At 46.8% G+C, this 103,854-nt stretch overlaps 2 non-coding genes and 31 pseudogenes across 2 annotated transcripts; all 33 read left to right on the plus strand.

The window, feature by feature from the left end:
* Positions 1–2,792: 2,792 nt before the first annotated feature.
* Positions 2,793–3,007, plus strand: LOC143771199 (U2 spliceosomal RNA; annotated as a pseudogene).
* Positions 3,008–4,250: 1,243 nt separating this feature from the next.
* Positions 4,251–4,459, plus strand: LOC143771245 (U2 spliceosomal RNA; annotated as a pseudogene).
* A 7,481-nt stretch (positions 4,460–11,940) lies between these two features.
* LOC143771200 (U2 spliceosomal RNA) lies at positions 11,941–12,155 on the plus strand (annotated as a pseudogene).
* A 1,243-nt stretch (positions 12,156–13,398) lies between these two features.
* Positions 13,399–13,613, plus strand: LOC143771223 (U2 spliceosomal RNA; annotated as a pseudogene).
* A 1,239-nt stretch (positions 13,614–14,852) lies between these two features.
* Positions 14,853–15,061, plus strand: LOC143771217 (U2 spliceosomal RNA; annotated as a pseudogene).
* Positions 15,062–16,305: 1,244 nt separating this feature from the next.
* On the plus strand, positions 16,306–16,495 carry LOC143771274 (U2 spliceosomal RNA). Its single transcript, XR_013215057.1, has one exon. It is a non-coding gene; the product is annotated as a U2 spliceosomal RNA (small nuclear RNA).
* Positions 16,496–17,730: 1,235 nt separating this feature from the next.
* LOC143771249 (U2 spliceosomal RNA) lies at positions 17,731–17,945 on the plus strand (annotated as a pseudogene).
* Positions 17,946–19,172: 1,227 nt separating this feature from the next.
* Positions 19,173–19,387, plus strand: LOC143771197 (U2 spliceosomal RNA; annotated as a pseudogene).
* A 1,227-nt stretch (positions 19,388–20,614) lies between these two features.
* LOC143771246 (U2 spliceosomal RNA) lies at positions 20,615–20,829 on the plus strand (annotated as a pseudogene).
* Positions 20,830–27,024: 6,195 nt separating this feature from the next.
* Positions 27,025–27,236, plus strand: LOC143771186 (U2 spliceosomal RNA; annotated as a pseudogene).
* A 1,235-nt stretch (positions 27,237–28,471) lies between these two features.
* On the plus strand, positions 28,472–28,686 carry LOC143771202 (U2 spliceosomal RNA; annotated as a pseudogene).
* A 1,223-nt stretch (positions 28,687–29,909) lies between these two features.
* On the plus strand, positions 29,910–30,121 carry LOC143771193 (U2 spliceosomal RNA; annotated as a pseudogene).
* A 1,231-nt stretch (positions 30,122–31,352) lies between these two features.
* LOC143771201 (U2 spliceosomal RNA) lies at positions 31,353–31,570 on the plus strand (annotated as a pseudogene).
* Positions 31,571–32,793: 1,223 nt separating this feature from the next.
* Positions 32,794–33,008, plus strand: LOC143771257 (U2 spliceosomal RNA; annotated as a pseudogene).
* Positions 33,009–34,174: 1,166 nt separating this feature from the next.
* Positions 34,175–34,389, plus strand: LOC143771251 (U2 spliceosomal RNA; annotated as a pseudogene).
* Positions 34,390–35,626: 1,237 nt separating this feature from the next.
* LOC143771192 (U2 spliceosomal RNA) lies at positions 35,627–35,835 on the plus strand (annotated as a pseudogene).
* Positions 35,836–36,997: 1,162 nt separating this feature from the next.
* On the plus strand, positions 36,998–37,212 carry LOC143771231 (U2 spliceosomal RNA; annotated as a pseudogene).
* Positions 37,213–38,439: 1,227 nt separating this feature from the next.
* On the plus strand, positions 38,440–38,654 carry LOC143771225 (U2 spliceosomal RNA; annotated as a pseudogene).
* A 1,235-nt stretch (positions 38,655–39,889) lies between these two features.
* Positions 39,890–40,104, plus strand: LOC143771212 (U2 spliceosomal RNA; annotated as a pseudogene).
* Positions 40,105–41,337: 1,233 nt separating this feature from the next.
* Positions 41,338–41,549, plus strand: LOC143771181 (U2 spliceosomal RNA; annotated as a pseudogene).
* A 1,227-nt stretch (positions 41,550–42,776) lies between these two features.
* Positions 42,777–42,991, plus strand: LOC143771215 (U2 spliceosomal RNA; annotated as a pseudogene).
* A 1,234-nt stretch (positions 42,992–44,225) lies between these two features.
* Positions 44,226–44,437, plus strand: LOC143771182 (U2 spliceosomal RNA; annotated as a pseudogene).
* Positions 44,438–45,664: 1,227 nt separating this feature from the next.
* On the plus strand, positions 45,665–45,879 carry LOC143771208 (U2 spliceosomal RNA; annotated as a pseudogene).
* A 1,235-nt stretch (positions 45,880–47,114) lies between these two features.
* LOC143771216 (U2 spliceosomal RNA) lies at positions 47,115–47,329 on the plus strand (annotated as a pseudogene).
* A 1,233-nt stretch (positions 47,330–48,562) lies between these two features.
* On the plus strand, positions 48,563–48,774 carry LOC143771183 (U2 spliceosomal RNA; annotated as a pseudogene).
* Positions 48,775–50,001: 1,227 nt separating this feature from the next.
* Positions 50,002–50,216, plus strand: LOC143771209 (U2 spliceosomal RNA; annotated as a pseudogene).
* A 1,239-nt stretch (positions 50,217–51,455) lies between these two features.
* LOC143771333 (U2 spliceosomal RNA) lies at positions 51,456–51,670 on the plus strand (annotated as a pseudogene).
* A 1,233-nt stretch (positions 51,671–52,903) lies between these two features.
* Positions 52,904–53,115, plus strand: LOC143771184 (U2 spliceosomal RNA; annotated as a pseudogene).
* Positions 53,116–54,342: 1,227 nt separating this feature from the next.
* LOC143771206 (U2 spliceosomal RNA) lies at positions 54,343–54,551 on the plus strand (annotated as a pseudogene).
* A 1,229-nt stretch (positions 54,552–55,780) lies between these two features.
* Positions 55,781–55,989, plus strand: LOC143771203 (U2 spliceosomal RNA; annotated as a pseudogene).
* A 1,231-nt stretch (positions 55,990–57,220) lies between these two features.
* LOC143771219 (U2 spliceosomal RNA) lies at positions 57,221–57,435 on the plus strand (annotated as a pseudogene).
* Positions 57,436–59,229: 1,794 nt separating this feature from the next.
* LOC143771218 (U2 spliceosomal RNA) lies at positions 59,230–59,419 on the plus strand. The gene has a single exon (XR_013215035.1). It is a non-coding gene; the product is annotated as a U2 spliceosomal RNA (small nuclear RNA).
* Positions 59,420–60,598: 1,179 nt separating this feature from the next.
* On the plus strand, positions 60,599–60,807 carry LOC143771167 (U2 spliceosomal RNA; annotated as a pseudogene).
* Positions 60,808–103,854: the final 43,047 nt, after the last annotated feature.

Genomic DNA, 103,854 nt, shown 5'->3' on the forward strand with positions numbered 1-103,854 from the left:
CAGCCCACAGAGAACTATATACAGCCCACAGCAGTATACAGCACAGAGCACAGCCCACAGAGAACTATATACAGCCCACAGCAGTATACAGCACAGAGCACAGCCCACAGAGAACTATATATAGCACAGAGCACACAGTAGTATACAGCACAGAGCACAGCCCACAGAGAGCTATATACAGCCCACAGCAGTATACAGCACAGAGCACAGCCCACAGAGAACTATATACAGCCCACAGCAGTATACAGCACAGAGCACAGCCCACAGAGAACTATATATAGCACAGAGCACACAGTAGTATACAGCACAGAGCACAGCCCACAGAGAGGTATATACAGCCCACAGTAGTATACAGCACAGAGCACAGCCCACAGAGAACTATATACAGCCCACAGCAGTATACAGCACAGAGCACAGCCCACAGAGAACTATATACAGCCCACAGCAGTATACAGCACAGAGCACAGCCCACAGAGAACTATATATAGCACAGAGCACACAGTAGTATACAGCACAGAGCACAGCCCACAGAGAGCTATATACAGCCCACAGCAGTATACAGCACAGAGCACAGCCCACAGAGAACTATATACAGCCCACAGCAGTATACAGCACAGAGCACAGCCCACAGAGAACTATATATAGCACAGAGCACACAGTAGTATACAGCACAGAGCACAGCCCACAGAGAGCTATATACAGCCCACAGCAGTATACAGCACAGAGCACAGCCCACAGAGAACTATATATAGCACAGAGCACACTGTAGTATACAGCACAGAGCACAGCCCACAGAGAGCTATATACAGCCCACAGTAGTATACAGCACAGAGCACAGCCCAGAGAGAACTATATACAGCCCACAGTAGTATACAGCACAGAGCACAGCCCACAGAGAACTATATACAGCCCACAGCAGTATACAGCACAGAGCACAGCCCACAGAGAACTATATATAGCACAGAGCACACAGTAGTATACAGCACAGAGCACAGCCCACAGAGAACTATATACAGCCCACAGCAGTATACAGCACAGAGCACAGCCCACAGAGAACTATATATAGCACAGAGCACACAGTAGTATACAGCACAGAGCACAGCCCACAGAGAGCTATATACAGCCCACAGCAGTATACAGCACACAGCACAGCCCACAGAGAACTATATACAGCCCACAGTAGTATACAGCACAGAGCACAGCCCACAGAGAACTATATACAGCCCACAGCAGTATACAGCACAGAGCACAGCCCACAGAGAACTATATATAGCACAGAGCACACAGTAGTATACAGCACAGAGCACAGCCCACAGAGAACTATATACAGCCCACAGCAGTATACAGCACAGAGCACAGCCCACAGAGAACTATATATAGCACAGAGCACACAGTAGTATACAGCACAGAGCACAGCCCACAGAGAGCTATATACAGCCCACAGCAGTATACAGCACACAGCACAGCCCACAGAGAACTATATACAGCCCACAGTAGTATACAGCACAGAGCACAGCCCACAGAGAACTATATACAGCCCACAGCAGTATACAGCACAGAGCACAGCCCACAGAGAACTATATACAGCCCACAGCAGTATACAGCACAGAGCACAGCCCACAGAGAACTATATATAGCACAGAGCACACAGTAGTATACAGCACAGAGCACAGCCCACAGAGAGCTATATACAGCCCACAGCAGTATACAGCACACAGCACAGCCCACAGAGAACTATATACAGCCCACAGTAGTATACAGCACAGAGCACAGCCCACAGAGAACTATATACAGCCCACAGCAGTATACAGCACAGAGCACAGCCCACAGAGAACTATATACAGCCCACATCTCTTCTCTTCCTCCCCTCACCTCCTCCGAGAATGGCCCCACAGTCCAGAAAAAAAAAAAACTCTCCTCACCTCTCCTCGTGCCCAGCGTTGCTTCCTGGTTCCTGCTCCTGTCTCAGCAGCTGCAGTCTGCCCGGGACACAGCAGGTGCGCGATGATATGACATCATCGCGCACCCGCAGTGTCAGAGGCAGAGCGGGGAATGATGGGAGAGGAGCGTCTGTAGACGCTCTCTCCTCCATCATTGCATTCAACTGTACCGGCGTCTATACGCCGGTATAGTTGAATGCGACGGCGGGGGCGGCGGATTGAGCGGCCCACCACTGGCACCGGCCCTTCTGGCATTTGCCAGAAGTGCCCTATGGCCAGTCCGGCCCTGGCTGGAACCCTCACGTGTCACAATTGGCCCTTGGCCATGGTCGTTCCACGTGTCACAATGGGCTGGAACCCTCACGTGTCACAATGGGTCCTTGGCCTATAAAAAGCAGCGCGGTGGCAGTCATCTTCAGTCTGCTGCCGGAGCAGCGGCAAGCAGCATGGTGGTAGATAGGCAGCAGGGTCTATACCCAGCATCTGGAGAGCCAAGGGAAGACAGCTGTTCGCTTGTTTGTTTTTGGAATTTCCCTCTCGCACACCTCCTCCTGAGGGCACATAGGAACAAAGAGGGGTAGGAGGGTTACAATAGGTGGGGTTATGCAGATTAAAAACGAAGGGCTCACAGCCTGAACAAACAGTGGAACGGCCATTGTCAAGGCGTCCGGTTTGCTAAAATGTCCTCCTCAGGGCAATCTTTTGCTCCATCTCCCTAAAGGGTATCAGTGTTAGGCCATGGTGCGGCACAAGTGCAAAACGAGTTCTGGTTATGGCTTCTTGGCCTTCTGGCTATGATGAAGTATCAGTGTTAGCCCTCAAGGCAGCACAAGTACAAAACCATTTTTGGTTATCGCTTCTTGGCGTTTTGGCTATGATCGTCGTCGTCGCTGTCGCCCAAGATCATTTGTAGTATCTGTTGTTATCAGTTTAATATCTGATACGTCTCCTAATTGGGGACCATATATTAAATGGATTTTTAGAACAGGGAGATGGGAAAAGAGCTTGCTCTGTCCACTCACGCATTGACCCGTTATGGCAGTATCGCCGGGAACAGTGCACTCCTTCTCTGATCCGGTTTCCAAAAACAGTTTAAATTGAAATCAGCGCAAGTTGTGTTTTAACCCACGATGTGAATTCTTTTCAGGGTCAAAGAAGCACATTTCAGATGCCAAGTGTAGCATTTTTCTCGCTTTCGCTTGACCATTTGCAACATTTTGTGTGTGTGCCTTGCCTTGCTTTCACCTATGTATGTCAAGCATTATATTGCATTCAATATGCAATCAATCAATCAATCAATCAATCAATCAATCAATTTGTCTTTACTGGTTGCATCAGGTGTGTTAAGATGTAGGCCTGTATTAGGCCTTTGTTACTGTGTTGCATATATACTATGCCATCCATCTACAAAGTTAGGCCCCCCTGCTGTCAGTACTTGGCGTTTAAATTGAAGTATCCAATGAGTAGTTCTGCCACACATACCACATTTGTGACCGCATGAATTCTTTTGTAAAACCTTGTTTCCCTCTTGTGGACCACTGACTTTTAAATTTGGTGTATATGTATTTAAAAAAAGGAAAAATCGTGTCCGTGCTGATCTCGAATACGCTGCCTATCTCCACTTGTGTGAGTATTCTAATGCTTTCTAGCAACCAGGTGCGCTGCCTGCATTAGATAGAATCTGTTCACGGAACCCTCACGTGTCACAATTGGCCCTTGGCCATGGTCGTTCCACGTGTCACAATGGGCTGGAACCCTCACGTGTCACAATTGGCCCTTGGCCATGGTCGTTCCACGTGTCACAATGGGCTGGAACCCTCACGTGTCACAATGGGTCCTTGGCCTATAAAAAGCAGCGCGGTGGCAGTCATCTTCAGTCTGCTGCCGGAGCAGCGGCAAGCAGCATGGTGGTAGATAGGCAGCAGGGTCTATACCCAGCATCTGGAGAGCCAAGGGAAGACAGCTGTTCGCTTGTTTGTTTTTGGAATTTCCCTCTCGCACACCTCCTCCTGAGGGCACATAGGAACAAAGAGGGGTAGGAGGGTTACAATAGGTGGGGTTATGCAGATTAAAAACGAGGGGCTCACAGCCTGAACAAACAGCAGAATGGCCATTGTCAAGGCGTCCGGTTTGCTAAAATGTCCTCCTCAGGGCAATCTTTTGCTCCATCTCCCTAAAGGGTATCAGTGTTAGGCCTTGGTGCGGCACAAGTGCAAAACGAGTTCTGGTTATTGCTTCTTGGCCTTCTGGCTATGATGAAGGATCAGTGTTAGGCCTCAAGGCGGCACAAGTACAAAACCATTTTTGGTTATTGCTTTTTGACGTTTTGGCTATGATCGTCGCCGCTGCCCAAGATCAATTGTAGTATCTGTTGTTATCAGTTTAATATCTGATACGTCTCCTAATTGGGGACCATATATTAAATGGATTTTTAGAACAGGGAGATGGGAAAAGAGCTTGCTCTGTCCACTCACGCATTGACCCGTTATGGCAGTATCTCCGGGAACAGTGCACTCCTCTGATCCGGTTTCCAAAAACAGATTGAATTGAAATCAGCGCAAGTTGTGTTTTAACCCACGATGTGAATTCTTTTCAGAGTCAAAGAAGCACATTTCAGATGCCAAGTGTAGCATTTTTCTCGCTTTCGCTTGACCATTTGCAACATTTTGTGTGTGTGCCTTGCCTTGCTTTCACCTATGTATGTCAAGCATTATATTGCATTCAATATGCAATCAATCAATCAATCAATCAATCAATCAATTTGTCTTTACTGGTTGCATCAGGTGTGTTAAGATGTAGGCCTGTATTAGGCCTTTGTTACTGTGTTGCATATATACTGTGCCATCCAACTACAAAGTTAGGCCCCCCTGCTGTCAGTACTTGGCGTTTAAATTGAAGTATCCAATGAGTAGTTCTGCCATACATACCACATTTGTGACCGCATGAATTCTTTTGTAAAACCTTGTTTCCCTCTTGTGGACCACTGACTTTTAAATTTGGTGTATATGTATGTAAAAAAAGGAAAAATCGTGTCAGTGCTGATCTCGAATACGCTGCCTATCTCCACCTGTGTGACTATTCTAATGCTTTCTAGCAACCAGGTGCGCTGCCTGCATTAGATAGAATCTGTTCACGGAACCCTCACGTGTCACAATTGACTCTTGGCCATGGTCGTTCCACGTGTCACACTGGGCTGGAACCAGGGCCGGACTGGGACTAAAATTCAGCCCTGGCATTTGAAGTTACACAGGCCCACTTGTCACATGGTGACTGTATAATATCTTTGTACACTTGTAGGCAGGGCCGGTTTTAGGCAAAGTGGGGCCCTAGGCAAAGTTTAAAATGGGTCCGCAAATGCTAACATATTGCACATCACACAGAAGCCTTTCTGTTGTATTTACGTGCGCTGAGTTCAGGCCGCTAAACGAGTTTGATCGACAATACTGAAGTTGTTCAACGCTTGTTTCCCGGCCTCTTTCCACCAGCTGAGGAATAATGATGAGACAGAACGATCACTAATAGATCACCATACAGTATCATGTTTTCAGCAGCACATCTACAGTTTACACTGGCAATGTGCTGCTGACAACAAGGCTTTTTGTTCCAGCAAAAACAATCCGAATATGCAGCATTTTACTTGTTTAGTAAAATACACCCCATAGTCCTCCATATATTATAATGTGCTCCATAGTCCTCCATATAGTATAATACACTCCCTATAGTCCTCCATATATTAAAATACACTGCTCAGTCCTCCACATAGTATAATACACTCCTCATAGTCCTCCATATAGCATAATACAATCCTCATAGTCCTCCATATAGCATAATACAATCCTCATAGTGCTCCATATAGTATAATGCACCGCCACAGTCATCCATGTAGTACAATTCACTTCCCATAGTATAATGCACCCCATAGTTCTTCATATAGTATAACGTATTCCCCATAGTCCTCGATACAGTATAATGCAGCCCACATATAGTATAATGCAGCCACCCCAGAGTATAATGCAGCCACCCCAGAGTATAATGCAGCCACCCCAGAGTATAATGCAGCCACCCCACAGAGTATAATGCAGCCACCCCAGAGTATGTAACCCCCATAGAATATAATACAGCCCACCTCCCCATAATATATAATGTAGCCCCCCATAGAATATAATGCAGACCCCCATAGTATATAACGCAGCCTCCCCCATAGAATATAATATACCCCCACAATAGTATATAACACAGCCACATAGTACATAACATGGCCTCCCCCATAGAATATAATATACTCCCCATAGTATATAGCAAAGCCCGCATATTATATAGCACAAACCGCATAGTATACAGCACAGCCTGCATACTATAGCACAGCTCGCATAGTAGATAACACAGCCCACACAGCAGTATTCAGCACAGACCACACAGTAGTATACAGCACAGACCACACAGTAGTATACAGCACAGCCCACGTAGAAGTATACAGCACAGTCCACACAGTAGTATACAGCACAGCCCACAGAGTAATATATACAGCACAGCCCACAAAGTAATATATACAGCACAGCCCACAAAGTAATATATACAGCACAGCCCACAGAGAACTATATACAGCACAGCCCACAGAGAACTATATACAGGACAGCCCACAGAGAACTATATACAGCACAGCCCACAGAGAACTATATAAAGCACAGCCCAGAGTACTATATACAGCACAGCCCAGAGTACTATATAAAGCACAGCCCAGAGAGTACTATATACAGCACAGCCCAGAGAGTACTATATACAGCACAGCCCAGAGAGTACTATATACAGCACAGCCCACAGAGTACTATATACAGCACAGCCCACAGAGTACTATACACAGCACAGCCCACAGAGTACTATATACAGCACAGCCCACAGAGTACTATATACAGCACAGCCCACAGAGTACTATATACAGCACAGCCCACAGAGAACTATATACAGCACACAGTATTATACAGCACAGAGCACAGCCCAGAGAACTATATACAGCCCACAGTAGTATACAGCACAGAGCACAGCCCACAGAGAACTATATACAGCACAGAGCACAGCCCACAGAGAACTATATACAGCCCACAGTAGCATACAGCACAGAGCACAGCCCACAGATAACTATATACAGCCCACAGTAGTATACAGCACAGAGCACAGCCCACAGAGAACTATATACAGCACAGAGCACAGCCCACAGAGAACTATATACAGCCCACAGTAGCATACAGCACAGAGCACAGCCCACAGATAACTATATACAGCCCACAGTAGTATACAGCACAGAGCACAGCCCACAGAGAACTATATACAGCACAGAGCACAGCCCACAGAGAACTATATACAGCCCACAGTAGCATACAGCACAGAGCACAGCCCACAGATAACTATATACAGCCCACAGTAGTATACAGCACAGAGCACAGCCCACAGAGAGCTATATACAGCCCACAGTAGTATACAGCACAGAGCACAGCCCACAGAGAACTATATACAGCCCACAGCAGTATACAGCACAGAGCACAGCCCACAGAGAACTATATACAGCCCACAGCAGTATACAGCACAGAGCACAGCCCACAGAGAACTATATATAGCACAGAGCACACAGTAGTATACAGCACAGAGCACAGCCCACAGAGAGCTATATACAGCCCACAGCAGTATACAGCACAGAGCACAGCCCACAGAGAACTATATACAGCCCACAGCAGTATACAGCACAGAGCACAGCCCACAGAGAACTATATATAGCACAGAGCACACAGTAGTATACAGCACAGAGCACAGCCCACAGAGAGGTATATACAGCCCACAGTAGTATACAGCACAGAGCACAGCCCACAGAGAACTATATACAGCCCACAGCAGTATACAGCACAGAGCACAGCCCACAGAGAACTATATACAGCCCACAGCAGTATACAGCACAGAGCACAGCCCACAGAGAACTATATATAGCACAGAGCACACAGTAGTATACAGCACAGAGCACAGCCCACAGAGAGCTATATACAGCCCACAGCAGTATACAGCACAGAGCACAGCCCACAGAGAACTATATACAGCCCACAGCAGTATACAGCACAGAGCACAGCCCACAGAGAACTATATATAGCACAGAGCACACAGTAGTATACAGCACAGAGCACAGCCCACAGAGAGCTATATACAGCCCACAGCAGTATACAGCACAGAGCACAGCCCACAGAGAACTATATATAGCACAGAGCACACTGTAGTATACAGCACAGAGCACAGCCCACAGAGAGCTATATACAGCCCACAGTAGTATACAGCACAGAGCACAGCCCAGAGAGAACTATATACAGCCCACAGTAGTATACAGCACAGAGCACAGCCCACAGAGAACTATATACAGCCCACAGCAGTATACAGCACAGAGCACAGCCCACAGAGAACTATATATAGCACAGAGCACACAGTAGTATACAGCACAGAGCACAGCCCACAGAGAACTATATACAGCCCACAGCAGTATACAGCACAGAGCACAGCCCACAGAGAACTATATATAGCACAGAGCACACAGTAGTATACAGCACAGAGCACAGCCCACAGAGAGCTATATACAGCCCACAGCAGTATACAGCACACAGCACAGCCCACAGAGAACTATATACAGCCCACAGTAGTATACAGCACAGAGCACAGCCCACAGAGAACTATATACAGCCCACAGCAGTATACAGCACAGAGCACAGCCCACAGAGAACTATATATAGCACAGAGCACACAGTAGTATACAGCACAGAGCACAGCCCACAGAGAACTATATACAGCCCACAGCAGTATACAGCACAGAGCACAGCCCACAGAGAACTATATATAGCACAGAGCACACAGTAGTATACAGCACAGAGCACAGCCCACAGAGAGCTATATACAGCCCACAGCAGTATACAGCACACAGCACAGCCCACAGAGAACTATATACAGCCCACAGTAGTATACAGCACAGAGCACAGCCCACAGAGAACTATATACAGCCCACAGCAGTATACAGCACAGAGCACAGCCCACAGAGAACTATATACAGCCCACAGCAGTATACAGCACAGAGCACAGCCCACAGAGAACTATATATAGCACAGAGCACACAGTAGTATACAGCACAGAGCACAGCCCACAGAGAGCTATATACAGCCCACAGCAGTATACAGCACACAGCACAGCCCACAGAGAACTATATACAGCCCACAGTAGTATACAGCACAGAGCACAGCCCACAGAGAACTATATACAGCCCACAGCAGTATACAGCACAGAGCACAGCCCACAGAGAACTATATATAGCACAGAGCACACTGTAGTATACAGCACAGAGCACAGCCCACAGAGAGCTATATACAGCCCACAGTAGTATACAGCACAGAGCACAGCCCAGAGAGAACTATATACAGCCCACAGTAGTATACAGCACAGAGCACAGCCCACAGAGAACTATATACAGCCCACAGCAGTATACAGCACAGAGCACAGCCCACAGAGAACTATATATAGCACAGAGCACACAGTAGTATACAGCACAGAGCACAGCCCACAGAGAACTATATACAGCCCACAGCAGTATACAGCACAGAGCACAGCCCACAGAGAACTATATATAGCACAGAGCACACAGTAGTATACAGCACAGAGCACAGCCCACAGAGAGCTATATACAGCCCACAGCAGTATACAGCACACAGCACAGCCCACAGAGAACTATATACAGCCCACAGTAGTATACAGCACAGAGCACAGCCCACAGAGAACTATATACAGCCCACAGCAGTATACAGCACAGAGCACAGCCCACAGAGAACTATATATAGCACAGAGCACACAGTAGTATACAGCACAGAGCACAGCCCACAGAGAACTATATACAGCCCACAGCAGTATACAGCACAGAGCACAGCCCACAGAGAACTATATATAGCACAGAGCACACTGTAGTATACAGCACAGAGCACAGCCCACAGAGAGCTATATACAGCCCACAGTAGTATACAGCACAGAGCACAGCCCAGAGAGAACTATATACAGCCCACAGTAGTATACAGCACAGAGCACAGCCCACAGAGAACTATATACAGCCCACAGCAGTATACAGCACAGAGCACAGCCCACAGAGAACTATATATAGCACAGAGCACACAGTAGTATACAGCACAGAGCACAGCCCACAGAGAACTATATACAGCCCACAGCAGTATACAGCACAGAGCACAGCCCACAGAGAACTATATATAGCACAGAGCACACAGTAGTATACAGCACAGAGCACAGCCCACAGAGAGCTATATACAGCCCACAGCAGTATACAGCACACAGCACAGCCCACAGAGAACTATATACAGCCCACAGTAGTATACAGCACAGAGCACAGCCCACAGAGAACTATATACAGCCCACAGCAGTATACAGCACAGAGCACAGCCCACAGAGAACTATATATAGCACAGAGCACACAGTAGTATACAGCACAGAGCACAGCCCACAGAGAACTATATACAGCCCACAGCAGTATACAGCACAGAGCACAGCCCACAGAGAACTATATATAGCACAGAGCACACAGTAGTATACAGCACAGAGCACAGCCCACAGAGAGCTATATACAGCCCACAGCAGTATACAGCACACAGCACAGCCCACAGAGAACTATATACAGCCCACAGTAGTATACAGCACAGAGCACAGCCCACAGAGAACTATATACAGCCCACAGCAGTATACAGCACAGAGCACAGCCCACAGAGAACTATATACAGCCCACAGCAGTATACAGCACAGAGCACAGCCCACAGAGAACTATATATAGCACAGAGCACACAGTAGTATACAGCACAGAGCACAGCCCACAGAGAGCTATATACAGCCCACAGCAGTATACAGCACACAGCACAGCCCACAGAGAACTATATACAGCCCACAGTAGTATACAGCACAGAGCACAGCCCACAGAGAACTATATACAGCCCACAGCAGTATACAGCACAGAGCACAGCCCACAGAGAACTATATACAGCCCACATCTCTTCTCTTCCTCCCCTCACCTCCTCCGAGAATGGCCCCACAGTCCAGAAAAAAAAAAAACTCTCCTCACCTCTCCTCGTGCCCAGCGTTGCTTCCTGGTTCCTGCTCCTGTCTCAGCAGCTGCAGTCTGCCCGGGACACAGCAGGTGCGCGATGATATGACATCATCGCGCACCCGCAGTGTCAGAGGCAGAGCGGGGAATGATGGGAGAGGAGCGTCTGTAGACGCTCTCTCCTCCATCATTGCATTCAACTGTACCGGCGTCTATACGCCGGTATAGTTGAATGCGACGGCGGGGGCGGCGGATTGAGCGGCCCACCACTGGCACCGGCCCTTCTGGCATTTGCCAGAAGTGCCCTATGGCCAGTCCGGCCCTGGCTGGAACCCTCACGTGTCACAATTGGCCCTTGGCCATGGTCGTTCCACGTGTCACAATGGGCTGGAACCCTCACGTGTCACAATGGGTCCTTGGCCTATAAAAAGCAGCGCGGTGGCAGTCATCTTCAGTCTGCTGCCGGAGCAGCGGCAAGCAGCATGGTGGTAGATAGGCAGCAGGGTCTATACCCAGCATCTGGAGAGCCAAGGGAAGACAGCTGTTCGCTTGTTTGTTTTTGGAATTTCCCTCTCGCACACCTCCTCCTGAGGGCACATAGGAACAAAGAGGGGTAGGAGGGTTACAATAGGTGGGGTTATGCAGATTAAAAACGAAGGGCTCACAGCCTGAACAAACAGTGGAACGGCCATTGTCAAGGCGTCCGGTTTGCTAAAATGTCCTCCTCAGGGCAATCTTTTGCTCCATCTCCCTAAAGGGTATCAGTGTTAGGCCATGGTGCGGCACAAGTGCAAAACGAGTTCTGGTTATGGCTTCTTGGCCTTCTGGCTATGATGAAGTATCAGTGTTAGCCCTCAAGGCAGCACAAGTACAAAACCATTTTTGGTTATCGCTTCTTGGCGTTTTGGCTATGATCGTCGTCGTCGCTGTCGCCCAAGATCATTTGTAGTATCTGTTGTTATCAGTTTAATATCTGATACGTCTCCTAATTGGGGACCATATATTAAATGGATTTTTAGAACAGGGAGATGGGAAAAGAGCTTGCTCTGTCCACTCACGCATTGACCCGTTATGGCAGTATCGCCGGGAACAGTGCACTCCTTCTCTGATCCGGTTTCCAAAAACAGTTTAAATTGAAATCAGCGCAAGTTGTGTTTTAACCCACGATGTGAATTCTTTTCAGGGTCAAAGAAGCACATTTCAGATGCCAAGTGTAGCATTTTTCTCGCTTTCGCTTGACCATTTGCAACATTTTGTGTGTGTGCCTTGCCTTGCTTTCACCTATGTATGTCAAGCATTATATTGCATTCAATATGCAATCAATCAATCAATCAATCAATCAATCAATCAATTTGTCTTTACTGGTTGCATCAGGTGTGTTAAGATGTAGGCCTGTATTAGGCCTTTGTTACTGTGTTGCATATATACTATGCCATCCATCTACAAAGTTAGGCCCCCCTGCTGTCAGTACTTGGCGTTTAAATTGAAGTATCCAATGAGTAGTTCTGCCACACATACCACATTTGTGACCGCATGAATTCTTTTGTAAAACCTTGTTTCCCTCTTGTGGACCACTGACTTTTAAATTTGGTGTATATGTATTTAAAAAAAGGAAAAATCGTGTCCGTGCTGATCTCGAATACGCTGCCTATCTCCACTTGTGTGAGTATTCTAATGCTTTCTAGCAACCAGGTGCGCTGCCTGCATTAGATAGAATCTGTTCACGGAACCCTCACGTGTCACAATTGGCCCTTGGCCATGGTCGTTCCACGTGTCACAATGGGCTGGAACCCTCACGTGTCACAATTGGCCCTTGGCCATAGTCGTTCCACGTGTCACAATGGGCTGGAACCCTCACGTGTCACAATGGGTCCTTGGCCTATAAAAAGCAGCGTGGTGGCAGTCATCTTCAGTCTGCTGCCGGATCAGCGGCAAGCAGCATGGTGGTAGATAGGCAGCAGGGTCTATACCCAGCATCTGGAGAGCCAAGGGAAGACAGCTGTTCGCTTGTTTGTTTTTGGAATTTCCCTCTCGCACACCTCCTCCTGAGGACACATAGGAACAAAGAGGGGTAGAAGGGTTTTAATAGGTGGGGTTATGCAGATTAAACACGAGGGGCTCACAGCCTGAACAAACAGCAGAACGGCCATTGTGAAGGCGTCCGGTTTGCTAAAATGTCCTCCTCAGGGCAATCTTTTGCTCCATCTCCCTAAAGGGTATCAGTGTTAGGCCTTGGTGCGGCACAAGTGCAAAACTAGTTCTGGTTATTGCTTCTTGGCCTTCTGGCTATGATGAAGGATCAGTATTAGGCCTCAAGGCGGCACAAGTACAAAACCATTTTTGGTTATCGCTTCTTGGCGTTTTGGCTATGATTGTCGTCGTCGCCTTCGCCCAAGATCATTTGTAGTATCTGTTGTTATCAGTTTAATATCTGATACATTTCCTAATTGGGGACCATATATTAAATGGATTTTTAGAACAGGGAGATGGGAAAAGAGCTTGCTCTGTCCACTCACGCATTGACCCGTTATGGCAGTATCTCCGGGAACAGTGCACTCCTTCTCTGATCCGGTTTCCAAAAACAGTTTGAATTGAAATCAGCGCAAGTTGTGTTTTAACCCACGATGTGAATTCTTTTCAGGGTCAAAGAAGCACATTTCAGATGCCAAGTGTAGCATTTTTCTCGCTTTCGCTTGACCATTTGCAACATTTTGTGTGTGTGCCTTGCCTTGCTTTCACCTATGTATGTCAAGCATTATATTGCATTCAATATGCAATCAATCAATCAATCAATCAATCAATCAATTTGTCTTTACTGGTTGCATCAGGTGTGTTAAGATGTAGGGCTGTATTAGGCCTTTGTTACTGTGTTGCATATATACTGTGCCATCCATCTACAAAGTTAGGCCCCCCTGCTGTCAGTACTTGGCGTTTAAATTGAAGTATCCAATGAGTAGTTCTGCCACACATACCACATTTGTGACCGCATGAATTCTTTTGTAAAACCCTGTTTCCCTCTGGTGGACCACTGACTTTTAAATTTGGTGTATATGTATTTAAAAAAAGGAAAAATCGTGTCCGTGCTGATCTCGAATACGCTGCCTATCTCCACTTGTGTGAGTATTCTAATGCTTTCTAGCAACCAGGTGCGCTGCCTGCATTAGATAGAATCTGTTCACGGAACCCTCACGTGTCACAATTGGCCCTTGGCCATGGTCGTTCCACGTGTCACAATGGGCTGGAACCCTCCCATGTCACAATTGGCCCTTGGCCATGGTCGTTCCACGTGTCACAATGGGCTGGAACCCTCACGTGTCACAATGGGTCCTTGGCCTATAAAAAGCAGCGCGGTGGCAGTCATCTTCAGTCTGCTGCCGGAGCAGTGGCAAGCAGCATGGTGGTAGATAGGCAGCAGGGTCTATACCCAGCATCTGGAGAGCCAAGGGAAGACAGCTGTTCGCTTGTTTGTTTTTGGAATTTCCCTCTCGCACACCTCCTCCTGAGGGCACATAGGAACAAAGAGGGGTAGGAGGGTTACAATAGGTGGGGTTATGCAGATTAAAAACGAGCGTCTTACAGTCTGAACAAACAGCAGAACGGCCATTGTGAAGGCGTCCGGTTTGCTAAAATGTCCTCCTCAGGGCAATCGTTTGCTCCATCTCCCTAAAGGGTATCAGTGTTAGGCCTTGGTGCGGCACAAGTGCAAAACGAGTTCTGGTTATTGCTTCTTGGCCTTCTGGCTATGATGAAGGATTAGTGTTAGGCCTCAAGGCGGCACAAGTACAAAACCATTTTTGGTTATTGCTTTTTGGCGTTTTGGCTATGATCGTCGCCGCTGCCCAAGATCAATTGTAGTATCTGTTGTTATCAGTTTAATATCTGATACGTCTCCTAATTGGGGACCATATATTAAATGGATTTTTAGAACAGGGAGATGGGAAAAGAGCTTGCTCTGTCCACTCACGCATTGACCCGTTATGGCAGTATCTCCGGGAACAGTGCACTCCTTCTCTGATACGGTTTCCAAAAACAGATTGAATTGAAATCAGCGCAAGTTGTCTTTTAACCCACGATGTGAATTCTTTTCAGGGTCAAAGAAGCACATTTCAGATGCCAAGTGTAGCATTTTTCTCTCTTTCGCTTGACCATTTGCAACATTTTGTGTGTGTGCCTTGCCTTGCTTTCACCTATGTATGTCAAGCATTATATTGCATTCAATATGCAATCAATCAATCAATCAATTTGTCTTTACTGGTTGCATCAGGTGTGTTAAGATGTAGGCCTGTATTAGGCCTTTGTTACTGTGTTGCATATATACTATGCCATCCATGTACAAAGTTAAGCCCCCCTGCTGTCAGTACTTGGCGTTTAAATTGAAGTATCCAATGAGTAGTTCTGCCACACATACCACATTTGTGACCGCATGAATTCTTTTGTAAAACCTTGTTTCCCTCTTGTGGACCACTGACTTTTAAATTTGGTGTATATGTATTTAAAAAAAGGAAAAATCGTGTCCGTGCTGATCTCGAATACGCTGCCTATCTCCACCTGTGTGAGTATTCTAATGCTTTCTAGCAACCAGGTGCGCTGCCTGCATTAGATAGAATCTGTTCACGGAACCCTCACGTGTCACAATTGGCCCTTGGCCATGGTCGTTCCACGTGTCACAATGGGCTGGAACCCTCACGTGTCACAATTGGCCCTTGGCCATGGTCGTTCCACGTGTCACAATGGGCTGGAACCCTCACGTGTCACAATGGGTCCTTGGCCTATAAAAAGCAGCGCGGTGGCAGTCATCTTCAGTCTGCTGCCGGAGCAGCGGCAAGCAGCATGGTGGTAGATAGGCAGCAGGGTCTATACCCAGCATCTGGAGAGCCAAGGGAAGACAGTTGTTCGCTTGTTTGTTTTCAGAATTTCCCTCTCGCACACCTCCTCCTGAGGGCACATAGGAACAAAGAGGGGTAGGAGGGTTACAATAGGTGGGGTTATGCAGATTAAAAACGAGGGGCTCACAGCCTGAACAAACAGCAGAACGGCCATTGTGAAGGCGTCCGGTTTGCTAAAATGTCCTCCTCAGGGCAATCTTTTGCTCCATCTCCCTAAAGGGTATCAGTGTTAGGCCTTGGTGCGGCACAAGTGCAAAACGAGTTCTTGTTATTGCTTCTTGGCCTTCTGGCTATGATGAAGGATCAGTATTAGGCCTCAAGGCGGCACAAGTACAAAACCATTTTTGGTTATCGCATTTTGGCTATGATCGTCGTCTTCGCCGCCGCCCAAGATCAATTGTAGTATCTGTTGTTATCAGTTTAATATCTCATACGTCTCCTAATTGGGGACCATATATTAAATGGATTTTTAGAACAGGGAGATGGGAAAAGAGCTTGCTCTGTCCACTCACGCATTGACCCGTTATTGCAGTATCTCCGGGAACAGTGCACTCCTTCTCTGATCCGGTTTCCAAAAACAGATTGAATTGAAATCAGTGCAAGTTGTGTTTTAACCTACGATGTGAATTCTTTTCAGGGTCAAAGAAGCACATTTCAGATGCCAAGTGTAGCATTTTTCTGGCTTTCGCTTGACCATTTGCAACATTTTGTGTGTGTGCCTTGCCTTGCTTTCACCTATGTATGTCAAGCATTATATTGCATTCAATATGCAATCAATCAATCAATCAATCAATCAATTTGTCTTTACTGGTTGCATCAGGTGTGTTAAGATGTAGGCCTGTATTAGGCCTTTGTTACTGTGTTGCATATATACTGTGCCATCCATCTACAAAGTTAGGCCCCCCTGCTGTCAGTACTTGGCGTTTAAATTGAAGTATCCAATGAGTAGTTCTGCCATACATACCACATTTGTGACCGCATGAATTCTTTTGTAAAACCTTGTTTCCCTCTTGTGGACCACTGACTTTTAAATTTGGTGTATATGTATTTAAAAAAAGGAAAAATCGTGTCCGTGCTGATCTCGAATACGCTGCCTATCTCCACTTGTGTGAGTATTCTAATGCTTTCTAGCAACCAGGTGCGCTGCCTGCATTAGATAGAATCTGTTCACGGAACCCTCACGTGTCACAATTGGCCCTTGGCCATGGTCGTTCCACGTGTCACAATGGGCTGGAACCCTCACGTGTCACAATTGGCCCTTGGCCATGGTCGTTCCACGTGTCACAATGGGCTGGAACCCTCACGTGTCACAATGGGTCCTTGGCCTATAAAAAGCAGCGCGGTGGCAGTCATGTTCAGTCTGCTGTCGGAGCAGCGGCAAGCAGCATGGTGGTAGATAGGCAGCAGGGTCTATACCCAGCATCTGGAGAGCCAAGGGAAGACAGCTGTTCGCTTGTTTGTTTTTGGAATTTCCCTCTCGCACACCTCCTCCTGAGGGCACATAGGAACAAAGAGGGGTAGGAGGGTTACAATAGGTGGGGTTATGCAGATTAAAAACGAGGGGCTCACAGCCTGAACAAACAGCAGAACGGCCATTGTGAAGGCGTCCGGTTTGCTAAAATGTCCTCCTCAGGGCAATCTTTTGCTCCATCTCCCTAAAGGGTATCAGTGTTAGGCCTTGGGGCGGCACAAGTGCAAAACGAGTTCTGGTTATTGCTTCTTGGCCTTCTGGCTATGATGAAGGATCAGTATTAGGCCTCAAGGCGGCACAAGTATAAAACCATTTTTGGTTATCGCTTCTTGGCGTTTTGGCTATGATCGTCGTCGTCGCCGCCGCCCAAGATCAATTGTAGTATCTGTTGTTATCAGTTTAATATCTGATACGTCTCCTTATTAGGGACCATATATTAAATGGATTTTTAGAACAGGGAGATGGGAAAAGAGCTTCCTTTGTCCACTCACGCATTGACCCGTTATTGCAGTATCTCCGGGAACAGTGCACTCCTTCTCTGATCCGGTTTCCAAAAACAGATTGAATTGAAATCAGCGCAAGTTGTGTTTTAACCCACGATGAGAATTCTTTTAAGGGTCAAAGAAGCACATTTCAGATGCCAAGTGTAGCATATTTCTCGCTTTCGCTTGACCATTTGCAACATTTTGTGTGTGTGCCTTGCCTTGCTTTCACCTATGTATGTCAAGCATTATATTGCATTCAATATGCAATCAATCAATCAATCAATTTGTCTTTACTGGTTGCATCAGGTGTGTTAAGATGTAGGACTGTATTAGGCCTTTGTTACTGTGTTGCATATATACTGTGCCATCCATCTACAAAGTTAGGCCCCCCTGCTGTCAGTACTTGGCGTTTAAATTGAAGTATCCAATGAGTAGTTCTGCCATACATACCACATTTGTGACCGCATGAATTCTTTTGTAAAACCTTGTTTCCCTCTTTTGGACCACTGACTTTTAAATTTGGTGTATATGTATTTAAAAAAAGGAAAAATCGTGTCCGTGCTGATCTCAAATACGCTGCCTATCTCCACTTGTGTGAGTATTCTAATGCTTTCTAGCAACCAGGTGCGCTGCCTGCATTAGATAGAATCTGTTCACGGAACCCTCACGTGTCACAATTGGCCCTTGGCCATGGTCGTTCCACGTGTCACAATGGGCTGGAACCCTCTCGTGTCACAATTGGCCCTTGGCCATGGTCGTTCCATGTGTCACAATGGGCTGGAACCCTCACGTGTCACAATGGGTCCTTGGCCTATAAAAAGCAGCGCGGTGGCAGTCATCTTCAGTCTGCTGCCGGAGCAGCGGCAAGCAGCATGGTGGTAGATAGGCAGCAGGGTCTATACCCAGCATCTGGAGAGCCAAGGGAAGACAGCTGTTCGCTTGTTTGTTTTTGGAATTTCCCTCTCGCACACCTCCTCCTGAGGGCACATAGGAACAAAGAGGGGTAGGAGGGTTACAATAGGTGGGGTTATGCAGATTAAAAACGAGGGGCTCACAGCCTGAACAAACAGCAGAACGGCCATTGTGAAGGCGTCCGGTTTGCTAAAATGTCCTCCTCAGGGCAATCTTTTGCTCCATCTCCCTAAAGGGTATCAGTGTTAGGCCTTCGTGCGGCACAAGTGCAAAACGAGTTCTGGTTATTGCTTCTTGGCCTTCTTGCTATAATGAAGGATCAGTATTAGGCCTCAAGGCGGCACAAGTACAAAACCATTTTTGGTTATCGCTTCTTGGCGTTTTGGCTATGATCGTCGTCGTCGCCGCCGCCCAAGATCAATTGTAGTATCTGTTGTTATCAGTTTAATATCTGATACGTCTCCTAATTGGGGACCATATAATAAATGGATTTTTAGAACAGGGAGATGGGAAAAGAGCTTGCTCTGTCCACTCACGCATTGACCCGTTATGGCAGTATCTCCGGGAACAGTGCACTCCTTCTCTGATCCGGTTTCCAAAAACAGATTGAATTGAAATCAGCGCAAGTTGTGTTTTAACCTACGATGTGAATTCTTTTCGGGGTCAAAGAAGCACATTTCAGATGCCAAGTGTAGCATTTTTCTCGCTTTCGCTTGACCATTTGCAACATTTTGTGTGTGTGCCTTGCCTTGCTTTCACCTATGTATGTCAAGCATTATATTGCATTCAATATGCAATCAATCAATCAATTAATTTGTCTTTACTGATTGCATCAGGTGTGTTAAGATGTAGGCCTGTATTAGGCCTTTGTTACTGTGTTGCATATATACTGTGCCATCCATCTACAAAGTTAGGCCCCCCTGCTGTCAGTACTTGGCGTTTAAATTGAAGTATCCAATGAGTAGTTCTGCCATACATACCACATTTGTGACCGCATAAATTCTTTTGTAAAACCTTGTTTCCCTCTTGTGGACCACTGACTTTTAAATTTGGTGTATATGTATTTAAAAAAAGGAAAAATCGTGTCCGTGCTGATCTCGAATACGCTGCCTATCTCCACTTGTGTGAGTATTCTAATGCTTTCTAGCAACCAGGTGCACTGCCTGCATTAGATAGAATCTGTTCACGGAACCCTCACGTGTCACAATTGGCCCTTGGCCATGGTCGTTCCACGTGTCACAATGGGCTGGAACCCTCACGTGTCACAATTGGCCCTTGGCCATGGTCGTTCCACGTGTCACAATGGGCTGGAACCCTCACGTGTCACAATGGGTCCTTGGCCTATAAAAAGCAACGTGGTGGCAGTCATCTTCAGTCTGCTGCCGGAGCAGCGGCAAACAGCATGGTGGTAGATAGGCAGCAGGGTCTATACCCAGCATCTGGAGAGCCAAGGGAAGACAACTGTTCGCTTGTTTGTTTTTGGAATTTCTCTCTTGCACACCTCCTCCTGAGGGCACATAGGAACAAAGAGGGGCAGGAGGGTTACAATAGGTGGGGTTATGCAGATTAAAAACGAGGGGCTCACATCCTGAACAAACAGCAGAACGGCCATTGTGAAGGCGTCCGGTTTGCTAAAATGTCCTCCTCAGGGCAATCTTTTGCTCCATCTCCCTAAAGGGTATCAGTGTTAGGCCTTGGTGCGGCACAAGTGCAAAACGAGTTCTGGTTATTGCTTCTTGGCCTTCTGGCTATGATGAAGGATCAGTATTAGGCCTCAAGGCGGCACAAGTACAAAACCATTTTTGGTTATCGCTTCTTGGTGTTTTGGCTATGATCGTCGTCGTCGCCGCTGCCCAAGATCAATTGTAGTATCTGTTGTTATCAATTTAATATCTGATACGTCTCCTAATTGGGGACCATATAATAAATGGATTTTTAGAACAGGGAGATGGGAAAAGAGCTTGCTCTGTCCACTCACGCATTGACCCGTTATGGCAGTATCTCCGGGAACAGTGCACTCCTTCTCTGATCCGGTTTCCAAAAACAGATTGAATTGAAATCAGCGCAAGTTGTGTTTTAACCCACAATGTGAATTCTTTTCAGGGTCAAAGAAGCACATTTCAGATGCCAAGTGTAGCATTTTTCTCGCTTTCGCTTGACCATTTGCAACATTTTGTGTGTGTGCCTTGCCTTGCTTTCACCTATGTATGTCAAGCATTATATTGCATTCAATATGCAATCAATCAATCAATAAATCAATCAATCAATTTGTCTTTACTGGTTGCATCAGGTGTGTTAAGATGTAGGCCTGTATTAGGCCTTTGTTACTGTGTTGCATATATACTGTGCCATCCATCTACAAAGTTAGGCCCCCCTGCTGTCAGTACTTGGCGTTTAAATTGAAGTATCCAATGAGTAGTTCTGCCATACATACCACATTTGTGACCGCATGAATTCTTTTGTAAAACCTTGTTTACCTCTTGTGGACCACTGACTTTTAAATTTGGTGTATATGTATTTAAAAAAAGGAAAAATCGTGTCCGTGCTGATCTCGAATACGCTGCCTATCTCCACCTGTGTGAGTATTCTAATGCTTTCTAGCAACCAGGTGCGCTGCCTGCATTAGATAGAATCTGTTCACGGAACCCTCACGCAGGGCCGCCATCAGAGCATGACAGCCATGACTGGCGTATGGGGCCCGGTGAGCAGAGGGGGCCCGCATCGGGCCCCGTCTAATCTGCTCACCGGGCCCCCCCCTGCCGGCGCTGCGGGCCCCCCCCTTGCCGGCGCTGCGGGCCCCCCCCTGCCGGCGCTGCGGGCTCCCCCTGCCTGCGCTGCGGGCCTGCGGGACACTATTGACGTGCGGGCCCGTGCCTGCACGTCAATAGTTAACAGCCGCCGCCAGCCAGTCAGAGGCTGGCAGCTGACTTGAGCGGCCGCAGTGCGCAGTCGCCGGCGTCTGACGTCATTGTCAGCCGCCGGCGAGTGCGTCCTTCACCTGCGTGGAGGAAGTGAGGTAAGAACTTTTTTTTTTTTTGAGAGCGGCGATCCCAGGGGGGTTGGGGCCCGGGGAAGAACGCTGGACACGCTGGGGCAGAAAGCTGGACACGGGCAGAGATGCTGGACACAGGGACAGGGGGCAGAGATGCTGGACACAGGGACAGGGGGCAGAGTCAGAGATGCTGGACACAGGGGGCAGAGATGCTGGACACAGGGGGCAGAGATGCTGGACACAGGGGGCAGAGATGTTGGACACAGGGGGCAGAGATGCTGGACACAGGGGGCAGAGATGCTGGACACAGGGTGCAGAGATGCTGGACACAGGGGGCAGAGATGCTGGACACAGGGGCAGAGATGCTGGACACAGGGGCAGAGATGCTGGACACAGGGGGCAGAGATTCTGGACACAGGGGGCAGAGATGCTGGACACAGGGGGCAGAGATGCTGGACACAGGGGGCAGAGATGCTGGAAACGGGGCAGAATGCTGGAAACGGGGCAGAATGCTGGACACGGGGAGTATGCTGGACACAGGGGGCAGAATGCTGGACACGGGGGGCAGAATGCTGGACACAGGGGGCAGAATGCTGGACACGGGGCAGAATGCTGGACAAAGGGGCAGAATGCTGGACACGGCAGTATGCTGGACAAAGGGGCAGTATGCTGGACACAGGGGGCAGAATGCTGGACACAGGAGGCAGAATGCTGGACACGGGGCAGAATGCTGGACAAAGGGGCAGTATGCTGGACACAGGGGGCAGAATGCTGGACACAGGGGGCAGAATGCTGGACACAGGGGACAGAATGCTGGACACAGGGGGCAGTATGCTGGACAAAGGGGCAGTATGCTGGACAAAGGGGCAGTATGCTGGACAAAGGGGCAGAGATGCTGGAAAAAGTGGCAGAGATGCTGGACACAGGGGGCAGAATGCTGGACACAGGGGCAGTATGTTGGACAAAGGGGCAGTATGCTGGACAAAGGGGCAGTATGCTGGACAAAGGGGCAGTATGCTGGACACAGGGGCAGAGATGCTGGACACAGGGGGCAGTATGCTGGACAAAGGGGCAGTATGCTGGACAAAGGGGCAGTGATGCTGGACACAGGGGGCAGTATGCAGGACAAAGGGGGCAGAGATGCTGGACACAGGGGGCAGAGATGCTGGACACGGGGCAGAGATGCTGGACACAGGGGGCAGAGATGCTGGACACAGGGGGCAGAGATGCTGGACACGGGGCAGAGATGCTGGACACAGGGGGCAGAGATGCTGGACACAGGGGGCAGAGATGCTGGACACAGGGGGCAGAGATGCTGGACACAGGGGGCTGAGATGCTGGACATGGGGCAGAATGCTGGACACGGGGCAGAATGCTGGACACAGAGGGCAGAATGCTGGACACGGGCAGAATGCTGGACACGGGCAGTATGCTGGACATAGGGGGCAGAATGCTGGACACAGGGGGCAGAATGCTGGACACAGGGGGCAGAATGCTGGACACAGGGGGCAGAATGCTGGACACAGGGGGCAGAATGCTGGACACGGGGCAGAATGCTGGACAAAGGGGCAGAATGCTGGACACAGCAGTATGCTGGACAAAGGGGCAGTATGCTGGACACAGGGGGCAGAATGCTGGACACAGGGGGCAGAATGCTGGACACGGGGCAGAATGCTGGACAAAGGGGCAGTATGCTGGACACAGGGGGCAGAATGCTGGACACAGGGGGCAGAATGCTGGACACAGGGGGCAAAATGCTGGACACAGGGGGCAGTATGCTGGACAAAGGGGCAGTATGCTGGACAAAGGGGCAGTATGCTGGACAAAGGGGCAGTATGCTGGACAAAGGGGCAGTATGCTGGACAAAGGGGCAGTATGCTGGACAAAGGGGCAGAGATGCTGGACAAAGGGGCAGAGATGCTGGACACAGGGGGCAGTATGTTGGACAAAGGGGCAGTATGCTGGACAAAGGGGCAGTATGCTGGACAAAGGGGCAGTATGCTGGACACAGGGGCAGTATGCTGGACACAGGGGCAGAGATGCTGGACACAGGGGGCAGTATGCTGGACAAAGGGGCAGTATGCTGGACAAAGGGGGCAGTATGCTGGACACAGGGGGCAGTATGCTGGACAAAGGGGCAGTATGCTGGACACGGGGCAGAATGCTGGACACAGGGGGCAGAATGCTGGACACAGGGGCAGAATGCTGGACACATGGGGCAGAATGCTGGACACAGAGGGCAGAATGCTGGACACAGGGGGCAGAATGCTGGACACAGGGGCAGTATGCTGGACAAAGGGGCAGAGATGCTGGACACAGGGGCAGTATGCTGGACAAAGGGGCAGAGATGCTGGACACGGGGCAGAATGCTGGACACGGGCAGTATGCTGGACAAAGGGGCAGTATGCTGGACACGGGGCAGAATGCTGGACACAGGGGCAGTATGCTGGACAAAGGGGCAGAGATGCTGGACACAGGGGGCAGTATGCTGGACACGGGGCAGAATGCTGGACACAGGGGGCAGAATGCTGGACACAGGGGCAGTATGCTGGACAAAGGGGCAATATGCTGGACAAAGGGGCAGAGATGCTGGACAAAGGGGCAGAGATGCTGGACACGGGGCAGAGATGCTGGACACAGGGGCAGAGATGCTGGACACAGGGGCAGAGATGCTGGACACAGGGGCAGAGATGCTGGACACAGGGGCAGAGATGCTGGACACAGGGGCAGAGATGCTGGACACAGGGGCTATGAATGATGCTGGACACAGGGGCAGAATGGAGATATGGGGTATGATGAAAGACATGGGGGCATGACTGGAGACAGATGGGGCATGATTAGAGACAGATGGGGCATGATTGGAGACACTGGGGGCAGAATTGGAGACAGATTGTGCAGGATCATGGGGCAGGATGGGGAGATCATATGGTGCAGAAAGGATACTCATGAGGGCAGGATGGGAGAACATATGGCTGACGCCAGAAATGAGACGCACGGGGGCCAGGATGGGGAATATTATTACCATAGGGACTAATTAAGGGATATTATTACTGCAGTGATGTATTTATTTTTTGAGGACACTGTTTTAAATGAGGGGGCGGTCCTGTTACTGTGTAGAGTGACACTATGTCGCCTCTTTTTCTTTATGCGGTGTAATGTAGAAGTTGGGAAAAATTAAGTAATGTGTTCTACAAGCGGAGCTCGAGAAAACTCTGTTATTTCCTGCAGAGACGAGTCCTGGCTGGAAGACATGATGGCGGTCTGTGCTGGATGAAAGATGAAGGACTTCACCTAGAGACGTCACTGGTAAGTCAGTGTTACCTATACACTGACACTATACACTGTATACTATATACAGAGCTCCTGTGTATAATTTCACTAGTGATCACTGTATTATCTGTACACAGACACTGCATACTAAGTTCAGATCTCCTGTGTATAATGGCACTTATGGTGATAGTGTGGTGCTTTTTTTTATTACTGATCAGAATTGTAGTATTCAGTCACTATGTGGTGGTAATATGTGGTCTGGACATGGTGTTGCGGTATTTGTCCCTTGTATGTGATATTATTCGATCACTGTGGTGGTAATATGCGGTCTGGTCATGGTGTAGCGGTATTTGTTCTTTGTATGTGATATTATTCGATCACTGTGGTGGTAATATGTCATCTGGTCATGGTGTAGCGGTATTTGTTCTTTGTATGTGATATTATTCGATCACTGTGGTGGTAATATGTCATCTGGTCATGGTGTAGCGGTATTTGTTCTTTGTATGTGATATTATTCGATCACTGTGGTGGTAATATGTCATCTGGTCATGGTGTAGCGGTATTTGTTCTTTTTATGTGATATTATTGGTCATTTTAAAAATTGAAAAATAAATAAAAATATACCTAAATTGTTTTGCATATTTTAACAAATATTTAATAGGTTACAGCAGAGTAGGGCCTCACCAAAAGAGTCTACCGTGTTATGGTGGCGGCTTACAAAATCTTTTGGCCAAAACAAAAGCTGCCGGCTATATGTGTGATCTGGTGATGGGAACTGTTAGGGTATGTGTCCACGTTAAGTAAACGCTGCGTGTTTGACGCTGCGTGGGGCCACAGCGTCAAACACGCAGCGTCCAGATGTTCCAGCATAGTGAAGGGGATTTTATGAAATCCCGTCTCCACTATGCGTGGTAACACACACCCAGCGGCCCTGCGACTCCGGACATGCGGCACGTCTTTTAAGATCGCAGCATGTCCGTGTTCCTCCCGGCAGCTGCGCCGCCGCAAGCTATAACACAGGGCCCTATGTGTGGAGTGCGATGATCCCGAATGTGTGCAATGAACACATCCGGCATCATCGCGTCTCAGTAGGGGGCGGGGCTTAGCCCCAAGCAGGTTTGCCGCTCCGACGCAACCGCCGGCCATCCTGAAGGTGGACATGTACCCTCAATGTGGGATTGGTGAGAAGTGGAGTTTTTCCAAGAGAGAGCGGTGGGACTGTGGACAGTTAGAGGGGTGGAGCGTGGAGGCGGGGCTGGGGTGGAGCCTGGGCGGAGTCTCAAGGGGGCCCCGAAAATTTTGCCAGTATGGGGCCCCGAAATTTCTAGTGGCAGCCCTGCCCTCACGTGTCACAATTGGCCCTTGGCCATGGTCGTTCCACGTGTCACAATGGGCTGGAACCCTCACGTGTCACAATTGGCCCTTGGCCATGGTCGTTCCACGTGTCACAATGGGCTGGAACCCTCACGTGTCACAATGGGTCCTTGGCCTATAAAAAGCAGCGCTGTGGCAGTCATCTTCAGTCTGCTGCCGGAGCAGCGGCAAGCAGCATGGTGGTAGATAGGCAGCAGGGTCTATACCCAGCATCTGGAGAGCCAAGGGAAGACAGCTGTTCGCTTGTTTGTTTTTGGAATTTCCCTCTCGCACACCTCCTCCTGAGGGCACATAGGAACAAAGAGGGGTAGGAGGGTTACAATAGGTGGGGTTATGCAGATTAAAAACGAGGGGCTCACAGCCTGAACAAACAGCAGAACGGCCATTGTGAAGGCGTCCGGTTTGCTAAAATGTCCTCCTCAGGGCAATCTTTTGCTCCATCTCCCTAAAGGGTATCAGTGTTAGGCCTTGGTGCAGCACAAGTGCAAAACGAGTTCTGGTTATTGCTTCTTGGCCTTCTGGCTATGATGAAGGATCAGTATTAGGCCTCAAGGTGGCACAAGTACAAAACCATTTTTGGTTATCGCTTCTTGGCGTTTTGGCTATGATCGTCGTCGCCGCCGCCCAAGATCAATTGTAGTATCTGTTGTTATCAGTTTAATATCTGATACGTCTCCTTATTGGGGACCATGTATTAAATGGATTTTTAGAACAGGGAGATGGGAAAAGAGCTTGCTCTGTCCACTCACGCATTGACCCGTTATTGCAGTATCTCCGGGAACAGTGCACTCCTTCTCTGATCCGGTTTCCAAAAACAGATTGAATTGAAATCAGCGCAAGTTGTGTTTTAACCTACGATGTGAATTCTTTTCAGGGTCAAAGAAGCACATTTCAGATGCCAAGTGTAGCATATTTCTCGCTTTCGCTTGACCATTTGCAACATTTTGTGTGTGTGCCTTGCCTTGCTTTCACCTATGTATGTCAAGCATTATATTGCATTCAATATGCAATCAATCAATCAATCAATCAATCAATTTGTCTTTACTGGTTGCATCAGGTGTGTTAAGATGTAGGCCTGTATTAGGCCTTTGTTACTGTGTTGCATATATACTGTACCATCCATCTACAAAGTTAGGCCCCCCTGCTGTCAGTACTTGGCGTTTAAATTGAAGTATCCAATGAGTAGTTCTGCCATACATACCACATTTGTGACCGCATGAATTCTTTTGTAAAACCTTGTTTCCCTCTTGTGGACCACTGACTTTTAAATTTGGTGTATATGTATTTAAAAAAAGGAAAAATCGTGTCCGTGCTGCTCTCGAATACGCTGCCTATCTCCACTTGTGTGAGTATTCTAATGCTTTCTAGCAACCAGGTGCGCTGCCTGCATTAGATAGAATCTGTTCACGGAACCCTCACGTGTCACAATTGGCCCTTGGCCATGGTCGTTCCACGTGTCACAATGGGCTGGAACCCTCACGTGTCACAATTGGCCCTTGGCCATGGTCGTTCCACGTGTCACAATGGGCTGGAACCCTCACGTGTCACAATGGGTCCTTGGCCTATAAAAAGCAGCGCGGTGGCAGTCATCTTCAGTCTGATGCCGGAGCAGCGGCAAGCAGCATGGTGGTAGATAGGCAGCAGGGTCTATACCCAGCATCTGGAGAGCCAAGGGAAGACAGCTGTTCGCTTGTTTGTTTTCGGAATTTCCCTCTCGCACACCTCCTCCTGAGGGCACATAGGAACAAAGAGGGGTAGGAGGGTTACAATAGGTGGGGTTATGCAGATTAAAAACGAGGGGCTCACAGCCTGAACAAACAGCAGAACGGCCATTGTGAAGGCGTCCGGTTTGCTAAAATGTCCTCCTCAGGGCAATCTTTTGCTCCATCTCCCTAAAGGGTATCAGTGTTAGGCCTTGGTGCGGCACAAGTGCAAAACGAGTTCTGGTTATTGCTTCTTGGCCTTCTGGCTATGATGAAGGATCAGTATTACGCCTCAAGGCGGCACAAGTACAAAACCATTTTTGGTTATCGCTTCTTGGCATTTTGGCTATGATCGTCGTCTTCGCCGCCGCCCAAGATCAATTGTAGTATCTGTTGTTATCAGTTTAATATCTGATACGTCTCCTTATTGGGGACCATATATTAAATGGATTTTTAGAACAGGAAGATGGGAAAAGAGCTTGCTCTGTCCACTCACGCATTGACCCGTTATGGCAGTATCTCCGGGAACAGTGCACTCCTTCTCTGATCCGGTTTCCAAAAACAGATTGAATTGAAATCAGCGCAAGTTGTGTTTTAACCCACAATGTGAATTCTTTTCAGGGTCAAAGAAGCACATTTCAGATGCCAAGTGTAGCATTTTTCTCTCTTTCGCTTGACCATTTGCAACATTTTGTGTGTGTGCCTTGCCTTGCTTTCACCTATGTATGTCAAGCATTATATTGCATTCAATATGCAATCAATCAATCAATTTGTCTTTACTGGTTGCATCAGGTGTGTTAAGATGTAGGCCTGTATTAGGCCTTTGTTACTGTGTTGCATATATACTGTGCCATCCATCTACAAAGTTAGGCCCCCCTGCTGTCAGTACTTGGCGTTTAAATTGAAGTATCCAATGAGTAGTTCTGCCATACATACCACATTTGTGACCGCATGAATTCTTTTGTAAAACCTTGTTTCCCTCTTGTGGACCACTGACTTTTAAATTTGGTGTATATGTATTTAAAAAAAGGAAAAATCGTGTCCGTGCTGATCTCGAATACGCTGCCTATCTCCACTTGTGTGAGTATTCTAATGCTTTCTAGCAACCAGGTGCGCTGCCTGCATTAGATAGAATCTGTTCACGGAACCCTCACGTGTCACAATTGGCCCTTGGCCATGGTCGTTCCACGTGTCACAATGGGCTGGAACCCTCACGTGTCACAATTGGCCCTTGGCCATGGTCGTTCCACGTGTCTCAATGGGCTGGAACCCTCACGTGTCACAATGGGTCCTTGGCCTATAAAAAGCAGCGCGGTGGCAGTCATATTCAGTCTGCTGCCGGAGCAGCGGCAAGCAGCATGGTGGTAGATAGGCAGCAGGGTCTATACCCAGCATCTGGAGAGCCAAGGGAAGACAGCTGTTCGCTTGTTTGTTTTTGGAATTTCCCTCTCGCACACCTCCTCCTGAGGGCACATAGGAACAAAGAGGGGTAGGAGGGTTACAATAGGTGGGGTTATGCAGATTAAAAATGAGGGGCTCACAGCCTGAACAAACAGCAGAACGGCCATTGTCAAGGCGTCCGGTTTGCTAAAATGTCCTCCTCAGGGCAATCTTTTGCTCCATCTCCCTAAAGGGTATCAGTGTTAGGCCTTGGTGCGGCACAAGTGCAAAACGAGTTCTGGTTATTGCTTCTTGGCCTTCTGGCTATGATGAAGGATCAGTGTTAGGCCTCAAGGCGGCACAAGTGCAAAACCATTTTTGGTTATCGCTTCTTGGCGTTTTGGCTATGATCGTCGTCGCCGCTGCCCAAGATCAATTGTAGTATCTGTTGTTATCAGTTTAATATCTGATACGTCTCCTTATTGGGGACCATATATTAAATGGATTTTTAGAACAGGAAGATGGGAAAAGAGCTTGCTCTGTCCACTCACGCATTGACCCGTTATGGCAGTATCTCCGGGAACAGTGCACTCCTTCTCTGATCCGGTTTCCAAAAACAGATTGAATTGAAATCAGTGCAAGTTGTGTTTTAACCCACAATGTGAATTCTTTTCAGGGTCAAAGAAGCACATTTCAGAATGCAAGTGTAGCATTTTTCTCTCTTTCGCTTGACCATTTGCAACATTTTGTGTGTGTGCCTTGCCTTGCTTTCACCTATGTATGTCAAGCATTATATTGCATTCAATATGCAATCAATCAATCAATCAATCAATTTGTCTTTACTGGTTGCATCAGGTGTGTTAAGATGTAGGCCTGTATTAGGCCTTTGTTACTGTGTTGCATATATACTGTGCCATCCATCTACAAAGTTAGGCCCCCCTGCTGTCAGTACTTGGCGTTTAAATTGAAGTATCCAATGAGTAGTTCTGCCATACATACCACATTTGTGACCGCATGAATTCTTTTGTAAAACCTTGTTTCCCTCTTGTGGACCACTGACTTTTAAATTTGGTGTATATGTATTTAAAAAAAGGAAAAATCGTGTCCGTGCTGATCTCGAATACGCTGCCTATCTCCACTTGTGTGAGTATTCTAATGCTTTCTAGCAACCAGGTGCGCTGCCTGCATTAGATAGAATCTGTTCACGGAACCCTCACGTGTCACAATTGGCCCTTGGCCATGGTCGTTCCACGTGTCACAATGGGCTGGAACCCTCACGTGTCACAATTGGCCCTTGGCCATGGTCGTTCCACGTGTCACAATGGGCTGGAACCCTCACGTGTCACAATGGGTCCTTGGCCTATAAAAAGCAGCGCGGTGGCAGTCATCTTCAGTCTGCTGCCGGAGCAGCGGCAAGCAGCATGGTGGTAGATAGGTAGCAGGGTCTATACCCAGCATCTGGAGAGCCAAGGGAAGACAGCTGTTCGCTTGTTTGTTTTTGGAATTTCCCTCTCGCACACCTCCTCCTGAGGGCACATAGGAACAAAGAGGGGTAGGAGGGTTACAATAGGTGGGGTTATGCAGATTAAAAACGAGGGGCTCACAGCCTGAACAAACAGCAGAACGGCCATTGTCAAGGCGTCCGGTTTGCTAAAATGTCCTCCTCAGGGCAATCTTTTGCTCCATCTCCCTAAAGGGTATCAGAGTTAGGCCTTGGTGCGGCACAAGTGCAAAACGAGTTCTGGTTATTGCTTCTTGGCCTTCTGGCTATGATGAAGGATCAGTGTTAGGCCTCAAGGCGGCACAAGTACAAAACCATTTTTGGTTATCGTTTCTTGGCGTTTTGGCTATGATCGTCGTCGTCGCCGCCGCCGCCCAAGATCAATTGTAGTATCTGTTGTTATCAGTTTAATATCTGATACGTCTCCTTATTGGGGACCATATATTAAATGGATTTTTAGAACAGGAAGATGGGAAAAGAGCTTGCTCTGTCCACTCACGCATTGACCCGTTATGGCAGTATCTCCGGGAACAGTGCACTCCTTCTCTGATCCGGTTTCCAAAAACAGATTGAATTGAAATCAGCGCAAGTTGTGTTTTAACCCACAATGTGAATTCTTTTCAGGGTCAAAGAAGCACATTTCAGATGCCAAGTGTAGCATTTTTCTCTCTTTCGCTTGACCATTTGCAACATTTTGTGTGTGTGCCTTGCCTTGCTTTCACCTATGTATGTCAAGCATTATATTGCATTCAATATGCAATCAATCAATCAATTTGTCTTTACTGGTTGCATCAGGTGTGTTAAGATGTAGGCCTGTATTAGGCCTTTGTTACTGTGTTGCATATATACTGTGCCATCCATCTACAAAGTTAGGCCCCCCTGCTGTCAGTACTTGGCGTTTAAATTGAAGTATCCAATGAGTAGTTCTGCCATACATACCACATTTGTGACCGCATGAATTCTTTTGTAAAACCTTGTTTCCCTCTTGTGGACCACTGACTTTTAAATTTGGTGTATATGTATTTAAAAAAAGGAAAAATCGTGTCCGTGCTGATCTCGAATACGCTGCCTATCTCCACTTGTGTGAGTATTCTAATGCTTTCTAGCAACCAGGTGCGCTGCCTGCATTAGATAGAATCTGTTCACGGAACCCTCACGTGTCACAATTGGCCCTTGGCCATGGTCGTTCCACGTGTCACAATGGGCTGGAACCCTCACGTGTCACAATTGGCCCTTGGCCATGGTCGTTCCACGTGTCACAATGGGCTGGAACCCTCATGTGTCACAATGGGTCCTTGGCCTATAAAAAGCAGCGCGGTGGCAGTCATCTTCAGTCTGCTGCCGGAGCAGCGGCAAGCAGCATGGTGGTAGATAGGCAGCAGGGTCTATACCCAGCATCTGGAGAGCCAAGGGAAGACAGCTGTTCGCTTGTTTGTTTTTGGAATTTCCCTCTCGCACACCTCCTCCTGAGGGCACATAGGAACAAAGAGGGATAGGAGGGTTACAATAGGTGGGGTTATGCAGATTAAAAATGAGGGGCTCACAGCCTGAACAAACAGCAGAACGGCCATTGTCAAGGCGTCCGGTTTGCTAAAATGTCCTCCTCAGGGCAATCTTTTGCTCCATCTCCCTAAAGGGTATCAGTGTTAGGCCTTGGTGTGGCACAAGTGCAAAACGAGTTCTGGTTATTGCTTCTTGGCCTTCTGGCTATGATGAAGGATCAGTGTTAGGCCTCAAGGCGGCACAAGTACAAAACCATTTTTGGTTATCGCTTCTTGGCGTTTTGGCTATGATCGTCGTCGTCGCCGCCGCCCAAGATCAATTGTAGTATCTGTTGTTATCAATTTAATATCTGATACGTCTCCTAATTGGGGACCATATAATAAATGGATTTTTAGAACAGGGAGATGGGAAAAGAGCTTGCTCTGTCCACTCACACATTGACCCGTTATGGCAGTATCTCCGGGAACAGTGCACTCCTTCTCTGATCCGGTTTCCAAAAACAGATTGAATTGAAATCAGCGCAAGTTGTGTTTTAACCCACAATGTGAATTCTTTTCAGGGTCAAAGAAGCACATTTCAGATGCCAAGTGTAGCATTTTTCTCGCTTTCGCTTGACCATTTGCAACATTTTGTGTGTGTGCCTTGCCTTGCTTTCACCTATGTATGTCAAGCATTATATTGCATTCAATATGCAATCAATCAATCAATCAATTTGTCTTTACTGGTTGCATCAGGTGTGTTAAGATGTAGGCCTGTATTAGGCCTTTGCTACTGTGTTGCATATATACTGTGCCATCCAACTACAAAGTTAGGCCCCCCTGCTGTCAGTACTTGGCGTTTAAATTGAAGTATCCAATGAGTAGTTCTGCCATACATACCACATTTGTGACCGCATGAATTCTTTTGTAAAACCTTGTTTCCCTCTTGTGGACCACTGACTTTTAAATTTGGTGTATATGTATTTAAAAAAAGGAAAAATCGTGTCCGTGCTGATCTCGAATACGCTGCCTATCTCCACCTGTGTGAGTATTCTAATGCTTTCTAGCAACCAGGTGCGCTGCCTGCATTAGATAGAATCTGTTCACGGAACCCTCACGTGTCACAATTGGCCCTTGGCCATGGTCGTTCCACGTGTCAGAATGGGCTGGAACCCTCACGTGTCACAATGGGTCCTTGGCCTATAAAAAGCAGCGTGGTGGCAGTCATCTTCAGTCTGCTGCCGGAGCAGCGGCAAGCAGCATGGTGGTAGATAGGCAGCAGGGTCTATACCCAGCATCTGGAGAGCCAAGGGAAGACAGCTGTTCGCTTGTTTGTTTTTGGAATTTCCCTCTCGCACACCTCCTCCTGAGGGCACATAGGAACAAAGAGGGGTAGGAGGGTTACAATAGGTGGGGTTATGCAGATTAAAAACGAGGGGCTCACAGCCTGAACAAACAGCAGAACGGCCATTGTGAAGGCGTCCGGTTTGCTAAAATGTCCTCCTCAGGGCAATCTTTTGCTCCATCTCCCTAAAGGGTATCAGTGTTAGGCCTTGGTGCGGCACAAGTGCAAAACGAGTTCTGGTTATTGCTTCTTGGCCTTCTGGCTATGATGAAGGATCAGTGTTAGGCCTCAAGGCGGCACAAGTACAAAACCATTTTTGGTTATCGTTTCTTGGCGTTTTGGCTATGATCGTCGTCGTCGCCGCGGCCCAAGATCAATTGTAGTATCTGTTGTTATCAGTTTAATATCTGATACGTCTCATAATTGGGGACCATATATTAAATGGATTTTTAGAACAGGGAGATGGGAAAAGAGCTTGCTCTGTCCACTCACGCATTGACCCGTTATGGCAGTATCTCTGGGAACAGTGCACTCCTTCTCTGATCCGGTTTCCAAAAACAGATTGAATTGAAATCAGCGCAAGTTGTGTTTTAACCCACGATGTGAATTCTTTTCAGGGTCAAAGAAGCACATTTCAGATGCCAAGTGTAGCATTTTTCTCTCTTTCGCTTGACCATTTGCAACATTTTGTGTGTGTGCCTTGCCTTGCTTTCACCTATGTATGTCAAGCATTATATTGCATTCAATATGCAATCAATCAATCAATCAATCAATCAATCAATTTGTCTTTACTGGTTGCATCAGGTGTGGTAAGATAGGCCTGTATTAGGCCTTTGTTACTGTGTTGCATATATACTGTGCCATCCATCTACAAATTTAGGCCCCCCTGCTGTCAGTACTTGGCGTTTAAATTGAAGTATCCAATGAGTAGTTCTGCCATACATACCACATTTGTGACCGCATGAATTCTTTTGTAAAACCTTGTTTCCCTCTTGTGGACCACTTACTTTTAAATTTGGTGTATATGTATTTAAAAAAAGGAAAAATCGTGTCCGTGCTGATCTCGAATACGCTGCCTATCTCCACTTTTGTGATTATTCTAATGCTTTCTAGCAACCAGGTACGCTGCCTTCATTAGATAGAATCTGTTCACGGAACCCTCACGTGTCACAATTGGCCCTTGGCCATGGTCGTTCCACGTGTCACAATGGGCTGGAACCCTCACGTGTCACAATTGGCCCTTGGCCATGGTCGTTCCACGTGTCACAATGGGCTGGAACCCTCACGTGTCACAATGGGTCCTTGGCCTATAAAAAGCAGCGCGGTGGCAGTCATCTTCAGTCTGCTGCCGGAGCAGCGGCAAGCAGCATGGTGGTAGATAGGCAGCAGGGTCTATACCCAGCATCTGGAGAGCCAAGGGAAGACAGCTGTTCGCTTGTTTGTTTTTGGAATTTCCCTCTCGCACACCTCCTCCTGAGGGCACATAGGAACAAAGAGGGGTAGGAGGGTTACAATAGGTGGGGTTATGCAGATTAAAAATGAGGGGCTCACAGCCTGAACAAACAGCAGAACGGCCATTGTCAAGGCGTCCGGTTTGCTAAAATGTCCTCCTCAGGGCAATCTTTTGCTCCATCTCCCTAAAGGGTATCAGTGTTAGGCCTTGGTGCGGCACAAGTGCAAAACGAGTTCTGGTTATTGCTTCTTGGCCTTCTGGCTATGATGAAGGATCAGTGTTAGGCCTCAAGGCGGCACAAGTACAAAACCATTTTTGGTTATCGCTTCTTGGCGTTTTGGCTATGATCGTCGCCGCTTCCCAAGATCAATTGTAGTATCTGTTGTTATCAGTTTAATATCTGATACGTCTCCTTTTTGGGGACCATATATTAAATGGATTTTTAGAACAGGAAGATGGGAAAAGAGCTTGCTCTGTCCACTCACGCATTGACCCGTTATGGCAGTATCTCCGGGAACAGTGCACTCCTTCTCTGATCCGGTTTCCAAAAACAGATTGAATTGAAATCAGCGCAAGTTGTGTTTTAACCCACAATGTGAATTCTTTTCAGGGTCAAAGAAGCACATTTCAGATGCCAAGTGTAGCATTTTTCTCTCTTTCGCTTGACCATTTGCAACATTTTGTGTGTGTGCCTTGCCTTGCTTTCACCTATGTATGTCAAGCATTATATTGCATTCAATATGCAATCAATCAATCAATTTGTCTTTACTGGTTGCATCAGGTGTGTTAAGATGTAGGCCTGTATTAGGCCTTTGTTACTGTGTTGCATATATACTGTGCCATCCAACTACAAAGTTAGGCCCCCCTGCTGTCAGTACTTGGCGTTTAAATTGAAGTATCCAATGAGTAGTTCTGCCATACATACCACATTTGTGACCGCATGAATTCTTTTGTAAAACCTTGTTTCCCTCTTGTGGACCACTGACTTTTAAATTTGGTGTATATGTATTTAAAAAAAGGAAAAATCGTGTCCGTGCTGATCTCGAATACGCTGCCTATCTCCACCTGTGTGAGTATTCTAATGCTTTCTAGCAACCAGGTGCGCTGCCTGCATTAGATAGAATCTGTTCACGGAACCCTCACGTGTCACAATTGGCCCTTGGCCATGGTCGTTCCACGTGTCAGAATGGGCTGGAACCCTCACGTGTCACAATGGGTCCTTGGCCTATAAAAAGCAGCGTGGTGGCAGTCATCTTCAGTCTGCTGCCGGAGCAGCGGCAAGCAGCATGGTGGTAGATAGGCAGCAGGGTCTATACCCAGCATCTGGAGAGCCAAGGGAAGACAGCTGTTCGCTTGTTTGTTTTTGGAATTTCCCTCTCGCACACCTCCTCCTGAGGGCACATAGGAACAAAGAGGGGTAGGAGGGTTACAATAGGTGGGGTTATGCAGATTAAAAACGAGGGGCTCACAGCCTGAACAAACAGCAGAACGGCCATTGTGAAGGCGTCCGGTTTGCTAAAATGTCCTCCTCAGGGCAATCTTTTGCTCCATCTCCCTAAAGGGTATCAGTGTTAGGCCTTGGTGCGGCACAAGTGCAAAACGAGTTCTGGTTATTGCTTCTTGGCCTTCTGGCTATGATGAAGGATCAGTGTTAGGCCTCAAGGCGGCACAAGTACAAAACCATTTTTGGTTATCGTTTCTTGGCGTTTTGACTATGATCGTTGTCGTCGCCGCGGCCCAAGATCAATTGTAGTATCTGTTGTTATCAGTTTAATATCTGATACGTCTCCTTTTTGGGGACCATATATTAAATGGATTTTTAGAACAGGAAGATGGGAAAAGAGCTTGCTCTGTCCACTGACGCATTGACCCGTTATGGCAGTATCTCCGGGAACAGTGCACTCCTTCTCTGATCCGGTTTCCAAAAACAGATTGAATTGAAATCAGCGCAAGTTGTGTTTTAACCCACAATGTGAATTCTTTTCAGGGTCAAAGAAGCACATTTCAGATGCCAAGTGTAGCATTTTTCTCTCTTTCGCTTGACCATTTGCAACATTTTGTGTGTGTGCCTTGCCTTGCTTTCACCTATGTATGTCAAGCATTATATTGCATTCAATATGCAATCAATCAATCAATCAATTTGTCTTTACTGGTTGCATCAGGTGTGTTAAGATGTAGGCCTGTATTAGGCCTTTGTTACTGTGTTGCATATATACTGTGCCATCCATCTACAAAGTTAGGCCCCCCTGCTGTCAGTACTTGGCGTTTAAATTGAAGTATCCAATGAGTAGTTCTGCCATACATACCACATTTGTGACCGCATGAATTCTTTTGTAAAACCTTGTTTCCCTCTTGTGGACCACTGACTTTTAAATTTGGTGTATATGTATTTAAAAAAAGGAAAAATCGTGTCCGTGCTGATCTCGAATACGCTGCCTATCTCCACCTGTGTGAGTATTCTAATGCTTTCTAGCAACCAGGTGTGCTGCCTGCATTAGATAGAATCTGTTCACGGAACCCTCACGTGTCACAATTGGCCCTTGGCCATGGTCGTTCCACGTGTCACAATGGGCTGGAACCCTCACGTGTCACAATTGGCCCTTGGCCATGGTCGTTCCACATGTCACAATGGGCTGCAACCCTCACGTGTCACAATGGGTCCTTGGCCTATAAAAAGCAGCGCGGTGGCAGTCATCTTCAGTCTGCTGCCGGAGCAGCGGCAAGCAGCATGGTGGTAGATAGGCAGCAGGGTCTATACCCAGCATCTGGAGAGCCAAGGGAAGACAGCTGTTCGCTTGTTTGTTTTTGGAATTTCCCTGTCGCACACCTCCTCCTGAGGGCACATAGGAACAAAGAGGGGTAGGAGGGTTACAATAGGTGGGGTTATGCAGATTAAAAACGAGGGGCTCACAGCCTGAACAAACAGCAGTACGGCCATTGTCAAGGCGTCCGGTTTGCTAAAATGTCCTCCTCAGGGCAATCTTTTGCTCCATCTCCCTAAAGGGTATCAGTGTTAGGCCATGGTGTGGCACAAGTGCAAAACGAGTTCTGGTTATTGCTTCTTGGCCTTCTGGCTATGATGAAGGATCAGTGTTAGGCCTCAAGGCAGCACAAGTACAAAACCATTTTTGGTTATCGCTTCTTGGCGTTTTGGCTATGATCGTCGTCGTCGCCGCCGCCCAAGATCAATTGTAGTATCTGTTGTTATCAGTTTAATATCTGATACGTCTCATAATTGGGGACCATATATTAAATGGATTTTTAGAACAGGGAGATGGGAAAAAAGCTTGCTCTGTCCACTCACGCATTGACCCGTTATGGCAGTATCTCCGGGAACAGTGCACTCCTTCTCTGATCCGGTTTCCAAAAACAGATTGAATTGAAATCAGCGCAAGTTGTGTTTTAACCCACGATGTGAATTCTTTTCAGGGTCAAAGAAGCACATTTCAGATGCCAAGTGTAGCATTTTTCTCTCTTTCGCTTGACCATTTGCAACATTTTGTGTGTGTGCCTTGCCTTGCTTTCACCTATGTATGTCAAGCATTATATTGCATTCAATATGCAATCAATCAATCAATCAATCAATCAATTTGTCTTTACTGGTTGCATCAGGTGTGTTAAGATGTAGGCCTGTATTAGGCCTTTGTTACTGTGTTGCATATATACTGTGCCATCCATCTACAAAGTTAGGCCCCCCTGCTGTCAGTACTTGGCGTTTAAATTGAAGTATCCAATGAGTAGTTCTGCCATACATACCACATTTGTGACCGCATGAATTCTTTTGTAAAACCTTGTTTCCCTCTTGTGGACCACTGACTTTTAAATTTGGTGTATATGTATTTAAAAAAAGGAAAAATCGTGTCCGTGCTGATCTCGAATACGCTGCCTATCTCCACCTGTGTGAGTATTCTAATGCTTTCTAGCAACCAGGTGTGCTGCCTGCATTAGATAGAATCTGTTCACGGAACCCTCACGTGTCACAATTGGCCCTTGGCCATGGTCGTTCCACGTGTCACAATGGGCTGGAACCCTCACGTGTCACAATTGGCCCTTGACCATGGTCGTTCCACATGTCACAATGGGCTGCAACCCTCACGTGTCACAATGGGTCCTTGGCCTATAAAAAGCAGCGCGGTGGCAGTCATCTTCAGTCTGCTGCCGGAGCAGCGGCAAGCAGTATGGTGGTAGATAGGCAGCAGGGTCTATACCCAGCATCTGGAGAGCCAAGGGAAGACAGCTGTTCGCTTGTTTGTTTTTGGAATTTCCCTGTCGCACACCTCCTCCTGAGGGCACATAGGAACAAAGAGGGGTAGGAGGGTTACAATAGGTGGGGTTATGCAGATTAAAAATGAGGGGCTCACAGCCTGAACAAACAGCAGTACGGCCATTGTCAAGGCGTCCGGTTTGCTAAAATGTCCTCCTCAGGGCAATCTTTTGCTCCATCTCCCTAAAGGGTATCAGTGTTAGGCCATGGTGTGGCACAAGTGCAAAACGAGTTCTGGTTATTGCTTCTTGGCCTTCTGGCTATGATGAAGGATCAGTGTTAGGCCTCAAGGCAGCACAAGTACAAAACCATTTTTGGTTATCGCTTCTTGGCGTTTTGGCTATGATCGTCGTCGTCGCCGCCGCCCAAGATCAATTGTAGTATCTGTTGTTATCAGTTTAATATCTGATACGTCTCATAATTCGGGACCATATATTAAATGGATTTTTAGAACAGGGAGATGGGAAAAGAGCTTGCTCTGTCCACTCACGCATTGACCCGTTATGGCAGTATCTCCGGGAACAGTGCACTCCTTCTCTGATCCGGTTTCCAAAAACAGATTGAATTGAAATCAGCGCAAGTTGTGTTTTAACCCAAGATGTGAATTCTTTTCAGGGTCAAAGAAGCACATTTCAGATGCCAAGTGTAGCATTTTTCTCTCTTTCGCTTGACCATTTGCAACATTTTGTGTGTGTGCCTTGCCTTGCTTTCACCTATGTATGTCAAGCATTATATTGCATTCAATATGCAATCAATCAATCAATCAATCTATCAATTTGTCTTTACTGGTTGCATCAGGTGTGGTAAGATAGGCCTGTATTAGGCCTTTGTTACTGTGTTGCATATATACTGTGCCATCCATCTACAAAGTTAGGCCCCCCTGCTGTCAGTACTTGGCGTTTAAATTGAAGTATCCAATGAGTAGTTCTGCCATACATACCACATTTGTGACCGCATGAATTCTTTTGTAAAACCTTGTTTCCCTCTTGTGGACCACTGACTTTTAAATTTGGTGTATATGTATTTAAAAAAAGGAAAAATCGTGTCCGTGCTGATCTCGAATACGCTGCCTATCTCCACTTTTGTGATTATTCTAATGCTTTCTAGCAACCAGGTACGCTGCCTTCATTAGATAGAATCTGTTCACGGAACCCTCACGTGTCACAATTGGCCCTTGGCCATGGTCGTTCCACGTGTCACAATGGGCTGGAACCCTCACGTGTCACAATTGGCCCTTGGCCATGGTCGTTCCACGTGTCACAATGGGCTGGAACCCTCACGTGTCACAATGGGTCCTTGGCCTATAAAAAGCAGCGCGGTGGCAGTCATCTTCAGTCTGCTGCCGGAGCAGCGGCAAGCAGCATGGTGGTAGATAGGCAGCAGGGTCTATACCCAGCATCTGGAGAGCCAAGGGAAGACAGCTGTTCGCTTGTTTGTTTTTGGAATTTCCCTCTCGCACACCTCCTCCTGAGGGCACATAGGAACAAAGAGGGGTAGGAGGGTTACAATAGGTGGGGTTATGCAGATTAAAAATGAGGGGCTCACAGCCTGATCAAACAGCAGAATGGCCATTGTCAAGGCGTCCGGTTTGCTAAAATGTCCTCCTCAGGGCAATTTTTTGCTCCATCTCCCTAAAGGTTATCAGTGTTAAGCCTTGGTGCGCCACAAGTGCAAAACGAGTTCTGGTTATTGCTTCTTGGCCTTCTGGCTATGATGAAGGATCAGTGTTAGGTCTCAAGGCGGCACAAGTACAAAACCATTTTTGGTTATCGCTTCTTGGCGTTTTGGCTATGATCGTCGTCGCCGCCGCCAAAGATCAATTGTAGTATCTGTTGTTATCAGTTTAATATCTGATACGTCTCCTTATTGGGGACAATATATTAAATGGATTTTTAGAACAGGAAGATGGGAAAAGAGCTTGCTCTGTCCACTCACGCATTGACCCGTTATGGCAGTATCTCCGGGAACAGTGCACTCCTTCTCTGATCCGGTTTCCAAAAACAGATTGAATTGAAATCAGCGCAAGTTGTGTTTTAACCCACAATGTGAATTCTTTTCAGGGTCAAAGAAGCACATTTCAGATGCCAAGTGTAGCATTTTTCTCTCTTTCGCTTGACCATTTGCAACATTTTGTGTGTGTGCCTTGCCTTGCTTTCACCTATGTATGTCAAGCATTATATTGCATTCAATATGCAATCAATCAATCAATCAATTTGTCTTTACTGGTTGCATCAGGTGTGTTAAGATGTAGGCCTGTATTAGGCCTTTGTTACTGTGTTGCATATATACTGTGCCATCCATCTACAAAGTTAGGCCCCCCTGCTGTCAGTACTTTGCGTTTAAATTGAAGTATCCAATGAGTAGTTCTGCCATACATACCACATTTGTGACCGCATGAATTCTTTTGTAAAACCTTGTTTCCCTCTTGTGGACCACTGACTTTTAAATTTGGTGTATATGTATTTAAAAAAAGGAAAAATCGTGTCCGTGCTGATCTCGAATACGCTGCCTATCTCCACCTGTGTGAGTATTCTAATGCTTTCTAGCAACCAGGTGTGCTGCCTGCATTAGATAGAATATGTTCACGGAACCCTCACGTGTCACAATTGGCCCTTGGCCATGGTCGTTCCACGTGTCACAATGGGCTGGAACCCTCACGTGTCACAATTGGCCCTTGGCCATGGTCGTTCCACATGTCACAATGGGCTGCAACCCTCACGTGTCACAATGGGTCCTTGGCCTATAAAAAGCAGCGCGGTGGCAGTCATCTTCAGTCTGCTGCCGGAGCAGCGGCAAGCAGCATGGTGGTAGATAGGCAGCAGGGTCTATACCCAGCATCTGGAGAGCCAAGGGAAGACAGCTGTTCGCTTGTTTGTTTTTGGAATTTCCCTGTCGCACACCTCCTCCTGAGGGCACATAGGAACAAAGAGGGGTAGGAGGGTTACAATAGGTGGGGTTATGCAGATTAAAAACGAGGGGCTCACAGCCTGAACAAACAGCAGTACGGCCATTGTCAAGGCGTCCGGTTTGCTAAAATGTCCTCCTCAGGGCAATCTTTTGCTCCATCTCCCTAAAGGGTATCAGTGTTAGGCCATGGTGTGGCACAAGTGCAAAACGAGTTCTGGTTATTGCTTCTTGGCCTTCTGGCTATGATGAAGGATCAGTGTTAGGCCTCAAGGCAGCACAAGTACAAAACCATTTTTGGTTATCGCTTCTTGGCGTTTTGGCTATGATCGTCGTCGTCGCCGCCGCCCAAGATCAATTGTAGTATCTGTTGTTATCAGTTTAATATCTGATACGTCTCATAATTGGGGACCATATATTAAATGGATTTTTAGAACAGGGAGATGGGAAAAGAGCTTGCTCTGTCCACTCACGCATTGACCCGTTATGGCAGTATCTCCGGGAACAGTGCACTCCTTCTCTGATCCGGTTTCCAAAAACAGATTGAATTGAAATCAGCGCAAGTTGTGTTTTAACCCACGATGTGAATTCTTTTCAGGGTCAAAGAAGCACATTTCAGATGCCAAGTGTAGCATTTTTCTCTCTTTCGCTTGACCATTTGCAACATTTTGTGTGTGTGCCTTGCCTTGCTTTCACCTATGTATGTCAAGCATTATATTGCATTCAATATGCAATCAATCAATCAATCAATCAATCAATTTGTCTTTACTGGTTGCATCAGGTGTGTTAAGATGTAGGCCTGTATTAGGCCTTTGTTACTGTGTTGCATATATACTGTGCCATCCATCTACAAAGTTAGGCCCCCCTGCTGTCAGTACTTGGCGTTTAAATTGAAGTATCCAATGAGTAGTTCTGCCATACATACCACATTTGTGACCGCATGAATTCTTTTGTAAAACCTTGTTTCCCTCTTGTGGACCACTGACTTTTAAATTTGGTGTATATGTATTTAAAAAAAGGAAAAATCGTGTCCGTGCTGATCTCGAATACGCTGCCTATCTCCACCTGTGTGAGTATTCTAATGCTTTCTAGCAACCAGGTGTGCTGCCTGCATTAGATAGAATCTGTTCACGGAACCCTCACGTGTCACAATTGGCCCTTGGCCATGGTCGTTCCACGTGTCACAATGGGCTGGAACCCTCACGTGTCACAATTGGCCCTTGACCATGGTCGTTCCACATGTCACAATGGGCTGCAACCCTCACGTGTCACAATGGGTCCTTGGCCTATAAAAAGCAGCGCGGTGGCAGTCATCTTCAGTCTGCTGCCGGAGCAGCGGCAAGCAGCATGGTGGTAGATAGGCAGCAGGGTCTATACCCAGCATCTGGAGAGCCAAGGGAAGACAGCTGTTCGCTTGTTTGTTTTTGGAATTTCCCTGTCGCACACCTCCTCCTGAGGGCACATAGGAACAAAGAGGGGTAGGAGGGTTACAATAGGTGGGGTTATGCAGATTAAAAATGAGGGGTCACAGCCTGAACAAACAGCAGTACGGCCATTGTCAAGGCGTCCGGTTTGCTAAAATGTCCTCCTCAGGGCAATCTTTTGCTCCATCTCCCTAAAGGGTATCAGTGTTAGGCCATGGTGTGGCACAAGTGCAAAACGAGTTCTGGTTATTGCTTCTTGGCCTTCTGGCTATGATGAAGGATCAGTGTTAGGCCTCAAGGCAGCACAAGTACAAAACCATTTTTGGTTATCGCTTCTTGGCGTTTTGGCTATGATCGTCGTCGCCGCCGCCAAAGATCAATTGTAGTATCTGTTGTTATCAGTTTAATATCTGATACGTCTCCTTATTGGGGACAATATATTAAATGGATTTTTAGAACAGGAAGATGGGAAAAGAGCTTGCTCTGTCCACTCACGCATTGACCCGTTATGGCAGTATCTCCGGGAACAGTGCACTCCTTCTCTGATCCGGTTTCCAAAAACAGATTGAATTGAAATCAGCGCAAGTTGTGTTTTAACCCACAATGTGAATTCTTTTCAGGGTCAAAGAAGCACATTTCAGATGCCAAGTGTAGCATTTTTCTCTCTTTCGCTTGACCATTTGCAACATTTTGTGTGTGTGCCTTGCCTTGCTTTCACCTATGTATGTCAAGCATTATATTGCATTCAATATGCAATCAATCAATCAATCAATTTGTCTTTACTGGTTGCATCAGGTGTGTTAAGATGTAGGCCTGTATTAGGCCTTTGTTACTGTGTTGCATATATACTGTGCCATCCATCTACAAAGTTAGGCCCCCCTGCTGTCAGTACTTTGCGTTTAAATTGAAGTATCCAATGAGTAGTTCTGCCATACATACCACATTTGTGACCGCATGAATTCTTTTGTAAAACCTTGTTTCCCTCTTGTGGACCACTGACTTTTAAATTTGGTGTATATGTATTTAAAAAAAGGAAAAATCGTGTCCGTGCTGATCTCGAATACGCTGCCTATCTCCACTTGTGTGATTATTCTAATGCTTTCTAGCAACCAGGTACGCTGCCTTCATTAGATAGAATCTGTTCACGGAACCCTCACGTGTCACAATTGGCCCTTGGCCATGGTCGTTCCACGTGTCACAATGGGCTGGAACCCTCACGTGTCACAATTGGCCCTTGGCCATGGTCGTTCCACGTGTCACAATGGGCTGGAACCCTCACGTGTCACAATGGGTCCTTGGCCTATAAAAAGCAGCGCGGTGGCAGTCATCTTCAGTCTGCTGCCGGACCAGCGGCAAGCAGCATGGTGGTAGATAGGCAGCAGGGTCTATACCCAGCATCTGGAGAGCCAAGGGAAGACAGCTGTTCGCTTGTTTGTTTTTGGAATTTCCCTCTCGCACACCTCCTCCTGAGGGCACATAGGAACAAAGAGGGGTAGGAGGGTTACAATAGGTGGGGTTATGCAGATTAAAAATGAGGGGCTCACAGCCTGAACAAACAGCAGAACGGCCATTGTCAAGGCGTCCGGTTTGCTAAAATGTCCTCCTCAGGGCAATCTTTTGCTCCATCTCCCTAAAGGGTATCAGTGTTAGGCCTTGGTGCGGCACAAGTGCAAAACGAGTTCTGGTTATTGCTTCTTGGCCTTCTGGCTATGATGAAGGATCAGTGTTAGTCCTCAAGGCGGCACAAGTACAAAACCATTTTTGGTTATCGCTTCTTGGCGTTTTGGCTATGATCGTCGTCGTCGCCGTCGCCCAAGATCATTTGTAGTATCTGTTGTTATCAGTTTAATATCTGATACGTCTCCTTATTGGGGACCATATATTAAATGGATTTTTAGAACAGGAAGATGGGAAAAGAGCTTGCTCTGTCCACTCACGCATTGACCCGTTATGGCAGTATCTCCGGGAACAGTGCACTCCTTCTCTGATCCGGTTTCCAAAAACAGATTGAATTGAAATCAGCGCAAGTTGTCTTTTAACCCACAATGTGAATTCTTTTCAGGGTCAAAGAAGCACATTTCAGAATGCAAGTGTAGCATTTTTCTCTCTTTCGCTTGACCATTTGCAACATTTTGTGTGTGTGCCTTGCCTTGCTTTCACCTATGTATGTCAAGCATTATATTGCATTCAATATGCAATCAATCAATCAATCAATCAATCAATTTGTCTTTACTGGTTGCATCAGGTGTGTTAAGATGTAGGCCTGTATTAGGCCTTTGTTACTGTGTTGCATATATACTGTGCCATCCATCTACAAAGTTAGGCCCCCCTGCTGTCAGTACTTGGCGTTTAAATTGAAGTATCCAATGAGTAGTTCTGCCATACATACCACATTTGTGACCGCATGAATTCTTTTGTAAAACCTTGTTTCCCTCTTGTGGACCACTGACTTTTAAATTTGGTGTATATGTATTTAAAAAAAGGAAAAATCGTGTCCGTGCTGATCTCGAATACGCTGCCTATCTCCACCTGTGTGAGTATTCTAATGCTTTCTAGCAACCAGGTGTGCTGCCTGCATTAGATAGAATCTGTTCACGGAACCCTCACGTGTCACAATTGGCCCTTGGCCATGGTCGTTCCACGTGTCACAATGGGCTGGAACCCTCACGTGTCACAATTGGCCCTTGACCATGGTCGTTCCACATGTCACAATGGGCTGCAACCCTCACGTGTCACAATGGGTCCTTGGCCTATAAAAAGCAGCGCGGTGGCAGTCATCTTCAGTCTGCTGCCGGAGCAGCGGCAAGCAGCATGGTGGTAGATAGGCAGCAGGGTCTATACCCAGCATCTGGAGAGCCAAGGGAAGACAGCTGTTCGCTTGTTTGTTTTTGGAATTTCCCTGTCGCACACCTCCTCCTGAGGGCACATAGGAACAAAGAGGGGTAGGAGGGTTACAATAGGTGGGGTTATGCAGATTAAAAACGAGGGGCTCACAGCCTGAACAAACAGCAGTACGGCCATTGTCAAGGCGTCCGGTTTGCTAAAATGTCCTCCTCAGGGCAATCTTTTGCTCCATCTCCCTAAAGGGTATCAGTGTTAGGCCATGGTGTGGCACAAGTGCAAAACGAGTTCTGGTTATTGCTTCTTGGCCTTCTGGCTATGATGAAGGATCAGTGTTAGGCCTCAAGGCAGCACAAGTACAAAACCATTTTTGGTTATCGCTTCTTGGCGTTTTGGCTATGATCGTCGTCGTCGCCGCCGCCCAAGATCAATTGTAGTATCTGTTGTTATCAGTTTAATATCTGATACGTCTCATAATTGGGGACCATATATTAAATGGATTTTTAGAACAGGGAGATGGGAAAAGAGCTTGCTCTGTCCACTCACGCATTGACCCGTTATGGCAGTATCTCCGGGAACAGTGCACTCCTTCTCTGATCCGGTTTCCAAAAACAGATTGAATTGAAATCAGCGCAAGTTGTGTTTTAACCCAAGATGTGAATTCTTTTCAGGGTCAAAGAAGCACATTTCAGATGCCAAGTGTAGCATTTTTCTCTCTTTCGCTTGACCATTTGCAACATTTTGTGTGTGTGCCTTGCCTTGCTTTCACCTATGTATGTCAAGCATTATATTGCATTCAATATGCAATCAATCAATCAATCAATCAATCAATTTGTCTTTACTGGTTGCATCAGGTGTGGTAATATAGGCCTGTATTAGGCCTTTGTTACTGTGTTGCATATATACTGTGCCATCCATCTACAAAGTTAGGCCCCCCTGCTGTCAGTACTTGGCGTTTAAATTGAAGTATCCAATGAGTAGTTCTGCCATACATACCACATTTGTGACCGCATGAATTCTTTTGTAAAACCTTGTTTCCCTCTTGTGGACCACTGACTTTTAAATTTGGTGTATATGTATTTAAAAAAAGGAAAAATCGTGTCCGTGCTGATCTCGAATACGCTGCCTATCTCCACTTTTGTGATTATTCTAATGCTTTCTAGCAACCAGGTACGCTGCCTTCATTAGATAGAATCTGTTCACGGAACCCTCACGTGTCACAATTGGCCCTTGGCCATGGTCGTTCCACGTGTCACAATGGGCTGGAACCCTCACGTGTCACAATTGGCCCTTGGCCATGGTCGTTCCACGTGTCACAATGGGCTGGAACCCTCACGTGTCACAATGGGTCCTTGGCCTATAAAAAGCAGCGCGGTGGCAGTCATCTTCAGTCTGCTGCCGGAGCAGCGGCAAGCAGCATGGTGGTAGATAGGCAGCAGGGTCTATACCCAGCATCTGGAGAGCCAAGGGAAGACAGCTGTTCGCTTGTTTGTTTTTGGAATTTCCCTCTCGCACACCTCCTCCTGAGGGCACATAGGAACAAAGAGGGGTAGGAGGGTTACAATAGGTGGGGTTATGCAGATTAAAAATGAGGGGCTCACAGCCTGATCAAACAGCAGAATGGCCATTGTCAAGGCGTCCGGTTTGCTAAAATGTCCTCCTCAGGGCAATTTTTTGCTCCATCTCCCTAAAGGGTATCAGTGTTAAGCCTTGGTGCGCCACAAGTGCAAAACGAGTTCTGGTTATTGCTTCTTGGCCTTCTGGCTATGATGAAGGATCAGTGTTAGGTCTCAAGGCGGCACAAGTACAAAACCATTTTTGGTTATCGCTTCTTGGCGTTTTGGCTATGATCGTCGTCGCCGCCGCCAAAGATCAATTGTAGTATCTGTTGTTATCAGTTTAATATCTGATACGTCTCCTTATTGGGGACAATATATTAAATGGATTTTTAGAACAGGAAGATGGGAAAAGAGCTTGCTCTGTCCACTCACGCATTGACCCGTTATGGCAGTATCTCCGGGAACAGTGCACTCCTTCTCTGATCCGGTTTCCAAAAACAGATTGAATTGAAATCAGCGCAAGTTGTGTTTTAACCCACAATGTGAATTCTTTTCAGGGTCAAAGAAGCACATTTCAGATGCCAAGTGTAGCATTTTTCTCTCTTTCGCTTGACCATTTGCAACATTTTGTGTGTGTGCCTTGCCTTGCTTTCACCTATGTATGTCAAGCATTATATTGCATTCAATATGCAATCAATCAATCAATCAATTTGTCTTTACTGGTTGCATCAGGTGTGTTAAGATGTAGGCCTGTATTAGGCCTTTGTTACTGTGTTGCATATATACTGTGCCATCCATCTACAAAGTTAGGCCCCCCTGCTGTCAGTACTTTGCGTTTAAATTGAAGTATCCAATGAGTAGTTCTGCCATACATACCACATTTGTGACCGCATGAATTCTTTTGTAAAACCTTGTTTCCCTCTTGTGGACCACTGACTTTTAAATTTGGTGTATATGTATTTAAAAAAAGGAAAAATCGTGTCCGTGCTGATCTCGAATACGCTGCCTATCTCCACTTGTGTGATTATTCTAATGCTTTCTAGCAACCAGGTACGCTGCCTTCATTAGATAGAATCTGTTCACGGAACCCTCACGTGTCACAATTGGCCCTTGGCCATGGTCGTTCCACGTGTCACAATGGGCTGGAACCCTCACGTGTCACAATTGGCCCTTGGCCATGGTCGTTCCACGTGTCACAATGGGCTGGAACCCTCACGTGTCACAATGGGTCCTTGGCCTATAAAAAGCAGCGCGGTGGCAGTCATCTTCAGTCTGCTGCCGGAGCAGCGGCAAGCAGCATGGTGGTAGATAGGCAGCAGGGTCTATACCCAGCATCTGGAGAGCCAAGGGAAGACAGCTGTTCGCTTGTTTGTTTTTGGAATTTCCCTCTCGCACACCTCCTCCTGAGGGCACATAGGAACAAAGAGGGGTAGGTGGGTTACAATAGGTGGGGTTATGCAGATTAAAAATGAGGGGCTCACAGCCTGAACAAACAGCAGAACGGCCATTGTCAAGGCGTCCGGTTTGCTAAAATGTCCTCCTCAGGGCAATCTTTTGCTCCATCTCCCTAAAGGGTATCAGTGTTAGGCCTTGGTGCGGCACAAGTGCAAAACGAGTTCTGGTTATTGCTTCTTGGCCTTCTGGCTATGATGAAGGATCAGTGTTAGTCCTCAAGGCGGCACAAGTACAAAACCATTTTTGGTTATCGCTTCTTGGCGTTTTGGCTATGATCGTCGTCGTCGCCGTCGCCCAAGATCATTTGTAGTATCTGTTGTTATCAGTTTAATATCTGATACGTCTCCTTATTGGGGACCATATATTAAATGGATTTTTAGAACAGGAAGATGGGAAAAGAGCTTGCTCTGTCCACTCACGCATTGACCCGTTATGGCAGTATCTCCGGGAACAGTGCACTCCTTCTCTGATCCGGTTTCCAAAAACAGATTGAATTGAAATCAGCGCAAGTTGTCTTTTAACCCACAATGTGAATTCTTTTCAGGGTCAAAGAAGCACATTTCAGAATGCAAGTGTAGCATTTTTCTCTCTTTCGCTTGACCATTTGCAACATTTTGTGTGTGTGCCTTGCCTTGCTTTCACCTATGTATGTCAAGCATTATATTGCATTCAATATGCAATCAATCAATCAATCAATCAATCAATCAATTTGTCTTTACTGGTTGCATCAGGTGTGTTAAGATGTAGGCCTGTATTAGGCCTTTGTTACTGTGTTGCATATATACTGTGCCATCCATCTACAAAGTTAGGCCCCCCTGCTGTCAGTACTTGGCGTTTAAATTAAAGTATCCAATGAGTAGTTCTGCCATACATACCACATTTGTGACCGCATGAATTCTTTTGTAAAACCTTGTTTCCCTCTTGTGGACCACTGACTTTTAAATTTGGTGTATATGTATTTAAAAAAAGGAAAAATCGTGTCCGTGCTGATCTCGAATACGCTGCCTATCTCCACTTGTGTGAGTATTCTAATGCTTTCTAGCAACCAGGTGCGCTGCCTGCATTAGATAGAATCTGTTCACGGAACCCTCACGTGTCACAATTGGCCCTTGGCCATGGTCGTTCCACGTGTCACAATGGGCTGGAACCCTCACGTGTCACAATTGGCCCTTGGCCATGGTCGTTCCACGTGTCACAATGGGCTGGAACCCTCACGTGTCACAATGGGTCCTTGGCCTATAAAAAGCAGCGCGGTGGCAGTCATCTTCAGTCTGCTGCCGGAGCAGCGGCAAGCAGCATGGTGGTAGATAGGCAGCAGGGTCTATACCCAGCATCTGGAGAGCCAAGGGAAGACAGCTGTTCGCTTGTTTGTTTTTGGAATTTCCCTCTCGCACACCTCCTCCTGAGGGCACATAGGAACAAAGAGGGATAGGAGGGTTACAATAGGTGGGGTTATGCAGATTAAAAATGAGGGGCTCACAGCCTGAACAAACAGCAGAACGGCCATTGTCAAGGCGTCCGGTTTGCTAAAATGTCCTCCTCAGGGCAATCTTTTGCTCCATCTCCCTAAAGGGTATCAGTGTTAGGCCTTGGTGTGGCACAAGTGCAAAACGAGTTCTGGTTATTGCTTCTTGGCCTTCTGGCTATGATGAAGGATCAGTGTTAGGCCTCAAGGCGGCACAAGTACAAAACCATTTTTGGTTATCGCTTCTTGGCGTTTTGGCTATGATCGTCGTCGTCGCCGCCGCCCAAGATGAATTGTAGTATCTGTTGTTATCAATTTAATATCTGATACGTCTCCTAATTGGGGACCATATAATAAATGGATTTTTAGAACAGGGAGATGGGAAAAGAGCTTGCTCTGTCCACTCACACATTGACCCGTTATGGCAGTATCTCCGGGAACAGTGCACTCCTTCTCTGATCCGGTTTCCAAAAACAGATTGAATTGAAATCAGCGCAAGTTGTGTTTTAACCCACAATGTGAATTCTTTTCAGGGTCAAAGAAGCACATTTCAGATGCCAAGTGTAGCATTTTTCTCTCTTTCGCTTGACCATTTGCAACATTTTGTGTGTGTGCCTTGCCTTGCTTTCACCTATGTATGTCAAGCATTATATTGCATTCAATATGCAATCAATCAATCAATCAATCAATCAATTTGTCTTTACTGGTTGCATCAGGTGTGGTAAGATAGGCCTGTATTAGGCCTTTGTTACTGTGTTGCATATATACTGTGCCATCCATCTACAAAGTTAGGCCCCCCTGCTGTCAGTACTTGGCGTTTAAATTGAAGTATCCAATGAGTAGTTCTGCCATACATACCACATTTGTGACCGCATGAATTCTTTTGTAAAACCTTGTTTCCCTCTTGTGGACCACTGACTTTTAAATTTGGTGTATATGTATTTAAAAAAAGGAAAAATCGTGTCCGTGCTGATCTCGAATACGCTGCCTATCTCCACTTTTGTGATTATTCTAATGCTTTCTAGCAACCAGGTACGCTGCCTTCATTAGATAGAATCTGTTCACGGAACCCTCACGTGTCACAATTGGCCCTTGGCCATGGTCGTTCCACGTGTCACAATGGGCTGGAACCCTCACGTGTCACAATTGGCCCTTGGCCATGGTCGTTCCACGTGTCACAATGGGCTGGAACCCTCACGTGTCACAATGGGTCCTTGGCCTATAAAAAGCAGCGCGGTGGCAGTCATCTTCAGTCTGCTGCCGGAGCAGCGGCAAGCAGCATGGTGGTAGATAGGCAGCAGGGTCTATACCCAGCATCTGGAGAGCCAAGGGAAGACAGCTGTTCGCTTGTTTGTTTTTGGAATTTCCCTCTCGCACACCTCCTCCTGAGGGCACATAGGAACAAAGAGGGGTAGGAGGGTTACAATAGGTGGGGTTATGCAGATTAAAAATGAGGGGCTCACAGCCTGATCAAACAGCAGAATGGCCATTGTCAAGGCGTCCGGTTTGCTAAAATGTCCTCCTCAGGGCAATTTTTTGCTCCATCTCCCTAAAGGGTATCAGTGTTAAGCCTTGGTGCGCCACAAGTGCAAAACGAGTTCTGGTTATTGCTTCTTGGCCTTCTGGCTATGATGAAGGATCAGTGTTAGGTCTCAAGGCGGCACAAGTACAAAACCATTTTTGGTTATCGCTTCTTGGCGTTTTGGCTATGATCGTCGTCGCCGCCGCCAAAGATCAATTGTAGTATCTGTTGTTATCAGTTTAATATCTGATACGTCTCCTTATTGGGGACAATATATTAAATGGATTTTTAGAACAGGAAGATGGGAAAAGAGCTTGCTCTGTCCACTCACGCATTGACCCGTTATGGCAGTATCTCCGGGAACAGTGCACTCCTTCTCTGATCCGGTTTCCAAAAACAGATTGAATTGAAATCAGCGCAAGTTGTGTTTTAACCCACAATGTGAATTCTTTTCAGGGTCAAAGAAGCACATTTCAGATGCCAAGTGTAGCATTTTTCTCTCTTTCGCTTGACCATTTGCAACATTTTGTGTGTGTGCCTTGCCTTGCTTTCACCTATGTATGTCAAGCATTATATTGCATTCAATATGCAATCAATCAATCAATCAATTTGTCTTTACTGGTTGCATCAGGTGTGTTAAGATGTAGGCCTGTATTAGGCCTTTGTTACTGTGTTGCATATATACTGTGCCATCCATCTACAAAGTTAGGCCCCCCTGCTGTCAGTACTTGGCGTTTAAATTGAAGTATCCAATGAGTAGTTCTGCCATACATACCACATTTGTGACCGCATGAATTCTTTTGTAAAACCTTGTTTCCCTCTTGTGGACCACTGACTTTTAAATTTGGTGTATATGTATTTAAAAAAAGGAAAAATCGTGTCCGTGCTGATCTCGAATACGCTGCCTATCTCCACTTGTGTGATTATTCTAATGCTTTCTAGCAACCAGGTACGCTGCCTTCATTAGATAGAATCTATTCACGGAACCCTCACGTGTCACAATTGGCCCTTGGCCATGATCGTTCCACGTGTCACAATGGGCTGGAACCCTCACGTGTCACAATTGGCCCTTGGCCATGGTCGTTCCACGTGTCACAATGGGCTGGAACCCTCACGTGTCACAATGGGTCCTTGGCCTATAAAAAGCAGCGCGGTGGCAGTCATCTTCAGTCTGCTGCCGGAGCAGCGGCAAGCAGCATGGTGGTAGATAGGCAGCAGGGTCTATACCCAGCATCTGGACAGCCAAGGGAAGACAGCTGTTCGCTTGTTTGTTTTTGGAATTTCCCTCTCGCACACCTCCTCCTGAGGGCACATAGGAACAAAGAGGGGTAGGAGGGTTACAATAGGTGGGGTTATGCAGATTAAAAATGAGGGGCTCACAGCCTGAACAAACAGCAGAACGGCCATTGTCAAGGCGTCCGGTTTGCTAAAATGTCCTCCTCAGGGCAATCTTTTGCTCCATCTCCCTAAAGGGTATCAGTGTTAGGCCTTGGTGCGGCACAAGTGCAAAACGAGTTCTGGTTATTGCTTCTTGGCCTTCTGGCTATGATGAAGGATCAGTGTTAGGCCTCAAGGCGGCACAAGTACAAAACCATTTTTGGTTATCGCTTCTTGGCGTTTTGGCTATGATCGTCGTCGTCGCCCAAGATCATTTGTAGTATCTGTTGTTATCAGTTTAATATCTGATACGTCTCCTTATTGGGGACCATATATTAAATGGATTTTTAGAACAGGAAGATGGGAAAAGAGCTTGCTCTGTCCACTCACGCATTGACCCGTTATGGCAGTATCTCCGGGAACAGTGCACTCCTTCTCTGATCCGGTTTCCAAAAACAGATTGAATTGAAATCAGCGCAAGTTGTGTTTTAACCCACAATGTGAATTCTTTTCAGGGTCAAAGAAGCACATTTCAGATGCCAAGTGTAGCATTTTTCTCTCTTTCGCTTGACCATTTGCAACATTTTGTGTGTGCCTTGCCTTGCTTTCACCTATGTATGTCAAGCATTATATTGCATTCAATATGCAATCAATCAATCAATCAATCAATTTGTCTTTACTGGTTGCATCAGGTGTGTTAAGATGTAGGCCTGTATTAGGCCTTTGTTACTGTGTTGCATATATACTGTGCCATCCATCTACAAAGTTAGGCCCCCCTGCTGTCAGTACTTGGCGTTTAAATTGAAGTATCCAATGAGTAGTTCTGCCATACATACCACATTTGTGACCGCATGAATTCTTTTGTAAAACCTTGTTTCCCTCTTGTGGACCACTGACTTTTAAATTTGGTGTATATGTATTTTAAAAAAGGAAAAATCGTGTCCGTGCTGATCTCGAATACGCTGCCTATCTCCACCTGTGTGAGTATTCTAATGCTTTCTAGCAACCAGGTGCGCTGCCTGCATTAGATAGAATCTGTTCACGGAACCCTCACGTGTCACAATTGGCCCTTGGCCATGGTCGTTCCACGTGTCACAATGGGCTGGAACCCTCACGTGTCACAATTGGCCCTTGGCCATGGTCGTTCCACGTGTCACAATGGGCTGGAACCCTCACGTGTCACAATGGGTCCTTGGCCTATAAAAAGCAGCGCGGTGGCAGTCATCTTCAGTCTGCTGCCGGAGCAGCGGCAAGCAGCATGGTGGTAGATAGGCAGCAGGGTCTATACCCAGCATCTGGAGAGCCAAGGGAAGACAGCTGTTCGCTTGTTTGTTTATGGAATTTCCCTCTCGCACACCTCCTCCTGAGGGCACATAGGAACAAAGAGGGGTAGGAGGGTTACAATAGGTGGGGTTATGCAGATTAAAAACGAGGGGCTCACAGCCTAAACAAACAGCAGAACGGCCATTGTCAAGGCGTCCGGTTTGCTAAAATGTCCTCCTCAGGGCAATCTTTTGCTCCATCTCCCTAAAGGGTATCAGTGTTAGGCCTTGGTGCGGCACAAGTGCAAAACGAGTTCTGGTTATTGCTTCTTGGCCTTCTGGCTATGATGAAGGATCAGTGTTAGGCCTCAAGGCGGCACAAGTACAAAACCATTTTTGGTTATCGCTTCTTGGTGTTTTGGCTATGATCATCGCCGCCGCCCAAGATCAATTGTAGTATCTGTTGTTATCAGTTTAATATCTGATACGTCTCCTTATTGGGGACCATATATTAAATGGATTTTTAGAACAGGGAGATGGGAAAAGAGCTTGCTCTGTCCACTCACGCATTGACCCGTTATGGCAGTATCTCCGGGAACAGTGCACTCCTTCTCTGATCCGGTTTCCAAAAACAGATTGAATTGAAATCAGCGCAAGTTGTCTTTTAACCCACAATGTGAATTCTTTTCAGGGTCAAAGAAGCACATTTCAGATGCCAAGTGTAGCATTTTTCTCGCTTTCGCTTGACCATTTGCAACATTTTGTGTGTGTGCCTTGCCTTGCTTTCACCTATGTATGTCAAGCATTATATTGCATTCAATATGCAATCAATCAATCAATCAATCAATTTGTCTTTACTGGTTGCATCAGGTGTGTTAATATGTAGGCCTGTATTAGGCCTTTGTTACTGTGTTGCATATATACTGTGCCATCCATCTACAAAGTTAGGCCCCCCTGCTGTCAGTACTTGGCGTTTAAATTGAAGTATCCAATGAGTAGTTCTGCCATACATACCACATTTGTGACCGCATGAATTCTTTTGTAAAACCTTGTTTCCCTCTTGTGGACCACTGACTTTTAAATTTGGTGTATATGTATTTTAAAAAAGGAAAAATCGTGTCCGTGCTGATCTCGAATACGCTGCCTATCTCCACCTGTGTGAGTATTCTAATGCTTTCTAGCAACCAGGTGCGCTGCCTGCATTAGATAGAATCTGTTCACGGAACCCTCACGTGTCACAATTGGCCCTTGGCCATGGTCGTTCCACGTGTCACAATGGGCTGGAACCCTCACGTGTCACAATTGGCCCTTGGCCATGGTCGTTCCACGTGTCACAATGGGCTGGAACCCTCACGTGTCACAATGGGTCCTTGGCCTATAAAAAGCAGCGCGGTGGCAGTCATCTTCAGTCTGCTGCCGGAGCAGCGGCAAGCAGCATGGTGGTAGATAGGCAGCAGGGTCTATACCCAGCATCTGGAGAGCCAAGGGAAGACAGCTGTTCGCTTGTTTGTTTATGGAATTTCCCTCTCGCACACCTCCTCCTGAGGGCACATAGGAACAAAGAGGGGTAGGAGGGTTACAATAGGTGGGGTTATGCAGATTAAAAACGAGGGGCTCACAGCCTAAACAAACAGCAGAACGGCCATTGTGAAGGCGTCCGGTTTGCTAAAATGTCCTCCTCAGGGCAATCTTTTGCTCCATCTCCCTAAAGGGTATCAGTGTTAGGCCTTGGTGCGGCACAAGTGCAAAACGTGTTCTGGTTATTGCTTCTTGGCCTTCTGGCTATGATGAAGGATCAGTGTTAGGCCTCAAGGCGGCACAAGTACAAAACCATTTTTGGTTATCGTTTCTTGGTGTTTTGGCTATGATCGTCGTCGTCGCCGCCGCCCAAGATCAATTGTAGTATCTGTTGTTATCAGTTTAATATCTGATACGTCTCCTTATTGGGGACCATATATTAAATGGATTTTTAGAACAGGGAGATGGGAAAAGAGCTTGCTCTGTCCACTCACGCATTGACCTGTTATGGCAGTATCTCCGGGAACAGTGCACTCCTTCTCTGATCCGGTTTCCAAAAACAGATTGAATTGAAATCAGCGCAAGTTGTCTTTTAACCCACAATGTGAATTCTTTTCAGGGTCAAAGAAGCACATTTCAGATGCCAAGTGTAGCATTTTTCTCGCTTTCGCTTGACCATTTGCAACATTTTGTGTGTGTGCCTTGCCTTGCTTTCACCTATGTATGTCAAGCATTATATTGCATTCAATATGCAATCAATCAATCAATCAATTTGTCTTTACTGGTTGCATCAGGTGTGTTAATATGTAGGCCTGTATTAGGCCTTTGTTACTGTGTTGCATATATACTGTGCCATCCATCTACAAAGCTAGGCCCCCCTGCTGTCAGTACTTGGCGTTTAAATTGAAGTATCCAATGAGTAGTTCTGCCATACATACCACATTTGTGACCGCATGAATTCTTTTGTAAAACCTTGTTTCCCTCTTGTGGACCACTGACTTTTAAATTTGGTGTATATGTATTTAAAAAAAGGAAAAATCGTGTCTGTGCTGATCTCGAATACGCTGCCTATCTCCACTTGTGTGAGTATTCTAATGCTTTCTAGCAACCAGGTGCGCTGCCTGCATTAGATAGAATCTGTTCACGGAACCCTCACGTGTCACAATTGGCCCTTGGCCATGGTCGTTCCACGTGTCACAATGGGCTGGAACCCTCACGTGTCACAATGGGTCCTTGGCCTATAAAAAGCAGCGCGGTGGCAGTCATCTTCAGTCTGCTGCCGGAGCAGCGGCAAGCAGCATGGTGGTAGATAGGCAGCAGGGTCTATACCCAGCATCTGGAGAGCCAAGGGAAGACAGCTGTTCGCTTGTTTGTTTTTGGAATTTCCCTCTCGCACACCTCCTCCTGAGGGCACATAGGAACAAAGAGGGGTAGGAGGGCCTTCTGGCTAGGATGAAGGATCAGTGTCAGGCCTCAAGGCGGCACAAGTACAAAACTATTTTTGGTTATCGCTTCTCGGCCTTTTGGCTATGAACGTCGTCTGTTGTGAACTCTGTTTTCAGGCTCCCTCTTGTGGTCACTGGTGGTATGGTGTGACTTTTGCTTTGGGCTCCCCCTGGTGGCTTTGTTTGTTATCCGGCTGGTTTCTGGCTATCAGCTGTTTCGTTATCCTCTGGGAGGTTCCTATATAGCTCTGTTTCACTTCCACTTGTTACCGGCTGTCGATGTAATCAGTGCTACTCAGTTTCCTTCTGACTACCTTGCTCCCAGTCCCTCCAAGACAAGCTAAGTTTGTTTGCTCATTTTTTGATCATTAGTGTTTATCATGTTTTCTTGTCCAGCTTGCTAAGATGTGATTCCCTCGCTTGCTGGTTGCTCTAGTGGACTGAGTTTCTCCCCACACACCGTTAGTTGGTGCGTGGGTTCTTGAAATCTCAGGATGGATATTTTGTAAGGGTTTTTTATTGATTGCATAGACCCCTGCTCTATTTTCTGCTTTCTAGTATTAGTGGGCCTCTTTTGCTGAATCTGATTTCATCCCTATGTATGTGCCTTCCTCTTACTTCACCGTTAATATTTGTTGGGGGCTTCTATATCTTTGGGGATTATTTCTCTGGAGGCAAGCGAGTTCTTTCTTTCTCTTTAGGGGTAGCTAGTTTCTCAGGCTGGCTCGAGACGTCTAGGAATTTTTTAGGCACGTTCACCGGCTACCTCTAGTTGTGTTGGATAGGTTCAGATTTGCGATCAGTCCAGTTACCATCTCCCTAGAGCTTGTCCTAAGTTTGATCACTTGCTGGTCTATTTGTGATCCTCAGCCACTAAGGATCATAACAGTCGTCGTCGCCGCCGCAGGCCAAGATCAATTGTAGTATCTGTTGTTATCAGTTTAATATCTGATACGTCTCCTAATTGGGGACCATATATTAAATGGATTTTTAGAACAGGGAGATGGGAAAAGAGCTTGCTCTGTCCACTCACGCGTTGACCCGTTATTGCAGTATCTCCGGGAACAGTGCACTCCTTCTCTGATCCCGTTTCCAAAAACAGATTGAATTGAAATCAGCGCAAGTTGTGTTTTAACCCACGGTGTGAATTCTTTTCAGGGTCAAAGAAGCACATTTCAGATGCCAAGTGTAGCATTTTGCTCGCTTTCGCTTGACCATTTGCAACATTTTGTGTGTGTACCTTGCCTTGCTTTCACCTATGTATGTCAAGCATTATATTGCATTCAATATGCAATAAATCAATCAATCAATCAATCAATCAATTTGTCTTTACTGGTTGCATCAGGTGTGTTAAGATGTAGGCCTGTATTAGGCCTTTGTTACTGTGTTGCATATATACTGTACCATCTATCTACAAAGTTAGGCCCCCCTGCTGTCAGTACTTGACGTTTAAATTGAAGTATCCAATGAGTAGTTCTGCCATACATACCACATTTGTGACCGCATGAATTCTTTTGTAAAACCTTGTTTCCCTCTTGTGGACCACTGACTTTTAAATTTGGTGCATATGTATTTAAAAAAAGGAAAAATCGTGTCTGTGCTGATCTCGAATACGCTGCCTATCTCCACCTGTGTGAGTATTCTAATGCTTTCTAGCAACCAGGTGCGCTGCCTGCATTAGATAGAATCTGTTCACTGAATCCTCACGTGTCACAATTGGCCCTTGGCCATGGTCGTTCCACGTGTCACAATGGGCTGGAACCCTCACGTGTCACAATGGGTCCTTGGCCTATAAAAAGCAGCGCGGTGGCAGTCATCTTCAGTCTGCTGCCGGAGCAGCGGCAAACAGCATGGTGGTAGATAGGCAGCAGGGTCTATACCCAGCATCTGGAGAGCCAAGGGAAGACAGCTGCTCGCTTGTTTGTTTTTTGAATTTTCCTCTCGCACACCTCCTCCTGAGGGCACATAGGAACAAAGAGGGGTAGGAGTGTTACAAGAGGTGGGGTTATGCAGATTTAAAATGAGGGGCTCACAGCTTGAACAAACAGCAGAACCTGCCATTGTGAAGGTGTCCGGTTTGCTAAAATGTCCTCCTCTGGGCAATCTTTTGCTCCATCTCCCTAAAGGGTATCAGTGTTAGGCCTTGGTGTGGCACAAGTGCAAAACTAGTTCTGGTTATTGTTCCTTGGCCTTCTGGCTAGGATGAAGGATCAGTGTCAGGCCTCAAGGCGGCACAAGTACAAAACTGTTTTTGATTATCGCTTCTCGGCCTTTTGGCTATGATCGTCTTCGTCGCCTAAGATCAATTGTAGTATCTGTTGTTATCAGTTTAATATCTGATACATCTCCTAATTGGGGACCATATATTAAATGGATTTTTAGATCAGGGAGATGGGAAAAGAGCTTGCTCTGTCCACTCACGCATTGACCCGTTATTGCAGTATCTCCGGGAACAGTGCACTCCTTCTCTGATCCCGTTTCCAAAAACAGATTGAATTGAAATCAGTGCAAGTTGTTTTTTAACCCACGATTAGTGTTGAGCAATACCTTCTGATATCGGAAAGTATCGGTATCGGAAAGTATCGGCCGATACCGGCAAAATATCGGATCTCGCCGATACCGATACCCGATACCAATGCAAGTCAATGGGACGAAAATATCAGAATTAAAATAAACCCTTTCTTTCCTTGTAGGTTCATTCTACATGAAGGAAAACAACTAAGAATAATGTAGGATGTATTGGGGGAGGTGGCGGAGACATTAAAGGCATATAGGTTTAGCCCAATCAAATAGAATCGCAGGAATTTAAAAAATTTTTTAAGACGCTTGGAGTTACAAAGATATTGACTATGTTAAGATTTTTTTTATTTTGTCAGATATTGATGTGTCCACGCCATTCACCTTTATTTTTTACTTCTCCCACACTTTCTTCTTCATCATCATCAGCATCTTTGACATCTCCTTCTTCACCTTATTCATCTTCTTCATCTTCTAGCTATTATTTTTTTTGTTACATTCTTCATATTCTTTTTATTAAACTATTATTCTTCTTCATATTCTACTTCTTCATCATATTCTTATTTGTGACAGGCATTCCTGTAGTTGTTATCTATAAAAGTTTGAAGATTACACCTTCCGTTCTGCCTGTCACAAAAGAGTTACATTTGTCCGCGTTCAGTTTGGCCTACAGCATCAGGCTTTATCCAGGGGCACCACGAGGAGGAACGGACTCACCCCCATACACTGCTTAGTCTTCTTCTGCTTATAATTTAGATAATATCTTTTGCTCTGATATTTAGTGTTATGCTTAATGTTCTTCTGCTCTTTGTTCTGCAGCCTCTTGTTCTTCTGCTTCTCGGTCTTCCATGTCGTCGTCTCCAGGGTCGTCGTCGACGTCGTCGTCGTCATCGGGGTGGTCTTCAGGGTCATCGTCTCCAGGGTCGTCGTCATCTCAGTGGTCGTCGTCATCTCAGTGGTTGTCGTCTCTGGTGTCGTCGTCATCTTAGGGGTGATCTTCCGGGTCGTCTTCTTTAGGGTCTTGGTCTTGGAAATGTAGCAGAAGGTGCAAGAAGGCTGAGAAAATGTCGAGAACCAGCTGATGGAACTGGAACTCGGATGGCTACCCGAAGGTCCAAGAGCCAATGGAACTACCGAGGACCAGCTGATGTTACTGGAACCCGGTAAATAAGCAGGAGGTACCCGTGCCAGAAAGCACTACCAAGGACCACCTGACGTTGGTGGAACTCGGATACTCAGAAGGAGGCACCTAAGCCAAAGGCTCTGCCCGGAACCAGCTGACGGTACTGGAACCAGGATGGGGAGCAGAAGGTAAAAGAGCAAAAGACACTGCCGAGAACCAGCTGACGGTACTGGAACCCGGATGGGTAGCCGAAGGTCCAAGAGCCAATGGAACTACCGAGGACCAACTGACGTTACTGGAACCCGGTTACTAAGCAGGAGGTACCTGTGCCAGAAAGCACTACCAAGGACCACCTGACGTTGGTGGAACTCGAATACCCAGAAGGAGGCACCTAAGCCAAAGGCTCTGCCTGGAACCAGCTGATGGTACTGGAACCAGGATGGGGAGCAGAAGGTACAAGAGCAAAAGACACTGCCGAGAACCAGCTGACGGTACTGGAACCCGGATGGGTAGCCGAAGGTCCAAGAGCCAATGGAACTACCGAGGACCAGCTGATGTTACTGGAACCCGGTTACTAAGCAGGAGGTACCCATGCCAGAAAGCACTACCAAGGACCATCCTGACGTTGGTGGAACTCGGATACCCAGAAGGAGGCACCTAAGCCAAAGGCTCTACCCGGAAACAGCTGACGGTACTGGAACCAGGATGGGGACCTATTCAAGATTGTCTTCCTAGAGCCCCAACTAGCGGTGTTGGAGCAAATGGTCAGCAGGGGGAGCAGAGTGTAGGCCGAAGCCTGCACTGGCGGCAGCTTTGTGTCTGCATGGCGTTTGCAGGACACGATGCCGGATAAACAGCAGGGGAACAGCTGGCGTTGCTGAACCCCACTGACACAGTGGCGGGTGTTTTGCTCTGTGCAGCCAGCACTTCCGGGCACCAACTGGCGGTGTTAGAGCCCAGGGTCAGCAGGAGGAGCAGAGGGAGCAGAGTGTAGGCCGAAGCCTGCACTGGCGGCAGCTTTAGGTCTGTTGTGTCTGCGTGGTGTTTGCAGGACACGATGCCGGCTACACAGCAGGGGAACAGCTGGCATTGCTGAACCCCACTGACACAGTGGCGTGTGTTTTGCTCTGTGCAGCCAGCACTTCCGGGCACCAACTGGCGGTGTTAGAGCCCAGGCTCTGCAGGAGGAGCAGAGTGTAGGCCGAAGCCTAATTGAACCAATTTTAAAGTTAACCTTTAACCCCCCCTCAGGTGTTCCAAACTACAAGAGCCACCTTGGGCAGCAGTAATGCTACCCAAGTCAAAGGTTGCTCTTTTATTTTTGTTCCTTGCACACGCTGAATGAAACACGTATGACATTTAGCCCCTTATACAGTCAAAACTGTCTTGTAGGCGGGAGTTCCCTTCTTAATGAGACGCAGCACAGCTGGCAAAAATACCACCTTGGTGCTTGGCGCGGCCTCCTGAGTGTCGCATTTTTCTGTTCAGGAGTCTGCGCTGTTGCGTTATCCCTTGGCTATGTGCTGTCCGTCTTCTGACATCATTTGATGTCGGCCGGTGCGGTTCGCGATGCCCATGAATCCCAGCCCCGCAGTGTCTTTACATTGTTTCACACTGCGGGGCTGGGATTCATGGCCTTGCGCAGTACATATGTTAGCCTCTCACTCGGGTCCTTACACCTGCTTCAGACTGTGCAGCGCCAGCTGAACCCTTATGGCATGCCACGGCCATGAGGCCGCACAGTGTGAAGAAGGCGGAAAGAGATGAGTGACAGGCGAAGATAGGCACTGCTCATGCCCATCAATCACACCCTCGCAGTCTAAAGAAATTAGACACCGAGGGGCGTTGTGTCGGGCAGGGCGGCTGCAGAGGCGTAGCCAGCCAAACAATGATGTCAGAAGACGGGCAGCGCTACCAAGGGGGTTGCTGCGTGTCATTACAAAGGAAAGTCACACCAGAGGGACATTTTAATGGTCTCGGGGGACACATTTTTGACGTGTTCAGTTCCACGTGTGCAAGGAGAATAAGTTTATGAGCCACCTTGCACAAATGCAGCATGACTGCTGTACAAGGTGGCTGTAATACATACAAACGCCTGGGGGGGACAGGTTCCCTTCAATTTCAGTTCTTGTGTCTGCATGGCTTTTGCAGGACACGATGCCGGCTACACAGCAGGGGAACAGTATTATGACCTGGTGATTACGGAGTAGCACTGAGATGACCTGGTGGGTAAAACCAATCATGGACACGCTCAGAGGAGGTGGCAGCTCCACCGACAGCAATCACAGTTATAACCTGGTGATTACGGAGCAACACTGAAATGACCTGGTGGGTAAAACAATAATGTACAAGCTCTGAGGAGGTGGTAGCTTTACTGATCGCAATCCCTACTCCTAACACAAACACTAGAATTAGCCGTGGGACGTTCCTATCTCTGCCTAGACGCCTCGTCACAGCCTAAGAACTAACTACCCCTGAAGATGGAAACGGAAAACTATCTCGCCTCAGAGAAACCCACAAAAGGAAAGATAGCCCCCACAAATATTGACGGTGAGTGGAGAGGGAAATGACAAACTCAGAAATGAAACTAGATTTTAGCAAAGGAGGCCAATACTATCTAAATAGACAGAGATAGAAAAGGCTACTGTGCGGTCAGTATAAAAAACTAAATATCCACGCAGAGTTTACAAAAATAACCTCCACACCAACTCACGGTGTGGAGGAGCAAATCTGCAACCCCTGAGCTTCCAACTAGCCGGAATATTTCATAATGACAAGCTGGACAAAAGAGACAAAACTTAAACTTGAACAGAAGGTCAAAAACAGGCAAACACCCAAGAACTAGCAGAACTTATCTTAAGCTGAAATGGACTGGCCAACAGAGAACTTCCAGGAGAGGACTGAATCCCACAGGAAAACATTGACAGCTAGCATCGAATACAGACTAGAACCCAGTTAAATAACAAGGCCAGGGAACCGATTAGTGAAAGCAGCTGCTAAGTTCCACTCGAAACCACCAGAGGGAGCCCAAGAGCAGAACTCCCAAAAATAACATTCGTAACCACAGGATGGAGCCCAAGAACGGAATTCACAACATTACCCCCCCCCCTTGAGGAGGGGTCACCGAACCCTCACCAGGGCCCCCAGGCTGATCGGGACGAGCCAAATGAAAAGCACGTACCAAATCGGCAGCATGGACATCGGAGGCAAAAACCCAAGAATTATCCTCCTGGCCATAACCCTTCCACTTGACCAGATACTGAAGCTTCCGCCTCGAAAGACGAGAATCCAAAATCTTCTCCACCACATATTCCAACTCCCCCTCAACCAACACCGGAGCAGGAGGGTCAACGGAGGGAACCATGGGCACCACATATCTCCGCAACAAAGATCTATGGAACACATTATGAATGGAAAAAGAAGCTGGAAGGGCCAAACGAAAAGACACCGGATTGATAATTTCCGAAATCCTATAAGGACCAATAAAACGAGGCTTGAACTTAGGGGAAGAGACCTTCATAGGAACATGACGAGAAGACAACCAGACCAAATCCCCAACTCGAAGCCGGGGACCAACGCACCGATGGCGGTTAGGAAAACGTTGAGCCTTTTCCTGAGACAATGTTAAATTGTCCACCACATGAGTCCAAATCCGCTGCAACCTGTCCACCACAGAATCCACCCCAGGACAGTCCGAAGGCTCAACCTGCCCTGAAGAAAAACGAAGATGAAAACGGAAGTTACAAAAAAAAGACAAAACCAAAGTAGCCGAACTAGCCCATTTATTAAGGGCAAACTCGGCCACCGGCAAGAAGGTAACCCAATCATCCTGATCAGCAGACAAAAAGCATCTCAAATAGGTTTCCAAGGTCTGATTGGTTCGCTCCGTCTGTCCATTTGTCTGAGGGTGAAATGCCGAAGAAAAAGACAAATTAATGCCCATTCTAACACAAAAGGACCGCCAAAACCTAGAAACAAACTGGGTACCTCTGTCAGACACAATATTCTCCGGAATACCATGCAAATGAACCACATGCTGAAAAAATAAAGGAACCAAATCAGAGGAGGAAGGCAACTTAGGCAAAGGTACCAAGCGGACCATTTTAGAAAACCGGTCACAAACCACCCAGATGACAGACATCTTCTGAGAAACAGGAAGATCAGAAATAAAATCCATGGAAATATGCGTCCAGGGCCTCTCAGGGATAGGCAAAGGCAAAAGCAACCCACTAGCACGAGAACAGCAGGGCTTAGCCCGGGCACAGGTCCCACAGGACTGCACGAAGGAACGCACATCCCGTGACAAAGAAGGCCACCAAAAGGACCTGGCAACCAAATCTCTGGTACCAAAGATCCCAGGATGAACTGCCAATACCGAACAATGAATCTCAGAAATCACCTTACTAGGGCAGCGGTCGGGTCTATCAGCCTGAAACTCCTGAAGCACCCGCCGCAAATCAAGGGAGATAGCAGAAAGAATCACCCCCTCCTTGAGAATACCAGCCGGCTCATGGACTCCCGGAGAATCAGGCAAAAATCTCCTAGACAGGGCATCAGCCTTCACATTCTTAGATCCCGGAAGATACGAGACCACAAAATCAAAACGGGAGAAAAACAAAGACCACCGAGCCTGTCTAGGATTCAACCGCTTGGCAGACTCAAGGTAAATCAGATTCTTATGATCGGTCAAGACCACAACACGATGCTTAGCTCCCTCAAGCCAATGTCGCCACTCCTCAAATGCCCACTTCATAGCCAACAACTCCCGATTGCCGACATCATAATTACGCTCAGCAGGCGAAAACTTTCTGGAGAAGAAAGCACACGGTTTCAACACAGAGCCATCAGAACTTCTCTGAGACAAAACAGCTCCTGCCCCAATCTCAGAAGCGTCAACCTCAACCTGAAAAGGGAGAGAAACATCTGGCTGACGCAACACAGGGGCAGAAGTAAAACGACGCTTAAGCTCCTGAAAGGCCTCCACAGCCACAGAGGACCAATTCACCACATCAGCACCTTTCTTGGTCAAATCGGTCAGAGGTTTAACCACAGTAGAAAAATTAGCAATGAAGCGGCGATAAAAATTAGCAAAGCCCAAAAATTTCTGAAGGCTCTTCACAGATGTGGGTTGAGTCCAATCATAAATAGCCTGGACCTTAACAGGGTCCATTTCAATAGCCGAGGGAGAAAAAATTAACCCCAGAAAAGAAACCTTCTGAACTCCAAAAAGGCACTTAGACCCCTTCACAAACAGTGCATTAGCACGAAGAATCTTAAATACCATCCTGACCTGCTTCACGTGAGACTCCCAATCATCGGAAAAAAACAAAATATCATCCAAATATACAATCATGAATTTATCCAGATACTCCCGGAAAATATCATGCATAAAGGACTGAAACACAGATGGAGCATTAGAGAGCCCGAAAGGCATCACAAGATATTCAAAATGGCCTTCGGGCGTATTAAATGCTGTTTTCCATTCATCACCCTGTTTGATGCGAACAAGATTATACGCCCCTCGAAGGTCAATCTTGGTAAACCAGCTAGCCCCTTTAATCCGAGCAAACAAATCAGAGAGCAAAGGCAAAGGGTACTGGAATTTGACCGTGATCTTATTGAGAAGGCAATAATCTATATAGGGCCTCAAGGAGCCATCCTTCTTGGCAACAAAAAAGAACCCCGCTCCCAACGGCGATGAAGACGGGTGAATATGCCCCTTCTCCAAGGACTCCTTTACATAACTCCGCATAGCGGCATGCTCTGGCACAGACAGATTGAAAAGTCGACCCTTAGGGAACTTACAGCCAGGAATCAAATTAATAGCGCAATCACAGTCCCTATGAGGAGGCAGGGGACTGGATTTGGGCTCCTCAAATATATCCTGGAAATCAGACAAAAACTCAGGAACTTCAGAAGAAGGGGATGAGGAAATTGACATCAGAGGAATGTCACTATGTATCCCCTGACAACCCCAACTAGTCACAGACATAGATTTCCAATCCAGCTGTAAGGAGGTTGCTTTCCCTGCTCCTTGCCTGGAACCACTTAGTCAGACAGCTGGGTTGCTGGGGGGAAGACTTTCTGCCCTGGACAGAGGGGACCAGGGGACTGCTGGGAAGAGAGAGGTGTGGTCAGAAAAGAGCGGGAGAGCAGAGAGAAAGCAGCGCGCCAAAGAGAGGGCAGGCTGCAGCGCCGCGCTCCCCTAAAAGTAGTGCTCCCCGTGAGGGCACTGAGGCTGAGATACCCACCAGAGTGAAGGCTGGATGTGAGGGTGTAGATTTGGAAGCCTCCAGAATCAGAGACAGTGACTGTGCAGCCCTGGTGACCGCAGTGACAAGCAAAGAATCCCTGGTGACCGCAGTGACAAGCAAAGATTCCCTGAGTGTGATAAGTAACTACCCAGAGTGTGTGTGACAGCGTTAATACAGGGAGACTGTCAGCCTGATGCATAGAGGCTCTTGAAGCAGCGACGGAGACTGTGCTATTTCCTGGTTTCACTTTCACTTTGCGAAGAACAGATTGCAGAGAGACTTAACCCCGGACCTTCCAGGAGACATAGAAGAGACTTCAGGATCTCAAGCCCTGCTGGTGACTGTATCCACATTGGGAAAAGGACCCTCCAGTCAGGACCTCCCTGGGCTGATAAGTTACAAGAACACTCGTTAACCCTTTGATTCCGCTTAACTGTTTACTGTTTTTCTTGACTCTATTAACCCCGTTTACTCCCTGCGAGGAGAATTTTACCCCTGTTAATAAATCCCCTTCAACAGTTGGTCTGTCTGTTCCGTGGTGACATATGAAACCCTGCACTTTATTGCACAGCACTGGATTATGTACCTGTAACCATGGAAACCCCAGCACAACCACATCATGCAAACTATGCAACACCAAAAAGCGAATATTTTCCTGATGTGCTGGAGCCATGTTCATGGTTAACTGTGTCCAGTACTGAGGTTTATTCTTGGCCAATGGTGTAGCATCAATCCCCCTCAAGGGAATAGGGCTCTGCAAAGGCTCCAAGGAAAAACCACAGTGCCTGGCAAATTCTAGATCCATTAAGTTCAGGGCAGCGCCAGAATCCATAAATGCCATTACAGAAAAGGACGACAATGAGCAAATCAGGGTAATAGACAAGAGAAATTTAGGCTGTACAATACTGATGGTAACCGACCTAGCAACCCTCTTAGTACGCTTCGGGCAGTCAGAGATAGCATGAGTAGCGTCACCACAGTAAAAACACAGCCCATTCTGACGTCTGAACTCCTGCCGTTCTGCTCTCGTCAAAATCCTATCACATTGCATAGGCTCAGAACTCTGCCCAGAGGACACCGCCATATGGTGCACCACCTTACGTTCACGTAGGCGTCGATCAATCTGAATGGCCAGAGACATTGATTCATTCAAACCAGCAGGCGTGGGAAACCCCACCATAACATCTTTAAGGGCTTCAGAAAGACCCTTTCTGAAAATAGCGGCCAGGGCATCCTCATTCCATTTTGTAAGCACAGACCACTTTCTAAATTTCTGACAATATATTTCTGCTGCTTCCTGATCCTGACACAGAGCCAGCAAGTTTTTTTCTGCCTGATCCACAGAATTAGGTTCGTCATAAAGCAGTCCAAGTGCTTGAAAAAATGAATCTACATTAAGCAATGCAGGATTCCCTGGCTCAAGGGAGAATGCCCAGTCCTGCGGGTCGCCACGCAGCAGAGAAATAACAATCTTCACCTGCTGAATGGGGTCACCAGAGGAACGGGGTCTCAGAGCAAAAAACAATCTGCAATTATTTTTAGGCTATGTGCACACGTAGCAGAATTGCCGCGGAAATTTCCACGGCAATTCTGCGCAACTTTTTACTATAGATGCAGCCTATGCAGCATCTATAGTAAAAGGTAGAATGTTAAAAATAATAAAAAAAATTAAAAAAAAGGTTATACTCACCTCAGCGGCTTCCGTTCCTAATGCTGTATGTTCAGGACCTTCCATTGACGTAGCGGTCACGTGACCCGCGGTCATGTGACCGTGATGTCATCGCAGGTCCTTCACACACACCACAGAAGCCGTTGAGGAGGTTGGGCCGCCCGAAGGTGAGTATATCGCTATTTTTTATTTTAATTCTTTTTTTTTTTTTACCACTTATATGGTGCCCAGTCCGTGGAGGAGAGTCTCCTCTCCTCCACCCTGGGTACCAACCGCACTTGATCTGCTTACTTCCTGCATGGTGTGCACAGCCCCGTGCGGGAAGTAAGCAGATCAATGCACTCCTATGTGTGCAGAATCGCAGCGATTCCGCAATTTTAATGAACATGCTGCGTTTTTTTCTGGATTGCGATTCTGCTCAGGAAAAAAATGCAGCATGTGCACAGAAAATGCGGATTGCATTCTGTTACATAGGATGCTCAATGTTAGCGTTATTTTCGCGGTTTTATAGCGTTTTTATAGCGAAAAACCGCGAAAAAAACGCAAAAAATCTGCTACGTGTGCACACAGCCTTAAAGTTCAAAAACTTAGATCTATCCCCAGAAAACAAATCAGGGATAGGAATTCTAGGCTCAGAAACAGGAGTTTGAATAACATAATCTTGGATACTCTGTACCCTTGCAACGAGATGATCAACACGCGCAGACAGACCCTGAACCTCCATATCAGCACCAAGCTCCTGAACCATCCAAAGATCAAGGGGAAAAAAAAGACAAAACAAGCTACAAAGGAAAAAAAATGACTCAGAACTTTCTTTTCCCTCTTTTGAGATGCATTTAACACATTGTGGGCCAGCTGTACTATTATGACCTGGTGATTACGGAGTAGCACTGAGATGACCTGGTGGGTAAAACCAATCATGGACACGCTCAGAGGAGGTGGCAGCTCCACCGACAGCAATCACAGTTATGACCTGGTGATTACGGAGCAACACTGAAATGACCTGGTGGGTAAAACAATAATGTACAAGCTCTGAGGAGGTGGTAGCTTTACTGACCGCAATCCCTACTCCTAACACAAACACTAGAATTAGCCGTGGGACGTTCCTATCTCTGCCTAGACGCCTCGTCACAGCCTAAGAACTAACTACCCCTGAAGATGGAAACGGAAAACTATCTCGCCTCAGAGAAACCCACAAAAGGAAAGATAGCCCCCACAAATATTGACGGTGAGTGGAGAGGGAAATGACAAACTCCGAAATGAAACTAGATTTTAGCAAAGGAGGCCAATACTATCTAAATAGACAGAGATAGAAAAGGCTACTGTGCGGTCAGTATAAAAAACTAAATATCCACGCAGAGTTTACAAAAATAACCTCCACACCGACTCACGGTGTGGAGGAGCAAATCTGCAACCCCAGAGCTTCCAACTAGCCGGAATATTTCATAATGACAAGCTGGACAAAAGAGACATAACTTAAACTTGAACAGAAGGTCAAAAAGAGGGAAACACCCAAGAACAAGCAGAACTTATCTTAAGCTGAAATGGACTGGCCAACAGAGAACTTCCAGGAGAGCACTGAATCCCACAGGAAAACATTGACAGCTGGCATCGACTACAGACTAGAACCCAGTTAAATAACAATGCCAGGGAACCGATTAGTGAAAGCAGCTGCTAAGTTCCACTCGAAACCACCAGAGGGAGCCCAAGAGCAGAACTCCCAAAAATACCATTTGTAACCACAGGATGGAGCCCAAGAACGGAATTCACAACAGAACAGCTGGCGTTGCTGAACCCCACTGACACAGTGGCGGGTGTTTTGCTCTGTGCAGCCAGCACTTCCGGGCACCAACTGGCGGTGTTAGAGCCCAGGGTCAGCAGAGGGAGCAGAGTGTAGGCCGAAGCCTGCACTGGCGGCAGCTTTAGGTCTGTTGTGTCTGCTACACAGCAGGGGAACAGCTGGCATTGCTGAACCCCACTGACACAGTGGCGGGTGTCTTGCTCTGTGCAGCCAGCAGTTCCGGGCACCAACTGGTGGTGTTGGAGCCCAGGCTCTGCAGGAGGAGCAGAGTGCAGGCCGAAGCCTGCACTGGAGCAAGTTGAAAGGGAACCTTTAAACCCCCCCCCCCCCCCCGGCGTTTGCACTGGCCGAGATCCCGCCTCGCAGTGTCATCTAATGTAATCACTCTGCGGGCCTGGGATCCATGGGCATGAGCAGTGCATATCCTTGCCTCTCACTCCCCTCCCTCCGGCTTCTTCAGACTGTGCGGCGTCACAGCCGTGGCATGCTATTAGGGATCAGCTGACGGCGCACAGTCTGAAGAAGGCGGAGGGAGAAGAGTGAGAGCCTGAGGTGAAGATATGCAATGCGCATGCCTATGGATCCCAGGCACGCAGTGTGATTAAATCAGAAGACACTGCGAGGGGGGATCTTGGCCAGCGCGGCCGCATGGGCGCAGCCAGCCTGACACCAAATAATGTCAGAAGACGGGCAGCGCTAAGTGTGCATGGACAAGGGATAACATAACACCGCAGGCTCCGGGACAGATTCAAACAACGCTGAGGAGGCGGCGCACGGCGCCAAGGGGGTAGGAATGAAGGCTGTGCTGCGTCACATTAAAAAGGAAAGTACCACCTCCGTGACAGGCTCACGGTATTAGTTGACACATTTTATAATAAGTGTTAAGTTCTGCGTGTGCAAGGAGCAAAAGTTAAAGAGCTACCTTTTCCTTGTGCAGCATTACTGCTGCACAAGGTGGCTCTTTCAGTAACAAACGCCTTGGGGGGGGGACAGGTTCCCTTAAATTTAAGTTGTTGTGTCAGCGTGGCGGTCGCAAGACACATTGCCGGCTACACAGCTGGGGATCAGCTGACGTTACTGAAACCCAATAACACTGGGTCATATGTTTTGACTGTGCAGACGGCACTTCTGAGCCTCAACTGGCGGTGTTGGAGCCCAGGAATTACAGTTCAGGTGGTAGAAATATGAACACAACAGGAGACCTGGATACTGTAGACAGTCACCCAATTATTTAATCAGGAAGAGGAGTGGCAAATTCCTGCGAGATCCAGGCCTGGTTCATTTTCAGGAAAGCAAGCCGGTCAACGTTATCGGAAGATAGTCGCATGCGACGATCTGTTAGTACACCATCTGTAGCACTAAAGACGCGTTCTGATAATACACTAGCCGCAGGGCAAGCCAGCACCTCCAATGCATACTGGCTTAGCTCTGGCCATGTATCCAGCTTAGAGACCCAAAACTTGAAAGGGGAAGAGCCGTCTGGGAGTACAGTAAGAGGGAAAGACATGTAGTCTGTCACCATTTGACGGAACCGTTGCCTCCTGCTGACTGGAGCCGCCTGTGATGGTGTAGACATTTGTGGCAGGCACAGAAAACTGTGCCACAGTTGGGCCATACTGGTCTTGCCTTGGACAGAGGCACTGCTTCTCTTTGTGCAGAGCCTCCTCCACTGCCTCAACGCACTGAGCTGCTTTGTAAAGCACTAGCAGCACTGCTCTCAGTTGGACTGGAGAAGATGATGGAATTCACCAGTGTGTCTCGGTACTCCCGTATTTTATGCTCCCGGTTCAACGGTGTGATGAGGCTTTGTACGTTGTCACGGTAGCAAGGATCGAGGAGGGTGTACACCCAGTAATCAGCCATGTTGAGACTGTGGGAGATGCAGCGGTCGTTTCTCAGGCACTGCAGCATGTAATCCACCATGTGCTGCAGACTGCCAACTGGCCAAGAAACGCTATCCCCTGCTTCAGGCGTGATCTCTGCCCGCTCTTCATCACCCCACCCTCGCTGTACACACTGAGTACTGGACAACTGTGTAACTCCCTCCTCTGGACGGATGTCTTCCTCCTCCATTGACTCCTCCTCATCCTCCTCACAAAGTGTCCCCTGCCTACGGCTTTGTGAGGAACCACGTGGCGCGGACTGTCCAGAAGGTGATGGAAATGGAGACTCCTCATCCTCCACCTCTTCCACAACATCTTCCCTTAGCGCTTGCAGGGTTTGTTGAAGCAGGCAGATAAGGGGGACAGTCATGCTGACTAGTGCATCATCTGAACTCGCCATCCGCGTGGAATAATCAAAGGGATGCAAAACCTGGCAGACGTCCTTCATAGTGGCCCACTCAGTGGTTGTGAAGTCAGAACGGCGCGCACTGCGACTTCTTTGCGCCTGATGCAGCTGGTACTCCATTACTGCTTGCTGCTGCTCACACAACCGCTCCAACATATGTAACGTTGAATTCCACCTGGTTGGTAGGTCACATATGATATGATGTTCCGGAAGGCAGAATCGGCGCTGCAGAGCTGCAATGCGCGATCTTGCCGTGCTGGAACGCCGCAAGTGAGCACACTCTAGTCGGACCTTGTGCAGAAGTGCATCAAGATCCGGATAGTCCCTCAAAAAACTCTGCATGACCAAGTTGAGCACATGTGCCAGACATGGGATGTGAGTGAGGTTGCCGAGGCCCAGAGCTGCCACCAGATTTCGGCCATTGTCACACACTACTATGCCTGGCTGGAGATTCGCTGACACAAACCACACATCGCTCTCTTGCTTGATGGCATTCCAGAGCTCATGCGCCATGTGGCTTCGATTCCCCAAAGAAATTAATTTCAAGACGGCCTGCTGACGTTTGGCCACAGCTGTGCTCATGTCAGTCGTAACAGGTGAACGTTCACGGGTCCATGTGGGGGTGGACTGTGACTGCTCCTGCGATGATTCTGAGGAACTTGTGTATGAGGAGGAGTCAATGTGTACAGACTGGATTCCTGCAATCCTTGGAGTGGGCAGGACATGGCCTGCGCTACTCGCACGATCTGTACCCGGCTCAACAACATTAACCCAATGGGCAGTGAGGGAAAGGTATCGCCCCTGTCCATGTTGACTGGTCCACGCATCGGTGGTGAGGTGGACCTTGCTACTGACGGCGTTCAGTAGCGCGTGTTTTATGTGTCCCTCCACATGCTTGTGTAGGGCAGGGACGGCTTGCCTGCTGAAATAAAAGCGGCTGGGCACATTGTACTGTGGGACTGCCAATGCCATGAAGTCACGGAAGCTGTCAGTCTCCACCAGCCTGAATGAGAGCATTTCCAGTGACAGAATTTTGGCAATGCCTGCAGTCAGAGCCTGTGCTCGGGCGTGGTTTGCCGAGAATGGCCGCCTTTTCTCCCATGCCTGTACTACCGATGGCTGTAGACTGGGCTGGGAGTGTGAGGATGACTGGGAACGTGGTGTTGTGGGTGGAATTACAGTGGGTCTCTGGACAACAGTGCCAGAGGTTCTTCCATGGCGATCCTGGGAGGAAGCTGAACCAGCTGCGTGTGAGCTGGAGGAAGAGGTAACACGAGCTGAAGAGTTGGTAGCTGCCGCTGTTGGTTGGCCTAGCTCTTCAGTGTGTTTTTGTAACTCCGCCACGTGCCTGGTCCGCACATGTTTCCACATATTTGAGGTATTCAGGCTGCTGACATTTCTCCCTCTTTTGATTTTCTGATGACACACCTTGCATTTGACAAAGCAAATGTCATCTGCAACTGTGTCAAAAAATCCCCGCGTCCTCTCCCTGCTCCGTGCCCACGCCCACGTGCCTTACTCCCTGCCCTCTTCATCTTGGTTGACTGATAAAGATAAGCAGAAAGTACTAAGGGCTTTGTGTGCTTATTCCTGAACAGGTCCTACCAGGTATAAGAAACACTAATTTTCTAAAGTGTGGACTAGACTTTAATATGAGCTAATGTGGCCTACACAACTGTAAAGTGGTGTGTTTGGTGAACTTTATTATTATTTTTTTGGGGGGGGCACAACCGACTACAGGGCGAGCTGCACTCACACGGAGACCGTGCAGACAGCCGTAAACGGCGCTGCAAGGCCCAAAAAAACTACTCTAGGTTATCCTATGTAGTGTTCTTCCACAATTTAGCTGGATACAGGTGGAAAGTCACTAATAGGAATTATTTGAAAAAATGTGCAGCAGGCTGCACTATTTGCAAAAAAGGAAAATGGATTTTACGGTATGAGGCAGTGAACCACCCTGAGCTGGATACAACCGGCTGTGGCTGCACACAGACTACAGGGCGAGCTGCACTCACACGGAGACCGTGCAGACAGCCGTAAACGGCGCTGCAAGGCCCAAAAAAACTACTCTAGGTTATCCTATGTAGTGTTTTTCCACAATTTAGCTGGATACGGGTGGAAAGCCACTAATAGGAATTATTTGAAAAAAATGTGCAGCAGGCTGCACTATTAGCAAAAAAGGAAAATGGATAGAACAGTATGAGGCAGTGAACCACCCTGAGCTGAATACAACTGGCTATGGCTGCACACAGACTACAAAGTGGGCTGCACTCACACACACACACACACACACAGACCTTGCAGATCGCTGTGAAAACAGCGCTGCAAGGCAAAAGCAAGGTGAACACACAGCGGTTGCTAAATTATCCTGGGAAAAGAACAATGAAGCAAATCGCTATCTCAACTGGCCCTCAGTCAGAAAACAGCGTCCTATGCCTAACTGAATTCACAGCAGAGTGAGCCAGCGTTTTTTATAGTGCATCATGATATCATTTCAGCAGCCAATCACAGCCTTGCCAGTAGTTACATGCCCACCATGCTGAACAGGATGTGCCCACACTTTTAATCATTCCTCATTGGCTGCATTCGTGCAGTTTGAATTCTGGGAACTTCCGATTCCGGTATCCGATATGCGGCAAGTATCGGAACTCGGTATCGGAATTCCGACACCGCAAGTATCGGCCGATACCCGATACTTGCGGTATCGGAATGCTCAACACTACCCACGATGTGAATTCTTTTCAGGGTCAAAGAAGCACATTTCAGATGCCAAGTGTAGCATTTTGCTCGCTTTCGCTTGACCATTTGCAACATTTTTTGTGTGTGCCTTGCCTTCCTTTCACCTATGTATGTCAAGCATTATATTGCATTCAATATGCAATCAATCAATCAATCAATCAATTTATCTTTACTGGTTGTATCAGGTGTGTTAAGATGTAGGCCTGTATTAGGCCTTTGTTGCTGTGTTTCATATATACTGTACCATCCATCTACAAAGTTAGGCCCCCTGCTGTCAGTACTAGGCGTTTAAATTGAAGTATCCAATGAGTAGTTCTGCCATACATACCACATTTGTGACCGCATGAATTCTTTTGTAAAACCTTGTTTCCCTCTTGTGGACCACTGACTTTTAAATTTGGTGTATATGTATTTAAAAAAAGGAAAAATCGTGTATGTGCTGATCTCGAGTACGCTGCCTATCTCCACCTGTGTGAGTATTCTAATGCTTTCTAGCAACCAGGTGTGCTGCCTGCATTAGATAGAATCTGTTCACGGAACCCTCACGTGTCACAATTGGCCCTTGGCCATGGTCGTTCCACGTGTCACAATGGGCTGGAACCTGTCATGTCGGACGCTGTTCAGACCAGGTCGTTCGACAGACAGCGGTAATTCCGCTTTTGACCACTATTTGCTCATTGGCATCGGCTAGATTTTATCTAGCTGTTCCGGGTTAATTTACCTTATCCTCGGATTGGAAGCTGGGCCATGCCCATTGCCTTTAAATAGTTCTGATCATTGGGCGTCGACGATTATAGCTTCTGTCTTGCGCATTGTTATCTTGGTCTGGAGTAGAGAGCTGGTTGTTGGAGAATCGTAGCTGGTGGTGTATTTTCCTTTCTCTTATTTACTCCTTCCTATATTTGTGTTTATTTTGCCCTGCACATTTATAGTGTTTTCCTGAGTGACTGCGGCGTGGTGTATATTTTCCTTTATCCTTGTCTGTGCATACTGTGGGTATTGGTGTATAGCATTCACTGGGTGGTGGGCAGAGGTTTTCAGCCTAGGGTTGAAACAGGATGCAGGGTGAGGTTCGAGGCCTGGACATGCACACCATCAGTGTAAACTTCAGGTAGAGGGTCAGTCAGGATTTCCCTAGTCTGAGGGAAATTGCAGGGGCCCGGGATAATAGTTCTCGCCCACCTAGTCTCCCCGTGACATTATAATCGGCCAACATTATTTCCATGGATCCCATGATTTCCATAAACCGCCAGTTGAGGGTGCTGTTCCTACAGGTCACTGAGTTGAGGGGGGCAGTGCAGCAACAGGGACTAGCAGTATCTAATGTGCAAGCCGTTGTTACAGATAAAGTTGCTGAGCCTAAGTATCCTTTGCCTGAAAAATTTGCTGGGGAACGCAGTAAATTTTTTACTTTTCGTGAAGCTTGCAAACTATATTTTCGGATGCGTCCGATCTCCTCCGGTAATGAGGCTCAGCGTGTGGGTCTGATGTTGTCATTATTAAGCGGGGATCCCCAAGCATGGGCGTTTTCTTTGCCATCTGATTCTGCTGCATTTGACTCTGTGGAGAGTTTTTTTTCTGCTCTTGGAAACATCTACGACAAGCCAGACAGAATGGCTCTAGCAGAATCTAAGATACGCACTATTTGCCAGGGGGAGCGAGTTGCAAAGGATTACTGTTCTGAATTTCACTGCTGGGCGGTCGACACTCAGTGGAATAATTCCCCGCTGCGGATTCATTTTATTCATGGAGTTTCTGAGAGAGTTAAAAAAGCCCTCCTGATGTACGAGACTCCTACTTCACTAGATTCCGCTATGAGTCTTGTTGTCCGCATTGATCGCCGTTTTCGTCTGGGGGAGCATGAGACGCCGCCTGTGGGAGGAGGTTTGGGTTCACGTGAGGTTGCTGCAGGTGAGCCCACGGAATCTATGCAAATCGCAGGGGTATCACATGTTAAGCATCGGGCTCCTGTACTTAGGAAGCAGGGAGCCTGTTTTTTCTGCGGTAAAACTGGTCATTTTATTAATATCTGTCCTCTGCTGTCAAAGAAAAACGCAACAGCGGAAAGACTCCTAAGCTCAGAGGGTGTGGTGGAGTCCAATCTGAGCTTGTGTATGTCCTCCATGATGGTATCTCAGTGCATGCTCCCTGCCAAAGTCGTTGTCACTGGCAGAGAGCTGCCAATCACTGTTTTTGTGGATAGTGGTTCCGCCACAAATCTCATTGATGAGGAGTTTGCGCGCACTGCTGGTTTTAGGATCGAAAAACTGCCTCATCCTATCCGCGTGGTCACCATCAATTCTGCTCCTCTCCCACAGGGGGAGATTACTGAGTTTGTGTCTGAGATTAAACTCCACATTGGGGTTCTTCATTCTGAGCAGGTTACATGTAAGGTGCTCAAGAGTCTTTCAGCACAATTGGTTCTGGGTTTTCCATGGTTGTCTACACACAACCCGGTGATAGACTGGAAAACTCAGGACATAATTCAGTGGAGTGATTTCTGCCAGGAGAATTGCTTGGCCACATGTGTTGCTGCTGTGACTTCAAGCATCCCTGAGTTACTTCTGGATTTTGTGGATGTGTTCTCTGAGAAGGGTTGTTCAGAGTTGCCACCACATCGCTCCTATGACTGTACTATCAGGTTTAAACCAGGGGCTAAATTGCCTAAAGCAAGGATGTTTAACATCTCCGGTCCGGAGAGACAAGCGCTAAAGGATTACATTGCTGAAAGTTTGAGCAAAGGGCACATCAGGCCTTCATCCTCTCCAGTGGCAGCAGGGTTCTTCTTCGTTAAGGCTAGGTTCCCATTGCGTTAATGGGATAGCGCTAACGGACAGCGTTGCACGGCGAAATTAACGCCGTGCACCGCGTCCGTTAGCGCTCCCATTGCCGGCAATGTTAGAGCGCATTGCTAGCGCGTGTCATTTTCGGCACGCGCTAGCGATGTGCCGGTCTTTTGTAGCGCGCCTCGGACGCTGCTTGCAGCGTCCGCGGCGCGCCAGAGGTCCGTTCCCCGCTCTCGCAGATCGGGGATCTGCGAGAGCGGGGACGTTAACGCGACCCCTGAACGCGGCCCCGAAAAAGACATTGCGTTAGCGCAATCCGCTAGCGCTCGCGCTAAACGGATTGCACTAACGCAATCTGAACCTAGCCTAAGAAGAAAGATGGTGGACTACGGCCATGTCTGGATTTCAGGGAGTTAAACCAGATTACGGTTCGTGATCCATACCCTATGCCATTGATACCGGATTTGTTCAACCAGGTGGCAGGTGCTTGGTTTACCAAGCTTGACCTCAGTGGGCGTACAACCTCATAAGAGTCCGTCAAGGTGATGAGTGGAAGACGGCTTTTAATACCCCTGAGGGTCATTTTGAAAATTTGGTGGTGCCATTTGGGTTGACAAACGCACCTGCAGTGTTTCAGCATTTCATAAATGATGTGTTCTCGCATGTTTTGGGGAAATTCGTTATTGTGTACCTTGATGACATCCTCATATATTCTTGCGACCGTGATACTCATTTAGATCATGTCAGGCAGGTGTTACAGCTTCTCAGAGAGAATAAGCTGTATGCAAAACTGGAGAAATGTGTGTTTTCGGTACAGGAGTTGCCTTTCTTGGGCTATATTGTGTCTGCTTCTGGTTTTAAAATGGACGCCGCTAAGGTGCAAGCGGTGTTGCATTGGGAACGGCCTGATAACCTGAAAGCACTTCAGCGGTTCCTTGGGTTTTCTAACTACTATAGGAAATTTATCAAGTATTTTTCCACCATTGCTAAACCGCTAACTGACATGACTAAAAAGGGTACCAATTTCTCCGTTTGGCCTGAGGCTGCTGTGCGCGCATTCGAATCTCTTAAGAACAGGTTTGTTTCTGCCCCCATTCTTGTGCAGCCAGATGTATTGAAACCTTTTGTGGTGGAAGTCGATGCATCTGAGGTTGGTGTGGGGGCGGTTTGCTTCCGTGCGCCTATTTTTCCAAGAAACTGTCGCCCGCCGAATGTAACTACGATATCGGCAACAGAGAGTTGTTGGCAATCAAATTGGCCTTTGAGGAATGGCAACACTTCTTGGAGGGGTCGGTACATCAGGTCACTTGTATTACCGACCATAAGAATTTGCTTTATTTGGAGTCTGCCAAGCGTCTGTCTCCCAGGCAGGCTCGCTGGGCATTGTTTTTCACGCGGTTCAATTTTGTTGTCACTTACAGATCGGGGTCTAAAAACACTAAGGCAGATGCTCTGTCCTGGTGTTTTCCGGGGGGAGAACCTCGGGAGGATCCAGTACCCATCCTCCAAAAGGGTGTTGTGGTTTCGGCTCTCACTACCGAGGTTGAGGCTGAGATTGCCGAGGCTCAGGAGGAGGTACCATCTGAGCTTCCCATCAACAAATCTTTTGTTCCGCTTCATCTCCGCTTAAAGGTTTTGGCGGAGCATCATGATGCTGTCCTGGCTGGCCACCCAGGGGTTAGAGGTACCTTGGAGTTGGTGTCACGTCGGTTTTGGTGGCCCAAGATCCGACAGGACGTGGTCTCATACGTGTTAGCTTGTACCACGTGCGCTAGGGCTAAGATGCCCCGCTCCCGTCTTGTTGGCACACTACTTCCTCTTGATGTACCTAGTAAGCCATGGACGGAAATCTCCATGGATTTCATCACTGATTTGCCCTCATCAGCTGGGAACACGGTCATCTTGGTGATTGTTGATCTTTGATGATGACATCAGAGGTGTATTCCGGTTTTCCATAGCAAGGTAGTGCAGCATAGCGCTGAGGAGGCCAGCTGAAGGAATAAAGGGGAAGGAATAAATCAAATAAGGAAAAAAGAGGTTATGCGCCGTAAAAAATCAAGAGTTTATTGGAATATATTAAAAGTAACATGAACGTATATATAAAAGTATTTTAAAATGAGGACAAAAGTACAAAACATGCTGAAAAAAGGAAACGGTGCCAAAATAGTACATTTATATACTAACTAGATGGTGGCCCGATTCTAACGCACCGTGTATTCTAGAATATGTATGTAGTTTATTTATGAAGATTTCAGAATAATGCAATGAATATACAAGATTCGACCAGCCAGGTGCGACCAATTAGCGATGTGTGGTTCAAATCCCGTGCCAATTCGCGGCCGTACTGCACCTGTCGCTGATTGTTCACGGCCGGCCGCGAACAATCAGTGAAGCCAGGGCCAGCTCCAGGTTTTTGAGGGCTCTGGGCAAAAGAGTCTCACAGCCCACGTAGCATATAACACAGCCCACATAGTATATAGCACAGCCATGTAGTATATAGCACAGGCACGTAGTATATAGCACAGCTACGTAGTATATAACACAGCCACGTAGTATATAGCATAACCCACGCAGTATTTAACACAGCCCATGTAGTATATAGCACAGCCCACATAGTATAAGGTACAGCCCACGCGGTATATAACACAGCCCACGCAGTATATAACACAGCCCACGTAGTATATAGTACAGCCCACATAGTGCATAGCACAGCCCACGCAGTATATAACACAGCCCACATAGTATATAACACAGCCAGGTAGTATACAGCACAGCCGAAGTTTTTCAGCCGCGGCGGTGATTCTCGAGATTTGGCAGCCGTGGCGGTGATTTTTAAGATCCGGCAGCCATGGCAGTGATTTTCGAGATTTTTCCGCTGCGGCGGTGATTTTCGAGATTCGGCAGCCGCGGCGGTGATTTTTTAGATTTTTCAGCCGCGGCGGTGATTTTCAAGATTCGGCAGCCGCAGGGCTGATTTTCGAGATTTTTCAGCTTCGGCGGTGATTTTTGAGATTCAGCAGCCACGGGGCTGATTTTTGAGATTTTTCAGCCTCGGCTGTGATTTTCAAGATTTTTCAGCCATGGCGGTGATTTTCATGATTCGGCAGCCGCGGGGCTGATTTTCAAGATTTTTCAGCCGTGGGGCTGATTTTCGAGATTTTTCAGCCGCGGCGGTGATTTTCAAGATTTTTCAGTAGCGGGGCTGATTTTCGAGATTTTTTCAGCCACGGCGGTGATTTTCGAGATTTTTCAGCCGCGGCGGTGATTTTCAAGATTTTTCTGCCGCGGCGGTGATTTTCGACATTCAGCAAGCCGCGGGGCTGATTTTTGAGATAGTTCAGCCGCGGTGGTGATTTTTGAGATTCGGCAGCCGCGAGGCTGATTTTTGAGATTTTTCAGCCGCGGCAGTGATTTTCAAGATTTTTCAGCCGCTGCGGTGAGTTTCGAGATTTTTCAGCCGCGGGGCTGATTTTCCAGATTTTTCAGTCGCGACGATGATTTTCGAGATTCGGCAGCAGCGGGGCTGATTTTCGAGATTTTTCAGTCGCGGGGGTTATTTTCGAGATTTTTCAGCCGTGGTGGTGATTTTCCAGATTTTTCAGCCTCGGGGCTGATTTTCCAGATTTTTCAGCCGCGGCGGTGATTTTCGACATTCGGCAGCTGCGGGGCTGATTTTCGAGATTTTTCAGCTGTGGCGGTGATTTTTCGAGATTTTTCAGCCGCGGGGCTGATTTTCCAGATTTTTCAGCCGCGGCGATGATTTTCGAGATTCAGCAGCAGCAGGGCTGATTTTCGACATTCGGCAGCAGAGGGGCTGATTTCCGGGATTTTTCAGCCGCAGCAATGATTTTTTTAGATTTTTCAACCGCGGCAGTGATTTTCGAGATTTTTCAGCCGCAGCTGATCTTCGAGATTTTTCAGCTGCGGGGTTGATTTCCGAGATTTTTCAGCCGCGGCGGTGATTTTTGACATTCGGCAGCTGCGGGGCTGATTTTCGAGATTTTTCAGCTGCGACGGTGATTTTCGAGATTTTTCAGCCGTGGCGGTGATTTTTGAGATTTTTCAGCCGTGGCGGTGAGTTTCGAGATTTCCCAGCCGAGGGGCTGATTTCCGAGATTTTTCAGCTGCGGCGGTGATTTTTGAGATTTTTCAGCCGTGGCGGTGATTTGCGAGATTTTTCAACCGCTGCGGTGAGTTTCAAGATTTTTCAGCCGCAGCGGTGAGTTTCAAGATTTTCCAGCCGCGGGGCTGATTTTCGAGATTTTTCAGCCGCGGGGCTGATTTTCGAGATTTTTCAGCCTCCGCTGTGATTTTCGAGATTCGGCAGCCGCGGAGCTGATTTTTGAGATTTTTCAGCTGCGGCGGTGATTTTTGAGATTTTTCAGACGGGGCTGATTTTCGAGATTTTCAGAAGCGGGGCTGATTTTCGAGATTTTTCAGCCGCGGCCGTGATTTTTGAGATTTTTCAGGTGCGGTGCTGATTTTCGAGATTTTTCAGCCGCGGCAGTGATTTTTGAGATTTTTCAGCCGCGGTGGTGATTTTTGAGATTTTTCAGCCGCGGTGGTGATTTTTGAGATTTTTCAGCTGCGGCGGTGATTTTTGAGATTTTTCAACCGCTGCGGTGAGTTTCAAGATATTTCAGCCGCTGCGGTGAGTTTCGAGATTTTCCAGATGCGGGACTGATTTTTGAGATTTTTCAGCCACGGCGGTGATTTTCGACATTCGGCAGACGTGGGGCTGATTTTCGAGATTTTTCAGCTGCGGGGCTAATTTTTTAGATTTTTTAGCCGCGGCGGTGATTTTTGAGATTCGGCAGCCGCGGGGCTCATTTTTGAGATTTTTCAGCCGCGGCAGTGATTTTCGAGATTTTTCAGCCGCGGCAGTGATTTTCAAGATTTTTCAGCCGCCGCGGTGATTTTTGTGATTCGGCAACCGCGGAGCTGATTTTCGAGATTTTTCAGCCTCCACGGTGATTTTCGAGGTTTTTCAGCCGTGGGGCTGATTTTCAAGATTTTTCAGCCGCGGGGCTGATCTTCAAGATTTTTCAGCCGCGGGGCTGATTTTTGAGATTTTTCAGCCGCGGCGGTGATTTTCGAGATTCGGCAGTTGCGGGGCTGATTTTCGAGATTTTTCAGCCGCCGCAGTGGTTTTCGAGATTTGGCAGCCGCGGGGCTGATTTTTGAGATTTTTCAGCTGCGGCGCTGATTTTCGAGATTCGGCAGCCGCTGAAAAATCTCGAAAATCACTGCCGCGGCTGAAAAATCTCAAAAATGAGCACCGCGGCTGCCGAATCTCAAAAATCACTGCCGCGGCTGAAAAATCTCAAAAATCAGCCCCGCGACTGAAAAATCTCGAAGATCAGCCCCACAGCTGAAAAATCTCGAAGATCAGCCCCGCGGCTGAAAAATCTCGAAAATCAGCCCTACGGCTGAAAAATCTCAAAAATCACCGCCATTTTCAAGATTCGGCAGCCATGGAGCGGATTTTCGAGATTCGGCAGCCGCGGGGGTGCGTTTCCAGGTTCTGCAGCCGTGGAGGTGTGTTTTGAAGTTCAGAAGTTGCGGGGGTGTGTTTCAAGGTTCGGTAGCCGTGGGGGCGTGTTTTGAAATTCGGAAGTCACGAGGGTGCGTTTCAAGGTCTGGCAGGCATGGGGGCGGTTTTCGAGGTTCGGCAGCCACGGTGGTGCATTTTGAGGTTCGGCAGCCGCTGGGGCGGTTTTCGAGGTTCGGCAGCCGCGGTTGTGCGTTTCAAGATTCAGCAGCCGCGGGGTGCGTTTCGAAGTTCATCAGCTGCGGGGTGCATTTCAAGATCCAGCAGCCGTAGAGGTGCGTTTAAAAATCTAGCAGCCTCGTAGGTGCATTTCGGGGTCAGACAGCCGCAGAGGTGGATTTCGACGACCGACAGCCGCAGAGGTGCATTTTGAGGACCGACCGCCGCAGAGGTGCTTTTCAAGATCCAGCAGCTGCAGAGGTGCATTTCAAGGTCCAAGCAGCCGCAGAGGTGCGTTTCAAGATCCAGCAGCCGCGTAGGTGCATTTCGAGGTTTGGCAGCCACGGGGGTGCGCTTTGAGGTTTGGCATCCACGGGGGTGCATTTCTAGGTTCAGCAGCCACGGTGGTGCGTTTCGAGGTTCAGCAGGCGCCAGAGTGCGTTTCGAGGTTCAGCAGGCACCAGCGTGCGTTTCAAGGTCTGGTAGCCACGGAGGTGTGTTTCGATGTTTTCATCCCCATTTTGATGAATTGTCTGGGCTGGATTCAGGATGTCCAGGGGCCGATTCAGCAGTTCAATGGTTGGGGAGGTTTGGAGGGAGGTCCAGAGGAAAATTGGGGAGGCTGAGGGCCACGGTCGCCATCAGGGCATTACTGCCCTGACTGGCGTATGGGGCCCAGTGGGCAGAGGGGGCCAGCAGTGGGCCCCGTCTCATCTGTCCATCGCGCCCGGGCCCCAGCGGCAGGCTTCTGACAGTACACTGAACCTGCGTCTGAGACGCAGGTTCAGTGTCCTCTGTTGCCTTGCGGGCCCATCCGGGCAACAGTTAAAGCCGCCAGCCAATCAGAGGCTGGCAGCTGACGTCAGCGCGCACGTCGCAGGCGTATGACATCATTATCATTTGCCGGCAAGTCAGCGCTGAAATGCCTGGGATGTATGTCGGCACTGGACAGTGGCCAGGTAAGGTGTTTTTTTTTTTCTGAATGTGGCAAGCCCGGGGCATGATAAAGACAGGAGGGCAGGATGAGGGACACAGGGGCAGGAAAGAAAAGAACACAGGGGGCAGGAATGAAATCGGGGGGCAGGAATGGAAACACTGGGGGCAAGAATGGAAACACCACAGGGGGCAGGAATAGAAACACCACAGGGGGCAGGAATGAAAACACTGGGGGCAGGAATGGAACCACTGGGGGCAGGAATGGAAACACCACAGGGGGCAGGAATGGAAACACCACAGGGGGCAGGAATGGAAACACCACAGGGGGCAGGAATGGAAACACCACAGGGGGCAGGAATGGAAACACCACAGGGGGCAGGAATGGAGACACCACAGGGGGCAGGAATGGAAACACCACAGGGGGCAGGAATGGAAACACCACAGGGGGCAGGAATGAAAATACTGGGGGCAGGAATGGAAATACCACAGGGGGCAGGAATGGAAACACCACAGTGGGCAGGAATGGAAGCACCACAGTGGGCAGGAATGGAAGCACCACAGGGGGCAGGAATGGAAGCACCACAGGGGGCAGGAATGGAGACACCACAGGGGGCAGGAATGGAGACACCACAGGGGGCAGGAATGAAAACACTGGGGCAGGAATGGAAACACCACAGAGGGTCAGGAATGAAAACACTGGGGGCAGGAATGGAAACACCACAGGGGGCAGGAATGAAAACAGGGGGCAGGAATGAAAACGACACGGGAACAGAATGTGTGACACGGGGCAGAATGTGAGACACGGGGCAGGTATGGAAACTACACAGGGGGGCAGAATGTGTGACAGGTTGCAGGATGTGAGGCACGGGCAGAATTTGTGACAGGGGGCAGGATGTGAGACACAGGGGGCAGAATGGGAGACGGGGCAGGATGTGAGACACGGGGCAGAATGTGAGACAGGTGGCAGGATGTGAGACACAGGGGGCAGAATGTGAGACACAGGGGCAGAATGTGAGACACGGGGCAGGATGTGAGACGGGGCAGGATGTGAGACACGGGGCAAAATGTGAGACACGGGGCAAAATGTGAGACAGGGGGGCAGGATGTGAGACGGGGCAGGAAGTGAGACACGGGGGTAGAATGTGAGACATGGGGCAGAATGTGAGACACGAGGGCAGAATGTAAGACACGAGGGCAGAATGTAAGACACGAGGGCAGAATGTGAGACACAGGGCAGAATGTGAGACAGGGGGTGAAGGACGTGAGACAGGATGGAGACAGATGGGGCAGGATGGAGACAGATGGGGCAGGATCATGGTGCAGGATGGATACGATGGAGACAGATGGGGCGGCAGGATAATGGGACAGATGGGTCAGGATCATGGGGCAGGATGGGGAGATCATATGGGGGCAGAATGGATACTCATGGGGGCAGGATGGGAGAACATATGGCTGGAGCCAGGAATGAGATACACGGGGCCAGGATGCGGATATTTTTACCATAGGGGCTAATTAAGGGATATTATTACTGCAGTGATGTATTTATTTTATTTTTTGAGGATACTGTTTTAAATGGGAGGGCAGTCCTGTTACTGTGCAGAGCGACAATAGGTCGCCTTTTTTTCTTCATCTGGTGTAGTATAGAAGTCGGGAAAAAATTAAGCAATGTGTTCTGCAAGCAGAGCTCTAAATAACTATGTTATTTCCTGCAGAGACGAGCCCTGGCTGGAAGAAGTGATGGCGGTCTGTGCTGGATGAAGATGGAAAGTGAGGCTGAAGGACTTCACCAAGAGATGTCACTGGTGAGTTAGTGTTTTACGTGTACACAGACACTGCATACTAAGTACAGATCTCCTGTGTATAATGGCACTTACGGTAATAGTATTGTGGGGGAGTTTTAAATTAATGATCAGTATTGCAGTATTCAGTGTATGTTCAGTAATATGTTGTCTGGCCAAGGTGTGGCGGTATTTGTCCCTTGTATGTGCTATTATTTGGTCACTGTGGTGGTAATATGTGGTCTGGTCATGGTGTGGTGGTAGTTGTCCCTTGTATGTGGTATTATTGGTCACCATGTGGTGATAATATGTGATCTGGACATGGTGTTGCGGTATTTGTTTCTAGTATGTGGTATTATAGGTCACTATGTGGTAGTAATATGGTGTCTGATCTTGGTGTGGCGGTATTTTTCCTTGTTTGTGATATTATTGGTCATTTAAAAATTGAAAAATTAATAAGAATATACCTAAATTGCATTGGATATTTTAACAAATGTTTAGCAAGTTACAGTAGAGTAGAGTCCGGCCAGAAGAGTCTACCTTGTCTTGGTGGTGGATTAAAAAAATCTTTTGGCCAAAACAAAAGCTGCTGGCCATGTATGTGGTGATGGGAACTGTAAATGTGTGATTGGTGAGGATGTGGTGCAGAAGTGGAGTTTTTGCAAGAGAGGGCAGTGGGACTGTGGATGGTACGAGGGTTGGAGGCGAGGTTGAGGTGGAGCCTGGGCGGAGTCTCAAGGGGGGCAAGAAAATGTTGCCAGTATGGAGCCCCAAAATTCCTAGTGGCAGCCCTGCACAGGGCAAACATACATTTTGCTGATAAGCGACAGTCTATAGGACCTGTATTTCTGGTAAGAGATTAAGGCTACTTTCACACATGAGTTTTTTGTCGTCAGGCTCAATCCGGGTCATTTTGAAAAAAAAGGATCCGTCACAAACTGTGAAAAACTGATGCAATGGATCTGTTTTTTCGCCAGATCCGACTAGCTGATCTGGCCGACTAGCTGATTCGGGGAAAAGAGGAGAGAGACAGTGAGAGAAAGTGTGAGAGAGACCCCAGAATGGAAAAAGCATGCTCAGATGGAAAAATGGAATCTATCGTTACTTGACGGATCCGGCTCCATAGGCTTCCATTATAGCAAACGCCGTATGGCGCCGGATCCGTCGCTGTCCATTTTTCGACGGACACAAAAAAACGTTACTATGTTCGTTTTCTCTGGCCACCGGAAAACAATTTTTGACAGATCTCACGAAAAAAGAATGAAATGTTAGGCCATCAGTTGCAATCCATCGGTAATACAAGTCTATGAGAAAAATAACGGATCTGGTGGAAATTATTGCGGGATCCATTTTTTCCAAAATTAGCCAAATTGTGCCTGACGACAAAAACCTGATGTATGAAAGCAGCCAAAGTATGGTTGTCTACCTAGACCTTCGTGCCTTCTGTTAAGCTGAGTCCCCAGTTTATTGGTCCCTACGAGGTCATGGAGGTTGTCAACCCAGCTGCCTTTCGCTTGCACCTTCCTCCGTAGCTTTGGATCCCCAATGTGTTCCATTAATCTCTTCTGAAGTCATTTGCACTCTCCTCTGTTGGGTCTCCTTCCCTTCCGCCACCTGTTTCTCTGTATGGTCAGACTGAGTATGAAGTGGAACGGATTGTGGATTCTTGCATGGTCTGCCATTCACTTCAGTATTTAGTTAATTGGAGGGGTTACGGTCCTGAGGATCGATCGTTGGTGCCTATTTCTCTCCAGTGCATCCTGCAGGCAGTGTCAGTTAAAGTTTCTGCCTACGGCGAGAGCAGCTGACTCTGCTTAAACCGGATTTGTCCTGTTGCCTTGCTGACTGTGCCGCTTCGGTTTATTCTGCTCTTCCCGTCCCAACTCTGTGTTTTCCCTTTCGTGTGTGAACTCCCTGGTATTTGAATTGGCTTGGACCCTGACCTGCTTTTTTCTCTTGTCTTAGGTATTTCCGCTCCTGATTGGTACTGACCTTTTTGGCTTGTCTCTGACTCTGTGTTTGTTTATTCCTTTGGTACTGGGATACTGGCTAATATCGACCCGGCTTGTTTGACTATCCTGGTGGTAGCCTCGATGCTGCGTTGCAGGTCTGTTCTGGCAGTGTGCAGTCCTCTCGCCACTCTATTGCCATCTAGTGGAGCTTGCATCTACCTGCAGCAGCGTGACACTTTTTTTTATTAAACTTCTCTTTCCATTCCAGTCTGCTCAAGCAAAACAGCCAGAAAAGTGTGGTCTCGTCACTCCCAACAAGTTCTAAATATGTTTGTGGCACATACCAGTCTTATAGATGCAGGAACAGTGGCAAATTCCAGAGCTTGAGAATTTGCACAAATTCTTATTCTGTGGGCTCTTCTTCTTCATCAAAATTCTGTCACCACTATAAATACAGGAACTTCCTTTTTTCAGTTCCCAGCATGCAATGCTTCTACTATTGTCCAGTGGGTTGTCTGCCCCAAATTAAAAGTCCCTCACAGTTACAGCCCTGCACCGAGCTTTATAATGGGGAATTTGTGTCCTCCATCCTACCCGGACCCAGCATTATTGCCATGAGGAGTAGAATGGTGGGGATGCTTGCAAGAAACAAGACAAGCAGTGTTTATCACTAGCATCTGCTACCCTCAGATAGGTTTGATATACTGTACGTTCCCCCAGCGCTTCTTTTATATGGGTAGTAGTAAAGGGGTTGTCCACTTAAAGAAAAAATCTACAAGTTATCTGTAGACATGTTTTGATTATAGAAAAATTAGGAGGAAAAGGGAGTACTTAGGTTTAAAAAAAAAAGAAAAAAAAAAAGAGTATTTTATTGTGAAAATTTAATAAAGTGTAACAGTAAAAATTAGAACAGGATGACACGAAAGATCATGAGTGCCATATACCCCACGTAGCTGCCAGTATCACATAAATCAGGAAGGCATGCCATAATGAAAGTGCTAATACAGTGCAATAGTATGGTCTCATTGAATAAATCCTTATACAATAGCACTTCCCTGCAGCCAGCACCAAACGAAATGAGTAGCACTAAAGAGAAAAAAAAAAAGCCTTGAGAAAGCAACAAACAAGCGAAACGTACGTTGGGGGCTCTGTTGGATTCCTCAGGTGCCATCCACCCCATTCTGGTGTTAGCTGCTGGTAAGCACCATTTACAGCTATTTGCTCTGATGATTATATGGTTACTTTGGGTTAGCACTTCATTTTTTTTTTCTTTAGTGAAACTCATTTCGTTTGGTGCTGGCTGCCGTTAAGTGCTATTGTATAAGGATTTATTCAATGAGACCATACTATTGCATTATATTAGCACTTTCATTATGGCATGCCTTCCTGATTTATGTGATACTGGCAGCTACATGAGGTATATGGCACTCATGATCTTTCGTGTCATCCTGTTCTAATTTTTACTGTGTGTTACACTTTATTAAATTTTCACAATAAAATACTCTTTTTAACCCCTTCATGACCCAGCTTATTTTGACCTTAATGACCTGGCCATTTTTTGCAATTCTGACCAGTGTCCCTTTATGAGATAATAACTCGGGAACGCTTCAACGAATCCTAGCGATTCTGAGATTGTTTTTTCGTGACATATTGGGCTTCATGTTAGTGGTAAATTTAGGTCGATAATTTCTGCGTTTATTTGTGAAAAAAACGGAAATTTGGTGAAAATTTAGCAATTTTCACATTTTGAATTTTTATTCTGTTAAACCAGAGAGTTATGTGACACAAAATAGTTAATAAATAACATTTCCCACATGTCTACTTTACATCAGCACAATTTTGGAAACAACATTTTTTTTTGCTAGGAAGTTATAAGGGTTAAAATTTGACCAGTGATTTCTCATTTTTACAACAAAACCATTTTTTTTTAGGGACCACCTCACATTTGAAGTCAATTTGAGGGTTCTATATGGCTGAAAATACCAAAAAGTGACACCATTCTAAAAACTGCACCCCTCAAGGTGCTCAAAACCACATTCAAGAAGTTTATTAACCCTTCAGGTGTTTCACAGCAGCAGAAGCAACATGGAAGGAAAAAATGAACATTTAACTTTTTAGTCACAAAAATGATCTTTTAGCAACAATTTTTTTATTTTTCCAAGGGTAAAAGGAGAAACTGGACCACGAAAGTTGTTGTCCAATTTGTTCTGAGTATGCTGATACCTCATATGTGGGGGTAAACCACTGTTTGGGCGCACGGCAGAACTCGGAAGGGAAGGAGCGCCATTTGACTTTTTGAATGAAAAATTGGGTCCAATCTTTAGCGGACACCATGTCGCGTTTGGAGAGCCCCCGTGTGCCTAAACATTGGAGCTCCCCCACAAGTGACCCCATTTTGGAAACTAGACGCCCCAAGGAACTTATCTAGATGCATAGTGAGCACTTTAAACCAACAAGTGCTTCACAGAAGTTTAAAACGCAGAGTCGTGAAAATAAAAAATAATTTTTCTTTCCTCAAAAATGATTTTTTAGCCCTGAATTTTTTATTTTCCCAAGGGTAACAGGAGAAATTTGACCCCAAGAGTTGCTGTCCAGTTTCTTCTGAGTACGCTGATACCCCATATGTGGGGGTAAACCACTGTTTGGGCACATGCCGGGGCTCGGAAGTGAAGTAGTGACGTTTTGAAATGCAGACTTTGATGGAATGCTCTGCGGGCGTCACGTTGCGTTTGCAGAGCCCCTGATATGCCTAAACAGTAGAAACCCCCCACAAGTGACCCCATTTTGGAAACTAGACCCCCAAGGGAACTTATCTAGATGTGCGGTGAGCACTTTGAACCCCAAAGTGCTTCACAGAAGTTTATAACGCAGAGCCGTGAAAATAAAAAATAATTTTTCTTTCTTCAAAAATAATTTTTTCCACAAAAAACACTGGAAATCCGCTTTACCTGCAGATTTACCGCGGATTTCCAGTGTTTTTTTGTGTGGATTCCTATTATGGAGCAGGTGTAAAACGCTGCGGAATCCGCACAAAGAATTGACATGCTGCGGAAAATACAACGCAGCGTTTCCGCGCTGTATTTTCCGCACCATGGGCACAGCGGATTTGGTTTTCCATAGGTTTACGTGGTACTGTAAACGTGATGGAAAAGTGATACGAATCTGCAGTGACCAATCCGCTGCGGATCTGCAGCCAAATCCGCACCGTGTGCACATAGCCTAATTCTAACCCTAATTCCAACCCTAACCCTAATTCTAACCCTAATTCTAACCCTAGCCCTAATTCTAACCCTAAGTGCAACCCTAGCCCTAAGTGCAACCCTAGCCCTAAGTGCAACCCTAGCCCTAAGTGCAACCCTAGCCCTGTGCAACCCTAGCCCTAAGTGCAACCCTAAGTGCAACCCTAGCCCTAAGTGCAACCCTAGCCCTAAGTGCAACCCTAGCCCTAAGTGCAACCCTAAGTGCAACCCTAACCCTAAGTGCAACCCTAACCCTAAGTGCAACCCTAGCCCTAAGTGCAACCCTAAGTGCAACCCTAGCCCTAAGTGCAACCCTAACCCTAAGTGCAACCCTAACCCTAAGTGCAACCCTAACCCTAAGTGCAACCCTAACCCTAAGTGCAACCCTAACCCTAAGTGCAACCCTAGCCCTAAGTGCAACCCTAGCCCTAAGTGCAACCCTAGCCCTAAGTGCAACCCTAACCCTAAGTGCAACCCTAAGTGCAACCCTAACCCTACCCCTAATGGAAAAACAAAAATAATTATATTTTCTGTATTTTATTATTGTCCCTACCTATGGGGGTGATAAAGGGAAGGGTTTATTTACTATTTTTTATTTTGATCGCTGTGATATAACTTATCACAGCGACCAAAATGTACAGGAACGAATCTGCCAGCCGGCAGATTCGGCGGGCGCGCTGCGCATGTGCCCGCCATTTTCCAAGATGGCGGCGCCAATGGAGAAGACGGCCGGACACCGGGAGGAACATCGGAGCTAGGTAAGTATGGGGGGGTGGGATCGGAACACGGGGGGGGATCGGAGGACCAGGGGAGCCGACAGGAGGACCGGGGGAGCCGACAGGAGGGGAGCGGACAGTAGATCGGGGCAGAAAGGACGACTGGGGAGGCGATCGGTGGCGGGGGCAGATCGGGGTCTCCAGCCATGGCAGATGCTATTGCAGCATCGGCCATGGCTGGATTGTAATATTTCACCATTTTCATAGGTGAAATATTACAAATCGCTCTGATTGGCTGTTGAAAGTGAAACAGCCAATCAGAGCGATCGTAGCCACGGGGGGGTGAAGCCACCCCCCCTGGGCTGAAGTACCACTCCCCCTGTCCCTCGAGTTAACCCTTTCACCCGATCTGCAGGGACGCGATCATTCTGTGACACAGCATATGCGTCACACGTCGGATTGGCACCGACTTTCATGACGCATACGCTGTGTCACAGGTCGGGAAGGGGTTAACCTAAGTACTCCCTTTTCCTCCTAATTTTTCTAGATAGTATATGGAGTTGGTTTCCTTTGCTGTCCTCTTTTTTTGAGGCTTTGTTTTGCATAATTTTATGCAAGGTATTTAGACAATGTGGGTATCTGTGTCTCATGTTTTGATTATAAATGCATAAAACTAACATACTCGAATTAAGAAAGATGCCCGAGTCCTTGCAATTACATTTATCTCAGGGTCCTTTCTCTGTCGGTATCGCATCTGTGCTGTGTGTGAAGGAGCTGGATGACTGTCTCATCATCATAGCAAAGTCACATTATTATTATATTTTAAATATATATTTTAAAAGGAGCCAGATATTCAGTCCCCATCATACACAGCACTGGTCATGTCGACACAGGAATATCTGTTTAACCCAAGCTGGAAATTGAACTGTGCATCTTGCTCTATTTAAGTGGACAACCCCCTTTAACTGAGTTGGACTAGCGCACCGGAGAGCTAGAGAATCCTCTGGTGGACCCTTCTCATTCAGGGGAGTCTATAGTGCAGACCTTGCAGATGCTATGGGGCTCTTTATTGGGGAGAACCTGGCGCCACAATCTGGATTTCACCATTACCTGAGCAATCTCTATAAAGAATAATGGGTCCCACATAGTCCTCCAAACAGAATTATGGGCCCCACATAGTCCTTCCAACAGAATGGTCCCTACATAGTCCTCCAAAAAAAATAATGAGTCCCACATAGTCTTCCATACAGTATAATGGGCCCCACACAGTCCCCCATACGGTATAAAGGTCCCCATATATAGTCCTCTATACAGAATAATGGGCCCTTAGTCCTCCAAACAGAATAATGAGCCCCACATAGTCCTCTAAACAATAATGGGCCCTTCTAAGTCCTCCAAACAGAATAATGGGCCCCACATAGTTCTCTAAACAGAATAATGGGCCTTACATAGGCCTCCAAACAGAATGTACTCCACATAGTCCTCCATACAGTATAATGGGGGAGGTGTCAGCATCACAGGCCAAATATATAACTAGATGGTGGCCCTATTCTAACGCACCGGGTATTCTAGAATATGTATGTATGTATGTATGTATGTATGTATGTATGTATGTATGTATGTATGTATGTATGTATGTATGTCGCGCTGTGAGTGGGGGGTTAAATTCCACACCAATATAGCTGATTGGTCGCGCCCGGCTGGGCGATCAGCGAAGCGTGGTTCAAATCCCGCGCCGGTCGCTGATTGGTCGCAGCATGTCGGGAGTTCAGGGCACAGGATATAGTACAGCCACATAGTATATAACACAGCCACATAGTATATAGCAGCCACATAGTATACAGCACAGCCCACCTAGTATATAGGAGCCACGTAGTATATAGTACAGCCACATAGGATATAGCACAGCCACATAGGATATAGCACAGCCACGTAGTATATAGCACAGCCCACGTAGTATATAGGAGCCACGTAGTATATAGCACAGCCACGTAGTATATAGCACAGCCCACGTGAGTATAAAGGAGCCACGTAGTATATGCTACGTGGCTGTGCTATATAGCAGCCACGTAGCATATAACACTGCCCATGTAATATATAGCACAGCCCACGTAGTATATAACACAGCCTACGTAATATATATAGCAGTGTGGGCACCATATCCCTGTAAAAAAAAAGAAAAAAAAAAAAAGAAATAAAATAAAAAATAGTTATATACTCACCTTCCGGCGTCCACCGAAGCTGTCCCGCTGTGCGCGATGCTGCCGCCAGCTTCCCTTCTTAGTGATGCATCGCAAAATTACCCAGATGACTTGGCGGTCTCGCGCTTCGGTGGACGACGGAAGGTGAGAATAGCATGATTTTTAAATTTTTTTATTATGTTTAACATTATATGTTTTTACTATTGATGCTGCATAGGCAGCATCAATAGTAAAAAGTTGGTCCGGGATGGGGCGACACACTGGAACTGACTGGAGGGGAGTAGTGAGGGAGCACTGACTGGAGGAGAGTAGGGAGGGGCCAATTCGCGGCTGGACTAAGCCTGTCGCTGATTGGTTGCGGCCGGCCGCGACCAATCAGTGACTTGAGATTTTCGCGATAGACAGACAAACAGATGGAAGTGCCCCTTAGACGATTATATAAATAATAATAATCACCCTTCGGACCAGATTTGACCTGTGTGGCTTAGAGTATATCATAATATTTAGTGCTTCTCACACGAGCCTCTCTTGATAAATGATCTCTTTGGAGGCCTGTTATCATAGCATTCACTGCTCACTTCTACATAAATACTCAACACTCTTTAGTTATAAACATGAAAAAGTTTATATCAGATTTACACATACAATTCAAGTAACATTGCTCCAATGGAACAGGATCCAAAGTTTGAAATAAGTGGAGTTTCCATAGACCACAGACATGATATATTACTCTGCTCCAAGTGGCGAGCACGGTGCATTTTCCTATACAGTATATTTTTTTCTTACCTAATTTTTAATGTCAGGATTGCATATATTACAGTAAGTTAGTCTTTTTTGCTAAATACTTTTTTCATTTGAGTATAACAAAGGGCCCAAATAAAGAAAATCAGCTGAACCATCTGATTATGGTGGTTCCAGACTTGTATAACAATATCAGGGAAAGAAGGATCGGCCATGATAAAGGGGTTGTCTCCTTGAAGAAAAGTTTTTCCAATAAGATAAAAAAAACTCTTCTTTACTCACCCTTTCAGGGATCCAGTGCTGAATCTTCACTGTTGCTCCTAGGTCTGATATTGTCGTCAGCGCTACAGCCAATCAGCGATGTAGACGGCGTGAGCTGCTCAGCTCAGTTACCAGCTGTAGTCAATAAAAGACACCGGGAGCAGAGGTGGAGACTCAACGCTGGACCGGTTGAGGGTGAGTAAAGCGCAGATAGTTTACAACTAATGGATCTTACTGGAAAAACGTTTCTAAAAGCCTTTAAATTTCATCAAATCGATTTTTTATTCTTAGGACAGATAAGTGGTCAACAGAATTGTCTTTCCCTTTCAAAACACATACAGACAATGCATTTCTTGTGACCTAATTCAAGAAGAATCTTGATAAATACGGAAGACAAATGTAAAGCAAAGTGAAATTAACTTGATATTAGATATGTCCACCTTAGCAACAATTTTTATTGCACCATTTAAGACAAATAGTAGCAGTAGCAAGATCCAACCACTTACTGTCTACAGCTCCTAGACAGACCTATGTGTCACCATGGTGATAGCTGTGTGTCTCCATGGTATCAGACTACAAATTAGAACCCTGTGTAGTCTGATGATGCTGTTCTACTCCCAACTATTATTGTCTTCTTGATAATTTACATGTGATAGGTGGTTAGGGTCAGAGTGGTTAGGGTCAGGGTGTAATGATTTAGACACATTGCTTCTACAGATTTTATGCAATCCTAAATTGCAGGATATGTACAAATCAAGGCCATATGCAATACAGGCTGAACAAAATGAATTTTTTCTTAGTATTTTGATGCATATTTGCAATATAAATTGGTGGCAAAAGTGGTCATACCCTGTAAAGTTCTTCAAGAATATATATTTATAAATGTTTACTTTCTGATCAAAATAAATCACCGATTAAATATGGTGCAAGTGCATGAATCTTGGGGACTATGATAGTTCCAGTGGGCAGTCAGTGTGGATATGGTATACATCCAAAACCAAATTTTAACAGCAAAAGTAACTAAAGTGGATCGTAATCCTAATAAAAGGTCCTAATAGTCCATGAGCCGGGCCAGATATCGGTACCACCCGGAGTGACTAATTTTCTTTGGTATTTTTAGGTAGATGCATGTCTGTAGTTTATTTTTTGATATGATAGCCCTTACATATACGTAGCTTATTAACCCCTTCAGCCCTAGGCCTATTTGTACCCAAGTGCCTAAGCCAATCTGACCTGTGCCACTTCATGGGCTAATAACTTTGGAACGCTTTCACCTATCCAAGCCATTCTGAGATTGTTTTCTCGTGACATATTGTACTTCACGTCAGTGCTAAATGGGAGTCAATATATTTTACCTTTCTATATAAAAAAATGCTAAATATTCGGAAATTTTGGAAAAATCGGCAATTTTTTAACTTTGAAATTCTCTGCTTTTTACAAAAATACTGATACCCCCCATAATAGTTATTAATTTACACTCCCCACATGTTTACTTCATATTGGCATCATTTTGAAAATGAAACCTTATTGTTTTACGACGTAATAGGGCTTATAGTTTTATGCGCAATTTTTCACATTTACAGCAAAACCCACTTTTCAAAGGACCAAGTCACTTCTGAAGTCACTTTAAGGGGCTTACATAACAGAAACCACCCATAAATTACCCCATTTTGCAAACTACACCCCTCAAGCTGTTCAAAACTCATTTTTAAAAACTGTTAACCCTTTAGGTGTTCCACAGGAATTTTAGCAGAATGAAGGCGAAATTTCAAAATTTCATTTTTTTTCCAGATATTACATTGTAATCCAATTTTACCTGCAACCTAGCAAGGGTTAACGGCAAACCCAAACTTGGTTACCCTAATTCTGCAGTTTATAGAAACACCCCACATGTACTCGTAAACTAAAGTATGGGCACACAGCACAGCTCAACACGGAAGGAGCGCTATGTGGTTTTTGGGTGGCGGATTCACTGGAAGAAATCTAGGGGGCCATGTCACATTTGAAGGCTGCCTGAGGTACCCCCACAGTGGAAACCCCAAAAAGTGACCCTATTTTGGAAACTACACCCCCAAGGAATCTTTTAGGGGGTATAGTGACCACTTTGACCCAACCAGTGTTTCACAGTAGTTGGAAACACTTGGTTGAGAAAATGGAAAAAGTGCATTTTTTACATGAAGGTGTCATTTTAGGCTCATTTTTTTATTTTTAAGAGGTGTACCAGCAAAAAATGCACCCCACTATTTGTTCACCAATCTCTCCCGAACACAACAACACCCGATATGTTGTCGTACACTGCAGTATTGGGGAACGGCAGGCCTCGGAAGGGAAGGAGCGCCAAATGACTTTTGGAGTGCAAAAGAGATCTGTGTGTTGAATCCGGTGTAATCGCTGAAGGATCAGTGTCTGGAGTGATGGACGGCCGGAGGTACAACAGAGCAGTGAGACTACACAAGCTGGTCTATGAAGCACTTATGAGGCTTGCATGGAAAAACTTCCTTCCATGGCTAGAAGAAAACCATGCAAGGGACCTTCACCATCTGGATGAAACACTGAAGAACATCACAAACTTTCGCATCAGTGTGTCGCAGGGATCCTTCGAAAAGCTCTTGGATAATGAATCTTGCACACTTACCCTGAAGCTCTTTCAAGTTTATCTTGAGACCCTCAGAAATGAACAACTCTCAGCATTCTGGATGTCATACTTGGACATGGTCGAGACCATGCTGGCCCTGGTTCGAGCTTCAAGAGAAGGCAACTGCATGCTTCACCTAGGAGCAATCCGACAGATGATACCATGGTGTTTTGCCTATGACAAGGTCAACTATGCCCGATACCTAACCTATTACTATGCCACAATGTCTCGGCTGCCCATAGAACACCCAGAGGTCCATGAATACTTCATGCAAGGTGGCTTTTCGGTCCAGATCGGTAGCAAGAATCCTTTTGGACGAATTCCTGTGGACCAGACCATTGAAGAGACAATCAACAAAGACACCCAGACACCAGGGGGCACAAAAGGCTTCAGCCTCAAAGTTGGAGCTGTTTCCAGGTTCTACCTGACATCAGAGTACCGCAGTATGTACTTGAGGCAGCTGAGGGCCCTGGTAGGCCAACAATATACTGACTTCAGCCATTCAGACCTACAGGTGTCTAGGATTAGAAGAGATGAAGCCGATGTCCAATCTTTCGTTCAACTGCTGGAGACAGGTTGGGTGAACCCCTTCAACAAAGAGCATAATGGTGAACTTATCAGTTTGTCAACAGCGACTGTAGCACCACCAGATGTAGCCAAAGACCTTCAAGGGGCATACAGTATAGGAGAGGATGCATATCAAACATTCAAGGATGAGCGTTTGGGTACCGATAAGCCAACTACATTGTTTCATGACAAGATGACGAAGAACAAACTTAAAACGTTCTCTAACATCCAAATGAAGACACGCAGACAAGGTCTTGGCAAGGAGGTAATTTTGAAGGCTGACAGAAACCTATTTGGCCAGATGATACTTGTAGCTGAGAACAGAAAGCTACAAATGAGTGATGTCTTGACTCATCCCCTGGGTCCATTGCCATGGGCACTTGCCAATGGTGATGGGTCTATCCGCAAGACCAACAAGGCTGCCCTCGCAAGGGAGTTGGAGAGGAATGCTCGTCCTGCAGAAGTGATCCCCGAGCCCTCTGCAACCATCATTGATGGGATGAGCCTGGTTCAGAAACTGAAGGGAAACAATGCAACATTTGGCCAGCTAGCAGGCACAGCAATGAGTCGCGCTATCCATGAGGGTGCTAAGAGCAAGCGCATTGATATTGTCTTTGACGTCTACAAGGAGACATCCATCAAAGATACAGAAAGAGTCAACAGATATGAAGGCACAGGGATCCATTTCAAGAACATTCAACATGGGCACAACATCCAGCAGTGGAAAAAGCTTCTAAGTAGTTCCTCCAACAAGGCAAGTCTCATAAAGTTTCTGGTAGAAGAATGGAAGGCGAAACACCACAGGGAGAAGCTTGAGGAGAAGGAGCTGTATGTCACATGTGAGCAGCTCTGCTTTAAGATCACCAAAGAACAGTGGGAAGAGGCTGCTGACCTTAAGTCAAATCAAGAAGAAGCAGACACACGCCTCCTTCTCCATGCTCTTCATGCAGCAGAATCTGGTTACAAGTCGGTCATCATCACTTCGGAGGATACTGATGTCATGGTCCTGTGTCTGGGCATGTGCCACAAAATCCCATCCCACCTGTTCCAGAAATGCGGTACACAGAACCGGACAAGATTCCTGGATATCACCACTCTGAGCCGAACATTGGGAGGCAGCGTATGTGATTCATTGATTGGTATGCATGCATTTACAGGCTGTGACACCGTCAGTGCATTCGCTGGCCGTGGGAAGATGACGACACTCAAGCAGTTGAAGATGAACAAGACATACCAGGATGCCTTTCAGGAAGTTGGTCGTTCATGGGAAGTGTCTACCGAACTTTTTGAGAAGTTACAGGAAATCACCTGCCACATGTACCTGCCAACTACCCAAACAACTGAGGTAAACAGGCTCCGTTATCAGCTGTTCTGTGCCAGACGTGGAGTGGTAGAGTCAAGTCAACTCCCTCCTTGCCAGGACTGCCTTTTCATGCATGCACTGCGTGCAAACTACCAGGCTGCGATCTGGAGGAGAAGTCTGCAGAGCCAGCCATGGGTTGCAAACCCAACAGACTGCGGTTGGATGATAGATAACGACGGAAAGCTTGTTGTCAAGTGGATGCAAGGGGCACCAGCACCAGAAGCTATTATACAGCTACTGTCCTGCAAGTGTGTGCGGTCATGTGAACTTCCTCAGTGTACTTGCCTCAGCAATGGCCTGAAGTGCACAGACATGTGCAGATTACAGACATGCCAGAACAAGGGTACTGAAGACGAGCCAGTAGAACAACAGTCAGATTCAGAGTCCGATGTTGAAGATATTATGGAGTAACATATATATATATATATATATATATATATATATATATATATATATATATATATATATATATATATATATATATATATATATATATATATATATATATATATATATATATATATATATGCACATGACATGTTCAGTGTGTATTTACATAACTTGGATTAAATTTTGTTACAAATACTACATCTAGTCACTCCGGGTGGTACCGATATCGTCATATTTGGTTCTTGGCTCATGCTAAAATTCCTGTGGAACACCTAAAGGGTTAACAGTTTTTAAAAATGAGTTTTGAACAGCTTGAGGGGTGTAGTTTGCAAAATGGGGTAATTTATGGGTGGTTTCTGTTATGTAAGCCCCTTAAAGTGACTTCAGAAGTGACTTGGTCCTTTGAAAAGTGGGTTTTGCTGTAAATGTGAAAAATTGCGCATAAAACTATAAGCCCTATTACGTCGTAAAACAATAAGGTTTCATTTTCAAAATGATGCCAATATGAAGTAAACATGTGGGGAGTGTAAATTAATAACTATTATGGGGGGTATCAGTATTTTTGTAAAAAGCAGAGAATTTCAAAGTTAAAAAATTGCCGATTTTTCCAAAATTTCCGAATATTTAGCATTTTTTTATATAGAAAGGTAAAATATATTGACTCCCATTTAGCACTGACGTGAAGTACAATATGTCACGAGAAAACAATCTCAGAATGGCTTGGATAGGTGAAAGCGTTCCAAAGTTATTAGCCCATGAAGTGGCACAGGTCAGATTGGCTTAGGCACTTGGGTACAAATAGGCCTAGGGCTGAAGGGGTTAATAAGCTACGTATATGTAAGGGCTATCATATCAAAAAATAAACTACAGACATGCATCTACCTAAAAATACCAAAGAGAATTAGTCACTCCGCTTGGTACCGATATCGTCAAATTTGGTTCTTGGCTCATGGACTATAAGCTGAGCAGCACTTCTACAACACAGTTCACACGCGGAAGGAAAAATAGTTTGAAGGCACTGCGATGTTTGAGGTCTTCAGTGTGAACAGAGCAGAAATAAAGCGTGAACTCTAGAGTCTTTGTCTTATGAGTATTGGAGAAGAATATAAAATCATCCTGCAGTTGATATAAAGTTGTTTTGCCCCACTTTTGTTGCAGAATATCACCTTTTTGGTGCGGTTTTTACCTATTCATTTCAATGGGAACCCTGAAATCCACAAGTTAAATCTGCTAATCTGCATTGAACATAAAAAAGTAGGAATAATTGTTTCTGCACAGATTAGAAATAGGATGGTAAAATCCTAACCAAATAAGCAATGTGTGAATGCGCCAGATCATCAGATTATTTTGCTTTTGTTCTGTACGGATTTCTTGCATGCAAATCGGTGTGGAATATCTGCATCAAATAGAAACGGCATGCATTCACCCTATAGGGGCTGTCCAGCGGGGAAAAAAAAAAATATTAAAATTTCAAAACGCCAAGTGGACATCCCCTTTAAGTTGTGGCACATAAATATAGACACATTATCGTATTCCACAACAAATGGTGAAAATCTACAACCCAAACCATTATATGATTACAAAAGGTGCAACTCGGGCAACAATCGCCGAAGCCTGAGAGTATGGTAAGAGGTATAGAAAATGTCGCAGGTCACTTGTGGGAGATTGTAGAAAGACCCTGACTGTGAACGTGAATACTCGAAAGGTCCATAAAAAACAATCATATACCGTGTTGAGCTTCTATATACAAAAGATTGCTGTAGGCCGGCATGTTACCGGCACCTCTGGGCTGTGACCATCAATGCACTTAGTTAGCACCATTACCGTGGAGTGTCCATAAGCGCAC

The sequence above is a fragment of the Ranitomeya variabilis genome, chromosome 4 (assembly GCF_051348905.1).
Source record: "Ranitomeya variabilis isolate aRanVar5 chromosome 4, aRanVar5.hap1, whole genome shotgun sequence".
NCBI lineage: Eukaryota > Metazoa > Chordata > Amphibia > Anura > Dendrobatidae > Ranitomeya > Ranitomeya variabilis.